Below are 129,337 nucleotides of genomic sequence, written 5' to 3'. Positions count from 1 at the left end.
TCTTCCTCCTCCGTCTTCTCCCCCTTCTCCCCCGGAACATCCCGCCCCAACATCCAACTACGCGAGAACAAGTTGCGTAGGGGCTACACTATATTATTTTTTTTTTATAGAGCGCTCTTCTCAAGCATGACACAGAGAACTTTAACACAAGGATAGAGCAAGAAAAATTGATACAAACAATAAGATAGTCAACTAATGGCTATCATAATGAATACTTATTATAGAGCTATAAGTATACCTATATTGGCCACCGGGAAAGGAACAAAAACTCCCAACTGAAGGCTGAGGGAGGAAAAAAAACCTCTGGGGGGGTCCATGGGCCAGTGGTTGCCCCCCCTCCTGGCATTCTAGAAAGTAACGATTTAAGTCAGTGTTTAACAAGTAATTACGTCGAAGCTACTTAGATGGTGCGGACAATATTCATCGTCAGAAGCGCTTATGCCAGCTAAAACTGAGCTAGAGGGCACACTACGGATTTGCAGATATTCTCTAATTTATCACTGAAAATGACATAAATTCATCATTAGTAATGGTATGATGCAATGCAGAATTGCATGGTTTATCTTTGTGTTTACCAGTTAAGCAAGTGAAAAAGTGCTTTTTGTATTTTTTTAGACAATCGGGCCAGGCTACATAATAAACGTTTAGTTTAGCTGAACGCCATTTACGTTAATGTATGACATTCTAACTTTATTGCACGAGTTGATTTGTTGAACCAGGGTGAGTTTCTTACAGTTCGAATAAGTTTAGTTTTTGGTCCAGCCGCAGAGTCTAGGGCAAATTTTACCACCAAATTATAATCTAGAGCCATTTGATCAATATATCTACACTCGTTCCAAAACTGAGCTTCTAATATGATCAACAATTTTAGCAGTAGTATTTTCATCAATATCTGCACGATTTTAGTTTTACTATGTCAGACGACACCGGCAGGTGTAGATCAAAGGTTAATCATAATCAAAGGATGATCATAATAGCCTCGTTTAAAGGAATAATATTACATAATGAACATCTACGCCATAGGTTATGATGAGATCAAGCATATGGTTAGGGGAATTAGTAGGACCGTTAACAACTTGAGCAAAACCGACGGAGTTTAGGAGAGACGTAAAACTATTAGCGAAAGTATCCGATGACACGTCTGTAATGTTTGTGGTTTTAATGAGCAGAACACACGTGGCTGACTTAAGGTAGCTTCTTTATGTCGCCATCTTACATGAATATATCACTAATACGTCTTGCTACGCAATCACGTTACTTACGTATTTTACATATTCTAATTCAACATATTACAACGTCTATAAATACTGAAATCACCCATCAACATTATTTTGTCATGTGTAATGACTAAATCAGTTATAAAGTTACTGAATTCCTCAAGAAAAGAGGACAGGTGGACAAGAGAGAGTAATATAATAATATGGGTTTGACTTGAAATCTAGTTGTTAACCTCAAACAAGGTAAAATATCATGATTTCTCGGTGTTATTTGTAATCTATTATTGAAAAGAACACTGACTCCATCTCAACGACGTACAGAACAAAATTTATGGAAATATCAATCCGTCTGAAGGGGCTTCTGTTAGTGGAATCATATCGGACTGAGCCAGGTTTCAGTAAGAAAGAATAGATAGGACTTGTAATTTAGTATTAAGTTGTTTAATAGAACAGTTTTACTTGTTACTGAATGAATATTTAACAGACAGCTATAATATTACAGTTTGGCTTCGGTGGTAAGTTGAGAATGTTTGTTTTAATGTATTTTAGGTTCCCGGTGCAAGCGTTCCTATCACTAAGTCTAGTTAAATGCAGTGCCCTTATAATAGTTTGTAGATAACGCTTCATGATGGCGCCGCGAACGGCTGCCTCGGTGTGGAGCTCCACAGTTGTTTTACTGTTTTTGCTAGTTTGCCCTGTCTTTAGTTATACTCCGACAATCAGTTTTACCAGGGAAGAACTGCTGAACATTCGGCAGTGCACACCACCCGACATTTTACCGGTTTTCGACTTTTCTGACGTTTTGCTGGACATTGTAGTCGGAGGTGCAGCGGCGCTACTCAAGCGCTCCAAGACGCGCAAGCGTGGAAAACGAGCCGGCGCGCTTGCCAAGCTCCGAAAGCGCGGCTTTAGAACGCGCTGCCTAGTATCCATCTGGCGAACCTCCGCTCCTTACCCAACAAAAGGACGAACTTTTCCTCCTGTCCCAAAGAACAGGACTTCTTAAACTCTGCTCTGTGTTTCACGGAAACCTGGCTGAATGAAGCCATCCCGGACAGCGCGCTACATCTGCCGGGCTTCCAGCTGTTCAGAGCGGATCGCGACCGGAATCAGCGGGGAAATCACGTGGCGGTAGGACATGCTTCTACATCAACGAAAGGTGGTGTACAGATGTGACAGCGTTGAAGAAGATGTGCTGTCCCGACCTAGAAGCGCTCTTCATCAACTGCAAGCCTTTCTACTCGCCGCGGGAGTTTTCCTCGTTCATCCTCGTAAGTGTTTACGTTCCACCGCAAGCGTGCGTGAACGCAGCGCTGCAAAGCTGGCGACCAGATCACTGACACAGAGCAACAACACCCGGACTCTGTTATAATCATTCTCGGGGACTTTAATAAAGCAAATCTCCCCCGTGAACTGCCAAAATACAGAGACAGCATATTACATGTCCCACCAGAGGCAGTGATATTTTGGACCACTGCTACACCACAGTAAAGGATGCATATCACTCTGTTCCACGGGCAGCTTTGGGGCTCTCTGATCACTGTCTGGTTCATCTTATACCGACCTACAGGCAGAAACTGAAATCAGCTAAACCTGTAATATAAGGACTGTTAAAAGATGGACTGAGGAAGCAGAGCAGGACTTACAAGCCTGCTTCGAGTGCACTGATTGGAGTGTTTTTGAGGCTGCTGCTAGCGATCTAGATGAGCTCACAGACTCTGTAACATCATATGTCAGTTTCTGCGAGGATATGTGCATCCCTACCAGGACTCGTTTAACATACAACAATGACAAACCATGGTTCACTGCAAAACTCAGACAGCTTCGTCAGGCCAAAGAAGACGCCTACAAGAACGGGGACGGAGTCTTGTATAAAGGCCAAAAACACACTGGCAAAGGAGATCAGAGTGGCTAAGAGAAACTACTCTGAAAAGCTGAAAAACAGTTTTCAGCCAACGATCCTGCATCAGTGTGGAAAGGCCTGAAAGACATCACAAATTACAAGACACCACCCCCCGGCACCATGTCAACTCAACAACTAGCCGACGATTTGAATGAGTTTTATGCAGGTTTGATAAACCCTGTCTCACACCCTCTCTCCACGAATCAATTAACACCTCCAGTAACCCCCACCTTCCCCCCTCCTGCACCTTTGATCTGTGAAGAGGAGGTGGCGTCGGTCTTTGTCAAACAGAAGACAAGGAAAGCACCAGGCCCAGACGGTGTCTCACCGGCCTGCCTAAAAACCTGTGCTGACCAGCTGGCCCCTATCTTCACAAAGATCTTCAACAGATCACTGGAGATGTGCGAAGTTCCTTCCTGCTTCAAACGCTCCCACCATCATCCCCATCCCAAAGAAACCCAAAATCACAGGACTTAATGACTACAGACCTGTCGCCTTAACTTCTGTGGTCATGAAGTCACTTGAAAACTGGTTTTGGACTACCTGAAGGACATCACTGGACCCTTGCTGGACCCCTGCAGTTTGCTTATCGAGCAAACAGGTCTGTGGATGATGCAGTCAACATGGACTGCACTACATTCTACAACATCTGGACAAACCAGGGACTTATGCGAGAATCCTGTTCGTGGACTTCAGCTCAGCCTTCAACACCATCATCCCACACCTCCTCCTGTCCAAATTAACCCAACTCTCTGTGCCCGCCTCCATCTGTCGGTGGATCACCAACTTTCTGACAGACAGGCAGCAGATAGTGAGGCTGGGAAAATTCTCATCCAATACTCGCACGATCAGTACTGGCGCCCCCAGGGATGTGTGCTCTCCCCACTGCTCTTCTCCCTGTACACCAACGACTGCACCGCTAAAGACCCCTCTGTCAAACTCCTGAAGTTTGCAGACGACACCACACTCATCGGCCTCATCCGGAATGGCGACGAGTCTGCTTACAGACAGGAGGTCCAAGAGCTGGCTGTCTGGTGCAGTCATCACAACCTGGAGCTGAACACGCTCAAAACAGTGGAGATGATCGTAGACTTCAGGAGAAACACCTCAGCATTATCCCCACTCACCATCATGAACAACACTGTGGCAACAGTGGAGTCATTCAGGTTCCTGGGCACCACCATCTCACAGGACCTGAAGTGGGAGCCCCACATAGACTCCATTGTGAAGAAGGCCCAGCAGAGGTTGTACTTCCTTCGCCAGCTGAGGAAGTTCAACCTGCCCACAGGAGCTACTGATGCAATTCTACTCTGCAGTCGTCGAGTCTGTCCTCTGCACCTCTATAACTGTCTGGTTCGGCTCAGCTACGAAGTCAGACATCAGAAGACTGCAGCGGAAAGTTCGGACTGCTGGAAGAATCATCGGCACATCCCCCCCAGCTCTCCAAGAACTGCACTCGTCCAGAGTCAGTAAAGGGCTAGCAAAATCATCTAGACCCTCACATCCAGGCCACTTCCTCTTCGAACCCTTGCCATCTGGCCGGCGCTACAGAGCACTGAGCACCAGGACAGCCAGGCATAAGAAAAGTTTCTTTCCTCAGGCCATCTACCTCATGAACACCTAAATCTCTCCCCTAGAGAGTAAACCGTGCAATACATAATGCTATTTATATTTATATTTATATTTATAACTATTTATCACATATCTCTTACTCACACTCCCTTGCATTTGTATCTAGTGACTATTTTTGTATATTGGGTACTTTATATTTTTAAATATTTTTTGTCCCTTGCTCACATACTCTATCTTCTCACCTGTCCTGTCACTGTCATTCTGTCTGTGCTGTGGTAGTTCCTGTCACCAAGACAAATTCCTTGTATGTGCGAACATACTTGGCAATAAAGCTCGTTCTGATTCTGATGTTTTGGCAGCACTTAATGTTTTTTTTTTAAGTTTTGAGGCACACACTGGACAAGGCACAAGAAATCCCATCACATGAGAAATGACCACTGGTACCAGAACGAGTAACAGACTCATCAATACACACAGCTGCTAAAGGCTGAGTCAGTACTGCAGCTTGCAGGCCAAGTTCTGGGACAGAAAAATCGAACCCCTCCAGTTGAGGTGTACACCATCACACCTGAAGAACTTGGGCCTTTCCCAGAAATCATCCTAGTTATTAACAAATGATATACGATTAGAGCAGCACCACGTCTCCAACCACCTGTTAAAGGACACCAGTTTACTGTACATTATGTCCCCCATGAAGAGTTTGGGTAAAGGACCATACACTATTAGATTATAACATTTCCTTCTGGCCTTATTACAAAAAGAAATAAAGTGGCTCTTTAACACCTCAGACTGATGATAACGAATATCATTACCACCAGCACGCACCATCATAGTCGACACGGCATTATCAGCCAGAGAACTGACACGAGCCTCCATGTCGGACTCACGTGAGCATGGGAAACACTTCACCTTGACAATTCGCATCCCAGGCCCCCGAGTTTTAACATTTCAGATAGCCGAATCCCCCAAAATAAGCACATTATTATTATTCTTATTATTATTATTAGGTGAACTGCTTAGAGCCGAATATCTATTTTGGGTTTGGACGGGAGAACCCGAACCAGGAACACCCACATTAAACAGCAATACAGAATGTAGAAGAAATGGGCATTATAATGTATAATGTGATTTAAGCAGTAGGGGGGCGCGGTGGTGCAGTGGCGCAGTGGGTTGGACCACAATCCTGCTCTCCAGTGGGTCTGGGTTCGAGTCCCGCTTGGGGTGCCTTGCGATGGACTGGCGTCCCGTCCTGGGTGTGTCCCCTCCCCCTCCGGCCTTACGCCCTGAGTTGCCGGGTTAGGCTCCGGTTCCCCGCGACCCCGTATGGGACGAGCGGTTCCGACAATGTGTGTGTGTGTGATTTAAGCATTACAACATTCAATTTAAGTTCATGTGAAAAAGTGTAATTAAATGAAACTAATAAAATATTGAAACACTTGAGTTATTAATGTTACTGTTCTACTATTAATAGTGTACTGTGCTCTTTACACTGCTGCTTGAGAAAATCATTCATTACATTGTTTTCTCAGGTTTTTCAATATTTACATATTGTTCCAGACCATGTTGATGTGATAAGACCTAAGTAATTAGGTCTGCTCAGCTGCTCAACATGACGCTGCTCAGCTGGCGACTCGCTTACCTGCTCTATTAGCAATCTGGTGTGTCCTTTATTCCTTTGTTTTGTGATAGTTATACTACTCTTCGGATTATCATTATGTTGTTTGTGTGTAAATGCCGGTCGTGTGCGACGTTGCCAATATGGAGCGCCGGCGTAGGGCGATTAGTTATAGTTGAAACACACTCCTGGCTCTCCGGATCCCAATAGGACTGATAGACCAAGCAGCATCCAGGCTACTGGACAACATTCCGAATGATCTGAAACGACCGGGTCGACGGCTTTCGGTTGCGGCGAGCCCAGCAGATCAACAGCCCGGAGGAGAAAGCGCGACAGACGGGGAGGGATCAGGAGGAGACTCCGGTCACGGGGATCCAGACCGGCACTACCTGCTATAATTCTGGCTAACCTGCGCTCCATTCAGAATAAAATGGAAGAGATGAGGACATATGCAAGGTATGCTTTTGAATTTCGAGAAGCTGCCCTCCTCTGTTTTACTGAAACTAACTTGGCAGTTGGCTGCAAGCGGCTGCCCCAGACTCTCTTTTTGATATAAACGGCTTTTCACTTGTACGAGCAGACAGGAATGAAAATTCTGGAAAAAGCCGGGGAGGGGGGGTATTTGTTTACATAAATGAGCGGTGGTGTCGTCAATATTCTGTTAAACTGGTATTATGTAATAATGACTTTGAACTGCTGGGTATTGGGTTGAGACCATTTTACCTCCCTTGGGAATTTGGTTGCATCCTGCTGTTTGTTGTTTATGTTCCACCAAGCGGCAAAGTCCATCGGGCTGCTGCTTCAATAGCGGACAGTATGTGCAATTTACAACTACAATTTCCCGATGCTCCCACCATTGTCCTTGGTGATTTTAACACCTGCAACCTGGAGAAAACTTTGCCAGGATTTCAACAGGTTGTAGCATGCGGAACGAGGAAGGATAACATACTGGACAATGTTACATAAACTTAGTAATACCTACCAATCTAGAAGCAAACCCCCAATAGCCAATTCTGATCATAAGTTGGAATAAGATGTACCACATTATCGGACCAAACTAAAAAGCAGTAAACCTTTGAAAAGGGTGGTAAGGCACTGGATGCAGGACAGCAAAGAGGCTTTGGGAGCCTGTTTTGACTGTACTGACTGGGAGTTGCTGAGGGAGGGCACTTTGGACTCAGCATGCTCAGTTACAACTGATTACATTAATTTCTGTGTTGTCTATTCCTATAAAAACAATTAAGGTGTACCCTAACAAATCCTACATAACTAAAGATGTTAAATGTATAATTATCAGAGGAAAATACCCTTTAAAAATAAGGACAAACTGGAGCTGGAAAAGAGGGACAAGGAGGTGAGAGATAAAATTAGGAAGGCAAAGGATATTCATAAGAGATATCTCGAAGAGTCTTTTAAGGCTAATAACCGCAGAAAAATGCGTGAGACCATGAAAAGCATGGCAGGTATGCCCAGCAAACAACTTAAGTCGTTGGTAACAAATGACGAGGTGGCCTCTGTTGTAGAGCTGAATACTTTTTTCACCAGGTTTGAGACCTCTGGGACTGTAGAGAGTTGCAGTGATGTGCTGAGATCAGTACTTATAAGGCCTGATGATAGAGTGGAAATCTCAGTAGGACAAGTGGCCAACGCATTTAGAAATCTTAATGAACATAAGTCCACCGGCCCTGACAACATCAGTGCCTCTGTTTTGAAGAACTATAGGAGGAGCTCGCCCCTGTGTGGCAGCCCATTTTCCAGCAATCGCTGGATATATACACGATCCCCACAGCCTGGAAAACTTCCCATGTAATACAACTTCCTAAGAAAAAATGTCCTAAAGAGTGTAATGATTATCCACCTGTAGCTCTTACTTCTGTACTGATGAAATCTCTGGAAAAAATCATCTCCCATTTGCTCTCTGTCTATTCAGGGAAAATTAGACCCTTACCAGTTTGCTTACAAGCGCGAGCACAGCACTAAAGATGCAGTAGCCACCCTCATGCATCCTGTTTTAAAGCATTTGGATACACCAAAAAGCAAACCCTATGCTGGAGTATTGTTTATCGATTTTTCTTTGTCATTTAATACAATCAAACCAGACTTGCTGCTCTCCAAAATACACCAGTTGGGGATACATTCATGTCTCATTCATTGGTACAGTTCTTTTCTCACTAACAGACATCAGCTGGTTAAAATTAATAACACATACTCCCCCTTGCGTGTAACAAGCACTGGCACTCCTCAAGGTTGTGTCAGTTCACCACTGTTATTTACTATTTACACCAATGATTGTGTTATCAGTACGCCTAATCATTATCGCATCAAATTTTCTGACACAGCATTGGTAGCACTGATGACCGAGGGGGAGAAGCCAGACTCCTATTTTGACAGTGTGAACACAGTGGTCCAATGGTGTACCCAGAACGCCCTTGTTCTAAATCCCATCAAAACAGAGAAAATCCTTATTGGATCCACACAGTTCACACCAGTCCAGTTACCATTCACAACAAACCTATAAAGCAGTCCTCAACTTTCAAATATCTGGGAGTGTATGTGGATAATGCCCTATCTTGGTCATATTATGTGGATTACATATGTAATAAAGTTCAACAGAGAATCTACTTTCTGAGGAGATTATTTATTTCTGTTTTGGTGTCAGAAAGGAGATTATTTATTCTTTTGTTCTAAAATTTGCAGCATTCTGCTAAACGGAAGCCCGGTTTGGCTCTGTGGCCTCTCAGTTCAGCTGAAAAGCAGAATTTTAAGACTGCTGAACATTTGCTCAAAGATGGTGGGTCATTCTTTGGTAAATTCTTTCCTTGCACCAAGCATACCCTCAAATTGGCCGAGAAGATCAGTACAGACCATTCTCATGTTCTACATGAGGAGTTTCAGCTTCTGCCCTCTGGGAGGCATTTTAGGGTGCCAGACTGTAAGAGGAATAAGTACAAACATTCTTTTATTCCTCATTCCATCACATTACTGAATCAACAGAGCAGGTCAAGGAGGTAACCCCCCCCCATCCTACGCACGCATATTTGCGCGCACACACACAAGCAGATACACCCCATTAATTGTTTGGATTTGATTGATATACCTGCACTAAATGCAAATGCATATTATTCATGCTGTTTCTGTGGATTTGTATTTATGTAATGGCTTTTTATTGTTTTGTGTGATATCTGAGGTAAATTGATTGCTGAGCTGGTGAAGCAAGACAAATTTCTGTGCAAACAGACAATAAAGTGTTATCTTATCTTATTACTAATGATTACCATGATTTTCACTTTAAAATACTGGTCCAATCATGAGTAGTCCCTGAAGAACAGTGTGGAAACACTTGATTCATTACTAATGGGTTACAATGATTTTCTTAATTGTTAATGACAACCTAACCTTCAGTCATTATCTAATTTACTCAAAGACTAATGAGACAGCTGTCCAAAAGAAAAAGAGCTGGAAAATGTGGAATTTGTATAGTTTTTATGCGGTAAGTTGGCTAGTGATGATTTTCCACAAAATACAGTTAAGAGGGGGGTTTGTTTCTGTTGTGTTCTTTAACCAGAAAGACCTATTTAAGTGACGGCAATACTCAATCTTAATGAGTTATTCAGTATAGTGATGCATGCATGCAGGGTGCTGAGTCAAACCAGACCTGGGCGACCACCTGCATGGTTTTTCGAGCCAAATCAAGGGAGGAAGAGAGGTGGGTGCCAGGTCCTTCCTCTGCATCTCGGGGGGAGGAAAACCCAAGGACAGGAATGGCACCACCATGCACCACAAGAAGGACTTGAACCCCAGATCCACCACATAGTGAAGCACTAATCAAACCCACTGCACTGTCTCACCACTCTCCATCTGGTGATAGGGGACATACAAGGTTTAAAATGCTCTGACCAACCTCCTGAAGTAACAGACTAATCTGAAAATTTGTATTATTAATAATAAACAGCACGATATATAGTCTGTTTATTGTGATGGATAATTGTATGTGACTGTTGATGATTAATTCATAATTCTATTTTATGAGTCTTAGTTAATGTGTAGTACTGCAGGAGGCATACAGTATTTAAGTTATTAGTAATTATTAATAATTATCTAATTGTTAGTACTGCAGGATGTAAGTAACTACTACATAACTAATAATTAACTGTTACTTACCGCAAATGCTCCTCCCAAGCACATTGATAAATTACACTGCCACTATAAGCATTCTCATTCTCTCGTTCTGAGTTCTCTGGCTGTCAGCTGGTATTATTATTACTGTTACCATTATTATTGATGTTGCATTACTCATTGTTTTGTTTGTGCAGTATTTCTATTGTCTTTGTCCATAGTTTGTGGAGAAGCATTCAGGAAGAATTTCAGATACTTGTACATGGTACTTGTACCTATGACAATAAACTAAACTTGAAATGTTAACTACTGATTATTTAATCACTCTTCCTTATTAGTTATCAGTAGTAACTGCAGTGTTAATGTAGCACTACCCATTAGTTCTGCATTAGTTCCTGCATAACTACCTATGAAGTATGGAGCAGTATTCTAAAGTGTTACCATCAACAGAAACTGTCTCAAGTTGAAGACCTGACTTCAATCACAGAACATCCCAAGGGGCCAAAATTGATGGAAAGACATACTCTTCTGGCATGAGAATGAAGTATATGACTACATAAGTAATAAAGTGCCCACCGCAAATGTACCAGTTGTGATACAGAGAACAGTGAAGCGTGACGGAATTGAACTCAGAAGTGTACCCTGAAGGACCACTGTTGAGTTGATGGCCCAGGAATTAGGAGTGATTTCTCAACTGCAGACAGCTGAAATCATATTACTGATAGATAAATATCAAATACAATAACTGATCAATGTGTGGCCAATTGTGCCACCATCCGTCTCGTAAGCAGCCAGTGGGGAAAAACACTGAACGAGATGAGGTTTAAATATACAATTAAGGTTACTAATTCAGTAATTTGGACCAATTTATTTACTTGACACATGAAAACAGTTTTCTTTTTTCTTTTGTAAATAATGAAAGCTTTTTATTAGCAGCTTTTAAAGTAGAGCTAGGGCAGGGACAGCTAGTTGTGAGTGGTTAAAGCTTCTGCCTTGGGTCCAAAGGTCATAGGTTCAATTCCTGTCATGATGAACTCAGGGATTGAGCTGAGGGACTCAGGTGTGTTTATTCAGTAGGGAGAGGCAAGGGTTGCTCAGTCAATCTACAAATGTCATACAGTGGGACAAAAAAAGTCATCAACAGGTAAATACTGACATCCATGTATTTGTGATGTAGAATCCAGAACATGACCTGCTTCTCCTGCTCTCTTTTGTTGAGTTTCCTAACAAATGAAACTGTATTACATGATGTTTAAGAGTCTTGTAGCTGTTGAGGAGACATCCCATCCCCAAAGGTGTTGTACCAAAACCCAGGGCAGTAGGTGTTAATGGAACAAGATAGTCCCTCAGGTGTTTCCTGCAAGTATATAAAGGGACATTGATCTGGTCCCAGGGTTGGCTCTTTTTGGCTGCTCCAACACTGCTCTTGGTGAACCATGTGAGGAACAGCACTGTGTAATGATTCATATGGTTATAGACAACAACAATGTTCTACACAACTGATATCGGTCTTCACACTGATTTAGGAAAAGGCTTCATGAGATTGTTGTTATCATTACACACAGAGTAACAAATATCTGGACATTTTCTACACAGAGGCTGCACTGGATTTTTATTTATTTGTTTTAAACCAAAGACAAGACACAAAGTATTTGATGTTTCATACAAAATTAGTGGTGATAAAATGAGTTGAGACATGATAAAATGAACTCTTCCTGAGAACCACTTAACAGTTTTTAACATTATTTTCAGTTTACTGTGTTCTGTTTACATTTTTCAGATTTCCACACTTTTCTCATCACATCCCCTATAAGTTTATACTGGTAGTTTCCTCTGCTCATATGTGTACTAACATGTTTCAGATAGTTTGATTGTGTTTTCCTTCCCCTTGCTGGACTTACAGTATATATAATACCAGTTTATTGGGTTAATGATGTTTGAATTGTTTGCCTATCTTTGCATTACCTTTATATATCTTGCTACATTTGCTACATTAAATCAGGTAACAGGACTTCTTTGGTGTGGTAAATGGAAAATTAATTAGCAGCTTGTTAAAATTATACATATGAATAATATGGAAAAGAGCACCATTTTTTATGATTGCTCTAAAAGTTCAGTATATCTTTTATTCACTTGAGGACAAAGCTGTGAAGTTCCTGAGAGATTAATTGAACAAGTTCAAGAGGAATCTGAGTCAGGATTATCCAGCATGCTTTGAGCCTCAGGATCACAATGATCTCGACAGTGAATCTGAGATCCAGAAGATGTGTGGCAGAGAGAGGGCTATGAAGATCACATTGTACATTCTGAGGACCATGAACAAGAAGGATCTCACAGTTACCTTGGGGAAGAGTAAGAACTTTTTGTCTCCCTTTACAGTCTCGTGTGGCTTAAATATACCGAAAAAAGAGGAACATCTGAAGAAACTTTTAATCACAAATACTGGCCAAGATAGGCAATATGCAAAAAAAGGTCTGTAAAACAAATGAATGATAGAAAAATACAACAAAAACTATAATAAACATAAGATTTATTTCCTTCTGTTCGCTTTAAATGGTCTGTAATACACTGCTAAAAAAAATTAAAGGAACACTTTGAAAACACATCAGATCGCAATGGTGAAAAAAATCATGCTGGATATCTATACTGATATGGACTGGGTAATATGTTAGGAATGAAAGGATGCCACATCGTTTGATGGAAATGAAAATTATCAACCTACAGAGGGCTGAATTCAAGGACACCCCAAAAATCAAAGTGAAAAAATGATGTGGCAGGCTATTCCATTTTGCTGAAATTTCATTGCAGCAACTCAAAATGGTACTCTGTTTACAGGTACTAAACTACTGTTTGTATGGCCCCCACGTGCTTGTATGCATGCCTGACAACGTCGGGGCATGCTCCTAATGAGACTACGGATGGTGTCCTGTGGTATTCCCTCCCAGATCTGGACTAGGGCATCACTGGACAGTCTGAAGTGCAACCTGGCGGCGTCGGATGGACCGAAGCATAATGTCCCAGAGGTGTTCTATTGGATTTAGGTCAGGCGAGCGTGGGGGCCATTCAATGGTATCAATTCCTTCATCCTCCAGGAACTGCCTGCATACTCTTGCCACATGAGGCCGGGCATTGTCGTGCACCAGGAGGAACCCAGGACCCACTGCACCAACATAGGGTCTGACAATGGGTCCAAGGATTTCATCCCGATACCTAATGGCAGTCAGGGTGCCATTGTCTAGCCTGTAGAGATCTGTGTCCCTCCATGGATATGCCTCCCCAGACCATCACTGACCCACCACCAAACCGGTCATGCTGAACGATGTTACAGGCAGCATAACGTTCTCCACAGCTTCTCCAGACCCTTTCATGTCTGTCACATGTGCTCAGGGTGAACTGCTCTCATCTGTGAAAAGCACAGGGCACCAGTGGCGGACCTGCCAATTCTGGTGTTCTATGGCAAATGCCAATTGAGCTCCATGGTGCCGGGCAGTGAGCACAGGGCCCACTAGAGGACGTCAGGCCCTCAGGCCACCCTCATGAAGTCTGTTTGGTCAGAGACATTCACACCAGTGGCCTGCTGGAGGTCATTTTGTAGGGCTCTGGCAGTGCTCATCCTGTTCCTCCTTGCACAAAGGAGCAGATGCCGGTCCCGCTGATGGGTTAAGGACCTTCTACGGCCCTGTCCGGCTCTCCTAGAGTAACTGCCTGTCTCCTGGAATCTCCTCCATGCTCTTGAGACTGTGCTGGGAGACACAGCAAACCTTCTGGCAATGGCACATATTGATGTGCCATCCTGGAGGAGTTGGACTGCCTGTGCAACCTCTGTAGGGTCCAGGTATCGCCTCGTGCTACCAGTAGTGACACTGACCATAGCCAAATGCAAAACTAGTGAAAAACAGTCAGAAAAGATGAGGAGGGGGAAAAATCAGCGGCCTCCACCTGTAAAACCATTCCTATTTTGGGGGTCGTCTCATTGTTGCCCCTCTAGTGCACCTGTTGTTAATTTCATTAACACCAAAGCAGCTGAAACTGATTAATGAAGATCTGGAAGAGTGTGACATTGATGTCAGTGAAGCTTCAGTGTACTCTGGAGTGTGTACAGAAATCTTCAAAGAGGAGTGTGGGTTAAACCAGAGGAAGGTTTACTGCTTTGTGCATCTGAGTGTTCAGGAGTATTTTGCTGTTTTGTTTCTGTATAAAAAAACTGTGAAACTTGACTTTCAATAAATGCAAATATATTATTATTTATCACACGCTCCCAGGCCAGTGCGCTTATTTGACCCCACTTTGCGCCGGCACGGTAAAACTGTGTGTCAGAAAGTTCTGGAAGCGCTGCAGAGACCTCTGCAGTAATTGCGTTTATTTGTAAAGTACTTCTCGTATATGAATCATTGAATGGGCAATAAAAGCGAACTAAAGTAGTAGTACAAGTGCAATAACCAGTGGTAAAGTAGCTGTCTCTTGGCCCAGTTTGACTGTATGCTGCATTTTTCTACTCACGTTTAATTCGTGTCACTTGTGCTGCGCTCACTTTCTTTCCAACGAAGGTCAAGCCATCGAATGACACCGTTTATGAACGTGGGGTGCACACGCGCGGTGCAAGCTCACGTGGCCGTACGCTCCCGCTCCGCGAGGAATAATGAAGAAAAAAATAAGAAAGAAATTAAATAAATAAATTAACAGCGCAAATAAAAAATGTGCACTGTGTCAGTGTGCGCAAAGCTCCACACACTTACATGAGTTATATGCATCACACACGTAAGGCTGCTTCGGCATTGGCGCCTTTAATTATTATACATGAATTACAGCCAGGTGCTGTCATTGTTGTCTCCATCCAAATGTATGGACTGTAACCTTCTGTAAATTCATTACCTTCATGCAGGGGCTCCGTGGTGCCTGAAGAGTAAGGACACACCCTCATGCCAGCCGCGGTGGCAAATGACTGCTCCTCACACACTGAGCCCACAACAGTAGGCTACAGCGTGCAGAATCATATTCTTTAAAATGGACAGAAGTGGACCATCTCCACCCTGGATGGGACAGCAGTCCATCACAAGGCAATCACACACATGTAGGGCAATGTAGAGACATCAGTTGAGCTGAAACACATCCTTGGAGTGATGGAAGAAACCAGAGACCCAGAGAAAACTCAAAGGAATATGGGGAGAACATGCAAAATCCACACACACTGAGCTTGAGTCAAAGAGCTGGGTCAATGCTACAAGGTGCTGTGCCTCTCTTTCTCCATATATTTTTTTTTTCCCCTTTCTCAGATTAAAACGTTTGACTAAAGCCAGGCGGAAAATGGGTTTGTGGAGGACAATGTACCTCTCCTTAATAGGGAAAACATTTGTGCTGAAGGTGAACATCCTCTCCACGTTGCTCTACCTTGTGCAGATGTACCCCTTGCCTCGCACAATACAGAAAGCCCTTACAAAGGACATTTTCAACCTTGTCTGGGGGGGGCAGAGATGAGTACGTGAGGAGGGAGGTCATGCATCTTCCAAAGGAAGAGGGAGGGAGGGATGTGTTTGATATTCCCATTAAGCTGGATTGTCTCTACCTCTCCCAGTTATTTAACCGACTGGCAGCTCCGATCCAGCATCCCCACCACTACTTCGTGCGTCTTTGGTTGGCCCTTCCGATGCAAGTTGATGAAGTCCTGGTCCAACACCAGGCCAAATGCCGCGACACGGACCGCTCATTACAGCCATGCTGTAAAGTGGAGTAAGACCACGGCGGCCGGGGTCGAGGCAGAGACCCTCCTTAAGCACAGGGCCTTGTATAAGGCCTTGGTCGAGAGAAGAGGAACTCGAGTTCTTCTGGGGCTTGACAAAGATCTGACAGCTGGTCTAGGATGACGCTGGGACCTACTCAACTGTCCATGAACTTAGGGCAAAGCCTGCGTTTCCTCCGGGGGTTGTAGACCCACACTTGATCTCCTGGGCCAGGGGGCACCCGTGACACTGTATGTCGTAGGCCACACTTCTGCCGCCCCCCGCCTCTGTCAAATGGCACCTTGTGAAAGTGTGTCAGGGTTGCAGTTGCTGCAGTTGCCAAAGGTCTCCGGGCTTGTTCCCCCGCATCTCAGGCTCCAGGGGGCTGGCTGAAAAGCTAAGTCCAACAGAGTCCTCAGCTCGCATCCGAACATAAGCAGGGCGGGGGTGCAGCCGGTAGACTCCTCGACGGCAGAGTGGCATGCCCACAGGACCAGAGGCAGGTGTCTTTCCCAGTCACGCTGATGTCGGGAGGTGAGCGCAGACAACTGTGTGATGAACGTCCAGTTGAAACGCTCCACCAGACCATCGCTCTGCAGGTGAAGGGGCGTGGTGTGCGTCTTCTGCACCCCCCAGCCGATCACACACCGCTTTCATGACCTGTGACTCAAAGTTTCTGCCCTGGTCATTGTGCAGCTCCTCCGGTGCTCTGAAATGGAGGAACATCTCTTCCCCCAACCACTCTGCCGAGGTCGCAGCATTCTGGTCCCGGGACTGCGTATGCCTCAGGCCACTTGGTAAAATAGTCGATGGCCACGAGCACGTAGCGGTTCCCCTGATCAGTGCAGGGAAGGGGTCCCAGCAAGTCTTATGCCCACCCACTCCATCGGGGCGCCCAACCGAAGCCGTTACAGGGGGGCGTGCGACCGGTCGCTGGGGCCCTTATGCACCGCATAGGTATCGCAACAGTGCACGAACAGCTCCACATCTTGACGGCACCCCACCCAGTGAAACTGCTGGCACAGCCGGTGCAGCGTCTACATCACACCAAAGTGCCCTACGCCGACAGGTCCATGCACTCCCTGCAACACAGGACTTGGCTGTGCACCGGCCCCTCCCAACGCCAATACAACAACCCCCCTCTCAAGGCGAGGCTGTCCCACTATGAGCAGTATGACTTGACGGTGGGGCCGTGCAGGATCACAGCAGTCCAGGGCAGGCGTTGCCCCGACTGTAGGAAGACCCACACCACCGCCATCTCTGGATCGGCTTCCTGGGCCTGGCAGAACAGCTCCATGTCATCAGCGGACCCCCCCCCCCATTGCTCACCATGTCTGCCGCCAGCAGGGTGCAGGTCTCGTCCGTGGTCCCGTGCCACTCCTCCAGCCGATCAAAAATCAAACCAAATCAAGGAAAGGAAAGAAAGGTTCAAGATGGCGCCAAGGATGGCTGCCGTGTTGCATGCTCCAGCACAGCAATGCAGTTTTTTGTTCATTTTAACTATTTTAGCTATTTATTTATTGTTTTTAGTTGTGTGGGGGCACAGTGGGTTGGACCAGGTCCTGCTCTCTGGTGGGTCTGGGGTTCAAGTCCTGCTTGGGGTGCCTTGTGGCGGACCGGCCTTACGCCCTGAGTTGCCGGGTAGGCTCCGGTTCCCCGCGACCCCATATGGGATAAGCGGTTCAGAAAGTGTGTGTGTTTGTGTATTTGTTTTTAGTAGTAGAAGTAGTTAGTTTAATAATGTATGACAGAGATACACTTATAAGAATAGGCCATTCGGTTGCTCACCGTAAACCAGACTTTAATTTCCTGAACGCCGACGCTCTGTTTACAAACAATGGAGCAGAGCCCTCTGTCTGGGAGACCCAGTGGCGCCGACAGAAACGCAGCCGAAGAAGGGGGAAGAGAGCCGGCGTCCTCGTACGACTGAGACAGCGGGCCTTCCGTCCTCCATTACCCACCATTCTGCTGGCCAACGTACAGTCTCTGGAGAACAAGCTCGACGAACTGGGGGCGCGGATTAGTTACCAGCGAGAGACGAGGGACTGCTGTGTGATCTGTCTCACAGAGACCTGGCTGTCCGGAGAGGTTCCGGACTCGGCCATCGAGCCCGTGGGCTTCTCGGCACACCGGATGAGAGAGCTCTCGGGGAAGAGTAGAGGTGTGTGTTTCATGGTGAACAACTCGTGGTGTGACCGGAGGAACATACATCTCATAAAGTCCTTCTGCTCCCCTGACCTGGAATACCTCATGCTCCTGTGTCGGCCATATTGGTTACCGAGGGAGTTTATGGCGGTTATCATCACAGCTGTCTACATCCCCCCCCAGGCCGACACGGAGCAGGTGCTCAAGGAGCTGTACGGGAGGATCAGCGAGCAGGAAACCGCGCACCCTGAGGCCGCGTTTATTGTTACTGGGGACTTTAATAGAGCTGACCTCAGAACAATAGCGCCCAAACTTCACCAGCACGTAACCTGCAACACACGGGAGGACCGGGTCCTAGACCGCTGCTATTCCCCCTTCCCAAACGGCTACAAGTCCCTGTCCCACCCACCCTTTGGCAAATCAGACCACTGCTCTGTGCTGCTCCTCCCTGCCTACAGGCAGAAGCTGAAGCGAGAAGCGCCCACCCTCAGGACGATCCACTGCTTGTCAGACCAGTCAGACTCTGTGTTACAGGACTGTTTTGATCACGTCGACTGGGAGATGTTCAGGTCCACTTCCGACGGTGACGTCGACACCTACGCAGATACTGTCGCGTGTTTCATCCGGAAGTGCATAGACGATGTGGTCCCGACCAAAACAATTTGGGATTACCCGAAGCAGAAACCGTGGTTCAATAGCGAGGTCCGGGCAGCTTTAAGAGCGCGAACCTCAGCGTTCAGCTCTGGAAGTGTGGAGGGGTACAAACGAGCTAGCTACACCCTCCGCTCAACCATCAGATCCGCCAAACACCAGTAAAGAGTCAAAGTAGAGGGATATTTCAACTTCAACAATGCCAGAAGTCTGTGGCAGGGGCTTAACAACATCACATATTTTAAAAGAAAAATAACCACCCTGCGGACACTGCTGCCTCTTTACCTGACGAGCTGAACGCTTTCTATGCTCGTTTTGAGGCGGGCAATACCATCAGCACAGAGAGAGCTCCCGCGGCTGCAGAGGTTAGTCCACTTTCTGTCTCTGTAGCTGATGTAGCCCGATTCTTCCGTCGGGTGAAGACTCGTAAAGCTGCGGGTCCAGACGGCATTCCGGGCCAAGTGCTCAGAGCATGTGCGGTCCAGTTAGCGGGTGTTTACGGACATTTTTAACCTCTCCCTCTGTTGTCCCACTGTGTTTTAAAACATCAACCATTGTGCCTGTCCCAAAACAATCAAAAATTACATGTTTAAATGACTGGCACCCTGTTGCTCTGACCTCCATAGTCATTAAGTGCCTGGAGAGATTGATTAGAGACTATATCTGCTCTGTGCTGCCTGCCTCATTAGACCCTCTCCAGTTTGTCTACAGGAACAACCGCTCCACAAACAATGCCATTGCCTTCACTCTCCACACTGTTCTTTCCCACTTGGAGAAAATGAACACTTACGTGAGAATGTTGTTCGTAGATTACAGTTCAGCATTTAACACCATTGTTCCCTCCAAGCACAGTGTGAAGCTCCAGGCTTTGGGTCTGAACAACTCCCTGTGCAGCTGGATACTGGACTTTTTAACTGGCAGGCGTCAGGTGGTCAGAATAGGCTGCAACATCTCCTCTCCGGTGCCCCGCAGGGCTGCGTTCTGAGCCCTCTCCTATACTCCCTCTACACTCATGACTGTGTAGCTACGCACAGCTCCAATGCCATCGTGAAGTTTGCTGATGACACGACGGTTGTAGGCCTGATCACTGACAGTGATGAAGCGGCCTACAGGGAGGAGGTGCACACTGACACATTTGTGTCAGGAGAACCACCTCTTACTCAACACCACCAAGACCAAGGAGGTCATCGTGGACTTCAGGAGACAGGAGAGGGAACACACCCCCATCACCATCAGCGCGACACCGGTGGAGCAGGTCACCAGCTTTAAGTTTCTCGGTGTCCATATCACCGAGGATCTCACATGGACCAGTCACGCTGATGCAGTGGTAAAGAAAGCCCATCAGCGCCTCTTCTTCCTCAGACAGCTGAGGAAGTTGAGGATGAACAAAACATCCTCAAAGCCTTCTACACCTGCGCAGTGGAGAGCATTATTACTGGCTGTATCACCTCCTGGTATGGTAACAGCACTGGCCTCAACCGCAGGTCTCTCCAGAGGGTGGTGAGGGCAGCCAGACACATTGTGGGGGTTGAGCTTCCCTCCCTCCAGGATATCTACAACAGGCGGTGTGTGAGGAAGGCACATAAGATCATTAACGACCCCAGCCACCCTAGTCACGGACTGTTCTACCTACTCCCCTCAGGTAGACGACACCGGAGCATCCAGTCCCGCACAAGTCGGCTGAGGGACAGTTTCTTTCCTCGGGCCATTAGACTGTTAAATACGCAGGACTGAGAGCAAAAATCAAATCCGCTGTTTTATTTCTCTGTATTTTTTGTACATGAATATAGATAGTTTATGTTCATTATTTATTTATTTATTTATGTTTCTGTTGTATATTTTGCGAATACAATTTGTATATATACTGTGTTTTAACGTAACTTATGACATACTCTCAGTACCGCATTTTCTGGAGCTGCACTAAAGATTTTCACTCTTCTCTACATGTTATGTTGACGATGATGTGACAATAAAGCTTGATTTGATTTGATTTGTCTGTGTCCACAATGAAAGCCTTCCCCGGGATCGGGAGAGACAGGATGGGGGCAGACGTCAGAGCCTCCCTCAGGTGAAAAGCGGCTGCGCACTCGGAGGTCCACTCGAACGGGGTGCCCTTAGCGGACGGCAGTGAAAAACCTCCTTCAAATTCACCAGCGCGGACTCAAAGGAGGAGGTGTGCACCAGCAGGTCGTCAAGGTAGAAAATGCACTGGCTCCTCTGCACATCCGACAGGACCTGCTCTATCAGCCGCTTGAAGGTGGCAACCGCGTTACAGAGGCCGAAAGGCATGACCATGAAGTGCCAGAGGCCCCATCCGGGATGAACACCGTCTTCTCCTGGGCCTCCGGCGCCAAAGCGACCTGCCAGTAGCCATTCCACAGGTCCAGGGAGCTGAACCACTGTGACCCCGCGATGCAGTTCAACGCATCATCAATGCGCAGCAGGGGGTAGGAGTCCTGCTTGGTTACTGCATTTATGCGACGATAATCAACGCAGAACCACCAGCTGCCATCTTTCTTCTGCACCAGGACCGCCGGCGCTGGCCAGGGGCTACTAGAGAGCTCGATGATGCCTACAGCTCCACGATCTGCCTCTTCGCCAGTGCCAGGTGATGCGGCCGCAGGCAGATGGGGGCCGCGCCACCTGTCTCAATGCAGGTGCAGTCTTCATATCTGGCTGCGAAGATGTCTACGGAAGCATCCAGGAGCTCCCAACTGCTCTTGCTGATACTCTTCTAACTCCATCCCTTCGGAGGACGGCGCGCCGTTCCAGGCCGCACCCCGGTGCGGATGATCGAGATCGTATACCCCATGTCCAGGAGGGTTTTGCAGGGCACGCCCTCTATTAGGAGTTTCCTTAGGCGTTCCACTGGGAAGGAGAGTACGCCCTGAGAGGGGGTGGAGTCACAGGGCAAAACTCCCTTTGCAGCGTCACCCCTCTGCCGTTTCCCTGAGACGAGGCAGGGGGAGCTCCCTGCAGTGACGTGCCTGGTGACCTCGCTTACCACAATGCCAGCTGATGATAGGCGGCTATTGGCGTGGGATCGGTGCCTCGACTTGGCACACAACTTCTCCTTTCAGAATCGTCATCAGTGACATCCTCCAGAGAGCGGCAAGAATGTGCGGGCTCCTTCGCGTCCCTCAGGATGGCTTCCATGCTGTGCCGCGTCCAGGTTAGCCAGGGCGGCAAGCCTGACATGTTGCTGCAGGCGTTCTGTGGCGAGCACCCGGAGGAATGCCTGTAGCGCCAAGTCTTCTTGGATGGCTGCGGGGTATTGCGGGTACGCCTGCCACACCAGGAGCTGGATATCTGCAGCCAGTGCTACAAGGGCTTCCTCGCTGCTGCGTTGCCTGGCTGTGAGCTGCCCACAGTAATAGTCCGCTGTTTCTTGTTGGCTGAAACAGCGTCTCAGGGCAGCCGTGAGCGCAGGCAGCTCGTGATGTTGGTCCGCTCTCACTTCCAGCAGGACGGTCAGTGTGTGTAGCCCCTTAAATTCTGTCTCTTAGCACTCTCCTCCAAGGCTAGCCCCAGTTGTGGTGCTGTAGTTGCCACATCCCAGCCGTTGTGCCGCTCTGCTAAGCGGAGCTGTGCCCCGTAAGCTTCCACTCCACAGGTGTGCTGAACCCCATCATTGATCCAAGAAAGTGAACACGTTCTCAAAAAAAAAAAGCATTAACATACAGAAATAACTTTGTTAATGTTCATCCCTTTCTTCTTTTGAGTCCCAAATGTATTCAAGAAGTGCTTGTAGTATGTACTTCAGGGAGAAAAATAATTAAATATCTTCAAATATGTGTACTTGCTTTTTTAAATGTTGAAGCAAGTGCATGACGTGTAAATGTATGATACAATTAATGAATACTTAGTACAGCATCTGTTCATTTACAAACTTTTTCTCTATCACTGCCCCAATCACTCTTGTTGTAGTCATTCTTTACCGCTCTCCTGGCCCTCTTGGCTGCTTCTTGGATGACCCTGAAATCTTGTTGAGCTCTCTGCCAGGGGGCAACACTCCGTTGATTCTCATGGGTGACTTCAACTGGCGTGACGATGACATTCATGCAAGCAGCCTTCTGTTGCTCCTACAGTCCTTTGACCTCTCCCTGTCCCAGTCCCATGCTACTCACAAAGCAGGCATATGCCTTGACCTTGTATTTTCCCATAACTGTGGCTGTCCCATCCTCTCTGTCACTCTGCTGCATGTTTCTGATCACTTCTTCATTTCCTTCCAACTCTGCCTCACCAGTAATCCTTCGCCTTTTTCTGCACCCATTGTCACCTTCCACTGCAACTTAAAATCTCTCTCACCTTCCTGCTTTGCCTCTCTCATGCTGTCTGCTCTCCCTTCTGCTGCACAATTTTCTGATCTATCTACAGACGATGCTACTAGCATTTTCCTCTCTGCCTCACTATCTTCCAGACCAGCATGCCTCAGTACCACCCCATGGCTCTCTAGAGCCAGTGGCCTGTGATCAACTATCTGAATTCCTCACCCCGAACTATCTGCTTGATGGATATCATGACTCACTTCAACCGTGATCGCTCAAGCTCATGTATGGTGTAAATATTCATGCACCGTGACTTTATGATCATGCCCAGATAAGCCTTTACACAGCCGCTACTTCTGTACTGCATGTAAATGTTTCTGTATCTTTAAAAAAAAAAAAGAAAAAAGAAAAACAAAAAAAAAAACCTGGAGAAAGGTGATCAGGATTAGTCTATCCTGAGTTTTGCACACCTGCTCGCGTGATGCATCAATAGAACTGCTCCCAGCTATTTACAAGACTTAATCAACTGTTACACCCCAGCCAGGCCCCTTCACTCGTCTACTTCTGCTCGGTTGGTGGCCCCACACACAAAAGGTAAAGCTTGGAGGTTCTCGGTTCTGGGTCCGTTGTGGCGGAATGACCTTCCTCTGTCACTCAGAACTGCGGAAACTCTGTCTGTATTCAAGAAGGGTCTGAAAACTCACCTTTTCTAGATCCACTTCGCCCAAGATCTCTGCAGCTCATTTATGGTGTAACTTTTCACGCATCGTAATTCCATAAGCATCCCCAGATACAACCTTTATTCAGCCACCACTCTGGCATTGTACTTGCTTATTTGTATCTTATAATATTTAAGAAAAAAAATTGATGGGAGAGTATCAGGATTTGTCTATCCTGTGTTTTATGCAAGGGGGTGCGGTGGCGCAGTGGGTTGGACCACAGTCCTGCTCTCCAGTGGGTCTGGGGTTCGAATCCCGCTTGGGGTGCCTTGCGGCGGACTGGCGTCCCGTCCTGGGTGTGTCCCCTCCCCCTCCGGCCTTACGCCCTGTATTGCCGGGTAGGCTCCGGTTCCCCGTGACCCCGTATGGGACAAGCGGTTCTGAAAATGTGTGTGTGTGTGTGTGTGTGTGTGTGTGTGTGTGTGTGTGTGTGTGTGTTTTATGCACCTACTTGAACAATGAACCTTGGTGCACCAAGTGGTAGGTAACAAATTGGGTTTGCTTGAGTCTTTCATGTCTGCAGCTATGTCTCCTTCTCTTAATGTAATGCATAAATTGTACTTTTGCTGAGATGTACGTCGCTTTGGACAAAAGCATCTGCTAAATGAATAAATGTAAATGTAAACTAGGTTTACTTAAGAATCACATGTCTGCATCTATGTGTCCCTTTCTCCTACTGTAATACACAAATTGTATTTTCTCTGAGATGTACGTCGCTTTGGAGAAAAGCATCTGCTAAATGAATACAGGTAAATGTAATTAAATTTCGGTATAACATCTCTAGGCTTCTAACACCCAATTTTCAGTTTCCGGAAAGAAATATCAGTATGATGAAATCTGTCAGAAACAAGTGCAAAAAAATTTTAAACGTTATGCATCGATCAGATGAAACAGAAGCACAGTAATGTACTGTAGTTGTACCATCAGCTCTTACCAGTTGCTTCCCTGTCTCGTGTTCACTTTGCTTCAATGCTTTTGCGCAGTGGCAGTGTAAGAATGACTGCCAAGCCTTCTCCCTCCTCCAGCCACCATGATGCATGACATATAAGTGCATGGCACTTGCCCAGGGTCACGGTATGAGTACAGACCATGAAAATGGGGCCTCACAATCCTTCTGGCTTTTTGGATTTCAAGCAAGAGGGTATTTCATCCAGGGTGTACCCCTCCTAGCTTAGTGTCCTGTAACTCCAGGATAGGTTTCTGACAACCAGCCCATTACAGGGTAGCCTCACAAACACCATGGACAATTTAGAATCATCAATTTGCCTGAAACCTATGTCTTCAAACTGTGGGAGGAAACCCACTCAAACACAGGGGAAACATATAAACTCCACACAGACATTTGAATTTGAACTCACACCCAAACCCACAGCCCAGGAGTCACCCATTGAATGACAAGAGCACAGGAAACATGACGCTACAGTCACTCACTGGTCAGGTAGAGGTTCTTCAGTGGGGAAACTTCTATGTACACAGGCCACATGCAAGTTCCTATTCAGTTCTGTTGCCAGTTAGTAGGGGTGCTCTTGCCATCAGTCACCCTCCTAAAAGCAACTATGACAGCATAAGAGGTGTTTTGTCAGGCTGAACCTGCTGGAATTACATCATCTAAACTGCAGGGTCTGTTGAATCACCCCTCACATCTGGAGCGCAAGTTCCAGCTTGTATGTTTGAGCATGGAAATCCAGCTTTTCTCATTCACTGGTCGATGGGACTCCAGCGATAGCAGCATGGTGACTGTCACAGACTGAGCTGTGACAGGCAAGTTGTTCCAAGGAATCAGCAAGATGCCGGCAAAGTACCAACAATGTAACGCTGAACCTTGTTGCTGTTGCCTGTCACATGCATTTTATCTTGTATTGTTATATTGTTTGTTCTGGTTTCGTATTCCATTTAACACTGTTTGTTGAACTAGATTGGGTGCCGGGAAAGGCCTACCGGTATCTGTCTGGTTGTCATTAACTAATATTTCTTTTATAAAGATATGGCAGGTATATGTAACTGTGTGGAGAGTGAATGTATTTATTGTTTTTAGAAGAACATTTCTGTAGACTTTTTCCTTACCATGTAGCTGTCTGGTGTTCTGTTGTGTTTGGTGCCTTGTGTTGTAAACCTGATGGAGTCAACTATTTGGGGAATATCTAGGGGGGAGTCCTTGGGCACAACCAACTAGGCAGGGGTGTTTTACTGTGTAGTGTGAAATGTTTTTATAAGATGTATGTAGGGATTTTTGTAGTAAAAAATGTTTAGTATTGTTTGTATGTTTTAGTATTTAAGTATTTATTTTAGATGTAATTTTTGGGGGAAATGTATTTTGAAATAGATTGAGGCTGTTATGGTATAATATGGTATATTATATGGTATAATATGATATAATATGGTATAATATAGTTCCTGTCACCAAGACAAATCCCTTGTATGTGCGAACATACTTGGCAATAAAGCTCGTTCTGATTCTGATTCTGATAATCAGAGGGCAGAGCTATTGCTATATAGGTTTGTATTAGGGCACTAGTGAAGAAGAGGTTGATACAAACTTATGTAGTTACTCTCATGCAGTGAATAGGAGAGTTATGCATTAATGTTGATATAAGGGCTAAGCCCATGGCTCATAGGCCTCATGTTCTTTATAACTTTATGTTTGTTTTGTACTTGGTTGAGGGTTTATGTGTTTTGAAGAATACTTTTTAGTAAAGGGAAATAAACCTTTTGGTCCACTATTTCAATTCTCCACTGCTGCTTCCATCCGTCGTCCATACCCTCACAGTGACACTAGGTGGAGACATGGTCTTTTCAGTTTGATGCTCCAGCAGTGGAACTTTCATTCACGTTCTTGGAAGTTTCTGGTACAAGTTGATGATCTTCCATGGCAGAACATATTAGGCCATATGCGACTTGATCTTTAAGGAGCTTCTTTCAACTTTCAAATTTGGCAACATGTAAAGAAATTCACAAACAATGACCTAAAAATCTACGAGATGGTACCATCACATGGTGATGTGATTGCATTTTTCAGGTCTAATACTGGGATTTGCCCTGTGGTCATACGGGATGTCCTATCGCAAGGTGAAGTACTTGTCTTTCCCAGGTGAACTGTTTATGTGAATGTATGATGACAATTTAGTTATTGAATTACCCTAGGTGTGAACTCATTTTGCTATTCACATAATATGCAATGTGAAAGACAACATTATTATAAAATAATGAAGAGCAGGGAAAGTTGATCCATCTTTTATTAGTATTCATTCTTATAGTACCTACCCTTTCTATCTGAACCCAAACAATGAATAAAATTACATGTACAATATAGTAATATGGACAGTTTAATGCTGATTATAGATATGTAAAACCAATGACAAAGCAGTATTGCTTGTGTGACCTTGAGCAATACTACATTTGCATTTCATGTAAATGCTTTGACTAAGTCATGCTTCCTTCAGTTAAGAAACATTACGGTGATTCCTATGTACACAGAATGCTTAGAAACTGGTTCATGCTTTTGTTTCAAACAGGGTGGACTATTGTAATGCTTTATTATCGGGTTGTCCATACCAATCTGTATCCAGGCTACAGTTGGTACAAAATATTGCTGTGAGAATTGCCACTAGAACTAGGAAGTACGACCATATAACACCGGTACCTAAATCATTACATTGGCTCTCGGTTGCATTTAGAGTTGATTATAAAATCCCACTTTTGACATATAAGGCAGTACATGGCATTGCTTACCTTTATGAGATTATTGATTCTTATATCCCAGGACTATAACATCCACATTCATCGGATGCAGGTTATATTAAAGTACCTGTGATCAATAAGACCTCAGGAAGAGGTCACGTCTTTAGCTACAGAGCACCTAAACAGTTTACAATTTGCTAACTCTTTTCTTTCTTCTTGTTGAGCATTGTCTCGCTACACAAGACTTGAGGAGGCTGGCCAGCGGCAACAGACGAATCCCATGCTGACTGAAGATGATGACCAACTGGCATGATGGACGAGACGTACCATTCTGAGCTGGGGATTCAAGATACCATATATCAACAAAATCATTTTTACTTGTTACCTGGTTTAGAATTGTTACTAATCTGGAATGCCCAGGAGGGGTGGGCAGCCACCGGCCCTTGGACCCCCAGAGGTTTTTTTTTTTTTTTTTTCCACCCTCGATTTTCAATTAGGAGTTTTTGTTCCTTTCCTCCGTGACCAGTAGGCATACTTATATCTCTATAAAAGTACTATATTATGGTAGTCATTAGTCAACTGTCTTCTTTGTTTCTTATCTGATATATCTGTTTTTCTTGCCTTATGCCTGTGTTAAAGCTCTCTGTGTCACTGCATGAGAAGAGCGCTCTATAAAAGTAAATTGAATTGAATAAAAAATAAATTGAACACTGCTGTCCTGATGCTCCAATCACACGTACGTGTTGTTCATTGGTGGGGACTCTTGCCACCTTCTTTCTCATCAGGGTGGACCGGCACCCCATGCCAGCATCACACCTTCGGGGCAGTTCCAAGCATTCTTTCTTCTAGTGGCCAGATTTGTCACAGTTATAGCGCTTTCCATTTCCAAGAGAACCTCCACGTCCATTCCCAGCAACACCACTTCTTCCTCATCCACGTCCCCGGCTTTGTGCCTGCAGGGATTGATACTGAAATAGGAAAGCTGAGTGGACATCCGGTTTGTATACTTTTTCTCTATCTGCTCTCTCAGGTTCCTCTCAGCATGATTGGCATATGGATGCAGCTCACTCAGTTCGGCTTCCTCCCGTTCCAGGAAGTCTTCACTCAAATCTCAACCCCATCACAAAGTAATGATGAAGTTGCTGTGTTTCTCTCATCCCCTTCTCTAATGCTTGAGTTGTTGGTTATTAATTCTTGTAGCCTGTGTTCCCATTCACTCACCGTTTCGTTCTCTTTTGTCCAATCAGTTTGTCTCCTATATTTTTATTCGATGTGAGTTTTAAGGTCCTGCCATTCAATTGTCCAATTCTGATGATCACGGTTTCTTGCATTCCACCCTTCTCTCATCCATCCATCCATCCATCCATCCATCCATCTTCCTCCGCTTTATCCGGGGCCGGGTCGCGGGGGCAGCAGTCCGAGCAGAGTCCTCCAGACTTCCCTCTCCCCGCACACCTCCTCCAGTTCCTCTGGGGGAACCCCAAGGCGTTCCCAGGCCAGCCGGGAGACATAGTCTCTCCAACGTGTCCTGGGTCTGCCCCGAGGCCTCCTCCCAGTGGGACAAGCCCGGAACACCTCCCCAGGGAGGCGTCCAGGAGGCATCCGGAACAGATGCCCGAGCCACCTCAACTGGCTCCTCTCGATGCGGAGGAGCAGCGGCTCTACTCCGAGCTCCTCCCGGGTGACTGAGCTCCTCACCCTATCCCTAAGGGTGCGCCCAGCCACTCTGCGGAGGAAACTCATTTCTGCCGCTTGTATCCGCGATCTCATTCTTTCGGTCATGATCCAGAGTTCATGACCATAGGTGAGGGTAGGGACGTAGATCGACCGGTAAATTGAGAGCTTCGCCTTACGACTCAGCTCCTTCTTCACCACAACAGACCGGTACAATGACCGCATTACTGCGGACGCCGCACCGATCCGTCTGTCGACCTGCCGCTCCATTTTTCCCTCACTCGTGAACAAGACCCCGAGATACTTAAACTCCTCCACTTGAGGGAGCAACTCCCCCCTAACCCGGAGGGGGCAATCCACCTTTTTCCGACTGAGAACCATGGCCTCGGATTTGGAGGTGCTGATTCTCATCCCCGCCGCTTCGCACTCGGCTGCAAACCCCCCCAGTGCACGCTGCAAGTCTTGACTTGATGAAGCCAACAGGACCACATCGTCCGCAAAAAGCAGAGACGAGATCTCGCGGCCACCAAAACAGACACCCTTCGTTCCCTGACTGCGCCTAGAAATTCTGTCCATAAAGATAATGAACAGAATCGGTGACAAAGGGCAGCCCTGGCGGAGTCCAACATGCACCGGGAACAGGTCTGACTTACTGCCGGCAATGCGAACCAAGCTCCTACTCCGGTCATACAGGGAACGAACAGCCCGTAGCAATGAGCCCCGAACCCCATAATCCCGAAGTACCCCCCACAGGATGCCACGAGGGACACGGTCGAATGCCTTCTCCAGGTCCACAAAACACATGTGGACTGGTTGGGCAAACTCCCACGAACCCTCCAGCACCCTAGTGAGGGTATAGAGCTGGTCCAGTGTTCCACGGCCAGGGCGAAAACCGCATTGCTCCTCCTGAATCCGAGGTTCGACTATCGGTCGGATTCTCCTTTCCAGTACCCTGGCATAGACTTTCCCAGGGAGGCTAAGGAGTGTGATCCCCCTGTAGTTGGAACACAATCTCCGGTCCCCCTTCTTAAAAAGAGGGACCACCACCCCGGTCTGCCAGTCCAGAGGCACCGTTCCCGAACTCCACGCAATGCTGCAGAGGCGTGTCGGCCAAGACAGCCCCACAACATCCAGAGACTTGAGAAACTCGGGGCGGATCTCATCCACCCCCGGAGCCTTGCCACCGAGGAGTTTTTTGACTACCTCAGCAACTTCAGCCAGGGTAATGGACGAGTCCCCCTCCAAGTCCCCAGCCCCGCTTCCTCTACGGAAGGCGTGTCGGAGGGATTGAGGAGATCCTCAAAGTACTCCTTCCACCGCCCGAGAACATCCTCAGCTGAGGTCAGCAGCGCACCACTTCCACTGTAAACAGTGTTCGTGGAACACCGCTTCCCCCCTCTGAGTCGCCGGACGGTTTGCCAGAATCTCTCTGAGGCCGACCGAAAGTCTTCCTCCATGGCCTCACCGAACTCCTCCCAAGCCCGAGTTTTTGCCGCAGCGACTGCCAGAGCCGCGCTCCGTTTGGCCCGTCGGTACCTGTCAGCTGCTTCAGGAGTCCCATGAGCCAGCCAGGCCCGATAGAACTCCTTCTTCAGCTTGACGGCATCCCTTACTTCCGGTGTCCACCACCGTGTTCGGGGATTGCCGCCGTGACAGGCGCCGGAGACCTTATGGCCGCAGCTCCGAACCGCAGCCCCGACAATGGAGGCGCGGAACATAGTCCATTCAGACTCAATGTCCCCCACCTCCCTCAGGACCTGGTTGAAGCTCTGTCGGAGGTGGGAGTTGAAGACCTCTCTGACAGGGGCCTCCGCCAAACGTTCCCAACAGACCCTCACTATGCGTTTGGGCCTGCCAGGTCTGTCCAGCTTTTTCCCCTGCCATCGAATCCAATTCACCACCAGGTGGTGATCAGTTGACAGCTCAGCCCCTCTCTTCACCCGAGTGTCCAAGACATATGGCCGAAGGTCAGAAGAAACGACTACAAAGTCGATCATCGACCTCCGACCTAGGGTGTCCTGGTGCCAAGTGCACTGATGGACACCCTTATGCATGAACATGGTGTTCGTTATGGATAAACCGCGACTAGCACAGAAATCCAATAACAACTCACCGCTCGGGTTCAGATCAGGGAGGCCGTTCCTCCCAATCACGCCCCTCCAGGTATCACTGTCGCTGCCCACGTGGGCGTTAAAGTCCCCCAGTAGAACGACAGAGTCCCCAGTGGGAGCGCTTTCCAGCACGCCCCCCAGGGACTCTAAAAAGGCTGGGTACTCTACACTGCCGCTAGGCGCATAAGCACAAACGACAGTGAGAGACCGTTCCCTGACCTGAAGGCGTAGGGAGACGACCCTCTCATTCACCGGGGTAGACTCCAACACATGGCGGCTGAACTGGGGGGCTATTAATAAGCCCACACCAGCCCGCCGCCTCTCACCTTGGGCAACGCCAGAATAGTGGAGAGTCCACCCCCAATCGAGGAGAGTGGTTCCAGAACCCAAGCTGTGAGTGGAAGTGAGCCCGACTATATCTAGACGGTATCTCTCGACTTCCCGCACCAGCTCAGGCTCCTTCCCCACCAGTGAGGTGACATTCCAAGTCCCAAAAACCAGAGTTGGCGCCCGAGGTTTGGGTCGGCCGGGCACTCGGCCCCGACCACCGCCCAAATCACAATGCACCGGCCCCTTACGGTTTCTCCGGCAGGTGGTGAGCCCACCGAAGAGCGGCTCCACGTCATGGCTTCGGGCTGAGCCCGGCCAGGCCCCGTGGGCATAGACCTGGCCACCAGGCGCTCGCATGCGAGCCCCCCCCCAGGCCTGGCTCCAGGGTGGGGCCCCGGTGACCCCATACCGGGCGGGGTAAACGAAAGCCTTGATTTTTCCGTCATAAGGGGTTTTTGAACCGCGCTTTGTCTCGTCTGTCATCCAGGACCTGTCTGCCATGGGAGACCCTACCAGGGGCATATAGCCCCAGACAACATAGCTCCTGGACTCATTCAGGCACTCAAACCCCTCCACCACGGTAAGGTGGCGGTTCACGGAGGAGACCCTTCTCTCAGTCCATTCCAATCCCCCTTTAGCTTTCTCCTGAGCACCTGGGTCCACTCACCTCCACTGGGATGCTAGATGTTGTCCAGGTCTCCTTAGTGGCTTCCCAGAAGCTTTGTCCGCCCACCTGTTCAGGATCTGGCAGGCTATTATAGACATCAATCTGTTCCTGAATGTCCCATTTCCTCTGGATCAATGGCAACTGGCGGTGAGGGCCTCCCAGGGCTGTTTCGCACTCTGTTCTTCGTCTGCGTGCAGCCACAGGAAGTTCCTCCTCCCCTTCCTTCGCCTCCTCCCGCTGCTCCTTCATCAACACCATCACAAGGAGGAGGGGCTGCACGTAACACAGAATAAAGAGGAGATTCTTCTTTTACCTTTTCTGGGTGACGCTTACCCATCTGTGGAGGATCCACTGTCTTCGAGACCAAGGTCATCACTGCAGCCTGTGCTTCAGCTTTTGCTTGTTCTGTCTTCAGTTTTAGGGCAAGATCGTTCACACGCATCTGGGCAACTTCTAATGCTTTCTCCCTTACTAAATCCTCCCATTTCTCACACTTATACTTGTTATATCCTCTTGCACCACGACAACATCCCCCAGTTTGTCTTTCTGAAGCATATCGATCATTCCTCAACACAACAGGATCAAAAGTACCTTGTTTAGGCCATTTCCCTCTAGTCTGCTTATGCCACTTTCTACATTCCTTTTTATATGACTGATCTGTTTGGCCTTCAGGGGGCACAGTGGCGCAGTGGGTTTGGCTGGGTCCTGCTCTCCGGTGGGTCTGGGGTTTGAATCCCGCTTGGGGTGCCTTGCTGTGGACTGGAGTCCCATCCTGGGTGTGTCCCCTCCCCGTCCAGCCTTACACCCTATGTTGCCGGGTTAGGCTCCGGCTCCCTGTGACCCCGCATGGGACAAGAGGTTTCAGAAAATGTCTGTGTGTGTGCGTGTGTGTGTGTTTTGCCTTCTAGGACTACACTTTTTCCCACTCTGCAACTGCTTCCCATTTCCCTTGTTATGTTCCCGCATGAATGTCTCAAACTCTGTCGGATCAGAGACGGGGTCAGGAGTAATGGGTTTACTGTCAGTTTCCCATTGACATTGTTATTTTCTTTTACCATCCAGGTCCTGCAACTTACTCTTTAGTGCTTTCAATTGCTATGCAGTCACATAGACACATAGTCAGTGAAAGGTTCTCACTTGGGAAAAGAGTCAAAAAAACAAAGAGTTTTCTTCAGCTGTTTCTCAGGGCTGAATAATTTACTGAATTGATCCATTTTCTTGTATGCGGCTGCTCAGGGGCTTTTGTTCCATCATTCCTAGATTCAATCATGAATTTTCAACACATTTTTACAAAATAAACAATGTACAGTGTTAACCCCCACCTTCCTTGTCTCTCTACCACGATTTCTGATCCTAGGGTTAGGCTGAGGAGAGTTATGGGCTTTGTACACACAGTTGTGTTTCAGTTGCTCTGGCAACAACGTGTTCTCCTCCAGGTTGTAACATGTCCCTTTTGTTTTAGGTGTGTTTCTGCATGGTGGAGTGATGCTGGTGACTGAAGCATTGCTGGGAGGTGTGTAAAGGTGTTGTGTGCGTGTTTGCCTATGGGTTGGGGTTGGAGTTTGGGTTAGGGTTGTCTTTGCTTGGTTCACCTTACCTTTCATTGAGCCCCTCGGGAGTTCATGTGCGGAGGGCATGAATCCACTTTTGTTCCGCTCTACACCTGTCCCCGGTTAGCTTCTAGACCCATCATGTTTAGGCTGTCTAACCCGTGGTCTATGAAGTGGTTAATAAGTGCAGTGGTCCTAGTTCTATGGGAGATGCTATATAAGTGTTGTTTCAGCCTGGTCTTCCCTACCAGCCTTGTTTGGCACCTGTTGCAGGTGATCAGGTACACTGTGTTTTTTGTGGACAGTGTGACTGATTGTTGGCCAGACTGTCCCCCTCCTACGTGTATGACGTGTGACGTATACACACACAAAAGGTGTATACCCAAAACACTGAAACACTGGTGTAAAAAGGATTACCCTAACAGAATGTGTATTGTGCGTTGATGACCACATAAAAAGAAGCAAAGGAAAGTACAAGTCCCGCCTTCAAGTTTTGTGCTGGTGGTGTTGATAACCGTGCTGGAAAGTGTTAATGCTTCCTTTTGGTTTCACACCATGTAACTTCTGTTTATAATAAGTTTAGGCTTGGGTTTAATTGTTGTTTTTCCCTGCCAAGGAACACCGAGGGTATGTGCACAAATGCCATCAACGGTCATGTCCGTAGTGTCGAGGAATGTAGTTTTATCACTGGCAAAAGTGGGTGCCTTCGCGACTTGGGTTTGCGGTTGTGCCGGGACCTCCACGTGAACAAGGTAACTTCTGCGGCCCTTTCTCCAAAACAATTTTTCACAGCACTGCGCAGCTATAGTCGGTCTGTCGATTATGAAACTACCGCAGCAACTGCTGCGAATATAAAAACTGTCAGGAAGTGTAAATCACTGCATAGACATTCTAAAAGATGAATATCTGCAGAACAAAAAATGGAACCATGGTGGGAAAAGTGTCTATAATAATGTAAAGCATGTAAGTGTGGATTTTAGCATTACTTTGAGCTTTTAATCTTGCATTTCTCCTTCCTTCATGTGTGCTCCAAGCAGGTTTGTGGCTTCAAACAAGAAATTGCAGCAAGTGCATCAGTCATTTACCTTTTTGATAGCTATCGAAAACGTAACAATTACAGACTTGTGTGTAAATGGCATTGCCATTTTAACACATTTACAGTGAATGTTTCTTCAAGTTTCAAATTTAATGTCATAGATACAAGTACCATGTACAAGTATCATGAAATTCTTCTTGAATGCTTCTTCACAGACTATGAGCAAAACAACAGAAATACTGCACAAAAAACAAAACAAAGGCAATGACTAATACAATGACAGTAAATACACACACACATTTTCAGAACCGCTTGTCCCATACGGGGGTCACGGGGAACCGGAGCCTACCCGGCAACACAGGGCGCAAGGCCGGAGGGGGAGGGGACACACCCAGGACGGGACGCCAGTCTGTCGCAAGGCACCCCAAGCGGGACTCGAACTCCAGACCCACTGGAGAGCAGGACTGTGGTTCAACCCATTGCGCCACCGCACCCCCATTGACAGCAAATAATGGTAACAATAATAACAATAACAATAAATAACAGTAGTCAGCCAGAGAACTCAGAACATGAGACTGAGAATGCTTAAAGTGACAATGTAGTCTACCAATGTGCTTGGAAGGAGCAGTCCAGCTCTAGTTACTAAAGGTGGCACATTGGTGAGTGTTGTATACTCTTACAGCAGTGGGGTAAAAGCTGTTCCTGTATGTACCTGTGCGGGTTCGAATAGACCTAAGCCGTTTTGCAGATGGCAGGGAAGAGAAAAATGCCCATGCGGGGTGAGTATGATTTTTCATGATGTGCATCGTCTTTCTGAGGCAGCGTGTGGTTTAGGTGTCCTGGATTGCTGGTAGCTGTGTGCCGATGATTTCCTGAGCTGTTTTGACCACCCTCCGTAGGGCTTTCTTGTCCTGTATGGAGCAGCTGCCACATCAGGATGTAATACACCCTGTGAGGACGGACTCCACAGCACACCTGTAGAAAGTGGTGATGACTTTAGTGGATATTCTTGCTTTCTTCAGATGCCTAAGGAAGTGGAGACATTGATAGGCCTTTTTGATGGTTGATGCTGTGTGCTCAGTCCATGTGAGTTTGGCAGTGAGGGTGACCCCTAGGAATTTGAACCCATTGACTCTCTCTACAATGTCCTCTCCTATGTAGATGGGTGCATGAGCCGTATCCTGTTTCCTAAAGTCAGTCACCAGCTCCTTAGTTTTGCTGACATTGAGAGACAGGTTGTTGTCCTGGCACCACTCTGCCAGGAGCCTCACCTCCTCTCTGTAGGCCATCTCATCGTTGTTGGTGATCAGACCCACAATGGTGGTATCGTCAGCAAACTTTGATGGTGTTGGAGCTGTGACCGGCCACACAGTCATGTGTGAACAAAGAGTACAGCACTGGGCTCAGGACGCTTCCCTGTGGAGTGCCAGTGTTGAGGATCAGTGGGGAGGAGGTATGTTAGTGAGGAAATCCAGGATCCAGTTGCACAATGTAGCACTCAGTCCCAGTCCTAGTAGTTTCTGGATCAGCTTGGTTGGGATGACATGGCTAAATGCCGAGCTATAGTCCACAAATAATAGCCTTGCATAGCAGTTTTTATTATCCAGGTGAGACAGAATGGTGTGAACTGTGTATGATATTGCGTCCTCAGTGGATCTGTTGTGGCGATAGGCAAACTGCAGTGGGTCGAAAGTGTCTGGGATGGTGTCCTTAATGTGTCCCAGCACCAGCCTCTCAAAGCATTTCATTGCAATGGGGGTCAGTGCCACTGGGCGATAGTCATTAAGGCAGCTCACTTTGTTTTTCTTAGGAATGGGGATAATGGTGGTGTTTTTGAAACAGGTGGGTACAGCCGAGCTTTTTAAGGAGCTGTTAAATATATCCATGAAGACAGCAGCCAGTTGTTAACTGCATGTTTTTAAAACTCGCCCTGAAATTCCATCCAGACCAGCGGCTTTGCGGATGTTGACTCGGCTAAAAGTTTTTCTCACTTGTGCTACAGAGATGGTGAGACTGGGGTCATTCAGCGCTATAGGGATTCGCACTGGGGGGGTCTTTGTTTGCGAGCTCAAAGTGGCCATAACCCTTTTTTAACTGTACATATACAAGCACACATCTACCAATTTCTGGTATCAGTAGGTCTGTTAGTGGACACTGTCACCAATAAGAAAAATATAGTTTGTCTATCTTAGTGACCTTGATGGTTCTCCATAAAGTGTAATCCAAGCTAATACCGGTGGTGTGGCGATCGCTGCTGGTATTTGTTTACAGTCAAGCTTGAGGTGACTGCATGTAATACCAATGCTTAGAAGGTCAAGACAGCTACACACTAAGCGTGCTGCAACTTTACCGTCCGAAATGACAAAGAAAACGACACAACAGAGAACGTTTACAGGAGTACCAAGCTGCTGCGCCCATACATAATGCTGCTTACAATGATTCGCCTGTTTACAGAACAGGACATTCTCACTCAGTTCGTAGCAAGGCTACTGTAGTGCTCAGAGGTTTCAAACCAGGGGCTTTCATCTTACAAGGTTAGGGTTAGTCATAACCAATGTAACTACTTGCTAAAAATGTTCCACAATAAATGTCACACCACACACACACACACACACACACACACACACACACACACTTTCTGAACCGCTTGTCCCATACGGGGTCGCGGGGAACCGAAGCCTACCCAGCAGCACAGGGCGTCCATTTTAAAATAAATCTTCAGGGTGTGAATTCATGTGATTGGCACTTGGAGGGAAAGAAATGCATATTTAAGAAGATTCCAGTGGGTGAATTCATACATTAGAACAATACAACTGAAGTTTTGCTTTTTAGGATTTATTTATCGAATAAAAATTGTAATTGTCGGAAATGATGGAGAAATTTTCAAAAACAAGTTTGGAGGGGACATATCAGTCCTGAAACAAATTAGGCTAGAGGTTATTCTCGGTCCCCACTTGGAGCATGCCCACAGGTGGTAAGGAGTAAGTGGGTGGGGCCAATGCTGGTTGGGCCAATGCTGGTTGGGCCTGCTGCTCAGCCCCATTGTTCCCCTTCTGGGCTTCCATGGAGGACTTGTAGTGGCTCTGAATATGTGTCTTGCGGTGGCCAGAAGTGGGAAAACGTAGCTCACAGAAGGGGCACTTGAAGGGCTTGGAGCCCGTATGCAGGCGCATGTGTACCTTCAGGTTGCCCTTCGTCGAGAAGAACGTGTTGCACATGTAGCAGCTGAACAGCTTTATACCTGCAGAAACCCGTCAGGAGCATCAAGTCCATGAAGCAAAAGTGACTATGATTGTGGCCTGTGAACAATGAAGCAAAATTAAGAGAATCCTTAGAAAACTGTTTCACAAAATCATTGCCATTGTTGAATACTATCAAGTGCCATATGCGAATGTTAAATAAACACTATGTGAAGATGGATGAATGCCATGAGAGAAAAAAAGATCCCAGTATACCCTTTTTCTCAGTCATTCATATCTGATGGTGAAATGCAAATCAAAGAAAGCAATTAAAGATCTCTGCAAGATAAGCCATAAATGTGCCATTTACCTTTCCACTCAGTTATAAAAGCTCAAAAACTGGCTGCTTATATATCCCCTCACTGAGGATACATATTGCTGCCCGGACATTAAACTATTAGCAGTAATTCTTCGTCCATATTACTTGCCCAGAGAACTTTCTCAGGCCATTGTTATTGTTGTATACATTTCGCCTGTGGCGAATGCGTCATCACCTCCGTGACTGCTAGATTACAAACAGTGCACCCAAATGCCTTCATAGCGATCTCAGGAGATTTTAACCATGTCACATTGACAAGAACTCTGCCCACTTTTAAACAGTTTGTGGATTGCAAAACCAGAGAAAACAAAACACTGGGCTTGCTGTATGCTAATGTTAAGGATGCATACAGCTCCACAACCCTTCCTCCTCTGGGCAGATCAGATCACAACCTAGTTTACCTTAAGCTTCTGTATAAACCAGTAGTCCAGCAGCACCCAATTATCACCAGAACTGTCTGGATGTGGTCAAAGGAAGTAGAAGAGACTCTCCATGGTTGCTTTGAGGTGACAGACTGGGATGTTCTCTGTAATGGATATGGGAATGACATGGATGGACTCACGGACTGCATAACAGGTTATGTAAATTTTTGTACAGACAGCGTGATCCCCACCAAGACGATACGCTGTTTTCCCAATAATGAACCCTGGGTGACTAAGGATATCAAGGCATCGCTGAACAGGAAGAAGGCGGCCTTCAGGAGTGGAGACAAGGAGGAGATGAGGAAAGCACGGATAGAGCTGAGGGAAAAGATGAAAGAGGGGAAGGAGGGTTACAGGAGGAAGCCTGAGAGGAAACTTCAGCAGAAGAACAGCAGGGAGGTGTGGAGTGGCATGAGAGCAATTACCAGCCATGGGAAGAAGAACGATCAGGGGAGGGATGAAGACTTGGATGATGCCAATGAGTTAAACCTGTATTTTAACAGGTTTGATGAGTTGGCTTCTGCTCATCCTCCACCCAGCTTCTCCATAGTCCCCCCCCCCCCCCCCCGCCATGACTTCCTCTCACCACCACTTACCTCAACACCCCGTCCCTGACTCCCCTCCTTCTGTACCCTCACCCCATCATCTCTCCTCAATGACTCTGTTGGCTTCTGTCTGCGCACCTCAGCCTGGCTCCCCTCCCTTATCAGGGCTTTTTAACAGCTCTCCAGGGCCAGTCGTTACCATAACCAAGGAAGATGTCAGAGGAGAGTTCAGCAGACTACGCCCAGGCAAAAAGCTGCAGGGCCTGATAGTCTCAGTCCCAGAGTGCTCAGAGGATGTGCTAGTCAGTTGTGTGGGATTTTCTAGTACATCTTTAGTCTGAGACTGAGACTGATGACTGTCCCTGTTCTGTGGAAGACGTCATGCCTGGTCCTTGTCCCCAAGAAAAAACATCCAAATACTTTCAGTGACTACAGACTGGTGGCCTTGACTTCATATGCTATGAAGTCACTAGAGAGGCTAGTCCTGAAGCACTTCCGTTCACTAGTAGAGCTGTCACTTGACCCTTTGCAGTTTGCTTACCAGCCTCGCATTGGAGTGGAAGATGCCATTCTTTTTCTGCTGGACAGGGCTTACGCTCACCTGGATGAGGCAGGCAGTTATGTGAGAGTCATGTTTTTGACTTCTCAAGTGCTTTTAACACCATACGACCTGCCCTGCTCAGGACTTAGCTGCTGGACATGCAGGTGGATGCTCCACTAGTGGCCTGGATTACCAACTATCTCACAAGTCAGCCACAGTATGTGCGGCTGCGGAGCTATGTGTCAGATACAATAGTGAGCAACACGGGGGTACCTCAGGGGACGGTCCCGTCTCCCTTTCTGTTCAGACTCTAAACATCAGATTTTAGATACTATTCACAGTCCTGGCATCTGCAGAAGTTTTCTGATGACTCTGCCATTGTTGGTTTTATTAGTAGCGGACAGGAGGCTGAGTATAGGAGTGTGGTGGACAGTTTTGTGGAGTGGTTCGAATTAAATCACCTGCAACTCAACATAACAAAGACCAAGGAGTTGGTGGTAGATTTGAGGAAGCAAAAGATCTGTCCGAATCCTGTTAGCATCCGAGGAACAGAGGCTGACATTGTTGAGGACTATAGGTATATGGGTGTTCACATAGATAATAAGATGAAGTCATGAAGTCACTTGAAAAACTGGTGTTGGACTACCTGAAGGACATCACTGGACCCTTGCTGGACCCCCTGCAGTTTGCTTATCGAGCAAACAGGTCTGTGGATGATGCAGTCAACATGGGACTGCACTACATTCTACAACATCTGGACAAACCAGGGACTTATGCGAGAATCCTGTTCGTGGACTTCAGCTCAGCCTTCAACACCATCATCCCACACCTCCTCCTGTCCAAATTAACCCAACTCTCTGTGCCCGCCTCCATCTGTCAGTGGATCACCAACTTTCTGACAGACAGGCAGCAGATAGTGAGGCTGGGAAAATTCTCATCCAATACTCGCACAATCAGTACTGGAGCCCCCCAGGGATGTGTGCTCTCCCCACTGCTCTTCTCCCTGTACACCAACGACTGCACCGCAAAAGACCCCTCTGTCAAACTCCTGAGGTTTGCAGACGACACAACACTCATCGGCCTCATCCGGGATGGTGACGAGTCTGCTTACAGACAGGAGATCCAAGAGCTGGCTGTCTGGTGCAGTCATAACAACCTGGAGCTGAACATGCTCAAAACAGTGGAGATGATCGTAGACTTCAGGAGAAACACCTCAGCATTATCCCCACTCACCATCATGAACAACACTGTGGCAACAGTGGAGTCATTCAGGTTCCTGGGCACCACCATCTCACAGGACCTGAAGTGGGAGTTCCACATAGACTCCATTGTGAAGAAGGCCCAGCAGAGGTTGTACTTTCTTCGCCAGCTGAGGAAGTTCAACCTGCCACAGGAGCTACTGATGCAATTCTACTCCGCAGTCATTGAGTCTGTCCTCTGCACCTCTATAACTGTCTGGTTCGGCTCAGCTACGAAGTCAGACATCAGAAGACTGCAGCAGATAGTTCGGACTGCTGGAAGAATCATCGGCACATCCCCCCCAGCTCTCCAAGAACTGCACTCGTCCAGAGTCAGTAAAAGGGCTAGCAAAATCATTCTAGACCCCTCACATCCAGGCCACTTCCTCTTCGAACCCTTGCCATCTGGCCGGCGCTACAGAGCACTGAGCACCAGGACAGCCAGGCATAAGAAAAGTTTCTTTCCTCAGGCCATCTACCTCATGAACACCTAAATCTCTCCCCTAGAGAGTAAACCAGTGCAATACATAATGCTATTTATAACTATTTATCACATCATATCTCTTACTCACACTCCCTTGCATTTGTATCTAGTGACTATTTTTGTATATTGGGTACTTTATATTTTTAAATATTTTTTGTCCCTTGTTCACATACTCTATCTTCTCACCTGTCCTGTCACTGTCATTCTGTCTGTGCTGTCCTGTCACCAAGACAAATTCCTTGTATGTGTGAACATACTTGGCAATAAAGCTCGTTCTGATTCTGATTAAGACGGACTGGACTAAAAACGCTGAGGTTTTGTACAAGAGAGGTTTAAGCCGCTTGTATTTTCTCAGGAGACTTCGATCTTTCAATGTCTGCAGAACCATGCTGCAAATGTTCTATCACTCAGCGGTGGCCAGTGTTATCTTCTACGCTGTAGTGTGCTGGGGCAGCAGGATGAAGGCAGCCGATGCCAATAGACTCAATAAGCTCATCAGGATAGCTGGCTCTGTCCTGGGGGTGGAACTGGAGTCTTTGGTGGAGGTGTTAGAGAGGAGGATGCTGAGGAAACTACTCAGTATTACGGATAATGCTTCTCATCCCCTGCATGCCACATTGGAAGCACAGCGGAGCAGCTTCAGCCATAGATTAAGACCACCGAGGTGTACCACAGAATGCCATAAGAGGTCTTTTATACCAGTGGCCATCAATTTGTATAACTCTTCCCCCTTCTGTAGGGAGTAAAGTGGTAACATCGAGACATGGAGTATAGTTGTATAATTATTATGTGCAATATCATTACTTCTTTCAACATTACTAGCAATATAACCATTTAATATCATGTGCAATTGTTTTAAATTATTTTAAATTTTAATATAATAATGTAATATAAGGTTTAATACCATGTGTTGTGTCACTTTCTACCTTCCACTTTGCTTTCTTACTTTTTTTTTTTTTTTACTTTTATATTTAATTGTGGTTAATCTGTTTGAGCAATCTCTGGCACAAGAATTTCCAATCTATCTATCTATCTATCTATCTAATAGAGTGGCAGTTAAGGACAGCTTCATTTCATGATTTTTTTCAGACAGTCTGTGAACACATTTGAAGAAAACATACGATAACTGCAGCGCCTCATAAAATGGTTACAAACTGTTAAAGGCATTCACTTAAAGGAATTCAGTGCGATAATAGGAGCAGGCTTCCTTAATGTACTATAGAATTAAAATTTAGAAGGAGCATGGACCAAATCCAATTCTGATCTCAGATCTGACTAATCTAGCAGCATGCACAGTGTGTTTCTCAAGTTAAGAACATAGGGCTCATGAACCTACAGTTTCATCTTTGCATGTAGCATGCAGTGAAGAGGAAGAAGTGAAGGAGACAGACACAGGCCTGTCAGACAAAATAAGAGAGAAGCTAGACATGCAGCCCTAAATGAGTCTTGACGTGGTGGTCCAAGGTGGACTTCACCGTGACACTCTTGCCACATTCGCTGCGCTTGATGGGGCTCTCTCCTGCGTGGATCCGGATGTGTCTACAAGAAGGACAGAAATGGAAATGAGGGAAGCAAACTCACAGGTCATCAACACTTTCTTCCGAGGATGGATATACTTGCTTAGTTCATATTGGGTTCATACCAGCAACAATAAATAACCATATGCCTTATGTTTACGGTATTAAGTCTTTTCAACGAGGCCACATAACCTATATTAAGTAACTCTTACAGAATATTTAAAAACTACACAACACTGCCGAACGAAAAAATACTTGAAAGGGCAGATCAGTCACTGGGTTTTCCAGCACCTTTCAGGAAAGCAGCTGTAATAATGCACCACCCCTTATGAAAATTACAGATAATGAAGAATTAGTGGACTTCCATGTCTTTTATGTTTGTTTTTCTGCATAATTCAACATGACACATTTAAATGACAAGTTTGTTTAATTCAGCAAAACTACATATAATTCTGATACAAAGCTATCTGTGACAAAGGTGCCACGCCCACATCATTGGCATAACCGGATACACCTGGGGCTTGACAGGTTAAAAGGCAGAAGCGAACGATGAGTGTCGCGGAACCTTGTTCGCCGACTGCTCACTCGCTCTGAGTCAGCCTACCTGCCGCCTTTGTACCCTGCTCCTCACTCCTAGCTCCCCTTCCCTTCGCCCGTTTCCTGAGACCGCTCCCGTCCTGAAACCCGACCCGCGTACTAGTGTTCTGACCTACTGCCTGTTTCTCCGACTCCGATACTGGATTTCCTGGTGTACCTCATTTGCAGTCCGTAGGGTCGGATCGCAGGCGGACTAAAAAGCGTCTCCGTCCAGTCCAGATCCCCAGAAGGTCCCGGTCTTCCTCATGTCCGGGGAAGACGTCGGCAAAATCCCCCAGGAAAGCTGCCACGACGTCTGCCGACACAAATGGACTGTCACAACTCTTCTATCTGTCCTTCAGAGTGGCTCCATGGAGTAGGGGAGCAGCTTGGAATGCATTGCACTCACCCTATAGTCTCCAACACCCTCTGATAACATTCATCGGTCGCCAGCGTGACATCGAAAAAGGACAATGACCTGGTTCTCTGGTTGCAGACAATGTCCTCTGCTGGAAGTCCCAGAGTCTGAAGACGATCTCACGAACAAAAGAAATGCGCTCGTATTCTTCAAAGCCTGTATCCTTCCAGCCATCATCCTCACTGCCAGTGATGGTCTCTCGCCCTCCCCAGGGGCTGCCGACGTCTTCAAGGAAAAGCCTATTCTGGACTATCTGGTATAAAACAATTTGAAACAAAATCTCTGCATCACCCTGCGGGGATGGCAGATAAGCCACCAAAAACCCTGCACCTTCCTGTTTCTTAAGACGGTACGATCAAACAAATCTACAGAGAAAGTTATTCTCCACAGCCAAAAAAACAAAGTGAGGTAAAACTCATAGCCATTTAGTCCAATACCATTTTTGCAAGCATACATTACACAAAGAGTTGTGTAAAGAATTTGGGGAGTACATTTTTTTAAAAATGTCCACATTTCTGGAGCAAATAAAATTAGTAGAGAAATGGATCTGGAAGAGATGGATTTTGTGGAGTGACTCCCTAGATCTTGAGGGAGAGAAAAAAAGTTAATTCCACCATATTGATACACAGACAAAGAACCTTTAGACTTCTGATTTTGGACTTTTCCTGGCAGGACTATGAAGTGGCTAGAGTTGGAGAAGCATAAGAATCTGGCTGTGCTATTGAAAGTGATCATGTTCTTGAGGTATCTGGGAGCAAATCCACTGATGGGCTTGTAGGCAAGCACCAGAGATTTAAACTTGAACCCAGCAGCTACAGGAAGCCAACAGAGAACGACAAAGAACGATTCATGGGAATACCTTGGCAAGTCAAATACAATTCATGCAGGGGTTCTTGATCAGCTGGAGAGGCTCGCTGGTAGAGGCCAGAAGAGCAGACACAAGGGATATGCAGTAGTGTAGGTAGGATATTACAATGGCCTGGACCAGGAAGAAGCTGCATAGAGTGTGTTGTAAGCCAAATGTTTATTCAGCTGAAGTTGTGCAGGATGTATCTGCTGGACTAGGTTATGCCTTCAGTGAGCTGAAAGAAGAACATACTTGAGTCAGAGCTGGATATCATCGACATAGGACTGATGGGAGAGTCAATGAGACTCGATGACAGCCAAGGGAGAACATGTGGATAGAGAAGAGTAAGGGGCCCAGCACTGAGACCTGGGCAACAGCAGTCGAGAGAGACTAAAGGGTAGACAGGGAACCGCACCAAATCACCTGGTAAGAGCTACCTGATTCACAAGACTCAGTAAAATAATTGGTTAGCAATCATACATTTTACGGTACCAGTTTACTGAAGATTAGAAATGCAACAATTTACAAGCATTTAGTCAGAGAAAAACAGAACTAAGTATGTCATCGTCATCAGAAAGGATATGGCTCATACCGAAACAGGCTGGTGACAATGTGAAAGACTTCTAACATTTTTCAGAATGTCAGTATGACTCCTTTAAACTTTGAAGTAGACATTGGAAAAAGAGCCGAGAGCAACAACAGCTGTCGCAAAGATAATAATGATAAAGTAACAATAAAAAAGTGAGATCTAATCATGAATAGATACATCTACTCCACCGAAAATGAGAGATGGGGGTGTCCGCAGAGTGACAGAGGTGCCTCTTATGACAGTATGGTTAACTGCGATATGTGCTCTCCCATGCTGCAGTGCTGTTTTCTGCACAACCCCCTTGTACAGGGGATGAGGACAAGAAGGCCCAACAGGCAAGGAAATGAACACATTGGTCACTGGCGGTCCAATACACAGATTCCAGACCCTTAACTTTATATCTCACTTCAAAACAGAGGTCCCATCCTTCCCATCATTGAACAACTGGAGAACATTTATCAGGCACAAAAATATGACATATCAAAAACAAAAAATGTAAATATATAAGGCTTTCTGGGTAAAAAATGCACAATAAAAACTATAAACTTAATTCTTAATCTTATTCTAATATTCTGTACTATTCTTAAACTTTTTTTATACTGGAAGAAATTGAACATTTAACTGAACAACAACAACTAACAACAGCTGAACAGATAAAGCCTGCGATTAAGGAAGGGCTTATTTCAAAGGCCGGGCTGCAATGGTCACATGTCTCATCATTGAGAACGTCTGGTGTGGTGTCTCCTGCAGATCCCTCGGCCCCTTGGCACGTGTTGTATGATCTGGACCAGCACAGGGAGGGGGATCGACTTTGAGAACCGTTAGGGAATTGTGACACCGTTTCAGACACAACAAACATTTAAGATGGGGGGGGGGAGCTTCCTCGGAACAGCCCCATTCCTTCCCTTCCCCACGTCTTTGCTATTCCACTCAGGACTCAGGCCATATGAAATAAACTCCGCTTTAATTTCTGGCCCCACAGTACCAAAACCGGCCCCCACCCTCCTACAGAGGTTAGGGGTCTGTCACTTTGTTCTCCAGTACAGCCACTATCTGCTGCAGTCTCAGAGCAAGCTGTTTATTCTGGGCAGCGGGGTCCTCGTCAAAGGAGGTGATGATCTGGAAGGAAGGCAAGAACAGATTCCGTTAGAGAAGATGCACAGCGTCGTGTTCGATCTCAGATCCTTGTGTTCATATGTGTCTGACAGGAAAGGGAGAGTGAGTCACATACCACATCATAGTACTTGTTTGCATACTGGTACAGCTGATGCAGAGCCACCTGGGTGCTGAGTTTGCCTGTGTGAGACTGCGAGACAAAGAACAACTTGAAGTAAGGAACTTCTAGGACTGACCAAAACCAGCCGAAGCAGCCATATCTACACCCCCTTTGAAGGTAAGATCTTCTGGCTCCTCACTGTGTCCACATAAGACATAACATCACAACCTCACAGAAGTATCTATTCTGCACTTACGTGAGCGATGAACATCGGTGCATCAAGTGGATAGTAACAAACTAGGTTTACTTAATTACATGTCTACAGCCATGTCTCCTTCTCTTAATGTAACGCACAAATTGTATTTTTGCTGAGATGTATGTCACTTTGGAGAAAAGCGTCTGCTAAATGAATAAATGTAAATGTAAGTACAAGGGCAATAGTGGAAGACTCACTCACCCGTGACACCTTCGCTAAGTGGGTGTTCATATGCTGGTTGCTGACGGGCACCATCTCCCTGATGCCCTTGTAGTAACTATGGACAAATACAAGCCGAGACAGGTCATCTTGATTAAAGGCAAAGGGATTTTTGCAGATGGTAGGAAATGGTGAGATTACCAAGTGGTAGCCCTGACAGTACTTACTCCTCCACCATTTTCTTGTATGTGGAGATTTCCTTTGCATAGAGTAATTTGTGATTCGGGGAATCCTGTAAGGAATAAAGCCAAAGGAAAATGGTTACAGAGGGATCATGGGCTGGAAAAAAAAATGAAGTCCTGGCTCATGGATCCTTCCCTTTGCTTAACATCAACAATGGCATAATGTCAAGGCACTCCCAGGCTCACCCTGCTCAACTTGCGCTCGCTCTTGGTGCAGGCATCCATGAAGGTCTGGACAATAACAAACAAGGAGGCGTCCACCACTTCGTTCACGTGAATGTCGAAGATGAAGTGGGGGTTCCTCAGGATGTTCACCCAGAACCTCAAAGGCAAGCTGTGGAGACACAAGCCTTTTCAAGAAACACACACTAGCACTCACACTCATTCCATGCAAATATAACTGTGGCCTCATCTTTAACCCTGTTTCTGCATGTTATTCCTGTTCTCAGCTCTCATATGTCCCAATGAATACTCCCACAATTAATCAGAGTTAGAATCTGGCTGCAATTCACTTTGCCTTATCAACTGAGTACCGAGGCACACGATACAGGGATCATACAAATGCATTATTATGTTGCAGATTAATTTTAAAAATGCAGAAAATAGACACTTCTTCCCCCACATTTATTTAAGAGTTGAGGCATCTGAGCCAAATAAGTTTGGAATTCATCTCTGATTTAATACCCAGAGAGATGTTCCAAACAAATGAACAGAAAGAAGTGGATTTAATAAATTAGCAGGGGACATAATTATGCTGTCTGTTCAGCATGTAATAGTACACAAATTCATCAGTAAGCCAAAAGTGTTGTAATTACACTGTTCATCACTCATTCTCACAATACCAACACTTCTAGTCTATGCTGCCAGAAGAACCTGTCAATCAAAGATAAATGTATATGACGCAGATGGTTTACTGCGGTATAAATTCCACATCAACGTATCCAGTGTGTACGGAGCTCTCAGTAGGAATTTTAAAGGAAAAATACAGTGTCAAGCACGCACACGCGCACACACTGTCTGAAGCTGCTCGTCCCGAGCAGGGTTGCGGCGAGCCGGAGTCTAATCCGGCAACACAGGGCGCAGGGCTGGAGGGGACACACCCAAGACGGGATGCCAGTCTGTCGCAAGAAACCCCAAGCAGTACCCCCATGCCCTTGTGCCTCCCCTCACCGTGAAGCATTTGTCTCTGAAAACTGACAGCTCCAGCGCTGCTTTCTCGGGAATTCTCTCTGCCAGAGACGGCAAGAGCACTCTACCTGCTGGTCTTCCACATGTCAATGGTCTGGTCATCCACGTTGTCGTGCTTCTGTGCCTGTTCGTCCAGGAAGTCAAAAAAGTACTTGACTGCTGGGGGCCCAACGGATGAACAGAGGACACTGTGGAAGAAGTCGTCCACAAACTGTTGTAGAGTGCCCTGAAACAAACACATTTGCGCATATGTAAGCAAGTCCAGGTGAGGAGGAGCCATTTTCAAAAGCATAGCAATCCTGTATTTCTGTCATGAAATCTGATAAATATATTGTAATGACCTGCGTTACAGTTTTGAGGGGGAAATATGCTTATTGTCATGGGTTAGCGTTTGGTGACGTGCGGGGGATATAAGGGGCTGATTGCGTCTGCCAGGGGAGAAAGAGGAGTGAGCCTGGGGGTGCTAAGCAGGGTGGGAAGGCTGGCGAGACACGCAGGTCCTGGAGGAAATGGGGTCCCTGGTGCCGGTGTTCAATAAAATGTTCGAGATGAACGGTACCTCTGCGTCCTTCTTCGCCCCAACCAAGCCCACGGCGCTGCGTGCCACAATATGATATCCAAATACTAATCCAAATATTTCACTTTGCATTCCAAATACAGATTTTATTATTAGAACTATCTTTTACATATTCAGGGCTAGAATATAGAAGTATGATTGGATTCTTAGCAATGAACAACCAAATTGCTGCATATTAATGTGTTGTAGGCTTCACCAGCCCAGTGTATTTAGCATTCTAACTGCAGCAGGCTATTAACAAACCAACCTTGACAGACAGCAACCGCATCAAATAAAGCTCTGTGATGGCTTTGGTCATCGACTTGTCCTTCATGTTGCCCTTCTTGGATTTGACCTCATCCACCTCCTCTGCTGGCCGCACCAGGTGGAACACCTTGTCCTCTTCAAGCAGAGCATTTCCTGAAGGAGTAGGTAGAGTAGGGTTGTCAGCAAGACCATGGGAACACTACGGAAGGCAAGAAGTAGTACAGGAGCACCACTCACTCTCTTCATGACTGTCCTGGTGCTGGTCATAAGACTGCAGAGGATGCAGGACCCTAGACAGGACGAGAGTGGCGTTGTCTCGCACCTGAAACACAAGAACTATGTTCAGCCCGAGCTGGATACAGTCTGACAGATTTCAGGTCTGGAGCAGACACGACACAGACATTTGGTCACCACGTAAGGGGCAAGCCGTGACTCAACCTGTACCGTTAGAATCGATGCGTCCATTTCTTAAGATGTAACTCACGTCATAGTCGGCCAAAGTGTTCATGCGCTTCCATCTGCCCTCCTTTTGCGATGTCAAGTCAAGGTCCGACAGAATCTGCCCAGCAGATTCTACAGAGCAGAAAGACTATTTCAACATTCATTTTATATCCCAATCATATGCAGACTGGTGCAATCCAAGCAAGGAAACCCTTGCCTATAAAACAGAAATAATGTCATACCTACTTCAGTAATAAACAGTTCATGTCATGAATCGTTATATTATGCAACTGTGCTCCAGCTCAGTTGGTCCTTACCGAGAGTGACGCTTTCCACCTTGGGCCTCTGAGAATAGGGCACATTTTTGTACACTTGCTCAAGGATCTTCTCCTTCACTTGGGAGATGGTGTCACAGTTGAGTACCTTGACCAAAGTGACACCTGGCCCTTCCCCGTGAACGAGGACCTGCAGAGTCTAAGGCGAAAAGGGCGGTTAGCACTTGGCCTTCTGTGCATGCATCCAGTTCCCACACTGTAGATTTAACGTGCATCTTCAAAAACTGTCATAGATCACAAGGATTCTGCTGATCACGAAAGTGTCCACCGGTATTGTCTTCTTCCCATTTCTTGGAGTTCATTTAGCACCACAGATAATCCTTTCAAAATGAAGCATTCATACCCCAAGAGACCGCCGACGTGTGATCGGGTTCAGCCTACATAATACTCACCAGCGTACAGTACTCCACGTCGTCCCCCAGCAGGTCAGCGTCATTCAGCGTGTACTTGGCCTTTTTCATGACAGCATCCACTGGGCCTTTCTCCACTTGGTGTTTGACGGCTTTGAACAGCTTGTACAAAGGCTCTCCTGCCGAGTCCTGCCCGCACAAGAATTCACCATCAAGCTTCTTTCAGAACAAAACCGTTCCCTGTCACTAAAGCAAAAACCTTCATTTTGTTCAAACAAAGATCTGAACCAGTAGAAAATAAGATTAATCCACAGAGTGGAATCAAATGAGATTAATTTTGTGTCACAAAAGATGATACCTTCAAGAACTGATAGAGACAGATAGACATCCAGTTGCACAGCATTTTCTCCACCACCGTCTCTGACCTACAAGTAAGGGGCAGAGAAATTACTTTTTTTAAAGTGGGCAGGGGAAGATCACATTATTTACAAAAAAAAAAAAGGGCCGTTCTGAGACACCTTAAAGATACGCTGGTCTTATACACCTCACCTGTGCAGCATGAGCTTGGGGTTCTTGCTCCGGGCATATTGTTCCATGAGTTCTAACAGGAGTGTCCTCATGATGTCTGTGTAGTAGTCCAACTTGCTGTGAAGCGCCACCGTCAGCAGGGAGGCAAAGTAGCCCTTTGACCGGGCATTGAAGTCAGGATGCCCCTCTAAGGTGCGGATGAACTGACAAAGGCACGATCTGCTATACACCTCATATATCATTCTAAATTGTGTGCTATACAAGCTGGAAAACACATAAAATCCATTAACTTTTATGCTGTGAAAGCCAGTCTGATGATTGTGATCACACACAGGCTGAAATCACTTATCCCAACAGGGGTCACGGCAAACCGGAGCCTAACCCGGCAAGGCTGGAGGGGGAGGGGACATACCCAGGACGGGACGCCAGTCCATCGCAAGGCACCCCGAGCCCCCTCTCTTTCAAACACAGGGGAAACGTATGAACTCCACACAGACATTTGAATTTGAACTCGCACATAAACCCACAGCCCAGGAGTCACCCATTGAATGACAAGAGCACACTCGAACCCCAGACCTGCCAGAGAGCGGGACCTGGCCAAGGCCGCTGTGCCACTGCACTCCCCAGTGATGATTGTGAGGATTGTATTAATTTCACATTAAAAAAGAACTGGAGCAGCAAAGAACAGATGGGAAAAGACACAAATATGCAGTTTTTAGGCACTTGTGACAATAAGGAAAGGTTTTGGGAGCTGCACTGATGTCAGGACCTACACTGAGAAGGAAAGGCTTGCTATTCAGCAGGTTGAGGAACTGGTTGAGGGCCTGCGTCACTGTGGCCCTCCTCGCCTCAGGAATGTCCAGCTTGCCAGTGATCATCACGTCACTGGCGCTGTTCTTGAAAGGCAGGAAGAAAACGCGGTCTGTGTAGGTCTTGTAGTCCAGGAAGGGGATACAGGGTTCACTGAGGTCACCGGTGTGGTCCTCCATTTCAATCATGAGCTCTGAAAAGGGTTAGGAATAAAACTTTACATGCGCTATACAGGGGATTGTGCAACTGTAGATTAAAGGGCTCTTGCAAGTGGTAAGAGCCAGAGTAAAGACTGCAGATGAGCAGATTATTAGTTAGTTATGGAAAAGACCTGTGAACTCCTTCTTGCAGCGGTCACGAACGCTCCCCTCCAGGTTCTCGAGCTGCTGCCTCAGTTTCTCATATTCTCTCTCAGCTTGCTTCCTGTGCACACGCATGGAAATGATCAAATTACAAAATTGCCTCAAAAGAAGAAGCAATAAAATTCATACACTGAGTAACGGTGTTATGTAACTCCCTACCCACAGATTTATCTTTATTTTTTTTTAAAGAAAACTCAGGATGTGTGATAACTTATGTTCTCTCAGTTGACATTACATTTACATTTATTCATGTAGTAGACGCTTTTGTCCAAAGCGACATACATCAGCAAAAGTACAATTTATGCATTGCATTGAGAGAAGGAGACATAGCTGCAGACATGAAAGTCTCAAGCAAACCTAGTTTGTTACCTACCACTTGCTGCACCGAGGTTCATCATTCGAATAGGTGCATAAAACACAGGACAGACAAATCCCGATACCCTCCCACCATTTTTTTTTTAAATATTATAAGATATGACCCAGAACCGAGAATCTCCAAGCTTTACCTTTCGTGCGCGGGACCACCAAGCGAGCAGAAGTAGACAAGCGAAGGGGCCTGGCTGGGGTGTAGCAGTTGAAGGGCATACGAGCAGCAATGTTCCAAATTTGGAATTCATGCTCTGAGGTTTAAAACAAAGTCACTTACCTGTAGCAGCACACTGAGGCTATGATTATGATGATCCCCACCATCGGGGCAATCACTTCAGGAATTATGATGTCCAGGGGAGATGTCCAGGATGCCTCAGTCTTCTTTTCATACTCCACTGAGCCTACAATCCACTGCCCATGGCCGAACTTAATCTGAAGGAAGCAGAAACGATACAGTTGGAGCAGAATTAAACCATAGGCATTCAGGCAACTCCACTAAAGCTGTAGTTTTATTTAGCAACTTCAGTAAAGCTGAGTAGCCTTTTCTCCTCTTCAAGCTTCAATTCAGGAATCCTTCTCTGCACAGCACAGTGCCTTACCTTAAGTTCCAGCAAATCTGCCTTTGTGTCTCTCTTGGGCCTCTTGAAGCAAGATGTTGGTTGGGTCCAGTCCAGGAAGAGCTTGTCATTCTGTAAGATGCTGACCCCACAAGAGACGTCTCCCACAAAGGCTTCTGCTTCTTGGGCTGTCATTGCTTTGGCGAAACCTTTACCCTTGGGTGCGAGAGACAAGAAGATGGCTTAGCCACACTGTTCTGTGTGAACTGCAAAAGCTCTAATACTGAGAAAGAGAATTTATTGTATTTCAGAAGTACTGTATCAATTGGATTTCATCAAGAAAACTGGGGACATTACATCACCTGTAACCGTTGCTTTTCTCAGCTGTAATTTTACATGTTAAAACAGACAACAAAAACAGTATGCAAACGTTTGGTGAATATAAAACAATTTTGCAGGAATTACTCCTGAATAATGCCAACAGAAGATTATATTTACAGTTACAGATATGATGCTGTTCTCTGAAACAATCCTTTTTTGGTTCTCTTCAAACGTAGGATCCGGGTGGTAGTCAAAAGGCTTGAGCTCAAGCTCAATGTTGTCCATGACGATGTAGGTCCTGAGAGACGCTATCCCATCGGTCACGTTCACCGTCGGGGAGGAGAACTGCATTACTGCGTCATTTTCGCCTTTTACCTCCACTTCAGACTGCAAGGGAAGGATCAGACTGAGAGAGAGACACCAGAGTAGAGTCCATGGCTCCTACCTGACCCACAACAAATGTATACACACACATTAAAATACTGGTGGAATGCTGGTGCTATAGGTGCTCCATTACTTAAAACCCCTACTGTTCCAAAAAGCAGAGAAGACAGGCACTGCACACTGGGAGTGGTCTTCTGGTAAGAAGCCTTTCATCGGACACAAACCTTCAGTGGACTGGTGACGCCTGACTGCTCGCTGGAGGGCACCACTTTCACGGCAGCGTTCTGGACGAGGTCAAACCCGGTGCCGACGATAAAAATGATCCGCCCCCCACTGAAATTAGCACAACACTAATGTCACCCTAACTCTGTACAATATGATCAATAAACACCAGCTTTCTTCTCAAGGATTTGACACGTATATGAATATAGCACGTGCATGTTTAACTCCGTAGGTAAGGATAGGAAGTCGAACCCAAAGCAACCATTGTCTCATATGGAGCTGGCACAAAGCAAGGAGATGAGCTAAGGTGAGAAAATGCCACCAGTCATACCCATTGTTCATCACCTAGTGATGAGTGATCTGTATAATCTACTGAAAAGATGTCACACAATACGGTTCATTACAGCATAGTATTACATCTCCTGCTCAGTCCAGACCTATGGGAATGTGGTCCATTACCAGCATAATGCTTCAAAAAGATTACATATTGTGTAGTTCTCTCACTCTCCCAGTAAGAAGGGAAAAAGAAGTAGAGGACAGACTCACCATACAAAACTTGTGTCTGGATAGTGGTGATCCAGTTTAGGATTCTCAAAGAACCTGAACGGCGTAGGCACATCTTTCGTGGTGTGCTTCCCGTACTTCACTGTCACTGTCAGGTTATCAGAGGGGACCTTCTGTACCGTGTACTCTCCGGTTTTGCAGGTTATATTTTTCTGGAACGTCTCCCTGTGGACAGGAACGCTGGGTGCAGTTTGTGGCGGAAATTTACACTGGGGTTCAGCAAAGAGAGGTGCGAAGACGACAGACATCTCGTGTCTCAGTGACCTCTCATCGCTTCTTCTCAGAAGCAAACTGGGAATTGCACTGCAGAAACTCAGACTCGGAAGAGCATCGCTAAGGCTTGGTGTCATGTCTCCAGGGCACAGAGTACTTACATGATACACACCACCCCACCGACAGTGATGCTGACGTCATCCTTGGTACCGGTTTCCAGGTCCGTTTCTGTTATTGTGATAAGAGTTCCTCCCGCCCGTGGGCCTCGGTTAGGCTGGACCCTTTCGGGTCTGGGATCCTACAAGCGTTTGGTAGGACAAAAAACTTTCAGGACTTCTTGGAAATATGAATCCACACGACACAAAGTACTCAGCAGTGAACAAGTGAGCAAGTTCTCGACACGGACTGACAGCGACCGGGGCGACAGCTGGTACGGGAACGACGGTATGTTTACGTCAGCCTCAGTGACGCTCTCACCCTGTATGTGAACATGACACTCGACGTCCCGCTTTTCCCTCCTTTCACCTTCACCTCCACAACCCCTGACTGCTTCTGTTGGACTCCACCGATCTCACACACCACGCTGAAGCAGGAAGGGAAGAGGAGCGGCAGTTACAGAAATGCTGCGGCGCAACCGACAATGCCTGTTTGCAAAAGTGCAGGTGACCGGGTGCTCTGCTGTACCTGGTGGACACGGAGTACTTCTCTTCCTGGTGCACACAGGGCCCTCCGGCCACTCTGATGCTCTCTATGTCCACTTTCACGATACCCAGGTTGGAGCCTTTGATGGTCACTGAAATCCCCCCAGGGGGGTGCGGTGGCACAGTGGATTAGACCGCAGTCCTGCTCTCCGGTGGGTCTGGGGTTCGAGTCCTGCTTGGGGTGCCTTGCGGCGGACTGGCGTCCCGTCCTGGGTGTGTCCCCTTCCCCCTCCGGCCTTACGCCCTGTGTTGCCGGGTAGGCTCCGGTTCCCCGTGACCCCGTAAGGGACAAGCGGTTCTGAAAATGTGTGTGTGTGTGTGTGTGTGTGTGTGTGTGTGAAATCCCCCCTTTCAGAGGCCCATACCGAGGTATGATCTGAAAAAAGAGCATTTCCTCTTCAGATACATACTTACAATGTACAGACAGGTTATCTGCATTTTGTAACGATTAGAGAGCCCGTGGGGGGGGGGGGAATGTTTGCCAGAGTTTATCCCTTCTTGTTATTACTTTCGGTAGAAAAACGATAAGGTAAATTGGTGTATTTGTGAGATGTTTGTTTTGTACATGCATTTTTCGTGAGGGAAAAAGCCATTCATTCTAATAAAACCATTACCATCCTGCTCCAAAGGGACAGGTGTGTCACTAATAGAAATAACTAGATTACTTTTGCCTTCGTAGAAGTAAGTCAATGCCAGCATTAGGATTGCCAAAAGTGTTTTTTTTTTTTTGTTAACAAATCGGATATAGAATAGTATTCATGGTAGGAGATTAGACACCAAGTGAACTGTTAGACACGAGATCTGGCAGTTTTTAGCTATGACCAAAAGGACATTTATTAATTTGCTTGGATAGATAAAAGGACAGGAGGTAATAAATGTGCTATTTTTTGTATGATACAGAGAAAACATGGTGCAGCGTCTCCAGAAACTCACATCAGTGATTTCAGGGTTGGGACAGTCCCTCCTCCGCTCACCACTCGGACACCTTTTCCGATACTCGCAGGACTTGGTTTTATCGCACCACACACAACTGTAGATGGGGTCTGCACTCTTGCACAGGCTGCAGTCCTCACGGCCCACAGCACAGGAAGGACAATGACCTTGCCTTCCACAGCCCCATCTTCCGCCTGGCTATCGCAAGACGCTCCTCCCAGTTGACCCGGGCCGCTCCTTCTGAAAGAAAAATCACACCCAGCACTCTGAGGGGACCGCTACAAAGCAAGAGACCACCAAAGGTATCTTTTCGTGCTCACCAGAACCCAAAGTACTTCACCTCTGTCTTCCCGAGGTTGAGCGCTGAACCCGAGGCCCTACTGAACGTCTGAGTCAGGTGCAACGCTTGGGCAAGTGAGCAGTCGGAACATGCAAACAGGACTGTCATCTGCATACTGGGCCAACTTGACAGTCCTGCCCCCGCCTCCCGAAATAGGCAATCCATCTATCCCCGGGTGGGCCCGAATTGCTGCCACCAGCGGCTCCACGTACAAAACGTAGAGGAGGGGAGACAGCGGACACCCCTGTCTTACCCCACTCGTCTGGGGAAACCACTCCCCGAGAGAGCCGTTAATAGGAACCCGGCTGCAAACCTCATTATAGAGTGTTCGGACCCACCTGAGAAAAATGGGGCCCAATCCCAATCTGCCCAAAACATTAAACTTTAAATTGTGGTCCACCCGATCGAACGCCTTCTCTTGGTCCAGGCTGACCAGCGCTAGGGGTCTTCATGGACCAGGAGGGCTATAACCTTCCTCAGATGCTCGGTTAGGACTTTAGCAACTAACTTTGCGTCAACGCGGAGCATAGTCAGGGGCCTCCAGTTGCTCAGATCAGCTCTATCGCCTGTCTTATGCAACAAGGATAAAACCCCCGACCTCATGCTCTCCGTTAGCTTACCTCGGGTCAGTACTTCTTCCACAATCTCAAGGAAGACAGGGCCCAGGACATCCCAAAATGTGGAATAAAATTCCACCGGCAGTCCGTCCAAGCCTGGGACTTTCCTCCAGTTCATTCTGGAGAGCCCCTCAGACAGTTCCCCCAGGGTGATGGGTGCCTCTAGGCAAGCCCAGGAATCAGCCGGGAGGGTCGCCTGCAAATGCTGTAAAAAAGAATCCCCTGTGATGGGGTCGGTTTCCCTAACCTTAAAAAGACTTTTATAAAACTCTGTAGCAACCTCAATCATCCGGGCCGTTTCATTAACCAGCTCTCCTTGCCTAGCTCGTAAAGAAGTAAAACCCATATTGTGTTGAAAGCCCCTCGTTTTATTAAACAAAAAGGAGGAACAATTTTCATCTTCCTCCAATTCTCTTATTCGGGCTCTTGCAAGGAGCCGTTCGCCGTTCACTAGCTCGCTGGTCATAAAGTCGCCTTAATTCCGCCTTTAGTTCCGCTTCTCTGTCGCTATTAAAATCTTTTCCATTGTTATGGTGGGCATAGAGCTTTCCCAACTTTTTCTCCACTTTCCAAATAGCTCTGCGAGATTGAGCCTTCCTACGAACACAATATTGCCTAGTAATAGTTCGCACCTTCGTTTTGGTGGCTTCCCACCAATCCGAAGCAGAGCTACAGAAAGGTTTGAGCTCCTGCCACACCTTAAAATGTTCATAAAAAAGGTCCCTTTACTCTTTCTCCTTGAGAACATCTACGTCCAGTTTCCAGTACCCAGGACCATGCAACGAGGCCTCTATGGAAACTGTGGCGTCTACCATCAAATGGTCCGTCGGCAAATGAGGAGAGAGATGAACCCGTTTAAAAACAACAGAGTCGGAAGCTAAAATATAATCCCGGCGACTTTGTGCTCCTCTACTATTAGACCAGGTAATGCCCGGATGACTGGGGTTGCATACTTTAAAACCATCAGAAAGACCAAATCTGAGCATAAAATTCTTAAAATGTTTGATGCTAACATCCTCTTTACCCTCCAGATATATAGTAAAATCCCCACCAATTTTTAAATGTCTATTACAGACACAAAAGGGGGCCAACTCTTCTAAAAGAGATATGAGGGATGCGGCCTCTACCGGAGCATAGACGCACATCGCACGGATGCGCTGTCCCCTCCAGGTGGCGTCCACTCCCAATACTCTACCCTGTAGAACAGTAAACGTGCTTACATTCTCAAAACTTTGTTCACCAAAGAGAATGCCAACACCTGTTGAGTGGACGCCACCCACACTCCATTATGATCTACCTTTCCTCCAACCCGAAGAGAAAACGACCACATCCCGCTGGTCTCGAAGGTGGACTTCCTGTAAAAAACATAACTGGAAGGCAGAGGATGCAAGCCTGTCAAACATTGCTGCTCTTTTCAAAACATTCTTCAGTCCTCTGATGTTTAAGGTTAAAATTTTAAAATCAGCCATAAAAGGGGGCAAATTAAGTTTCAAGTTTATTGTCATAGATACAAGTACCAGGTACGTGTATCATGAAAATCTTCCTGAATGCTTCTCCACAGGCTATGGGCAAGGACAATAGAAATACTGCACAAACAAAACAATGACAAACAAAACAGTGTCAATGACAGAGAATGAGAATGCTTAAAGTGACAGTTTAATTTCCCAGTGTGCTTAGGTGGAGCAGTCCAACTCTAGTTACTAAAGGTGGCACATTGGTTTGTGTTGTATAGTCTTACAGCAGTGGGGTAAAAGCTGTTCCTGTACCTTGCTGTGTGGGTTCGAATAGAAGCCGTTTTGCAGATGGCAGGGAAGAGAAAAGTGCCCGTGTGGGGTGACTACGATCTCTCGTGATGCGCATCGTCTTTCTGAGGCAGCGTGTCGTTTAGGTGTCCTGGATTGCTGGTAGCTCACTTTGTTCTTCTTAGGAACGGGGATGATGATGGTGTTTTTGAAACAAGTGGGTACAGTTGAGCTTTTTAAGGAGGTGTTATGTCCGTGAAGACAGCAGCCAGTTGCTCACTGCATGTTTTTAAAACTCGCCCTGAAATTCCGTCCGGTCCAGCAGCTTTGCGGATGTTGACTCGGCTGAAAGTTCTTCTCACTTGTGCCACAGAGACGGTGAGACTGGTGTTATCATGTTCTGTGGGGATGCGCAGTGGGGGGTCTTCGTTCTCGAACTCGAAGCGGCCATAAAAATGATAAAACGCATTCAGTTGTCTGGGAGAGACTCAGCGGCACCTGTCAATGACCGCCTTTGTGGTTATAATCCGTTAGTGTTTGGATTCCCTGCCACACAGCCTACGTGCATCTTTAGTACAGTTAAACTGTGATTCCACCTTCCTGCTATATTCGCGTTTCGCGCTGGCGATGGCTTTGCGGAGCTCGTACTTGCTCCTCTTGTACGCGTCCGTGTCTCCGGATTGAAACGCGCAAGTTCGCGCGCGGATCTTATTTCGGATTTCGGTAGTAATCCACGGTTTTTGATTGCGGGATGTTTTATGTGGTATGCAGACATTTACACAGAACCCGATGAAGTCCGTGACCACTGGCATACTCGTCCAGATTGGAGGATGAGTTTCTGAATATGTCCCAGTCCACGGAGTCAAAGCAGTCCTGGAGCCTTTCCTCCGTTTCTGGTGTCCAGCGCTGTACAGTGCGCGTCGTCACAGGTTCCTCTCGCTTCAGTTTCTGCCTGTAGACTGGGAGCAGCAGAATCGAGGCATGATCTGACTGCCCGAGGTGTGGACGCAGCAGGGAGCGGTACGCACCTTTGTGTGAAGTGTAGCAGTGGTCGAGGGTGTTTGAGCCTCTGGTGGGGCAGGAGATGTGCTGATGGTACTTGGGGTACACGTTCCTGAAATTGGCTTGGTTAAAGTCCCCAGAGATAATGAACAGTCCATCTGGGTGCTTGTTTTCGTACTTAGTGACGACGTGGTACAGTTTGTTCAGCGCGCTGTGTGTGTTCCCTTGGGGTGGGATGTAAACTGCGGCCATAAGCACAGCCGAGAACTCCCTGGGGAGGTACAGAGGTCGGCATTTGATCAGGATGTATTCAAGGTCCAGAGTGCAGTTCTGTGCAATCACTTCCACATTCGTGCACCATGCGTTGTTAATAAGAAAGCATACACCCCCTCCTCTCTTTTTCCCCGATGAATCAGTCCGATCTGCGCGGTAAATTGAGAAGCCCTCGGGCTGCACCGCGTGGTCCGGTGTGCTGGCGGTGAGCCGCAAAACAGAAAACGCAGCAGTTCCGTAAATCTCTTCGGAATTTAAGTCGCCCTCTGAGATCGTCCAGTTTGTTGTCCAGAGACTGAACGTTGGACAGGAAAATGCTGGGCATCGGAGGTCGTAGCCCTCGGCATTTCGCTCTCAACTGAACGCCGGCTCTGCGGCCCCGTTTCCGAGATCGCGTCTTCTGTGTGGTCTCAGGTGGGACGCGGTCATGATATTGTTCGCGGCAGAGCGAAGGTACCGAGTTCAGCTCTATAAACGCTAAGAATTGCGTCTAATCGCACTGTTTCACGTATTTGCAGAAGTGTTTGGCGGTCATGAGTAATAATAAGAGAATAAACTGGCTGGAAGGACAGTGACACAAACAAAATAATATACACTAAACCAGGGGTGTCCAAAGTTTTTTTGGTGAGGGCCAAATACAGAAAAATAAGCAAAGGCCCGGGCCACACACAAGAGGTGACATATTGACACATGATTACTGTGTGTATTTCTAACTCACCTATAATGTGAAGAACATTGCTCTCAGTGGGAGCAGTGATGCTGTCCTTTGGATTGAAGGATGGCTGGGATGTCAGGAGAAAGTTTGGTGGTTGAGACACGAAGGACTTCACAGAGATGGCTATCAGTCATTATACTCTCGTCTCATAGTGCCGACGGACATTATACTCTTTCATCACGGCAACATCTTCATTGCAAATCAAACAGACACACTTTCCGTTGATTTCTTTAAAGAAATATTCATTTTCCCACCGTGTTTGAAATCTTCTACACTCACTTGCTATCTTGCGTTTCTTCGGTGCTGCCATTTCTGGTGACTCGTGGTAAATATTTTTCTTTGCTTAATTTTGTTTAGTGGAGAGAGGGGGGCGCGGTGGCGCAGTGGGTTGGACCACAGCCCTGCTCTCCAGTAAGTCTGGGGTTCGAGTCCCGCTTGGGGTGCCTTACGACGGACTGGCGTCCCGTCCTGGGTGTGTCCCCTCCCCCTCCGGCCTTACGCCCTGTGTTGCCGGGTAGGCTCCGGTTCCCCGTGACCCCATATGGGACAAGCGGTTCTGAAAATGTGTGTGTGTGTGTGTGTGTGTGTGTGTGTGTGTGTGTGTGTGTGTGTTTAGTGGAGAAGCACCTTTTCTGTGACTGGCTCCATCTAGTGTTGAAACTGAGAAGTGCAACAGAGTTGAGCTCAAGCGCCATGTGCGGGCCATATTCAATTATATTTTCAGAATTTGCTGCGGGCCAATAAAAACTGACCCGCGGGCCGCAGTTGGCCCGCGGGCCGTAGTTTGGACACCCCTGCGCTAGAGTTTGTGAAGCACACACAGCCGCTGCGTTCGCATTCCTCAAATCCCAGCGCGTGAGTCCGGCGTCGGGCCGCTGCAGTGTGTGCTAGACTGTGGTACGTTATTTAAAAAGGAAAAAAAGACGTTTGCACTGAAAAATGTGTGTTCCTTAAATTGTGGAAATTCCAGCAGAGCAGGATTAGAGCGGCTCTCTTCTTAAAACTGCTTCAATCAATCTATGTGTTACTTCTAACCACTATTCATTTCCTCCTGCTGCGAAGCGGTGTAGCTGTTTGGGTCCGAATTCTACAGTGGGCTTCTCTGTACTTTTCAGACTCAGCAGAGCAGTGCCCCGTGGCGTGGAGGGGTTATCCAATAAGCAACAGTAGGTTCCCCTCAGGGAAACAGTAGCTAATTGCTGATAGTAATATATATATATATATACAGTATGTATGTATGTATGTATGTATATTTTACATCTTTTCGGTGTCCGCTTGCTGCACTTATTCTGATACTACGTGTACTCATATACAGTGATCCCCGCTACCCGCGGTTTCAGTTGCCCCGCGGCCCGAAAATATTATGAAATCTCGTGCCGTCCCGCCCGGGACGTGAATCATCCCTTTGTCCAGCGTATGCACGCTATATAATAATCCGCTACCCGCCCGTTCGTCACTTAGTGGCGTCGCGGTTACCAGATGATCGACTGTTGCGGTATTGCAGTGCTTGTGTTCAAGTAACATAAGCTAAACTTAATTTAAAAAAAAAAAAAATCTATACTTATTACTTATGAGGACCTGGGCGTTGCTCCTTAGTTTTCCTTTCTGCTGGTGGAGAGAGTGGGACTCGGAATGACTGCTCTTACCAGAAAACTTGTGGCAAAACTGTAGAAATTATAGGCATTAACTGTACATTTAATAGATTGGAGTACAAAATTGCTGCCTGCTTTAACAAATTTGTGTGAAGCAAATCATTGCCAGATGTTCAGTGAGCAGGTATATTGATGACAGATGTATTGTGAAAACGAAAGACCGGATCCTGCTATTTCGTGAAAGTGTGTAGAGCTGACAGTGAAGCATGTGTTCATGTCTACACGTTTGTCTCACTGTATAGAGAGATGACTAACAGTCTCGCACTTAATGTCCTCTTTCAGAAATGGCGTGGTGGACTCTGGCAGTTCTGCTGCTGTCTCTCTCCATAGTCTGCTGTGCGGAATCCATCCAGGAGTTCACATCCAGCACCCTCATCAATAACGTGGTGCAGGACCCCCTCACAGGCCACATCTATGTGGGAGCCATCAATGCCATCTACCAATTGGACTCCTTGCTCAAGCAGGAGAAGAAAGTAGAGACTGGTCCCAAGAGGGACAGCCGCCACTGCACACCCCCCATCCAGTCCTGCCAAGATGACAGACAACACCAACAAGCTGTTGCTAGTGCACCCGTCTAACGGCTCGCTCATTGTGTGTGGAAGCCTCTTCAAGGGCATCTGCTCCCTGCGGAAACTCGGCAGCATTGACCACCTGATCTACTATAACGACAGCAAGGGTTAAAAGGCTTATGTGGTCAGCAGTGAGGAGACGGTGTCTGTAGTAGGAGTGATGTCAACCTTCACCAAAGAGAATGATACATTTGATGTGTTTGTCGTGGGGAAAGGCTACGGAAGCCAGGGCAACATGAAGCTTATCAGCACCCGCATCCTGCAGGACTTTGGCAATTGGGATGTGTTTGAGGACATTGTTGAGGCTCCTGCTGTTCAGGTCACCGCATTTGTCAAGAAGTACAGGCACAATTTTCGCTACTCATTCAAGGAAAGTGGCTTCATCTACTTCCTCTTCACCCGCACAAGAGGGGGGCTACATAACAAAAACTATACCTTCATCTCCCGCCTTTGTGAGGATGATCACCATTACTATTCCTACATGGAACTGCAGCTCAGCTGTGGCCCCAACAACATGTACAACAAGGCACAGGCCGCCTTTGTCTCCTCCCCTGGGGAGGAACTGGCCCGAAACCTGAGCGCATCCAGTCAGTACGGCCAAGTGCGGTCGCAGGACAAGATTCTGTTCGTAGTGTCCAGCACCGATGAAGACAAGCCCCGTTCGGGGCTCTGCATGTACCCCCTGAGATATATCAACCAACGAATTATGGAAATCATCAGTGCCTGCTATACAAAAAATGGGAAAATTGGAAACAAAGTAGCTGTTGATTCTCCGTACACAACCTCAGCAAATCTATTATGTTCAGTATCAGTCCGTGTAAGTAGCGCTCCGTTTCAAACATGACATTAGCAATGTTTTCAGAAGTGTCTTGAGGTTCTGTAAAGTCGGAACAGTGAAATGGGATAGCTCACCTTAAGGTTTATTGTCTTTATTAGAATTTTCTAAAAGTGAAAACCTGAGTATCCCCTCTTGCACACTTGACAAAGTGATTGTATGAGGAAGCTGACGTTAAAGACTTCTCTCTCTGTGCCCATCAGCAAGACACGCTGACAAAGTACAAATGTAGTGCCGATTTCCTGCCTTCACCGCTGGCCAGCACACCAGGCTTTGCGCTGGCTGCCCAAGCTGTCCACACCACCAGAGACCTGCTCATGGCTGTCGCCGTTGCTGTGGAGGCTGAGCACACGGTGGCCTTTCTGGGAACCAGCAATGGGAAGGTGTACCACGTGAGTACAGCAGCAGAGGGTGTACGGTATCTGAGAGCAGTCCCAGGTACCAGTGTGGTCAAACTCATTTTCATAGGAAAGAAAATGGTGTGAAACTAGAACACAGGTAAACTTCCAGGTACACCTGTCCAGCACACCAGAGGTGTACCGAACTGTCCCTGGACCCAGCTCTGGTGAGACAGTGAACAAACACCTGCTATTCGACAGAAACCACAGGCATCTGTACGTCACCACAGGAAAAAAGGTACCGTCTTGGGAAGTGGACTGTATTTGTACTCTGTGTAAGACGCTTGATGCTGGATATCCTTGGCTCTGTGTCAGATCTCAATGGTACCAGTGGAGGAATGTGATATGATGAAGGACTGCAAGTCTTGCATGGACCTCAAGGATCCCTACTGTGGCTGGTGTGCCTTGGAGGGCAGGTAAGCACTCAGTTCACACTCAGTTAGCAGTGAGATATTCACTACTTTCTACACAACAGTTTGCTCCTACTGCTTTCTGCATGAATGGCTCCTTTGTCTAAGGCATAATAAATGCAGACAGTCCTATTTAACAACACGCCACATTTCACGTATCCATATTTTAATTGAATAAATGGTTTGATCAAAGTCATTGATGGAAAAAGTATGTGAACTTCTAGGGTAATGACATGCTGAAAAGAGGGTAATTGGAGTCTGCAGTCAATGCATTGGGTGTTCCAGTCGACTGAGGTGTGAGTTTGGCCTGCCCTGCCGTAAAAAAAAAAAATACACACGGTTTTTAGTACCTGCTCTTCACAGCACAATTCAGTTGAAATACAATAGCCTGATCAAGCCTACATAAGAAAAATACTGAACAAGAGCTGTGTTTGTGGGAGGTTACCATGGAAGAAAGCAGTGCTCTCCAGAAAGACATTACTGCCCATCTCACCTTTGCGGTCAGCCGGGTGTTCACAGCTGGAACAACATTATGTGGACAGGTGAAACAAATCTGACCTTTTCTGGTAACTGTATACAGTATTATTTTTAGAGAAAGCCAAACACTGCATACCCACATCAGTAGCCAATCCTGTGATCTAAAAAAAGGGGTTTTCAAACTGGGGTCCGGAAGAGGGAGTTAGGGGGTCCGCGGAAAACTTGACAGAAAAAAATATTACAGTAATATAATTTTTTACGTAATCTACGTATAGTTTCGTGATTTATGAGTGATTCCTTGTAACGTGTTTATCCCAAAATGCTTTGCGCTCTTTACATTTTGCACTTTTGCGCACGTGGCGCGTTCTGAGAAGCTGCGCACGACTGGCGAAGCCTTATTGTTACCAGCTACTAAAGACATTGTCAGGGAGTTATTGGGAGAGGGTGCAGCACGAAAAGTAGAGTGCGTGCTTGTGTCAGACAATAACGCAGTGAGCAGATGCATAGGTGACATGGCCAACAATATTGCTTTGCAGCTTTTACAACAAGTGCAGGCCAACGAGTACTGTGGCGCGCGGCGCTCTGGGTTCGGATGGGGCGAAAAAGGACGCGCAGGCAGCGTTCAGGAAGAACGTTTTACTAGAACACCGGCATATGGGGAAATGATGCTCGCGATCCGAGGGCCCCATTTCCTCAAGAACCTGCACCTCATTTTATTTTTTTTTTTTCTTTTTCTTACGGATCAGAATGGGTCACCAGCTTACCCAGAGGTGTCTGACTCCACACACTGTCCAAAGCGACAGGAACTAATATCTCCATTCATCATTTCCGATAATTAAAATCTTTATTCAATAAATAAATCCTGAAAAAACTGCCATGCCAAAAATAAAATTAAATAAAACAATAAGATCAATAAGTCCAACAAATATGAGAGAAAAGAAAAAAACGCATGGCAGAACCTTTAACACACTAAAAAAAAAAAAAACCTGCACCTCAAGCCCGCCTTCCCAGCCTGCTTTTTTTTTCAAACTTTATTTAATAAAGTTATCAATAATACATACAACCAAAACAATTCATTAAAATCCACAATCAAACAAATCCAACACTGTTTTCCTACAGTTGGTCAACAAAATCACAAAGCAACCATTACATAAAATACATTGTCAAGACAAAGTCTTTCCCATAACAATCCCCTTTCTGGCTTCAAAGAATATAACTGACCCATGTCTTCCCCACACCAACATACCCAAAAGGACTGTCCCAGCCTGCTTAGCGCCACCAGGTTGGTTTGGTTTGGTTCGTTTGTTTTTGCTTCCCCCTCCTCGGCAAACAGAGACACCCCTTTATTATCCCCTCAAGTCCCCCCAAGGGTTGCACTCTTTATTCACATTTTCCCCATAATGCAACTATTTACAATAAATGCATTCCCTGCTGGAGGATGTGGTGGTGCAGCGTGTTTGGCTGGGTCTCGCTCTCTGGTGGGTCTGGGGTTTGAGTCCCGCTTGGGGTGCCTTCCAACTGACTGGAGTCCCATCCTGGCAGTGTCCCTTTCCCCTCCAGCCTTGCACCCTGTGTTGCTGGGTTAGGCTCTGGTTTGCCACGACCCCATTTTGGGCAAGCTGTTTCAGGCTGTGTGTATGAGTGAGAGAGAGTGAAAGAGACTTTTGGCTGCAGCGAGTTGCCAAATAAAAGAAAATTACTGAAACAGCATTTCAGATGTGCATTTATTGTAATGTGAATTGTAATATGTCTTTACATTATATAAAAGTCTTTACACATAAAAATATATAGTTGCCTTTATAATTTAGGCAAGGGGGTCCCTTGCACAGAATCATCATATTTGGGGGTCCTCGGGATTAAAAAAGATTGAAAACCCCTGATCTGAAACACAAAAGAAGTTTGGTCATGGCTGTGATCCGAAACGCAGGAGTAAATCAGTAACGGATTGGCTCGGACAGAAGCAGTTCCATATTTTAGAATGATCAGAAGAGAGTCCTGACCTCAATCCCTCTGAAATGCTGTGGTGTGATCTCAAGCAGGCTGCTTATGCAGGCCAAAAATATAGATGAACTCAAACATTTCCTGTAGTGCAATGGGCCAAAATTCTTCCCTACTGTTGTAAAGGTCTAATGTTTGAACTTATTGCCAATAAAGGATGTTCCACTCGATACAAAATATTTTTCACTTTTTTTTATTTCCATCAGTGACTGATTTTTTTCAACTGTTTGTTCAATAAAGATATCATCACATTGTACACATCATCTGAAACCACTTATCCCATGCGGGGTTGCAGGGAGCCAGAGCCTAACCCAGTAGCACAGGGCATATGGCTGGAGGGCGGGAGACACACACCCGCCGCAAGGCACCCCAAGTGGGACTCGAACCCCAGACCCGCTGGAGAGCATGACCCGGTCAAACCCACTGCACCACCACGCCCCCTCAATAAGGATATGGTCATGTAAAATGTGTGACGACGTCTATTAAAAGACTGATGAACATTGACTCTTAAGTACAGTTTGTTTCTTTCACCATATGCACCGGCCTTCATCACATAAGTAGCTGCATAAAACTTTACCAGAATATTGCCGATTTCTAGTCACCTTTCTTTTTTTTTTGAGATGCATATAAACATTTATGTTACATTGCAGTGGCTCTGTAAAGGATTGATCCGAGCATGATCATGAACAATTATGCCTTACATGAACTTAAGACATCATGGGTGAAGTGAGTCTGGAAGAGATGAGTTTTAAGACCCTTTTTAAATGTGGACAGAGATTCAGCAGTTCTGAGCGAGAGGGGGAGGTCATTCCACCACAACGGAGCCAGAACTGAGAACCACCTCGCTTTACCTTTCGCGCGTGGGAGCACCAAGCTGGCAGATGTGGAAGAGCGTAGAAGTCTGGTTGGCGTGTAGCAGATGATCAAGTCTTGTAGATACCTGGGAGCAGTTCTATTGATGCATTTGTAGTCAATAACCAGGGTCTTGAATTTGATGTGGGCAGCTATAGGAAGCCAGTGCAGAGAAACGAGTAGAGGAGATACATGGGAACGCTTCGGCAAGACAAACACAACTCGCGCAGCAGCATTTTGTATCAGCTGTAGAGGTTTGGTGGCAGTAGCAGGAAGGCCAGACAGGAGAGAGTTGCCGTATCCAGACAAGATGTCACCATGGCCTGGACAAGTAGTTGGGCAGAGTTGTTAAATTCCAAAGGTTCCCTGCCAAAGATTCTGTCTGTCTACTTACATCTTCACCTCATAGTTAAAAGCAATATTGAGAAGGTCTTGGAATCCACACTGTTGGAGCTGTGTAGACGGAAGGCTTTGGAAGTGGTTCGTACAGAGTGGGTGGCTCATGGGTATCCTTTCTGCTGCAGGTGCACCAGGAAGTCTGACTGCAGGAAGGCAGAAGAGGAGAAGCACTGGCTGTGGAGTCCTCAGAACCAGTGTGTGGAAATAACATCTTTCCAGCCACCAAATCTGAGCTGCAAGAAGATGCAGAAGGTATGAGAGGTTGACTTTGCCTGTATCTCCTACGCCAAGGAACATACACTTTAGACCCTTGCCCAGATTTTACCAAAGGGCATGTTTTCAACATAGGAGAAGAGACATTGCCAGATACTGGAAAATTCTGCAGAAGAACCCCACAATGAGTATCTTATCATTTCCAGTTTTAGAATTTGCATCATGTCGTTCATCCAGTGCACATGGGAGAGACACACACACACACACACACACACACACACACACACACACACACCATCTTTCTAACACTTTAAAATAAAGTCGAAGGTTACGGCGACTGCAGTTTTTTAGGATGTGGTTACTTGTATACGTACCTGAATTTACATTAACTGGAGGTTTGTAAAGTACAGTTTTCCCCGTTTTAGGTTGTTGATATGTTTCCTCTTTTGTAAGAAATATGCAAACACTTCAGGGAGATTCACAATTAAAAGTGTTGCTAATCATTTAACTTGATTCATTTGACGTTGAAATTCATAAATTCCGCAGTTCCGGCTGTTCAGATGATTTTTGAGCTATTTAATAGTTATGTTAATGTAAACTTTACTCCCACAAACTTGGATGCTTTATTGACTAACTGTGCTATGACACTGTTTGTAGAGCTGTTCAGAATAGCGCTGTTTACAGTGTGTAATGTCTTTTATTTCAGTATTGTCTCCATATTCAGTTTGATCTTGGATCACATAGTGTGTGCATGTCAGAGGTCCTTGATCTGTGTGCTTTATTTGCAGGTTGACATCAACGTGGCTTCTCTCCCCAGCATTGGAGGGGATGACAGTCTGAAATGCATTTTTGGCAATTTTGAAAGTGAAGCGAAAATGGACGACTCAAAGGTCACTTGTGATCTGCCGAAAGTCACCGAGATTCCTGTCACTCCCAAAAATAAAGGTGAGTTTCCCAGCTGTGTGCCATGGTGCAATGGTGAGCAAAGTCATTGTAGCTTTTAAACACCTTTCCCGGAGAGGTCTTGCCGGCAGGCGACGTAACCCTTTGCTAACCCGTGTGCCTTCAGATTTTGTCCAAGTGGCCGTGAAGATCTTTGTGAATGACGAGGTGGAGTTGGCGTCCAGCTACTTCACCTTTTATAACTGCAGCGCAGCCGCGAGGCAGGCGGAGAACACACCGTGAGTGGCGGCGTCAGGGTGGGGCGGGTGCCCATTACAGCATAATGTCATGATGTGCCTGCCTAAGGCACTTCTTCGAAATCAGTCTCTGCTTTTGTCTTTCACTTTGACTGCATGGGCAAGAATTGTTCTTGAGGGGATTCTTGGAATATCTACAAACATCTATATATATATCCATCCATTATATTTACTTAGCAGACACTTGTCTCCAGAGCAACTGCCACTGAACTCTAGGTGGTGTTACAAGTCCACACACTTTGGACACCAAAGTGACTTACACTGCTAGGTACACTACTTACAAGGGCTCACTCATCCATACATCAGTGAAACACACTCTCTCTTCTTCTGTCACTCACACACTATGGAGGAACCTGAACAGCATGTCTTTGGACTGTGGGAGGAAACCCATGCAGACACAAGGAGAACATGCAAACTCCACACAGGCTGAGTGGGGATTGAACTCACACCCTCTCGCACCACCCAGGCACTGTGAGACAGCAGTGCTACTCATTGTGCCACCCGTTCGTTCATCCATCCATCCCTGTATCCATTTTACGGGGCAGCTGATAGCGTTGACTTTAGAGCTGCTGCCTTTGGATCCAAAGGTTCAGTACCGGTTCAGATCTCACCTGTTACACTCCTGTAATACCCTTGAGCAAGGTAATTGCTCCAATAAAATTACCCAGCTGTATAAATTGTAAATAGCTGTAAGTACCGTACCGTTGTAAGTTGCTTCGGAGAAAAGCGTCAGTTAAATGAATAAATGAAAATGTAAATCCGGATGACTGGTCTCTGTTAATGCTACAGGTTTTGGGAAGGAGAAGATCAGTCAAGACAGTATTAATGTTCTCACCCTGGTGCCTTGGTTGTTTGCGTTTGCTAACAGGTGCATGTCGTGTGTGGACAGCGAGTGGAGCTGCCAGTGGAACACTCAGGAATTCATCTGCGATGACAGCGATGACTCCGTGGGTGATCACATTATCAAACATAAAGAAGTAAGAAATGAGGCAGCAGCAGCACGTCTCACCTATTCCTGTCTGCCTTGTGCCAGGTGTCTTAAAAATGAAAAAATGCCCCGTGTTTGACATTCGCAGGGAGGTAAGTGCCCAGTATTTGAGAATCCAACTCTGTCTCTCATTCCTGTGGGTTACGAAACCTCCATCGAGTTCACTGGAAAAAACCTCTGTGTTTATAAGGTGAAAGATTTTTCTTCATATCTACCTGTTGACTGTGATAAGTAATAAAATAATTTATCGTTGCCTTTTTTTTTTTTTTTTTTTTTTTAAAAGTAGAGATTGCCTTGAAGATTATAGTGGATTCTGGGTTACACTGTTTGTCTACCTTATCTCTTCCAGGGCAGAGAATTCAAGACTGGCACCGAGCTGATGGTGCCCACTGAGGAAATGGTCACTATAAAAGATTCAGACTACAGTTTAAAGGGACACAAGGTCAGTGTTGGACTGAATTTCATTGCCTTGGTGTTCTGAGCGGCTCTGTTGCCCGCACCTTCGCTTGCGCTATGCTGACAGGGGGGCAGAGGGCCACACTAGCGCTGTGGAATACCACGGAGTAGCCTGTGGAGCAGCTTCCGAGCTCATCTCCTAGGTGTCTGGATAAGGGTTCGACATGCATAGATGAAAGCGCAAAGCAACCACCAAGTGTGTGAGTCCCAGCTGTTGCAGCTTTTCCTTCGCGAACAGTGTCCTGCAGCCAGGGATGTATTGTACTGCACAACGTGCCCCAGAACACCTTCCTTCTCTTGCCTGTATGGGAGGGAAAGAGGAGGGAGCGGAGCTGAGTTGCCAGTAAGTGCACCAGCTGTCCCTCAGGGCCTGGTCTCCTGCTCACTCGGTGGCTTTTGTGGCAAAAAAGGTTGTACCAAAGTAGTTTGATATTGTAGCAGCCCCTTATGAACACAGCAGATGTTTTGGGTTAATGTGCTTGGGTGCTGCTTGGCTCTCCTGTTTTTCAATATCTGTCAGTTAAAGAATTGTTTACTCACACAGTGGTGAACTATTTCTGATGGAAGACTTTCAGTCACATGTGGATGCCCAATGTGCTAGCAGCAGATGCGCAGGGCTCATAGCTGAGCCTTAAAGACCCAGGTTCAAATCTCACCTCCTGCTGTTGTAGAACCTGTGAGCAAGCTACTTAATTGTTCCAGTAAAACTGCCCAACTGTATCAATGGGTACAATCAGTGTAAGCAGCTAAATGGTGTTTATGACTAACATTTAAATAACTATAATGGTAAATGTTTAAGTAACTACTGCTCTTTACTCAGGGTAAGTACCTTTCACTGGGGTACTACAGGTGGGATTCAAACCTGCAACCTTTGGGTCCAAAAACAGCAGCGCTAACCAGTATGCTACCAGCTGGCCTGCGTGTAAATGTCTAAATGGTAATGTAAGCGTTGATGCCTGGATAATAGATCATCGTAATATCAAGACCTCTCGGAATTTTTGCAGTTTGCAAGCACCGAATGTTAATGTTGCTTTTTCTTCGTTCCCGGGACCAGTTTGCCTATGACGAAGCGCGAACAGTTGACGTGCTCTTCTACATCAAGGACAGAAAGACACATAAGAAGATTAACAGCAAACTAAACGGTAGGCCTGACAGTCAGACGTGGACTGTTCGGACTGCAGCCGTGCGCACAGGGGATGGTAAAAACAATGAGTTGAACTGATTCTTATAACTGACTGTTCAGTTAAGTGACCTTGCGCATGGAAGTCGTCAAAAAATGAATGGAAATTGGTGTCGTGTGCGGTGTGCTGATGGTGGTGTCCACCCCTCACCTGCAGTGACGCTATACAACTGTGCAGTGGGCCGTGAAGACTGCAGCCTGTGCAAGAGTGCAGACCCCATCTACAGTTGTGTGTGGTGCGATAAAACCAAGTCCTGCGAGTATCGGAAAAGGTGTCCGAGTGGTGAGCGGAGGAGGGACTGTCCTAACCCTGAAATCACTGATGTGAGTTTCTGGAGACGCTGCACCATGTTTTCTCTGTATCATACAAAAAATAGCACATTTATTACCTCCTGTTCTTTTATCTATCCAAGCAAATTAATAAATGTCCTTTTGGTCATAGCTAAAAACTGCCAGATCTCATGTCTAACAGTTCACTTGGTGTCTAATCTCCTACCATAAATACTATTCTATATCCGATTTGTTAACAAAAAAAAAAAAAAAAAAATACTTTTGGCAATCCTAATGCTGGCATTGGCTTACTTCTACGAAGGCAAAAGTAATCTAGTTATTTCTATTAGTGACACACCTGTCCCTTTGGAGCAGGATGGTAATGGTTTTATTAGAATGAATGACTTTTTCCCTCACGAAAAATGCACGTACAAAACAAACATCTCACAAATACACCAATTTACCTTATCGTTTTTCTACCGAAAGTAATAACAAGAAGGGATAAACTCTGGCAAACATTTCCCCCCCCCCACGGGCTCTCTAATCGTTACAAAATGCAGATAACCTGTCTGTACATTGTAAGTATGTATCTGAAGAGGAAATGCTCTTTTTTCAGATCATACCTCGGTATGGGCCTCTGAAAGGGGGGATTTCACACACACACACACACACACACACACACACATTTTCAGAACCGCTTGTCCCTTACGGGGTCACGGGGAACCGGAGCCTACCCGGCAACACAGGGCGTAAGGCCAGAGGGGGAAGGGGACAGACCCAGGACGGGACGCCAGTCCGCCGCAAGGCACCCCAAGCAGGACTCGAACCCCAGACCCACCGGAGAGCAGGACTGCTGTCCAACCCACTGTGCCGCCACACCCCCCTGGGGGGATTTCAGTGACCGTCAAAGGCTCCAACCTGGGTATCGTGAAAGAGGACATAGAGAGCATCAGAGTGGCCGGAGGGCCCTGCGTGCACCAGGAAGAGAAGTACTCCATGTCCACCAGGTACAGCAGAGCACCCGGTCACCTGCACTTTTGCAAACAGGCATTGTTGGCATTTTCTCACCTTAGCTCATCTCCTTGCTTTGTGCCAGCTCCATATGAGACAATGGTTGCTTTGGGTTCGACTTCCTATCCTTACCTACGGAGTTAAACATGCACGTGCTATATTCATATACGTGTCAAATCCTTGAGAAGAAAGCTGGTGTTTATTGATCATATTGTACAGAGTTAGGGTGACATTAGTGTTGTGCTAATTTCAGTGGGGGGCGGATCATTTTTATCGTCGGCACCGGGTTTGACCTCGTCCAGAACGCTGCCGTGAAAGTGGTGCCCTCCAGCGAGCAGTCAGGCGTCACCAGTCCACTGAAGGTTTGTGTCCGATGAAAGGCTTCTTACCAGAAGACCACTCCCAGTGTGCAGTGCCTGTCTTCTCTGCTTTTTGGAACAGTAGGGGTTTTAAGTAATGGAGCACCTATAGCACCAGCATTCCACCAGTATTTTAATGTGTGTGTATACATTTGTTGTGGGTCAGGTAGGAGCCATGGACTCTACTCTGGTGTCTCTCTCTCAGTCTGATCCTTCCCTTGCAGTCTGAAGTGGAGGTAAAAGGCGAAAATGACGCAGTAATGCAGTTCTCCTCCCCGACGGTGAACGTGACCGATGGGATAGCGTCTCTCAGGACCTACATCGTCATGGACAACATTGAGCTTGAGCTCAAGCCTTTTGACTACCACCCGGATCCTACGTTTGAAGAGAACCAAAAAAGGATTGTTTCAGAGAACAGCATCATATCTGTAACTGTAAATATAATCTTCTGTTGGCATTATTCAGGAGTAATTCCTGCAAAATTGTTTTATATTCACCAAACGTTTGCATACTGTTTTTGTTGTCTGTTTTAACATGTAAAATTACAGCTGAGAAAAGCAACGGTTACAGGTGATGTAATGTCCCCAGTTTTCTTGATGAAATCCAATTGATACAGTACTTCTGAAATACAATAAATTCTCTTTCTCAGTATTAGAGCTTTTGCAGTTCACACAGAACAGTGTGGCTAAGCCATCTTCTTGTCTCTCGCACCCAAGGGTAAAGGTTTCGCCAAAGCAATGACAGCCCAAGAAGCAGAAGCCTTTGTGGGAGACGTCTCTTGTGGGGTCAGCATCTTACAGAATGACAAGCTCTTCCTGGACTGGACCCAACCAACATCTTGCTTCAAGAGGCCCAAGAGAGACACAAAGGCAGATTTGCTGGAACTTAAGGTAAGGCACTGTGCTGTGCAGAGAAGGATTCCTGAATTGAAGCTTGAAGAGGAGAAAAGGCTACTCAGCTTTACTGAAGTTGCTAAATAAAACTACAGCTTTAGTGGAGTTGCCTGAATGCCTATGGTTTAATTCTGCTCCAACTGTATCGTTTCTGCTTCCTTCAGATTAAGTTCGGCCATGGGCAGTGGATTGTAGGCTCAGTGGAGTATGAAAAGAAGACTGAGGCATCCTGGACATCTCCCCTGGACATCATAATTCCTGAAGTGATTGCCCCGATGGTGGGGATCATCATAATCATAGCCTCAGTGTGCTGCTACAGGTAAGTGACTTTGTTTTAAACCTCAGAGCATGAATTCCAAATTTGGAACATTGCTGCTCGTATGCCCTTCAACTGCTACACCCCAGCCAGGCCCCTTCGCTTGTCTACTTCTGCTCGCTTGGTGGTCCCGCGCACGAAAGGTAAAGCTTGGAGATTCTCGGTTCTGGGTCATATCTTATAATATTTAAAAAAAAAATGGTGGGAGGGTATCGGGATTTGTCTGTCCTGTGTTTTATGCACCTATTCGAATGATGAACCTCGGTGCAGCAAGTGGTAGGTAACAAACTAGGTTTGCTTGAGACTTTCATGTCTGCAGCTATGTCTCCTTCTCTCAATGCAATGCATAAATTGTACTTTTGCTGATGTATGTCGCTTTGGACAAAAGCGTCTACTACATGAATAAATGTAAATGTAATGTCAACTGAGAGAACATAAGTTATCACACATCCTGAGTTTTCTTTAAAAAAAAATAAAGATAAATCTGTGGGTAGGGAGTTACATAACACCGTTACTCAGTGTATGAATTTTATTGCTTCTTCTTTTGAGGCAATTTTGTAATTTGATCATTTCCATGCGTGTGCACAGGAAGCAAGCTGAGAGAGAATATGAGAAACTGAGGCAGCAGCTCGAGAACCTGGAGGGGAGCGTTCGTGACCGCTGCAAGAAGGAGTTCACAGGTCTTTTCCATAACTAACTAATAATCTGCTCATCTGCAGTCTTTACTCTGGCTCTTACCACTTGCAAGAGCCCTTTAATCTACAGTTGCACAATCCCCTGTATAGCGCATGTAAAGTTTTATTCCTAACCCTTTTCAGAGCTCATGATTGAAATGGAGGACCACACCGGTGACCTCAGTGAACCCTGTATCCCCTTCCTGGACTACAAGACCTACACAGACCGCGTTTTCTTCCTGCCTTTCAAGAACAGCGCCAGTGACGTGATGATCACTGGCAAGCTGGACATTCCTGAGGCGAGGAGGGCCACAGTGACGCAGGCCCTCAACCAGTTCCTCAACCTGCTGAATAGCAAGCCTTTCCTTCTCAGTGTAGGTCCTGACATCAGTGCAGCTCCCAAAACCTTTCCTTATTGTCACAAGTGCCTAAAAACTGCATATTTGTGTCTTTTCCCATCTGTTCTTTGCTGCTCCAGTTCTTTTTTAATGTGAAATTAATACAATCCTCACAATCATCACTGGGGAGTGCAGTGGCACAGCGGCCTTGGCCAGGTCCCGCTCTCTGGCAGGTCTGGGGTTCGAGTGTGCTCTTGTCATTCAATGGGTGACTCCTGGGCTGTGGGTTTATGTGCGAGTTCAAATTCAAATGTCTGTGTGGAGTTCATACGTTTCCCCTGTGTTTGAAAGAGAGGGGGCTCGGGGTGCCTTGCGATGGACTGGCGTCCCGTCCTGGGTATGTCCCCTCCCCCTCCAGCCTTGCCGGGTTAGGCTCCGGTTTGCCGTGACCCCTGTTGGGATAAGTGATTTCAGCCTGTGTGTGATCACAATCATCAGACTGGCTTTCACAGCATAAAAGTTAATGGATTTTATGTGTTTTCCAGCTTGTATAGCACACAATTTAGAATGATATATGAGGTGTATAGCAGATCGTGCCTTTGTCAGTTCATCCGCACCTTAGAGGGGCATCCTGACTTCAATGCCCGGTCAAAGGGCTACTTTGCCTCCCTGCTGACGGTGGCGCTTCACAGCAAGTTGGACTACTACACAGACATCATGAGGACACTCCTGTTAGAACTCATGGAACAATATGCCCGGAGCAAGAACCCCAAGCTCATGCTGCACAGGTGAGGTGTATAAGACCAGCGTATCTTTAAGGTGTCTCAGAACGGCCCTTTTTTTTTTTTGTAAATAATGTGATCTTCCCCTGCCCACTTTAAAAAAAGTAATTTCTCTGCCCCTTACTTGTAGGTCAGAGACGGTGGTGGAGAAAATGCTGTGCAACTGGATGTCTATCTGTCTCTATCAGTTCTTGAAGGTATCATCTTTTGTGACACAAAATTAATCTCATTTGATTCCACTCTGTGGATTAATCTTATTTTCTACTGGTTCAGATCTTTGTTTGAACAAAATGAAGGTTTTTGCTTTAGTGACAGGGAACGGTTTTGTTCTGAAAGAAGCTTGATGGTGAATTCTTGTGCGGGCAGGACTCGGCAGGAGAGCCTTTGTACAAGCTGTTCAAAGCCGTCAAACACCAAGTGGAGAAAGGCCCAGTGGATGCTGTCATGAAAAAGGCCAAGTACACGCTGAATGACGCTGACCTGCTGGGGGACGACGTGGAGTACTGTACGCTGGTGAGTATTATGTAGGCTGAACCCGATCACACGTCGGCGGTCTCTTGGGGTATGAATGCTTCATTTTGAAAGGATTATCTGTGGTGCTAAATGAACTCCAAGAAATGGGAAGAAGACAATACCGGTGGACACTTTCGTGATCAGCAGAATCCTTGTGATCTATGACAGTTTTTGAAGATGCACGTTAAATCTACAGTGTGGGAACTGGATGCATGCACAGAAGGCCAAGTGCTAACCGCCCTTTTCGCCTTAGACTCTGCAGGTCCTCGTTCACGGGGAAGGGCCAGGTGTCACTTTGGTCAAGGTACTCAACTGTGACACCATCTCCCAAGTGAAGGAGAAGATCCTTGAGCAAGTGTACAAAAATGTGCCCTATTCTCAGAGGCCCAAGGTGGAAAGCGTCACTCTCGGTAAGGACCAACTGAGCTGGAGCACAGTTGCATAATATAACGATTCATGACATGAACTGTTTATTACTGAAGTAGGTATGACATTATTTCTGTTTTATAGGCAAGGGTTTCCTTGCTTGGATTGCACCAGTCTGCATATGATTGGGATATAAAATGAATGTTGAAATAGTCTTTCTGCTCTGTAGAATCTGCTGGGCAGATTCTGTCGGACCTTGACTTGACATCGCAAAAGGAGGGCAGATGGAAGCGCATGAACACTTTGGCCGACTATGACGTGAGTTACATCTTAAGAAATGGACGCATCGATTCTAACGGTACAGGTTGAGTCACGGCTTGCCCCTTACGTGGTGACCAAATGTCTGTGTCGTGTCTGCTCCAGACCTGAAATCTGTCAGACTGTATCCAGCTCGGGCTGAACATAGTTCTTGTGTTTCAGGTGCGAGACAACGCCACTCTCGTCCTGTCTAGGGTCCTGCATCCTCTGCAGTCTTATGACCAGCACCAGGACAGTCATGAAGAGAGTGAGTGGTGCTCCTGTACTACTTCTTGCCTTCCGTAGTGTTCCCATGGTCTTGCTGACAACCCTACTCTACCTACTCCTTCAGGAAATGCTCTGCTTGAAGAGGACAAGGTGTTCCACCTGGTGCGGCCAGCAGAGGAGGTGGATGAGGTCAAATCCAAGAAGGGCAACATGAAGGACAAGTCGATGACCAAAGCCATCACAGAGCTTTATTTGATGCGGTTGCTGTCTGTCAAGGTTGGTTTGTTAATAGCCTGCTGCAGTTAGAATGCTAAATACACTGGGCTGGTGAAGCCTACAACACATTAATATGCAGCAATTTGGTTGTTCATTGCTAAGAATCCAATCATACTTCTATATTCTAGCCCTGAATATGTAAAAGATAGTTCTAATAATAAAATCTGTATTTGGAATGCAAAGTGAAATATTTGGATTAGTATTTGGATATCATATTGTGGCACGCAGCGCCGTGGGCTTGGTTGGGGCGAAGAAGGACGCAGAGGTACCGTTCATCTCGAACATTTTATTGAACACCGGCACCAGGGACCCCATTTCCTCCAGGACCTGCGTGTCTCGCCAGCCTTCCCACCCTGCTTAGCACCCCCAGGCTCACTCCTCTTTCTCCCCTGGCAGACGCAATCAGCCCCTTATATCCCCCGCACGTCACCAAACGCTAACCCATGACAATAAGCATATTTCCCCCTCAAAACTGTAACGCAGGTCATTACAATATATTTATCAGATTTCATGACAGAAATACAGGATTGCTATGCTTTTGAAAATGGCTCCTCCTCACCTGGACTTGCTTACATATGCGCAAATGTGTTTGTTTCAGGGCACTCTACAACAGTTTGTGGACGACTTCTTCCACAGTGTCCTCTGTTCATCCGTTGGGCCCCCAGCAGTCAAGTACTTTTTTGACTTCCTGGACGAACAGGCACAGAAGCACGACAACGTGGATGACCAGACCATTGACATGTGGAAGACCAGCAGGTAGAGTGCTCTTGCCGTCTCTGGCAGAGAGAATTCCCGAGAAAGCAGCGCTGGAGCTGTCAGTTTTCAGAGACAAATGCTTCACGGTGAGGGGAGGCACAAGGGCATGGGGGTACTGCTTGGGGTTTCTTGCGACAGACTGGCATCCCGTCTTGGGTGTGTCCCCTCCAGCCCTGCGCCCTGTGTTGCCGGATTAGACTCCGGCTCGCCGCAACCCTGCTCGGGACGAGCAGCTTCAGACAGTGTGTGCGCGTGTGCGTGCTTGACACTGTATTTTTCCTTTAAAATTCCTACTGAGAGCTCCGTACACACTGGATACGTTGATGTGGAATTTATACCGCAGTAAACCATCTGCGTCATATACATTTATCTTTGATTGACAGGTTCTTCTGGCAGCATAGACTAGAAGTGTTGGTATTGTGAGAATGAGTGATGAACAGTGTAATTACAACACTTTTGGCTTACTGATGAATTTGTGTACTATTACATGCTGAACAGACAGCATAATTATGTCCCCTGCTAATTTATTAAATCCACTTCTTTCTGTTCATTTGTTTGGAACATCTCTCTGGGTATTAAATCAGAGATGAATTCCAAACTTATTTGGCTCAGATGCCTCAACTCTTAAATAAATGTGGGGGAAGAAGTGTCTATTTTCTGCATTTTTAAAATTAATCTGCAACATAATAATGCATTTGTATGATCCCTGTATCGTGTGCCTCGGTACTCAGTTGATAAGGCAAAGTGAATTGCAGCCAGATTCTAACTCTGATTAATTGTGGGAGTATTCATTGGGACATATGAGAGCTGAGAACAGGAATAACATGCAGAAACAGGGTTAAAGATGAGGCCACAGTTATATTTGCATGGAATGAGTGTGAGTGCTAGTGTGTGTTTCTTGAAAAGGCTTGTGTCTCCACAGCTTGCCTTTGAGGTTCTGGGTGAACATCCTGAGGAACCCCCACTTCATCTTCGACATTCACGTGAACGAAGTGGTGGACGCCTCCTTGTTTGTTATTGTCCAGACCTTCATGGATGCCTGCACCAAGAGCGAGCGCAAGTTGAGCAGGGTGAGCCTGGGAGTGCCTTGACATTATGCCATTGTTGATGTTAAGCAAAGGGAAGGATCCATGAGCCAGGACTTCATTTTTTTTTCCAGCCCATGATCCCTCTGTAACCATTTTCCTTTGGCTTTATTCCTTACAGGATTCCCCGAATCACAAATTACTCTATGCAAAGGAAATCTCCACATACAAGAAAATGGTGGAGGAGTAAGTACTGTCAGGGCTACCACTTGGTAATCTCACCATTTCCTACCATCTGCAAAAATCCCTTTGCCTTTAATCAAGATGACCTGTCTCGGCTTGTATTTGTCCATAGTTACTACAAGGGCATCAGGGAGATGGTGCCCGTCAGCAACCAGCATATGAACACCCACTTAGCGAAGGTGTCACGGGTGAGTGAGTCTTCCACTATTGCCCTTGTACTTACATTTACATTTATTCATTTAGCAGACGCTTTTCTCCAAAGTGACATACATCTCAGCAAAAATACAATTTGTGCGTTACATTAAGAGAAGGAGACATGGCTGTAGACATGTAATTAAGTAAACCTAGTTTGTTACTATCCACTTGATGCACCGATGTTCATCGCTCACGTAAGTGCAGAATAGATACTTCTGTGAGGTTGTGATGTTATGTCTTATGTGGACACAGTGAGGAGCCAGAAGATCTTACCTTCAAAGGGGGTGTAGATATGGCTGCTTCGGCTGGTTTTGGTCAGTCCTAGAAGTTCCTTACTTCAAGTTGTTCTTTGTCTCGCAGTCTCACACAGGCAAACTCAGCACCCAGGTGGCTCTGCATCAGCTGTACCAGTATGCAAACAAGTACTATGATGTGGTATGTGACTCACTCTCCCTTTCCTGTCAGACACATATGAACACAAGGATCTGAGATCGAACACGACGCTGTGCATCTTCTCTAACGGAATCTGTTCTTGCCTTCCTTCCAGATCATCACCTCCTTTGACGAGGACCCCGCTGCCCAGAATAAACAGCTTGCTCTGAGACTGCAGCAGATAGTGGCTGTACTGGAGAACAAAGTGACAGACCCCTAACCTCTGTAGGAGGGTGGGGGCCGGTTTTGGTACTGTGGGGCCAGAAATTAAAGCGGAGTTTATTTCATATGGCCTGAGTCCTGAGTGGAATAGCAAAGACGTGGGGAAGGGAAGGAATGGGGCTGTTCCGAGGAAGCTCCCCCCCCCCATCTTAAATGTTTGTTGTGTCTGAAACGGTGTCACAATTCCCTAACGGTTCTCAAAGTCGATCCCCCTCCCTGTGCTGGTCCAGATCATACAACACGTGCCAAGGGGCCGAGGGATCTGCAGGAGACACCACACCAGACGTTCTCAATGATGAGACATGTGACCATTGCAGCCCGGCCTTTGAAATAAGCCCTTCCTTAATCGCAGGCTTTATCTGTTCAGCTGTTGTTAGTTGTTGTTGTTCAGTTAAATGTTCAATTTCTTCCAGTATAAAAAAAGTTTAAGAATAGTACAGAATATTAGAATAAGATTAAGAATTAAGTTTATAGTTTTTATTGTGCATTTTTTACCCAGAAAGCCTTATATATTTACATTTTTTGTTTTTGATATGTCATATTTTTGTGCCTGATAAATGTTCTCCAGTTGTTCAATGATGGGAAGGATGGGACCTCTGTTTTGAAGTGAGATATAAAGTTAAGGGTCTGGAATCTGTGTATTGGACCGCCAGTGACCAATGTGTTCATTTCCTTGCCTGTTGGGCCTTCTTGTCCTCATCCCCTGTACAAGGGGGTTGTGCAGAAAACAGCACTGCAGCATGGGAGAGCACATATCGCAGTTAACCATACTGTCATAAGAGGCACCTCTGTCACTCTGCGGACACCCCCATCTCTCATTTTCGGTGGAGTAGATGTATCTATTCATGATTAGATCTCACTTTTTTATTGTTACTTTATCATTATTATCTTTGCGACAGCTGTTGTTGCTCTCGGCTCTTTTTCCAATGTCTACTTCAAAGTTTAAAGGAGTCATACTGACATTCTGAAAAATGTTAGAAGTCTTTCACATTGTCACCAGCCTGTTTCGGTATGAGCCATATCCTTTCTGATGACGATGACATACTTAGTTCTGTTTTTCTCTGACTAAATGCTTGTAAATTGTTGCATTTCTAATCTTCAGTAAACTGGTACCGTAAAATGTATGATTGCTAACCAATTATTTTACTGAGTCTTGTGAATCAGGTAGCTCTTACCAGGTGATTTGGTGCGGTTCCCTGTCTACCCTTTAGTCTCTCTCGACTGCTGTTGCCCAGGTCTCAGTGCTGGGCCCCTTACTCTTCTCTATCCACATGTTCTCCCTTGGCTGTCATCGAGTCTCATTGACTCTCCCATCAGTCCTATGTCGATGATATCCAGCTCTGACTCAAGTATGTTCTTCTTTCAGCTCACTGAAGGCATAACCTAGTCCAGCAGATACATCCTGCACAACTTCAGCTGAATAAACATTTGGCTTACAACACACTCTATGCAGCTTCTTCCTGGTCCAGGCCATTGTAATATCCTACCTACACTACTGCATATCCCTTGTGTCTGCTCTTCTGGCCTCTACCAGCGAGCCTCTCCAGCTGATCAAGAACCCCTGCATGAATTGTATTTGACTTGCCAAGGTATTCCCATGAATCGTTCTTTGTCGTTCTCTGTTGGCTTCCTGTAGCTGCTGGGTTCAAGTTTAAATCTCTGGTGCTTGCCTACAAGCCCATCAGTGGATTTGCTCCCAGATACCTCAAGAACATGATCACTTTCAATAGCACAGCCAGATTCTTATGCTTCTCCAACTCTAGCCACTTCATAGTCCTGCCAGGAAAAGTCCAAAATCAGAAGTCTAAAGGTTCTTTGTCTGTGTATCAATATGGTGGAATTAACTTTTTTTCTCTCCCTCAAGATCTAGGGAGTCACTCCACAAAATCCATCTCTTCCAGATCCATTTCTCTACTAATTTTATTTGCTCCAGAAATGTGGACATTTTTAAAAAAATGTACTCCCCAAATTCTTTACACAACTCTTTGTGTAATGTATGCTTGCAAAAATGGTATTGGACTAAATGGCTATGAGTTTTACCTCACTTTGTTTTTTTGGCTGTGGAGAATAACTTTCTCTGTAGATTTGTTTGATCGTACCGTCTTAAGAAACAGGAAGGTGCAGGGTTTTTGGTGGCTTATCTGCCATCCCCGCAGGGTGATGCAGAGATTTTGTTTCAAATTGTTTTATACCAGATAGTCCAGAATAGGCTTTTCCTTGAAGACGTCGGCAGCCCCTGGGGAGGGCGAGAGACCATCACTGGCAGTGAGGATGATGGCTGGAAGGATACAGGCTTTGAAGAATACGAGCGCATTTCTTTTGTTCGTGAGATCGTCTTCAGACTCTGGGACTTCCAGCAGAGGACATTGTCTGCAACCAGAGAACCAGGTCATTGTCCTTTTTCGATGTCACGCTGGCGACCGATGAATGTTATCAGAGGGTGTTGGAGACTATAGGGTGAGTGCAATGCATTCCAAGCTGCTCCCCTACTCCATGGAGCCACTCTGAAGGACAGATAGAAGAGTTGTGACAGTCCATTTGTGTCGGCAGACGTCGTGGCAGCTTTCCTGGGGGATTTTGCCGACGTCTTCCCCGGACATGAGGAAGACCGGGACCTTCTGGGGATCTGGACTGGACGGAGACGCTTTTTAGTCCGCCTGCGATCCGACCCTACGGACTGCAAATGAGGTACACCAGGAAATCCAGTATCGGAGTCGGAGAAACAGGCAGTAGGTCAGAACACTAGTACGCGGGTCGGGTTTCAGGACGGGAGCGGTCTCAGGAAACGGGCGAAGGGAAGGGGAGCTAGGAGTGAGGAGCAGGGTACAAAGGCGGCAGGTAGGCTGACTCAGAGCGAGTGAGCAGTCGGCGAACAAGGTTCCGCGACACTCATCGTTCGCTTCTGCCTTTTAACCTGTCAAGCCCCAGGTGTATCCGGTTATGCCAATGATGTGGGCGTGGCACCTTTGTCACAGATAGCTTTGTATCAGAATTATATGTAGTTTTGCTGAATTAAACAAACTTGTCATTTAAATGTGTCATGTTGAATTATGCAGAAAAACAAACATAAAAGACATGGAAGTCCACTAATTCTTCATTATCTGTAATTTTCATAAGGGGTGGTGCATTATTACAGCTGCTTTCCTGAAAGGTGCTGGAAAACCCAGTGACTGATCTGCCCTTTCAAGTATTTTTTCGTTCGGCAGTGTTGTGTAGTTTTTAAATATTCTGTAAGAGTTACTTAATATAGGTTATGTGGCCTCGTTGAAAAGACTTAATACCGTAAACATAAGGCATATGGTTATTTATTGTTGCTGGTATGAACCCAATATGAACTAAGCAAGTATATCCATCCTCGGAAGAAAGTGTTGATGACCTGTGAGTTTGCTTCCCTCATTTCCATTTCTGTCCTTCTTGTAGACACATCCGGATCCACGCAGGAGAGAGCCCCATCAAGCGCAGCGAATGTGGCAAGAGTGTCACGGTGAAGTCCACCTTGGACCACCACGTCAAGACTCATTTAGGGCTGCATGTCTAGCTTCTCTCTTATTTTGTCTGACAGGCCTGTGTCTGTCTCCTTCACTTCTTCCTCTTCACTGCATGCTACATGCAAAGATGAAACTGTAGGTTCATGAGCCCTATGTTCTTAACTTGAGAAACACACTGTGCATGCTGCTAGATTAGTCAGATCTGAGATCAGAATTGGATTTGGTCCATGCTCCTTCTAAATTTTAATTCTATAGTACATTAAGGAAGCCTGCTCCTATTATCGCACTGAATTCCTTTAAGTGAATGCCTTTAACAGTTTGTAACCATTTTATGAGGCGCTGCAGTTATCGTATGTTTTCTTCAAATGTGTTCACAGACTGTCTGAAAAAAATCATGAAATGAAGCTGTCCTTAACTGCCACTCTATTAGATAGATAGATAGATAGATAGATTGGAAATTCTTGTGCCAGAGATTGCTCAAACAGATTAACCACAATTAAATATAAAAGTAAAAAAAAAAAAAGTAAGAAAGCAAAGTGGAAGGTAGAAAGTGACACAACACATGGTATTAAACCTTATATTACATTATTATATTAAAATTTAAAATAATTTAAAACAATTGCACATGATATTAAATGGTTATATTGCTAGTAATGTTGAAAGAAGTAATGATATTGCACATAATAATTATACAACTATACTCCATGTCTCGATGTTACCACTTTACTCCCTACAGAAGGGGGAAGAGTTATACAAATTGATGGCCACTGGTATAAAAGACCTCTTATGGCATTCTGTGGTACACCTCGGTGGTCTTAATCTATGGCTGAAGCTGCTCCGCTGTGCTTCCAATGTGGCATGCAGGGGATGAGAAGCATTATCCGTAATACTGAGTAGTTTCCTCAGCATCCTCCTCTCTAACACCTCCACCAAAGACTCCAGTTCCACCCCCAGGACAGAGCCAGCTATCCTGATGAGCTTATTGAGTCTATTGGCATCGGCTGCCTTCATCCTGCTGCCCCAGCACACTACAGCGTAGAAGATAACACTGGCCACCGCTGAGTGATAGAACATTTGCAGCATGGTTCTGCAGACATTGAAAGATCGAAGTCTCCTGAGAAAATACAAGCGGCTTAAACCTCTCTTGTACAAAACCTCAGCGTTTTTAGTCCAGTCCGTCTTAATCAGAATCAGAACGAGCTTTATTGCCAAGTATGTTCACACATACAAGGAATTTGTCTTGGTGACAGGACAGCACAGACAGAATGACAGTGACAGGACAGGTGAGAAGATAGAGTATGTGAACAAGGGACAAAAAATATTTAAAAATATAAAGTACCCAATATACAAAAATAGTCACTAGATACAAATGCAAGGGAGTGTGAGTAAGAGATATGATGTGATAAATAGTTATAAATAGCATTATGTATTGCACTGGTTTACTCTCTAGGGGAGAGATTTAGGTGTTCATGAGGTAGATGGCCTGAGGAAAGAAACTTTTCTTATGCCTGGCTGTCCTGGTGCTCAGTGCTCTGTAGCGCCGGCCAGATGGCAAGGGTTCGAAGAGGAAGTGGCCTGGATGTGAGGGGTCTAGAATGATTTTGCTAGCCCTTTTACTGACTCTGGACGAGTGCAGTTCTTGGAGAGCTGGGGGGGATGTGCCGATGATTCTTCCAGCAGTCCGAACTATCTGCTGCAGTCTTCTGATGTCTGACTTCGTAGCTGAGCCGAACCAGACAGTTATAGAGGTGCAGAGGACAGACTCAATGACTGCGGAGTAGAATTGCATCAGTAGCTCCTGTGGCAGGTTGAACTTCCTCAGCTGGCGAAGAAAGTACAACCTCTGCTGGGCCTTCTTCACAATGGAGTCTATGTGGAACTCCCACTTCAGGTCCTGTGAGATGGTGGTGCCCAGGAACCTGAATGACTCCACTGTTGCCACAGTGTTGTTCATGATGGTGAGTGGGGATAATGCTGAGGTGTTTCTCCTGAAGTCTACGATCATCTCCACTGTTTTGAGCATGTTCAGCTCCAGGTTGTTATGACTGCACCAGACAGCCAGCTCTTGGATCTCCTGTCTGTAAGCAGACTCGTCACCATCCCGGATGAGGCCGATGAGTGTTGTGTCGTCTGCAAACCTCAGGAGTTTGACAGAGGGGTCTTTTGCGGTGCAGTCGTTGGTGTACAGGGAGAAGAGCAGTGGGGAGAGCACACATCCCTGGGGGGCTCCAGTACTGATTGTGCGAGTATTGGATGAGAATTTTCCCAGCCTCACTATCTGCTGCCTGTCTGTCAGAAAGTTGGTGATCCACTGACAGATGGAGGCGGGCACAGAGAGTTGGGTTAATTTGGACAGGAGGAGGTGTGGGATGATGGTGTTGAAGGCTGAGCTGAAGTCCACGAACAGGATTCTCGCATAAGTCCCTGGTTTGTCCAGATGTTGTAGAATGTAGTGCAGTCCCATGTTGACTGCATCATCCACAGACCTGTTTGCTCGATAAGCAAACTGCAGGGGGTCCAGCAAGGGTCCAGTGATGTCCTTCAGGTAGTCCAACACCAGTTTTTCAAGTGACTTCATGACTTCATCTTATTATCTATGTGAACACCCATATACCTATAGTCCTCAACAATGTCAGCCTCTGTTCCTCGGATGCTAACAGGATTCGGACAGATCTTTTGCTTCCTCAAATCTACCACCAACTCCTTGGTCTTTGTTATGTTGAGTTGCAGGTGATTTAATTCGAACCACTCCACAAAACTGTCCACCACACTCCTATACTCAGCCTCCTGTCCGCTACTAATAAAACCAACAATGGCAGAGTCATCAGAAAACTTCTGCAGATGCCAGGACTGTGAATAGTATCTAAAATCTGATGTTTAGAGTCTGAACAGAAAGGGAGACGGGACCGTCCCCTGAGGTACCCCCGTGTTGCTCACTATTGTATCTGACACATAGCTCCGCAGCCGCACATACTGTGGCTGACTTGTGAGATAGTTGGTAATCCAGGCCACTAGTGGAGCATCCACCTGCATGTCCAGCAGCTAAGTCCTGAGCAGGGCAGGTCGTATGGTGTTAAAAGCACTTGAGAAGTCAAAAACATGACTCTCACATAACTGCCTGCCTCATCCAGGTGAGCGTAAGCCCTGTCCAGCAGAAAAAGAATGGCATCTTCCACTCCAATGCGAGGCTGGTAAGCAAACTGCAAAGGGTCAAGTGACAGCTCTACTAGTGAACGGAAGTGCTTCAGGACTAGCCTCTCTAGTGACTTCATAGCATATGAAGTCAAGGCCACCAGTCTGTAGTCACTGAAAGTATTTGGATGTTTTTTCTTGGGGACAAGGACCAGGCATGACGTCTTCCACAGAACAGGGACAGTCATCAGTCTCAGTCTCAGACTAAAGATGTACTAGAAAATCCCACACAACTGACTAGCACATCCTCTGAGCACTCTGGGACTGAGACTATCAGGCCCTGCAGCTTTTTTGCCTGGGCGTAGTCTGCTGAACTCTCCTCTGACATCTTCCTTGGTTATGGTAACGACTGGCCCTGGAGAGCTGTTAAAAAGCCCTGATAAGGGAGGGGAGCCAGGCTGAGGTGCGCAGACAGAAGCCAACAGAGTCATTGAGGAGAGATGATGGGGTGAGGGTACAGAAGGAGGGGAGTCAGGGACGGGGTGTTGAGGTAAGTGGTGGTGAGAGGAAGTCATGGCGGGGGGGGGGGGGGACTATGGAGAAGCTGGGTGGAGGATGAGCAGAAGCCAACTCATCAAACCTGTTAAAATACAGGTTTAACTCATTGGCATCATCCAAGTCTTCATCCCTCCCCTGATCGTTCTTCTTCCCATGGCTGGTAATTGCTCTCATGCCACTCCACACCTCCCTGCTGTTCTTCTGCTGAAGTTTCCTCTCAGGCTTCCTCCTGTAACCCTCCTTCCCCTCTTTCATCTTTTCCCTCAGCTCTATCCGTGCTTTCCTCATCTCCTCCTTGTCTCCACTCCTGAAGGCCGCCTTCTTCCTGTTCAGCGATGCCTTGATATCCTTAGTCACCCAGGGTTCATTATTGGGAAAACAGCGTATCGTCTTGGTGGGGATCACGCTGTCTGTACAAAAATTTACATAACCTGTTATGCAGTCCGTGAGTCCATCCATGTCATTCCCATATCCATTACAGAGAACATCCCAGTCTGTCACCTCAAAGCAACCATGGAGAGTCTCTTCTACTTCCTTTGACCACATCCAGACAGTTCTGGTGATAATTGGGTGCTGCTGGACTACTGGTTTATACAGAAGCTTAAGGTAAACTAGGTTGTGATCTGATCTGCCCAGAGGAGGAAGGGTTGTGGAGCTGTATGCATCCTTAACATTAGCATACAGCAAGCCCAGTGTTTTGTTTTCTCTGGTTTTGCAATCCACAAACTGTTTAAAAGTGGGCAGAGTTCTTGTCAATGTGACATGGTTAAAATCTCCTGAGATCGCTATGAAGGCATTTGGGTGCACTGTTTGTAATCTAGCAGTCACGGAGGTGATGACGCATTCGCCACAGGCGAAATGTATACAACAATAACAATGGCCTGAGAAAGTTCTCTGGGCAAGTAATATGGACGAAGAATTACTGCTAATAGTTTAATGTCCGGGCAGCAATATGTATCCTCAGTGAGGGGATATATAAGCAGCCAGTTTTTGAGCTTTTATAACTGAGTGGAAAGGTAAATGGCACATTTATGGCTTATCTTGCAGAGATCTTTAATTGCTTTCTTTGATTTGCATTTCACCATCAGATATGAATGACTGAGAAAAAGGGTATACTGGGATCTTTTTTCTCTCATGGCATTCATCCATCTTCACATAGTGTTTATTTAACATTCGCATATGGCACTTGATAGTATTCAACAATGGCAATGATTTTGTGAAACAGTTTTCTAAGGATTCTCTTAATTTTGCTTCATTGTTCACAGGCCACAATCATAGTCACTTTTGCTTCATGGACTTGATGCTCCTGACGGGTTTCTGCAGGTATAAAGCTGTTCAGCTGCTACATGTGCAACACGTTCTTCTCGACGAAGGGCAACCTGAAGGTACACATGCGCCTGCATACGGGCTCCAAGCCCTTCAAGTGCCCCTTCTGTGAGCTACGTTTTCCCACTTCTGGCCACCGCAAGACACATATTCAGAGCCACTACAAGTCCTCCATGGAAGCCCAGAAGGGGAACAATGGGGCTGAGCAGCAGGCCCAACCAGCATTGGCCCAACCAGCATTGGCCCCACCCACTTACTCCTTACCACCTGTGGGCATGCTCCAAGTGGGGACCGAGAATAACCTCTAGCCTAATTTGTTTCAGGACTGATATGTCCCCTCCAAACTTGTTTTTGAAAATTTCTCCATCATTTCCGACAATTACAATTTTTATTCGATAAATAAATCCTAAAAAGCAAAACTTCAGTTGTATTGTTCTAATGTATGAATTCACCCACTGGAATCTTCTTAAATATGCATTTCTTTCCCTCCAAGTGCCAATCACATGAATTCACACCCTGAAGATTTATTTTAAAATGGACGCCCTGTGCTGCTGGGTAGGCTTCGGTTCCCCGCGACCCCGTATGGGACAAGCGGTTCAGAAAGTGTGTGTGTGTGTGTGTGTGTGTGTGTGTGTGTGTGGTGTGACATTTATTGTGGAACATTTTTAGCAAGTAGTTACATTGGTTATGACTAACCCTAACCTTGTAAGATGAAAGCCCCTGGTTTGAAACCTCTGAGCACTACAGTAGCCTTGCTACGAACTGAGTGAGAATGTCCTGTTCTGTAAACAGGCGAATCATTGTAAGCAGCATTATGTATGGGCGCAGCAGCTTGGTACTCCTGTAAACGTTCTCTGTTGTGTCGTTTTCTTTGTCATTTCGGACGGTAAAGTTGCAGCACGCTTAGTGTGTAGCTGTCTTGACCTTCTAAGCATTGGTATTACATGCAGTCACCTCAAGCTTGACTGTAAACAAATACCAGCAGCGATCGCCACACCACCGGTATTAGCTTGGATTACACTTTATGGAGAACCATCAAGGTCACTAAGATAGACAAACTATATTTTTCTTATTGGTGACAGTGTCCACTAACAGACCTACTGATACCAGAAATTGGTAGATGTGTGCTTGTATATGTACAGTTAAAAAAGGGTTATGGCCACTTTGAGCTCGCAAACAAAGACCCCCCCAGTGCGAATCCCTATAGCGCTGAATGACCCCAGTCTCACCATCTCTGTAGCACAAGTGAGAAAAACTTTTAGCCGAGTCAACATCCGCAAAGCCGCTGGTCTGGATGGAATTTCAGGGCGAGTTTTAAAAACATGCAGTTAACAACTGGCTGCTGTCTTCATGGATATATTTAACAGCTCCTTAAAAAGCTCGGCTGTACCCACCTGTTTCAAAAACACCACCATTATCCCCATTCCTAAGAAAAACAAAGTGAGCTGCCTTAATGACTATCGCCCAGTGGCACTGACCCCCATTGCAATGAAATGCTTTGAGAGGCTGGTGCTGGGACACATTAAGGACACCATCCCAGACACTTTCGACCCACTGCAGTTTGCCTATCGCCACAACAGATCCACTGAGGACGCAATATCATACACAGTTCACACCATTCTGTCTCACCTGGATAATAAAAACTGCTATGCAAGGCTATTATTTGTGGACTATAGCTCGGCATTTAGCAATGTCATCCCAACCAAGCTGATCCAGAAACTACTAGGACTGGGACTGAGTGCTACATTGTGCAACTGGATCCTGGATTTCCTCACTAACATACCTCCTCCCCACTGATCCTCAACACTGGCACTCCACAGGGAAGCGTCCTGAGCCCAGTGCTGTACTCTTTGTTCACACATGACTGTGTGGCCGGTCACAGCTCCAACACCATCAAAGTTTGCTGACGATACCACCATTGTGGGTCTGATCACCAACAACGATGAGATGGCCTACAGAGAGGAGGTGAGGCTCCTGGCAGAGTGGTGCCAGGACAACAACCTGTCTCTCAATGTCAGCAAAACTAAGGAGCTGGTGACTGACTTTAGGAAACAGGATACGGCTCATGCACCCATCTACATAGGAGAGGACATTGTAGAGAGAGTCAATGGGTTCAAATTCCTAGGGGTCACCCTCACTGCCAAACTCACATGGACTGAGCACACAGCATCAACCATCAAAAAGGCCTATCAATGTCTCCACTTCCTTAGGCATCTGAAGAAAGCAAGAATATCCACTAAAGTCATCACCACTTTCTACAGGTGTGCTGTGGAGTCCGTCCTCACAGGGTGTATTACATCCTGATGTGGCAGCTGCTCCATACAGGACAAGAAAGCCCTACGGAGGGTGGTCAAAACAGCTCAGGAAATCATCGGCACACAGCTACCAGCAATCCAGGACACCTAAACCACACGCTGCCTCAGAAAGACGATGCACATCATGAAAAATCATACTCACCCCGCATGGGCATTTTTCTCTTCCCTGCCATCTGCAAAACGGCTTAGGTCTATTCGAACCCGCACAGGTACATACAGGAACAGCTTTTACCCCACTGCTGTAAGAGTATACAACACTCACCAATGTGCCACCTTTAGTAACTAGAGCTGGACTGCTCCTTCCAAGCACATTGGTAGACTACATTGTCACTTTAAGCATTCTCAGTCTCATGTTCTGAGTTCTCTGGCTGACTACTGTTATTTATTGTTATTGTTATTATTGTTACCATTATTTGCTGTCAATGGGGGTGCGGTGGCGCAATGGGTTGAACCACAGTCCTGCTCTCCAGTGGGTCTGGAGTTCGAGTCCCGCTTGGGGTGCCTTGCGACAGACTGGCGTCCCGTCCTGGGTGTGTCCCCTCCCCCTCCGGCCTTGCGCCCTGTGTTGCCGGGTAGGCTCCGGTTCCCCGTGACCCCCGTATGGGACAAGCGGTTCTGAAAATGTGTGTGTGTATTTACTGTCATTGTATTAGTCATTGCCTTTGTTTTGTTTTTTGTGCAGTATTTCTGTTGTTTTGCTCATAGTCTGTGAAGAAGCATTCAAGAAGAATTTCATGATACTTGTACATGGTACTTGTATCTATGACATTAAATTTGAAACTTGAAGAAACATTCACTGTAAATGTGTTAAAATGGCAATGCCATTTACACACAAGTCTGTAATTGTTACGTTTTCGATAGCTATCAAAAAGGTAAATGACTGATGCACTTGCTGCAATTTCTTGTTTGAAGCCACAAACCTGCTTGGAGCACACATGAAGGAAGGAGAAATGCAAGATTAAAAGCTCAAAGTAATGCTAAAATCCACACTTACATGCTTTACATTATTATAGACACTTTTCCCACCATGGTTCCATTTTTTGTTCTGCAGATATTCATCTTTTAGAATGTCTATGCAGTGATTTACACTTCCTGACAGTTTTTATATTCGCAGCAGTTGCTGCGGTAGTTTCATAATCGACAGACCGACTATAGCTGCGCAGTGCTGTGAAAAATTGTTTTGGAGAAAGGGCCGCAGAAGTTACCTTGTTCACGTGGAGGTCCCGGCACAACCGCAAACCCAAGTCGCGAAGGCACCCACTTTTGCCAGTGATAAAACTACATTCCTCGACACTACGGACATGACCGTTGATGGCATTTGTGCACATACCCTCGGTGTTCCTTGGCAGGGAAAAACAACAATTAAACCCAAGCCTAAACTTATTATAAACAGAAGTTACATGGTGTGAAACCAAAAGGAAGCATTAACACTCTCCAGCACGGTTATCAACACCACCAGCACAAAACTTGAAGGCGGGACTTGTACTTTCCTTTGCTTCTTTTTATGTGGTCATCAACGCACAATACACATTCTGTTAGGGTAATCCTTTTTACACCAGTGTTTCAGTGTTTTGGGTATACACCTTTTGTGTGTGTATACGTCACACGTCATACACGTAGGAGGGGGACAGTCTGGCCAACAATCAGTCACACTGTCCACAAAAAACACAGTGTACCTGATCACCTGCAACAGGTGCCAAACAAGGCTGGTAGGGAAGACCAGGCTGAAACAACACTTATATAGCATCTCCCATAGAACTAGGACCACTGCACTTATTAACCACTTCATAGACCACGGGTTAGACAGCCTAAACATGACGGGTCTAGAAGCTAACCGGGGACAGGTGTAGAGCGGAACAAAAGTGGATTCATGCCCTCCGCACATGAACTCCCGAGGGGCTCAATGAAAGGTAAGGTGAACCAAGCAAAGACAACCCTAACCCAAACTCCAACCCCAACCCATAGGCAAACACGCACACAACACCTTTACACACCTCCCAGCAATGCTTCAGTCACCAGCATCACTCCACCACGCAGAAACACACCTAAAACAAAAGGGACATGTTACAACCTGGAGGAGAACACGTTGTTGCCAGAGCAACTGAAACACAACTGTGTGTACAAAGCCCATAACTCTCCTCAGCCTAACCCTAGGATCAGAAATCGTGGTAGAGAGACAAGGAAGGTGGGGGTTAACACTGTACATTGTTTATTTTGTAAAAATGTGTTGAAAATTCATGATTGAATCTAGGAATGATGGAACAAAAGCCCCTGAGCAGCCGCATACAAGAAAATGGATCAATTCAGTAAATTATTCAGCCCTGAGAAACAGCTGAAGAAAACTCTTTGTTTTTTTGACTCTTTTCCCAAGTGAGAACCTTTCACTGACTATGTGTCTATGTGACTGCATAGCAATTGAAAGCACTAAAGAGTAAGTTGCAGGACCTGGATGGTAAAAGAAAATAACAATGGGAAACTGACAGTAAACCCATTACTCCTGACCCCGTCTCTGATCCGACAGAGTTTGAGACATTCATGCGGGAACATAACAAGGGAAATGGGAAGCAGTTGCAGAGTGGGAAAAAGTGTAGTCCTAGAAGGCAAAACACACACACACGCACACACACAGACATTTTCTGAAACCTCTTGTCCCATGCGGGGTCACAGGGAGCCGGAGCCTAACCCGGCAACATAGGGTGTAAGGCTGGACGGGGAGGGGACACACCCAGGATGGGACTCCAGTCCACAGCAAGGCACCCCAAGCGGGATTCAAACCCCAGACCCACCGGAGAGCAGGACCCAGCCAAACCCACTGCGCCACTGTGCCCCCTGAAGGCCAAACAGATCAGTCATATAAAAAGGAATGTAGAAAGTGGCATAAGCAGACTAGAGGGAAATGGCCTAAACAAGGTACTTTTGATCCTGTTGTGTTGAGGAATGATCGATATGCTTCAGAAAGACAAACTGGGGGATGTTGTCGTGGTGCAAGAGGATATAACAAGTATAAGTGTGAGAAATGGGAGGATTTAGTAAGGGAGAAAGCATTAGAAGTTGCCCAGATGCGTGTGAACGATCTTGCCCTAAAACTGAAGACAGAACAAGCAAAAGCTGAAGCACAGGCTGCAGTGATGACCTTGGTCTCGAAGACAGTGGATCCTCCACAGATGGGTAAGCGTCACCCAGAAAAGGTAAAAGAAGAATCTCCTCTTTATTCTGTGTTACGTGCAGCCCCTCCTCCTTGTGATGGTGTTGATGAAGGAGCAGCGGGAGGAGGCGAAGGAAGGGGAGGAGGAACTTCCTGTGGCTGCACGCAGACGAAGAACAGAGTGCGAAACAGCCCTGGGAGGCCCTCACCGCCAGTTGCCATTGATCCAGAGGAAATGGGACATTCAGGAACAGATTGATGTCTATAATAGCCTGCCAGATCCTGAACAGGTGGGCGGACAAAGCTTCTGGGAAGCCACTAAGGAGACCTGGACAACATCTAGCATCCCAGTGGAGGTGAGTGGACCCAGGTGCTCAGGAGAAAGCTAAAGGGGGATTGGAATGGACTGAGAGAAGGGTCTCCTCCGTGAACCGCCACCTTACCGTGGTGGAGGGGTTTGAGTGCCTGAATGAGTCCAGGAGCTATGTTGTCTGGGGCTATATGCCCCTGGTAGGGTCTCCCATGGCAGACAGGTCCTGGATGACAGACGAGACAAAGCGCGGTTCAAAAACCCCTTATGACGGAAAAATCAAGGCTTTCGTTTACCCCGCCCGGTATGGGGTCACCGGGGCCCCACCCTGGAGCCAGGCCTGGGGGGGGGGCTCGCATGCGAGCGCCTGGTGGCCAGGTCTATGCCCACGGGGCCTGGCCGGGCTCAGCCCGAAGCCATGACGTGGAGCCGCTCTTCGGTGGGCTCACCACCTGCCGGAGAAACCGTAAGGGGCCGGTGCATTGTGATTTGGGCGGTGGTCGGGGCCGAGTGCCCGGCCGACCCAAACCTCGGGCGCCAACTCTGGTTTTTGGGACTTGGAATGTCACCTCACTGGCGGGGAAGGAGCCTGAGCTGGTGCGGGAAGTCGAGAGATACCGTCTAGATATAGTCGGGCTCACTTCCACTCACAGCTTGGGTTCTGGAACCACTCTCCTCGATCGGGGGTGGACTCTCCACTATTCTGGCGTTGCCCAAGGTGAGAGGCGGCGGGCTGGTGTGGGCTTATTAATAGCCCCCCAGTTCAGCCGCCATGTGTTGGAGTCTACCCCGGTGAATGAGAGGGTCGTCTCCCTACGCCTTCAGGTCAGGGAACGGTCTCTCACTGTCGTTTGTGCTTATGCGCCTAGCGGCAGTGTAGAGTACCCAGCCTTTTTAGAGTCCCTGGGGGGCGTGCTGGAAAGCGCTCCCACTGGGGACTCTGTCGTTCTACTGGGGGACTTTAACGCCCACGTGGGCAGCGACAGTGATACCTGGAGGGGCGTGATTGGGAGGAACGGCCTCCCTGATCTGAACCCGAGCGGTGAGTTGTTATTAGATTTCTGTGCTAGTCGCGGTTTATCCATAACGAACACCATGTTCATGCATAAGGGTGTCTATCAGTGCACTTGGCACCAGGACACCCTAGGTCGGAGGTCGATGATCGACTTTGTAGTCGTTTCTTCTGACCTTCGGCCATATGTCTTGGACACTCGGGTGAAGAGAGGGGCTGAGCTGTCAACTGATCACCACCTGGTGGTGAATTGGATTCGATGGCAGGGGAAAAAGCTGGACAGACCTGGCAGGCCCAAACGCATAGTGAGGGTCTGTTGGGAACGTTTGGCGGAGGCCCCTGTCAGAGAGGTCTTCAACTCCCACCTCCGACAGAGCTTCAACCAGGTCCTGAGGGAGGTGGGGGACATTGAGTCTGAATGGACTATGTTCCGCGCCTCCATTGTCGGGGCGGCGGTTCGGAGCTGCGGCCATAAGGTCTCCGGCGCCTGTCACGGCGGCAATCCCCGAACACGGTGGTGGACACCGGAAGTAAGGGATGCCGTCAAGCTGAAGAAGGAGTTCTATCGGGCCTGGCTGGCTCATGGGACTCCTGAAGCAGCTGACAGGTACCGACGGGCCAAACGGAGCGCGGCTCTGGCAGTCGCTGCGGCAAAAACTCGGGCTTGGGAGGAGTTCGGTGAGGCCATGGAGGAAGACTTTCGGTCGGCCTCAGAGAGATTCTGGCAAACCGTCCGGCGACTCAGAGGGGGGAAGCGGTGTTCCACGAACACTGTTTACAGTGGAAGTGGTGCGCTGCTGACCTCAGCTGAGGATGTTCTCGGGCGGTGGAAGGAGTACTTTGAGGATCTCCTCAATCCCTCCGACACGCCTTCCGTAGAGGAAGCGGGGCTGGGGACTTGGAGGGGGACTCGTCCATTACCCTGGCTGAAGTTGCTGAGGTAGTCAAAAAACTCCTCGGTGGCAAGGCTCCGGGGGTGGATGAGATCCGCCCCGAGTTTCTCAAGTCTCTGGATGTTGTGGGGCTGTCTTGGCCGACACGCCTCTGCAGCATTGCGTGGAGTTCGGGAACGGTGCCTCTGGACTGGCAGACCGGGGTGGTGGTCCCTCTTTTTAAGAAGGGGGACCGGAGATTGTGTTCCAACTACAGGGGGATCACACTCCTTAGCCTCCCTGGGAAAGTCTATGCCAGGGTACTGGAAAGGAGAATCCGACCGATAGTCGAACCTCGGATTCAGGAGGAGCAATGCGGTTTTCGCCCTGGCCGTGGAACACTGGACCAGCTCTATACCCTCACTAGGGTGCTGGAGGGTTCGTGGGAGTTTGCCCAACCAGTCCACATGTGTTTTGTGGACCTGGAGAAGGCATTCGACCGTGTCCCTCGTGGCATCCTGTGGGGGGTACTTTGGGATTATGGGGTTCGGGGCTCATTGCTACGGGCTGTTCGTTCCCTGTATGACCGGAGTAGGAGCTTGGTTCGCATTGCCGGCAGTAAGTCAGACCTGTTCCCGGTGCATGTTGGACTCCGCCAGGGCTGCCCTTTGTCACCGATTCTGTTCATTATCTTTATGGACAGAATTTCTAGGCGCAGTCAGGGAACGAAGGGTGTCTGTTTTGGTGGCCGCGAGATCTCGTCTCTGCTTTTTGCGGACGATGTGGTCCTGTTGGCTTCATCAAGTCAAGACTTGCAGCGTGCACTGGGGGGGTTTGCAGCCGAGTGCGAAGCGGCGGGGATGAGAATCAGCACCTCCAAATCCGAGGCCATGGTTCTCAGTCGGAAAAAGGTGGATTGCCCCCTCCGGGTTAGGGGGGAGTTGCTCCCTCAAGTGGAGGAGTTTAAGTATCTCGGGGTCTTGTTCACGAGTGAGGGAAAAATGGAGCGGCAGGTCGACAGACGGATCGGTGCGGCGTCCGCAGTAATGCGGTCATTGTACCGGTCTGTTGTGGTGAAGAAGGAGCTGAGTCGTAAGGCGAAGCTCTCAATTTACCGGTCGATCTACGTCCCTACCCTCACCTATGGTCATGAACTCTGGATCATGACCGAAAGAATGAGATCGCGGATACAAGCGGCAGAAATGAGTTTCCTCCGCAGAGTGGCTGGGCGCACCCTTAGGGATAGGGTGAGGAGCTCAGTCACCCGGGAGGAGCTCGGAGTAGAGCCGCTGCTCCTCCGCATCGAGAGGAGCCAGTTGAGGTGGCTCGGGCATCTGTTCCGGATGCCTCCTGGACGCCTCCCTGGGGAGGTGTTCCGGGCTTGTCCCACTGGGAGGAGGCCTCGGGGCAGACCCAGGACACGTTGGAGAGACTATGTCTCCCGGCTGGCCTGGGAACGCCTTGGGGTTCCCCCAGAGGAACTGGAGGAGGTGTGCGGGGAGAGGGAAGTCTGGAGGACTCTGCTCGGACTGCTGCCCCCGCGACCCGGCCCCGGATAAAGCGGAGGAAGATGGATGGATGGATGGATGGATGGATGGATGAGAGAAGGGTGGAATGCAAGAAACCGTGATCATCAGAATTGGACAATTGAATGGCAGGACCTTAAAACTCACATCGAATAAAAATATAGGAGACAAACTGATTGGACAAAAGAGAACGAAACGGTGAGTGAATGGGAACACAGGCTACAAGAATTAATAACCAACAACTCAAGCATTAGAGAAGGGGATGAGAGAAACACAGCAACTTCATCATTACTTTGTGATGGGGTTGAGATTTGAGTGAAGACTTCCTGGAACGGGAGGAAGCCGAACTGAGTGAGCTGCATCCATATGCCAATCATGCTGAGAGGAACCTGAGAGAGCAGATAGAGAAAAAGTATACAAACCGGATGTCCACTCAGCTTTCCTATTTCAGTATCAATCCCTGCAGGCACAAAGCCGGGGACGTGGATGAGGAAGAAGTGGTGTTGCTGGGAATGGACGTGGAGGTTCTCTTGGAAATGGAAAGCGCTATAACTGTGACAAATCTGGCCACTAGAAGAAAGAATGCTTGGAACTGCCCCGAAGGTGTGATGCTGGCATGGGGTGCCGGTCCACCCTGATGAGAAAGAAGGTGGCAAGAGTCCCCACCAATGAACAACACGTACGTGTGATTGGAGCATCAGGACAGCAGTGTTCAATTTATTTTTTATTCAATTCAATTTACTTTTATAGAGCGCTCTTCTCATGCAGTGACACAGAGAGCTTTAACACAGGCATAAGGCAAGAAAAACAGATATATCAGATAAGAAACAAAGAAGACAGTTGACTAATGACTACCATAATATAGTACTTTTATAGAGATATAAGTATGCCTACTGGTCACGGAGGAAAGGAACAAAAACTCCTAATTGAAAATCGAGGGTGGAAAAAAAAAAAAAAAAAACCTCTGGGGGTCCAAGGGCCGGTGGCTGCCCACCCCTCCTGGGCATTCCAGATTAGTAACAATTCTAAACCAGGTAACAAGTAAAAATGATTTTGTTGATATATGGTATCTTGAATCCCCAGCTCAGAATGGTACGTCTCGTCCATCATGCCAGTTGGTCATCATCTTCAGTCAGCATGGGATTCGTCTGTTGCCGCTGGCCAGCCTCCTCAAGTCTTGTGTAGCGAGACAATGCTCAACAAGAAGAAAGAAAAGAGTTAGCAAATTGTAAACTGTTTAGGTGCTCTGTAGCTAAAGACGTGACCTCTTCCTGAGGTCTTATTGATCACAGGTACTTTAATATAACCTGCATCCGATGAATGTGGATGTTATAGTCCTGGGATATAAGAATCAATAATCTCATAAAGGTAAGCAATGCCATGTACTGCCTTATATGTCAAAAGTGGGATTTTATAATCAACTCTAAATGCAACCGAGAGCCAATGTAATGATTTAGGTACCGGTGTTATATGGTCGTACTTCCTAGTTCTAGTGGCAATTCTCACAGCAATATTTTGTACCAACTGTAGCCTGGATACAGATTGGTATGGACAACCCGATAATAAAGCATTACAATAGTCCACCCTGTTTGAAACAAAAGCATGAACCAGTTTCTAAGCATTCTGTGTACATAGGAATCACCGTAATGTTTCTTAACTGAAGGAAGCATGACTTAGTCAAAGCATTTACATGAAATGCAAATGTAGTATTGCTCAAGGTCACACAAGCAATACTGCTTTGTCATTGGTTTTACATATCTATAATCAGCATTAAACTGTCCATATTACTATATTGTACATGTAATTTTATTCATTGTTTGGGTTCAGATAGAAAGGGTAGGTACTATAAGAATGAATACTAATAAAAGATGGATCAACTTTCCCTGCTCTTCATTATTTTATAATAATGTTGTCTTTCACATTGCATATTATGTGAATAGCAAAATGAGTTCACACCTAGGGTAATTCAATAACTAAATTGTCATCATACATTCACATAAACAGTTCACCTGGGAAAGACAAGTACTTCACCTTGCGATAGGACATCCCGTATGACCACAGGGCAAATCCCAGTATTAGACCTGAAAAATGCAATCACATCACCATGTGATGGTACCATCTCGTAGATTTTTAGGTCATTGTTTGTGAATTTCTTTACATGTTGCCAAATTTGAAAGTTGAAAGAAGCTCCTTAAAGATCAAGTCGCATATGGCCTAATATGTTCTGCCATGGAAGATCATCAACTTGTACCAGAAACTTCCAAGAACGTGAATGAAAGTTCCACTGCTGGAGCATCAAACTGAAAAGACCATGTCTCCACCTAGTGTCACTGTGAGGGTATGGACGACGGATGGAAGCAGCAGTGGAGAATTGAAATAGTGGACCAAAAGGTTTATTTCCCTTTACTAAAAAGTATTCTTCAAAACACATAAACCCTCAACCAAGTACAAAACAAACATAAAGTTATAAAGAACATGAGGCCTATGAGCCATGGGCTTAGCCCTTATATCAACATTAATGCATAACTCTCCTATTCACTGCATGAGAGTAACTACATAAGTTTGTATCAACCTCTTCTTCACTAGTGCCCTAATACAAACCTATATAGCAATAGCTCTGCCCTCTGATTATCAGAATCAGAATCAGAACGAGCTTTATTGCCAAGTATGTTCGCACATACAAGGGATTTGTCTTGGTGACAGGAACTATATTATACCATATTATATCATATTATACCATATAATATACCATATTATACCATAACAGCCTCAATCTATTTCAAAATACATTTCCCCCAAAAATTACATCTAAAATAAATACTTAAATACTAAAACATACAAACAATACTAAACATTTTTTACTACAAAAATCCCTACATACATCTTATAAAAACATTTCACACTACACAGTAAAACACCCCTGCCTAGTTGGTTGTGCCCAAGGACTCCCCCCTAGATATTCCCCAAATAGTTGACTCCATCAGGTTTACAACACAAGGCACCAAACACAACAGAACACCAGACAGCTACATGGTAAGGAAAAAGTCTACAGAAATGTTCTTCTAAAAACAATAAATACATTCACTCTCCACACAGTTACATATACCTGCCATATCTTTATAAAAGAAATATTAGTTAATGACAACCAGACAGATACCGGTAGGCCTTTCCCGGCACCCAATCTAGTTCAACAAACAGTGTTAAATGGAATACGAAACCAGAACAAACAATATAACAATACAAGATAAAATGCATGTGACAGGCAACAGCAACAAGGTTCAGCGTTACATTGTTGGTACTTTGCCGGCATCTTGCTGATTCCTTGGAACAACTTGCCTGTCACAGCTCAGTCTGTGACAGTCACCATGCTGCTATCGCTGGAGTCCCATCGACCAGTGAATGAGAAAAGCTGGATTTCCATGCTCAAACATACAAGCTGGAACTTGCGCTCCAGATGTGAGGGGTGATTCAACAGACCCTGCAGTTTAGATGATGTAATTCCAGCAGGTTCAGCCTGACAAAACACCTCTTATGCTGTCATAGTTGCTTTTAGGAGGGTGACTGATGGCAAGAGCACCCCTACTAACTGGCAACAGAACTGAATAGGAACTTGCATGTGGCCTGTGTACATAGAAGTTTCCCCACTGAAGAACCTCTACCTGACCAGTGAGTGACTGTAGCGTCATGTTTCCTGTGCTCTTGTCATTCAATGGGTGACTCCTGGGCTGTGGGTTTGGGTGTGAGTTCAAATTCAAATGTCTGTGTGGAGTTTATATGTTTCCCCTGTGTTTGAGTGGGTTTCCTCCCACAGTTTGAAGACATAGGTTTCAGGCAAATTGATGATTCTAAATTGTCCATGGTGTTTGTGAGGCTACCCTGTAATGGGCTGGTTGTCAGAAACCTATCCTGGAGTTACAGGACACTAAGCTAGGAGGGGTACACCCTGGATGAAATACCCTCTTGCTTGAAATCCAAAAAGCCAGAAGGATTGTGAGGCCCCATTTTCATGGTCTGTACTCATACCGTGACCCTGGGCAAGTGCCATGCACTTATATGTCATGCATCATGGTGGCTGGAGGAGGGAGAAGGCTTGGCAGTCATTCTTACACTGCCACTGCGCAAAAGCATTGAAGCAAAGTGAACACGAGACAGGGAAGCAACTGGTAAGAGCTGATGGTACAACTACAGTACATTACTGTGCTTCTGTCTCATCTGATCGATGCATAACGTTTAAAATTTTTTTGCACTTGTTTCTGACAGATTTCATCATACTGATATTTCTTTCCGGAAACTGAAAATTGGGTGTTAGAAGCCTAGAGATGTTATACCGAAATTTAATTACATTTACCTGTATTCATTTAGCAGATGCTTTTCTCCAAAGCGACGTACATCTCAGAGAAAATACAATTTGTGTATTACAGTAGGAGAAAGGGACACATAGATGCAGACATGTGATTCTTAAGTAAACCTAGTTTACATTTACATTTATTCATTTAGCAGATGCTTTTGTCCAAAGCGACGTACATCTCAGCAAAAGTACAATTTATGCATTACATTAAGAGAAGGAGACATAGCTGCAGACATGAAAGACTCAAGCAAACCCAATTTGTTACCTACCACTTGGTGCACCAAGGTTCATTGTTCAAGTAGGTGCATAAAACACACACACACACACACACACACACACACATTTTCAGAACCGCTTGTCCCATACGGGGTCACGGGGAACCGGAGTCTACCCGGCAACACAGGGCGTAAGGCCGGAGGGGGAGGGGACACACCCAGGACGGGACGCCAGTCCGCCGCAAGGCACCCCAAGCGGGATTCGAACCCCAGACCCACTGGAGAGCAGGACTGTGGTCCAACCCACTGCGCCACCGCACCCCCTTGCATAAAACACAGGATAGACAAATCCTGATACTCTCCCATCAATTTTTTTTCTTAAATATTATAAGATACAAATAAGCAAGTACAATGCCAGAGTGGTGGCTGAATAAAGGTTGTATCTGGGGATGCTTATGGAATTACGATGCGTGAAAAGTTACACCATAAATGAGCTGCAGAGATCTTGGGCGAAGTGGATCTAGAAAAGGTGAGTTTTCAGACCCTTCTTGAATACAGACAGAGTTTCCGCAGTTCTGAGTGACAGAGGAAGGTCATTCCGCCACAACGGACCCAGAACCGAGAACCTCCAAGCTTTACCTTTTGTGTGTGGGGCCACCAACCGAGCAGAAGTAGACGAGTGAAGGGGCCTGGCTGGGGTGTAACAGTTGATTAAGTCTTGTAAATAGCTGAGAGCAGTTCTATTGATGCATCACGCGAGCAGGTGTGCAAAACTCAGGATAGACTAATCCTGATCACCTTTCTCCAGTTTTTTTTTTGTTTTTCTTTTTTTTTTTTTTTAAAGATACACAAGCATTTACATGCAATACAGGAGTAGTGGCTGTGTAAAGGCTTATCTGGGCATGATCATAAAGTCACGGTGCATGAACATTTACACCATACATGAGCTTGAGCGATCACGGTTGAAGTGAGTCATGATATCCATCAAGCAGATAGTTCGGGGTGAGGAATTCAGATAGTTGATCACAGGCCACTGGCTCTAGAGAGCCATGGGGTGGTACTGAGGCATGCTGGTCTGGAAGATAGTGAGGCAGAGAGGAAAATGCTAGTAGCATCGTCTGTAGATAGATCAGAAAATTGTGCAGCAGAAGGGAGAGCAGACAGCGTAAGAGAGGCAAAGCAGGAAGGTAAGAGAGATTTTAAGTTGCAGTGGAAGGTGACAATGGGTGCAGAAAAAGGCGAGGGATTACTGGTGAGGCAGAGTTGGAAGGAAATGAAGAAGTGATCAGAAACATGCAGCAGAGTGACAGAGAGGATGGGACAGCCACAGTTATGGGAAAATACAAGGTCAAGGCATATGCCTGCTTTGTGAGTAGCATGGGACTGGGACAGGAAGAGGTCAAAGGACTGTAGGAGCAACAGAAGGCTGCTTGCATGAATGTCATCGTCACGCCAGTTGAAGTCACCCATGAGAATCAACGGAGTGTTGCCCCCGGCAGAGAGCTCAACAAGATGTCAAGGTCATCCAAGAAGCAGCCGAGAGGGCCAGGAGAGCGGTAAAGAATAACTCCAACACGAGTGATTGGGGCAGTGATAGAGAAAAAGTTTGTAAATGAACAGATGCTGTACTAAGTATTCATTAATTGTATCATACATTTACACGTCATGCACTTGCTTCAACATTTAAAAAAGAAAGAAACACATATTTGAAGATATTTAATTATTTTTCTCCCTGAAGTACATACTACAAGCACTTCTTGAATACATTTGGGACTCAAAAGAAGAAAGGGATGAACATTAACAAAGTTATTTCTGTATGTTAATGCTTTTTTTTTTTGAGAACGTGTTCACTTTCTTGGATCAATGATGGGGTTCAGCACACCTGTGGAGTGGAAGCTTACGGGGCACAGCTCCGCTTAGCAGAGCGGCACAACGGCTGGGATGCGGCAACTACAGCAGCACAACTGGGGCTAGCCTTGGAGGAGAGTGCTAAGAGACAGAATTTAAGGGGCCACACACACTGACCGTCCTGCTGACCGTCCTGCTGGAAGTGAGAGCGGACCAACATCACGAGCTGCCTGCGCTCACGGCTGCCCTGAGACGCTGTTTCAGCCAACAAGAAACAGCGGACTATTACTGTGGGCAGCTCACAGCCAGGCAACGCAGCAAAGAGGAAGCCCTCGTAGCACTGTCTGCAGATATCCAGCTCCTGGTGTGGCAGGCGCACCCGCAATACCCTGCAGCCATCCAAGAAGACTTGGCGCTACAGGCATTCCTCCGGGTGCTCGCCACAGAACGCCTGCAGCAACATGTCAGGCTTGCCGCCCTGGCTAACCTGGACGCGGCACAGCATGGAAGCCATCCTGAGGGACGCGAAGGAGCCCGCGCATTCTTGCCGCTCTCTGGAGGATGTCACTGATGACGATTCTGAAAGGAGAAGTTGTGTGCCAAGTCGAGGCACCGATCCCACGCCAATAGCCGCCTATCATCAGCTGGCATTGTGGTAAGCGAGGTCACCAGGCACGTCACTGCAGGGAGCTCCCCTTCCCTCGTCTCAGGGAAATGGTAGAGGGGTGATGCTGCAAAGGGAGTTTTGCCCTGTGACTCCACCCCCTCTCAGGGCGTACCCTCCTTCCCAGTGGAACGCCTAAGGAAACTCCTAATAGAGGGCGTGCCCTGCAAAACCCTCCTGGACATGGGGTATACGATCTCGATCATCCGCACCGGGTTGCTGCCTGGAACGGCGCGCCGTCCTCCCAAGGGATGGATCGAGGCATCGGCGAGCCTGCACACGGCCGTGGCGATGTGGGTGAAAAGATGTTTCTGGGCAGCCAGCTGCTGGAGCCCGAGTTCTGGCTCGCAGAGATCCAGGATCTGTGCATTGTAGGAATGGAGCTAAGTCGGGAGTGGTTCTGGACCTGAGCAGACGGTCGCTCCAACTGGCAGATGAGACCATCGCCCTCACTCACACATGGCCACGGCGGAAGATCCTCCAGGCAAGGGCCATCTTCCCTGGTTCGCGAGTGGAGGGGACTGGGGCTGCGCACAAAACAGTGGTGGAAGGAGAGCCCCAGGCATACAGCGGGGGTGCCGCCGGTGCGGGGTGAATCCCACAGCCCTCGGCAGCAACTCTCAAAGCGGTGCAAGCGCTGTTGCAGCGCAGTGAGGCGGAGTTAGAAGAGTATCGGCAAGAGCAGTTGGGAGCTCCTGGATGCTTCCGTAGACATCTTCGCAGCCAGATATGAAGACTGCACCTGCATTGAGACAGGTGGCGCAGCCCTCATCTGCCTGCGGCCGCATCACCTGGCGCTGGCGAAGAGGCAGATCGCGGAGCTGCAGGCATCATCGAGCTCTCTAGTAGCCCCTGGCCAGCGCCGGCAGTCCTGGTGCAGAAGAAGGATGGCAGCTGGTGGTTCTGCATTGATTATCGTCGCATAAATGCAGTAACCAAGCAGGACTCCTACCCCCTGCTGCGCATTGATGATGCGTTGAACTGCATCGCGGGGTCACAGTGGTTCAGCTCCCTGGACCTGTGGAATGGCTACTGGCAGGTCGCTTTGGCGCCGGAGGCCTGGGAGAAGACGGTGTTCATCCCGGATGGGGCCTCTGGCACTTCATGGTCATGCCTTTCGGCCTCTGTAACGCGGTTGCCACCTTCAAGCGGCTGATAGAGCAGGTCCTGTCGGATGTGCCCAGGAGCCAGTGCATTTTCTACCTTGACGACTTGCTGGTGCACGCCTCCTCCTTTGAGTCCGCGCTGGTGAATTTGAAGGAGGTTTTTCACTGCCGTCCGCTAAGGGCACCCCGTTCCAGTGGACCTCCGAGTGCGCAGCTGCTTTTCACCTGAGGGAGGCTCTGACGTCTGCCCCCATCCTGTCTCTACCGATCCCGGGGAAGGCTTTCATTGTGGACACAGACAAATCAAATCAAATCAAATCAAGCTTTATTGTCACATCATCGTCAACATAACATGTAGAGAAGAGTGAAAATCTTTAGAGCAGCTCCAGAAAATGCGGTACTGAGAGTATGTCATAAGTTACGTTAAAACACAGTATATATACAAATTGTATTCGCAAAATATACAACAGAAACATAAATAAATAAATAAATAAATAAATTAAAAAATAAATAATGAACATAAACTATCTATATGTATGTACAAAAAATAGAGAGAAATAAAACAGCGGATTTGATTTTTGCTCTCAGTCCTGCGTATTTAACAGTCTAATGGCCCGAGGAAAGAAACTGTCCCTCAGCCGACTTGTGCGGGACTGGATGCTCCGGTACCATCTACCTGAGGGGAGTAGGTAGAACAGTCCATGGCTGGGGTCGTTAAGGGTCTTACGTGCCTTCCTCACACACCGCCTGTTGTAGATATCCTGGAGAGAGGGAAGCTCAACCCCCACAATGTGTCTGGCTGCCCTCACCACCCTCTGGAGAGACCTGCGGTTGAGGCCAGTGCTGTTACCATACCAGGAGGTGATACAGCCAGTAATAATGCTCTCCACTGCGCAGGTGTAGAAGGCTTTGAGGATGTTTTGCTCATCCTCAACTTCCTCAGCTGTCTGAGGAAGAAGAGGCGCTGATGGGCCTTCTTTACCACTGCATCAGTGTGACTGGTCCATGTGAGATCCTCGGTGATATGGACACCGAGAAACTTAAAGCTGGTGACCTGCTCCACCGGTGTCGCGCTGATGGTGATGGGGGTGTGTTCCCTCTCCTGTCTCCTGATGTCCACGATGACCTCCTTGGTCTTGGTGGTGTTGAGTAAGAGGTGGTTCTCCTGACACCAATGTGTCAGTGTGCACCTCCTCCCTGTAGGCCACCTCATCACTGTCAGTGATCAGGCCTACAACCGTCGTGTCATCAGCAAACTTCACGATGGCATTGGAGCTGTGCGTAGCTACACAGTCATGAGTGTAGAGGGAGTATAGGAGAGGGCTCAGAACGCAGCCCTGCGGGGCACCGGAGAGGAGATGTTGCAGCCTATTCTGACCACCTGACGCCTGCCAGTTAAAAAGTCCAGTATCCAGCTGCACAGGGAGTTGTTCAGACCCAAAGCCTGGAGCTTCACACTGTGCTTGGAGGGAACAATGGTGTTAAATGCTGAACTGTAATCTACGAACAACATTCTCACGTAAGTGTTCATTTTCTCCAAGTGGGAAAGAACAGTGTGGAGAGTGAAGGCAATGGCATCGTCTGTGGAGCGGTTGTTCCTGTAGACAAACTGGAGAGGGTCTAATGAGGCAGGCAGCACAAAGCAAATATAGTCTCTAATCAATCTCTCCAGGCACTTAATGACTATGGAGGTCAGAGCAACAGGGTGCCAGTCATTTAAACATGTAATTTTTGATTGTTTTGGGACAGGCACAATGGTTGATGTTTTAAAACACAGTGGGACAACAGAGGGAGAGGTTAAAAATGTCCGTAAACACCCGCTAACTGGACCGCACATGCTCTGAGCACTTGGCCCGGAATGCCGTCTGGACCTGCAGCTTTACGAGTCTTCACCCGACGGAAGAATCGGGCTACATCAGCTACAGAGACAGAAAGTGGACTAACCTCTGCAGCCGCGGGAGCTCTCTCTGTGCTGATGGTATTGCCCGCCTCAAAACGAGCATAGAAAGCGTTCAGCTCGTCAGGTAAAGAGGCAGCAGTGTCCGCAGGGTGGTTATTTTTCTTTTTAAAATATGTGATGTTGTTAAGCCCCTGCCACAGACTTCTGGCATTGTTGAAGTTGAAATATCCCTCTACTTTGACTCTTTACTGGTGTTTGGCGGATCTGATGGTTGAGCGGAGGGTGTAGCTAGCTCGTTTGTACCCCTCCACACTTCCAGAGCTGAACGCTGAGGTTCGCGCTCTTAAAGCTGCCCGGACCTCGCTATTGAACCACGGTTTCTGCTTCGGGTAATCCCAAATTGTTTTGGTCGGGACCACATCGTCTATGCACTTCCGGATGAAACACGCGACAGTATCTGCGTAGGTGTCGACGTCACCGTCGGAAGTGGACCTGAACATCTCCCAGTCGACGTGATCAAAACAGTCCTGTAACACAGAGTCTGACTGGTCTGACAAGCAGTGGATCGTCCTGAGGGTGGGCGCTTCTCGCTTCAGCTTCTGCCTGTAGGCAGGGAGGAGCAGCACAGAGCAGTGGTCTGATTTGCCGAAGGGTGGGTGGGGCAGGGACTTGTAGCCGTTCGGGAAGGGGGAATAGCAGCAGTCTAGGACCCGGTCCTCCCGTGTGTTGCAGGTTACGTGCTGGTGAAGTTTGGGCGCTATTGTTCTGAGGTCAGCTCTATTAAAGTCCCCAGTAACAATAAACGCGGCCTCAGGGTGCGCAGTTTCCTGCTCGCTGATCCTCCCGTACAGCTCCTTGAGCGCCTGCTCCGTGTCGGCCTGGGGGGGATGTAGACAGCTGTGATGATAACCGCCGTAAACTCCCTCGGTAACCAATATGGCCGACACAGGAGCATGAGGTATTCCAGGTCAGGGGAGCAGAAGGACTTGATGAGATGTATGTTCCTCCGGTCACACCACGAGTTGTTCACCATGAAACACACACCTCCCCCTCTACTTTTCCCCGAGAGCTCTCTCATCCGGTCCGCGGGGTGCGTCGAGAAGCCCACGGGCTCGATGGCCGAGTCCGGAACCTCTCCGGACAGCCAGGTCTCTGTGAGACAGATCACACAGCAGTCCCTCGTCTCTCGCTGGTAACTAATCCGCGCCCCCAGTTCGTCGAGCTTGTTCTCCAGAGACTGTACGTTGGCCAGCAGAATGGTGGGTAATGGAGGACGGAAGGCCCGCTGTCTCAGTCGTACGAGGACGCTGGCTCTCTTCCCCCTTCTCCGGCTGCGTTTCTGTCGGCGCCGCCGGGTCTCCCAGACAGAGGGCTCTGCTCCATTGTTTGTAAACAGAGCGTCGGCGTTTAGGAAATTAAAGTCTGGTTTACGGTGAGCAACCGAATGGCCTATTCTTATAAGTGTATCTCTGTCATACATTATTAAACTAACTACTTCTACTACTAAAAATAAATACACACACTTTCTGAACCGCTTATCCCATACGGGGTCGCGGGGAACCGGAGCCTACCCGGCAACTCAGGGCGTAAGGCCGGAGGGGGAGGGGACACACCCAGGATGGGACGCCAGTCCGCCACAAGGCACCCCAAGCAGAACTTGAACCCCAGACCCACCAGAGAGCAGGACCCGGTCCAACCCAGTGCGCCACTGCGCCCCCACACTACTAAAAACAATAAATAAATAGCTAAAATAGTTAAAATGAACAAAAAACTGCATTGCTGTGCTGGAACATGCAACACGAGAGCCATCCTCGGCATCATCTTGAACCTTTCTTTCCTTTCCTTGATTTGATTTTTGATCGGCTGGAGGAGTGGCAGGGGACCACGGACGAGACCTGCACCCCGCTGGCGGCAGACATGGTGAGCAATGGGGGGGGTCCGCTGATGACATGGAGCTGTTCTGCCAGGCCCAGGAAGCCGATCCAGAGATGGCGGTGGTGTGGGTCTTCCTACAGTCGGGGCAACGCCTGCCCTGGACTGCTGTGATCCTGCACGGCCCCACCGTCAAGTCATACTGCTCACAGTGGGACAGCCTCGCCTTGAGAGGGGGGTTGTTGTATTGGCGTTGGGAGGGGCCGGTGCACAGCCAAGTCCTGTGTTGCAGGGAGTGCATGGACCTGTCGGCGTAGGGCACTTTGGTGTGATGAAGACGCTGCACCGGCTGTGCCAGCAGTTTCACTGGGTGGGGTGCCGTCAAGATGTGGAGCTGTTCGTACACTGTTGCAATACCTATGCGGTGCGTAAGGGCCCCAGCGACCGGTCGCACGCCCCCCTGTAACGGCTTCAGTTGGGCGCCCCGATGGAGTGGGTGGGCATAGACTTGCTGGGACCCCTTCCCTGCACTGATCAGGGGAACCGCTACGTGCTCGTGGCCATCGACTATTTTACCAAGTGGCCTGAGGCATACGCAGTCCCGGGACCAGAGTGCTGCGACCTCGGCAAAGTGGTTGGGGGAAGAGATGTTCTGCCATTTCAGAGCACCGGAGGAGCTGCACAATGACCAGGGCAGAAACTTTGAGTCACAGGTCATGAAAGAGGTGTGTGATCGGCTGGGGGGTGCAGAAGACGCGCACCACGCCCCTTCACCTGCGATGGTCTGGTGGAGAGTTTCAACTGGACGTTCATCACACAATTGTCTGCGCTCACCTCCCAACATCAGCGTGACTGGGAAAGACCCCTGCCTCTGGTCCTGTGGGCATGCCACTCTGCCGTCGAGGAGTCTACCGGCTGCACCCCCGCCCTGCTTATGTTCGAATGCGAGCTGAGGACTCTGTTGGACTTAGCTTTCAGCAGCCCCCTGGAGCCTGAGATGAGGGGTGAACCAAGCCCGGAGTACCTTTGGCAACTGCAACCCTGCACACTTTCACAAGGTGCCATCTGACAGAGGCGGGGGGCGGCAGAAGTGGGCATACGACATACAGTGTCACGGGTGCCCCCTGGCCCCAGGAGATCAAGTGTGGGTCTACAACCCCTGGAGGAAACGCAGGCTTTGCCCTAAGTTCATGGACAGCTGAGTAGGTCCCAGCGTCATCCTAGACCAGCTGTCAGATCTTTGTCGAGCCCCAGAAGAACTCGAGTTCCTCTTCTCTCGACCAAGGCCTTATACAAGGCCCTGTGCTTAAGGAGGGTCTCTGCCTCGACCCCGGCCGCCGTGGTCTTACTCCACTTTACAGCATGGCTGTAATGAGCGGTCCGTGTCGCGGCATTTGGCCTGGTGTTGGACCAGGACTTCATCAACTTGCATCGGAAGGGCCAACCAAAGACGCACGAAGTAGTGGTGGGGATGCTGGATCGGAGCTGCCAGTCGGTTAAATAACTGGGAGAGGTAGAGACAATCCAGCTTAATGGGAATATCAAACACATCCCTCCCTCCCTCTTCCTTTGGAAGATGCATGACCTCCCTCCTCACGTACTCATCTCTGCCCCCCCAGACAAGGTTGAAAATGTCCTTTGTAAGGGCTTTCTGTATTGTGCGAGGCAAGGGGTACATCTGCACAAGGTAGAGCAACGTGGAGAGGATGTCCACCTTCAGCACAAATGTTTTCCCTATTAAGGAGAGGCACATTGTCCTCCACAAACCCATTTTCCGCCTGGCTTTAGTCAAATGTTTTAATCTGAGAAAGGGAAAAAAAAAATATATGGAGAAAGAGAGGCACAGCACCTTGTAGCATTGACCCAGCTCTTTGACTCAAGCTCAGTGTGTGTGGATTTTGCATGTTCTCCCCATATTCCTTTGAGTTTTCTCTGGGTGCTCTGGTTTCCTCCATCACTCCAAGGATGTGTTTCAGCTCAACTGATGTCTCTACATTGCCCTACATGTGTGTGATTGCCTTGTGATGGACTGCTGTCCCATCCAGGGTGGAGATGGTCCACTTCTGTTCATTTTAAAGAATATGATTCTGCACGCTGTAGCCTACTGTTGTGCGCTCAGTGTGTGAGGAGCAGTCATTTGCCACCTCGGCTGGCATGAGGGTGTATCCTTACTCTTCAGGCACCACGGAGCCCCTGCATGAAGGTAATGAATTTGCAGAAGGTTACAGTCTATACATTTGGATGGAGACAACAATGACAGCACCTGGCTGTAATTCATGTATAATAATTAAAGGCGCCAATGCCGAAGCAGCCTTACGTGCGTGATGCATATAACTCATGTAAGTGTGTGGAGCTTTGCGCACACTGACACAGTGCACATTTTTTATTTGCGCTGTTAATTAATTTATTTAATTTCTTTATTATTTTTTTCTTCATTATTCCTCGCGGAGCGGGAGCGTCCGGCCACGTGAGCTTGTACCGCGCGTGTGCACCCCACGTTCATGAACGGTGTCATTCAATGGCTTGACCTTCGTTGGAAAGAAAGTGAGCGCAGCACGAGTGACACGAATTAAACGTGAGTAGAAAAATGCAGCATACAGTCAAACTGGGCCAACAGACAGCTACTTTACCACTGGTTATTGCACTTGTACTACTACTTTAGTTCGCTTTTATTGCCCATTCATATACGAGAAGTACTTTACAAATGAAACACAATTACTGCAGAGGTCTCTGCAGCGCTTCCAGAACTTTCTGACACACAGTTTTACCGTGCCGGCGCAAAGTGGGGTCAAATAAGCGCACTGGTCTGGGAGCGTGTGATAAATAATAATATATTTGCATTTATTGAAAGTCATGTTTCACAAGTTTCTGTTTATACAGAAACAAAACAGCAAAATACTCCTGAACACTCAGATGCACAAAGCAGTAAACCTTCCTCTGGTTTAACCCACACTCCTCTTTGAAGATTTCTGTACACACTCCAGAGTACACTGAAGCTTCACTGACATCAATGTCACACTCTTCCAGATCTTCATTAATCAGTTTCAGCTGCTTTGGTGTTAATGAAATTAACAACAGGTGCACTAGAGGGGCAACAATGAGACGACCCCCAAAACAGGAATGGTTTTACAGGTGGAGGCCGCTGACATTTTTTCCCCCTCCTCATCTTTTCTGACTGTTTTTCACTAGTTTTGCATTTGGCTATGGTCAGTGTCACTACTGGTAGCACGAGGCGATACCTGGACCCTACAGAGGTTGCACAGGCAGTCCAACTCCTCCAGGATGGCACATCAATATGTGCCATTGCCAGAAGGTTTGCTGTGTCTCCCAGCACAGTCTCAAGAGCATGGAGGAGATTCCAGGAGACAGGCAGTTACTCTAGGAGAGCCGGACAGGGCCGTAGAAGGTCCTTAACCCATCAGCGGGACCGGCATCTGCTCCTTTGTGCAAGGAGGAACAGGATGAGCACTGCCAGAGCCCTACAAAATGACCTCCAGCAGGCCACTGGTGTGAATGTCTCTGACCAAACAGACTTCATGAGGGTGGCCTGAGGGCCTGACGTCCTCTAGTGGGCCCTGTGCTCACTGCCCGGCACCATGGAGCTCAATTGGCATTTGCCATAGAACACCAGAATTGGCAGGTCCGCCACTGGTGCCCTGTGCTTTTCACAGATGAGAGCAGTTCACCCTGAGCACATGTGACAGACATGAAAGGGTCTGGAGAAGCCGTGGAGAACGTTATGCTGCCTGTAACATCGTTCAGCATGACCGGTTTGGTGGTGGGTCAGTGATGGTCTGGGGAGGCATATCCATGGAGGGACACACAGATCTCTACAGGCTAGACAATGGCACCCTGACTGCCATTAGGTATCGGGATGAAATCCTTGGACCCATTGTCAGACCCTATGTTGGTGCAGTGGGTCCTGGGTTCCTCCTGGTGCACGACAATGCCCGGCCTCATGTGGCAAGAGTATGCAGGCAGTTCCTGGAGGATGAAGGAATTGATACCATTGAATGGCCCCCACGCTCGCCTGACCTAAATCCAATAGAACACCTCTGGGACATTATGCTTCGGTCCATCCGACGCCGCCAGGTTGCACTTCAGACTGTCCAGTGATGCCCTAGTCCAGATCTGGGAGGGAATACCACAGGACACCATCCGTAGTCTCATTAGGAGCATGCCCCGACGTTGTCAGGCATGCATACAAGCACGTGGGGGCCATACAAACAGTAGTTTAGTACCTGTAAACAGAGTACCATTTTGAGTTGCTGCAATGAAATTTCAGCAAAATGGAATAGCCTGCCACATCATTTTTTCACTTTGATTTTTGGGGTGTCCTTGAATTCAGCCCTCTGTAGGTTGATAATTTTCATTTCCATCAAACGATGTGGCATCCTTTCATTCCTAACATATTACCCAGTCCATATCAGTATAGATATCCAGCATGATTTTTTTCACCATTGCGATCTGATGTGTTTTCAAAGTGTTCCTTTAATTTTTTTTTTTAGCAGTGTATTACAGACCATTTAAAGCGAACAGAAGGAAATAAATCTTATGTTTATTATAGTTTTTGTTGTATTTTTCTATCATTCATTTTGTTTTACAGACCTTTTTTTTGCATTATTGCCTATCTTGGCCAGATATTTGTGATTAAAAGTTTCTTCAGATGTTCCTCTTTTTTTGGTATATTTAAGCCACACGAGACTGTAAAGAGAGACAAAAAGTTCTTACTCTTCCCCAAGGTAACTGTGAGATCCTTCTTGTTCATGGTCCTCAGAATGTACAATGTGATCTTCATAGCCCTCTCTCTGCCACACATCTTCTGGATCTCAGATTCACTGTCGAGATCATTGTGATCCTGAGGCTCAAAGCATGCTGGATAATCCTGACTCAGATTCCTCTTGAACTTGTTCAATTAATCTCTCAGGAACTTCACAGCTTTGTCCTCAAGTGAATAAAAGATATACTGAACTTTTAGAGCAATCATAAAAAATGGTGCTCTCTTCCATATTATTCATATGTATAATTTTAACAAGCTGCTAATTAATTTTCCATTTACCACACCAAAGAAGTCCTGTTACCTGATTTAATGTAGCAAATGTAGCAAGATATATAAAAGGTAAATGCAAAGATAGGCAAACAATTCAAACATCATTAACCCAATAAACTGGTATTATATATACTGTAAGTCCAGCAAGGGGAAGGAAAACACAATCAAACTATCTGAAACATGTTAGTACACATATGAGCAGAGGAAACTACCAGTATAAACTTATAGGGGATGTGATGAGAAAAGTGTGGAAATCTGAAAAATGTAAACAGAACACAGTAAACTGAAAATAATGTTAAAAACTGTTAAGTTGGTTCTCAGGAAGAGTTCATTTTATCATGTCTCAACTCATTTTATCACCACTAATTTTGTATGAAACATCAAATACTTTGTGTCTTGTCTTTGGTTTAAAAACAAATAAATAAAAATCCAGTGCAGCCTCTGTGTAGAAAATGTCCAGATATTTGTTTACTCTGTGTGTAATGATAACAACAATCTCATGAAGCCTTTTCCTAAATCAGTGTGAAGACCGATATCAGTTGTGTAGAACATTGTTGTTGTCTATAACCATATGAATCATTACACAGTGCTGTTCCTCACATGGTTCACCAAGAGCAGTGTTGGAGCAGCCAAAAGAGCCAACCCTGGGACCAGATCAATGTCCCTTTATATACTTGCAGGAAACACCTGAGGGACTATCTTGTTCCATTAACACCTACTGCCCTGGGTTTTGGTACAACACCTTTGGGGATGGGATGTCTCCTCAACAGCTACAAGACTCTTAAACATCATGTAATACAGTTTCATTTGTTAGGAAACTCAACAAAAGAGAGCAGGAGAAGCAGGTCATGTTCTGGATTCTACATCACAAATACATGGATGTCAGTATTTACCTGTTGATGACTTTTTCTTGTCCCACTGTATGACATTTGTAGATTGACTGAGCAACCCTTGCCTCTCCCTACTGAATAAACACACACCTGAGTCCCTCAGCTCAATCCCTGAGTTCATCATGACAGGAATTGAACCTATGACCTTTGGACCCAAAGGCAGAAGCTTTAACCACTCACAACTAGCTGTCCCTGCCCTAGCTCTACTTTAAAAGCTGCTAATAAAAAGCTTTCATTATTTACAAAAGAAAAAAGAAAACTGTTTTCATGTGTCAAGTAAATAAATTGGTCCAAATTACTGAATTAGTAACCTTAATTGTATATTTAAACCTCATCTCGTTCAGTGTTTTTCCCCACTGGCTGCTTACGAGACGGATGGTGGCACAATTGGCCACACATTGATCAGTTATTGTATTTGATATTTTATCTATCAGTAATATGATTTCAGCTGTCTGCAGTTGAGAAATCACTCCTAATTCCTGGGCCATCAACTCAACAGTGGTCCTTCAGGGTACACTTCTGAGTTCAATTCCGTCACGCTTCACTGTTCTCTGTATCACAACTGGTACATTTGCGGTGGGCACTTTATTACTTATGTAGTCATATACTTTCATTCTCATGCCAGAAGAGTATGTCTTTCCATCAACTTTTGGCCCCTTGGGATGTTCTGTGATTGAAGTCAGGTCTTCAACTTGAGACAGTTTCTGTTGATGGTAACACTTTAGAATACTGCTCCATACTTCATAGGTAGTTATGCAGGAACTAATGCAGAACTAATGGGTAGTGCTACATTAACACTGCAGTTACTACTGATAACTAATAAGGAAGAGTGATTAAATAATCAGTAGTTAACATTTCAAGTTTAGTTTATTGTCATAGGTACAAGTACCATGTACAAGTATCTGAAATTCTTCCTGAATGCTTCTCCACAAACTATGGACAAAGACAATAGAAATACTGCACAAACAAAACAATGAGTAATGCAACATCAATAAATAATGGTAACAGTAATAATAATACCAGCTGACAGCCAGAGAACTCAGAACGAGAGAATGAGAATGCTTATAGTGGCAGTGTAATTTATCAATGTGCTTGGGAGGAGCATTTGCGGTAAGTAACAGTTAATTATTAGTTATGTAGTAGTTACTATTACATCCTGCAGTACTAACAATTAGATAATTATTAATAATTACTAATAACTTAAATACTGTATGCCTCCTGCAGTACTACACATTAACTAAGACTCATAAAATAGAATTATGAATTAATCATCAACAGTCACATACAATTATCCATCACAATAAACAGACTATATATCGTGCTGTTTATTATTAATAATACAAATTTTCAGATTAGTCTGTTACTTCAGGAGGTTGGTCAGAGCATTTTAAACCTTGTATGTCCCCTATCACCAGATGGAGAGTGGTGAGACAGTGCAGTGGGTTTGATTAGTGCTTCACTATGTGGTGGATCTGGGGTTCAAGTCCTTCTTGTGGTGCATGGTGGTGCCATTCCTGTCCTTGGGTTTTCCTCCCCCCGAGATGCAGAGGAAGGACCTGGCACCCACCTCTCTTCCTCCCTTGATTTGGCTCGAAAAACCATGCAGGTGGTCGCCCAGGTCTGGTTTGACTCAGCACCCTGCATGCATGCATCACTATACTGAATAACTCATTAAGATTGAGTATTGCCGTCACTTAAATAGGTCTTTCTGGTTAAGAACACAACAGAAACAAACCCCCCTCTTAACTGTATTTTGTGGAAAATCATCACTAGCCAACTTACCGCATAAAAACTATACAAATTCCACATTTTCCAGCTCTGTTTTCTTTTGGACAGCTGTCCTCATTAGTCTTTGAGTAAATTAGATAATGACTGAAGGTTAGGTTGTCATTAACAATTAAGAAAATCATTGTAACCCATTAGTAATGAATCAAGTGTTTCCACACTGTTCTTCAGGGACTACTCATGATTGGACCAGTATTTTAAAGTGAAAATCATGGTAATCATTAGTAATAAGATAAGATAACACTTTATTGTCTGTTTGCACAGAATTTGTCTTGCTTCACCAGCTCAGCAATCAATTTACCTCAGATATCACACAAAACAATAAAAAGCCATTACATAAATACAAATCCACAGAAACAGCATGAATAAATATGCATTTGCATTTAGTGCAGGTATATCAATCAAAATCCAAACAATTAATGGGGTGTATCTGCTTGTGTGTGTGCGCGCAAATATGCGTGCGTAGGGTAGAGGGGGGGTTACCTCCTTGACCTGCTCTGTTGATTCAGTAATGTGATGGAATGAGGAATAAAAGAATGTTTGTACTTATTCCTCTTACAGTCTGGCACCCTAAAATGCCTCCCAGAGGGCAGAAGCTGAAACTCCTCATGTAGAACATGAGAATGGTCTGTACTGATCTTCTCGGCCAATTTGAGGGTATGCTTGGTGCAAGGAAAGAATTTACCAAAGAATGACCCACCATCTTTGAGCAAATGTTCAGCAGTCTTAAAATTCTGCTTTTCAGCTGAACTGAGAGGCCACAGAGCCAAACCGGGCTTCCGTTTAGCAGAATGCTGCAAATTTTAGAACAAAAGAATAAATAATCTCCTTTCTGACACCAAAACAGAAATAAATAATCTCCTCAGAAAGTAGATTCTCTGTTGAACTTTATTACATATGTAATCCACATAATATGACCAAGATAGGGCATTATCCACATACACTCCCAGATATTTGAAAGTTGAGGACTGCTTTATAGGTTTGTTGTGAATGGTAACTGGGACTGGTGTGAACTGTGTGGATCCAAAAAAGGATTTTCTCTGTTTTGATGGGATTTAGAACAAGGGCGTTCTGGGTACACCATTGGACCACTGTGTTCACACTGTCAAAATAGGAGTCTGGCTTCTCCCCCTCGGTCATCAGTGCTACCAATGCTGTGTCAGAAAATTTGATGCGATAATGATTAGGCGTACTGATAACACAATCATTGGTGTAAATAGTAAATAACAGTGGTGAACTGACACAACCTTGAGGAGTGCCAGTGCTTGTTACACGCAAGGGGGAGTATGTGTTATTAATTTTAACCAGCTGATGTCTGTTAGTGAGAAAAGAACTGTACCAATGAATGAGACATGAATGTATCCCCAACTGGTGTATTTTGGAGAGCAGCAAGTCTGGTTTGATTGTATTAAATGACAAGAAAAATCGAATAAACAATACTCCAGCATAGGGTTTGCTTTTTGGGTGTATCCAAATGCTTTAAAAACAGGATGCATGAGGGTGGCTACTGCATCTTTAGTGCTGTGCTCGCGCTTGTAAGCAAACTGGTAAGGGTCTAATTTTCCCTGAATAGACAGAGAGCAAATGGGAGATGATTTTTTCCAGAGATTTCATCAGTACAGAAGTAAGAGCTACAGGTGGATAATCATTACACTCTTTAGGACATTTTCTTAGGAAGTTGTATTACATGGGAAGTTTTCCAGGCTGTGGGGATCGTGTATATATCCAGCGATTGCTGGAAAATGGGCTGCCACACAGGGGCGAGCTCCTCCCTATAGTTCTTCAAAACAGAGGCACTGATGTTGTCAGGGCCGGTGGACTTATGTTCATTAAGATTTCTAAATGCGTTGGCCACTTGTTCCTACTGAGATTTCCACTCTATCATCAGGCCTTATAAGTACTGATCTCAGCAACATCACTGCAACTCTCTACAGTCCCAGAGGTCTACAAACCTGGTGAAAAAGTATTCAGCTCTACAACAGAGGCCACCTCGTCATTTGTTACCAACGACTTAAGTTGTTTGCTGGGCATACCTGCCATGCTTTTCATGGTCTCACGCATTTTTCTGCGGTTATTAGCCTTAAAAGACTCTTCGAGATATCTCTATGACTATCCTTTGCCTTCCTAATTTTATCTCTCACCTCTTGGTCCCTCTTTTCCCGCTCCAGTTTGTCCTTATTTTAAAGGGTATTTTCCTCTGATAATTATACATTTAACATTTAGTTATGTAGGATTGTTAGGGTACACCTTAATTGTTTTTATAGGAATAGACAACACAGAATTAATGTAATCAGTTGTAACTGAGCATGCTGAGTCCAAAGTGCCCTCCCTCAGCAACTCCCAGTCAGTACAGTCAAACAGGCTCCCAAAGCCTCTTGCTGTCCTGCATCCAGTGCCTTACCACCCTTTTTCAAAGGTTTACTGCTTTTTAGTTTGGTCCGATAATGTGGTACATCTTATTCCAACTATGATCAGAATTGGCTATTGGGGGTTTGCTTCTAGATTGGTAGGTATTACTAATGTTTATGTAACATTTGTCCAGTATGTATTCCTTCCTCGTCCGCATGCTACAACCTGTTGAAATCCTGGCAAAGTTTTCTCCAGGGTGCAGGTGTTAAAATCACCAGGACAATGGTGGGAGCATCGGGAAATTGTAGTTGTAATTGCACATACTGTCCGCTATTTGAAGCAGCAGCCGATGGACTTTGCCGCTTGGTGAACATAAACAACAAACAGCAGGAGCAACCAAATTCCCAAGGGAGGTAAAATGGTCTCAACCCAATACCCAGCAGTTCAAGTCATTATTACATATACCAGTTTAACAGAATATTGACGACACCACACGCTCATTTATGTAAACAAATACCCCCCCTCCCGGCTTTTTCCAGAATTTTCATTCCTGTCTGCTCGTACAAGTGAAAAGCCGTTTATATCAAAAAGAGAGTTCTGGGGCAGCCGCTTGCAGCCAACTGCCAAGTTAGTTTCAGTAAAACAGAGGAGGGCAGCTTCTCGAAATTCAAAAGCATACCTTGCATATGTCCTCATCTCTTCCATTTTATTCTGAATGGAGCGCAGGTTAGCCAGAATTATAGCAGGTAGTGCCGGTCTGGATCCCCGTGACCGGAGTCTCCTCCTGATCCCTCCCCGTCTGTCGCGCTTTCTCCTCCGGGGCTGTTGATCTGCTGGGCTCGCCGCAACCGAAAGCCGTCGACCCGGTCGTTTCAGATCATTCGGAATGTTGTCCAGTAGCCTGGATGCTGCTTGGTCTATCAGTCCTATTGGGATCCGGAGAGCCAGGAGTGTGTTTCAACTATAACTAATCGCCCTACGCCGGCGCTCCATATTGGCAACGTCGCACACGACCGGCATTTACACAAACAAACATTAATGATAATCCAAAGAGTAGTATAACTATCACAAAACAAAGGAATAAAGGACACACCAGATTGCTAATAGAGCAGGTAAGCGAGTCGCCAGCTGAGCAGCGTCATGTTGAGCAGCTGAGCAGACCTAATTACTTAGGTCTTATCACATCAACTGGTCTGGAACAATATTGTAAATATTTGAAAAACCTGAAGAAACAATGTAATGAATGATTTCTCAAGCAGCAGTGTAAAGAGCACAGTACACTATTAATAGTAGAACAGTAACATTAATAACTCAAGTGTTTCAATATTTTATTAGTTTCATTTAATTACACTTTTTCACATGAACTTAAATTGAATGTTGTAATGCTTAATCACACACACACACATTGTCGGAACCCGCTCGTCCCATACGGGTCGCGGGGAAACGGAAGCCTAACCCGGCAACTCAGGGCGTAAGGCCGGAGGGGGAGGGACACACCCAGGACGGGACGCCAGTCCATCGCAAGGCACCCCAAGCGGGACTCGAACCCAGACCCACTGGAGAGCAGGATTGTGGTCCAACCCACTGCGCCACTGCACCACCGCGCCCCCCTACTGCTTAAATCACATTATACATTATAATGCCCATTTCTTCTACATTCTGTATTGCTGTTTAATGTGGGTGTTCCTGGTTTCGGGTTCTCCCGTCCAAACCCAAATAGATATTCGGCTCTAAGCAGTTCACCTAATAATAATAATAAGAATAATAATAATGTGCTTATTTTGGGGGATTCGGCTATCTGAAATGTTAAAAACCGGGGCCTGGGATGCGAATTGTCAAGGTGAAGTGTTTCCCATGCTCACGTGAGTCCGACATGGAGGCTCGTGTCAGTTCTCTGGCTGATAATGCCGTGTCGACCTATGATGGTGCGTGCTGGTGGTAATGATATCGTTATCATCCGTCTGAGGTGTTAAAGAGCCACTTTATTTCTTTTTGTAATAAGGCCAGAAGGAAATGTTATAATCTAATAGTGTATGGTCCTTTACCAAACTCTTCATGGGGGACATAATGTACAGTAAAACTGGTGTCCTTTAACAGGTAGTTGGAGACGTGGTGCCGCTCTAATCGTATATCATTTGTTAATAACTAGGATGATTTCTGGGAAAGGCCCAAGTTCTTCAGGTGTGATGGTGTACACCTCAACTGGAGGGGTTCGATTTTTCTGTCCCAGAACTTGGCCTGCAAGCTGCAGTACTGACTCAGCCTTTAGCAGCTGTGTGTATTGATGAGTCTGTTACTCGTTCTGGTACCAGTGGTCGTTTCTCATGTGATGGGATTTCTTGTGCCTTGTCCAGTGTGGGCCTCAAAACTTAAAAAAAAACATTAAGTGCTGCCAAAACATCAGAATCAGAACGAGCTTTATTGCCAAGTATGTTCGCACATACAAGGAATTTGTCTTGGTGACAGGAACTACCACAGCACAGACAGAATGACAGTGACAAGACAGGTGAGAAGAGTATGTGAGCAAGGGACAAAAAATATTTAAAAATATAAAGTACCCAATATACAAAAATAGTCACTAGATACAAATGCAAGGGAGTGTGAGTAAGAGATATGTGATAAATAGTTATAAATATAAATATAAATATAAATAGCATTATGTATTGCACGGTTTACTCTCTAGGGGAGAGATTTAGGTGTTCATGAGGTAGATGGCCTGAGGAAAGAAACTTTTCTTATGCCTGGCTGTCCTGGTGCTCAGTGCTCTGTAGCGCCGGCCAGATGGCAAGGGTTCGAAGAGGAAGTGGCCTGGATGTGAGGGTCTAGATGATTTTGCTAGCCCTTTACTGACTCTGGACGAGTGCAGTTCTTGGAGAGCTGGGGGGGATGTGCCGATGATTCTTCCAGCAGTCCGAACTTTCCGCTGCAGTCTTCTGATGTCTGACTTCGTAGCTGAGCCGAACCAGACAGTTATAGAGGTGCAGAGGACAGACTCGACGACTGCAGAGTAGAATTGCATCAGTAGCTCCTGTGGGCAGGTTGAACTTCCTCAGCTGGCGAAGGAAGTACAACCTCTGCTGGGCCTTCTTCACAATGGAGTCTATGTGGGGCTCCCACTTCAGGTCCTGTGAGATGGTGGTGCCCAGGAACCTGAATGACTCCACTGTTGCCACAGTGTTGTTCATGATGGTGAGTGGGGATAATGCTGAGGTGTTTCTCCTGAAGTCTACGATCATCTCCACTGTTTTGAGCGTGTTCAGCTCCAGGTTGTGATGACTGCACCAGACAGCCAGCTCTTGGACCTCCTGTCTGTAAGCAGACTCGTCGCCATTCCGGATGAGGCCGATGAGTGTGGTGTCGTCTGCAAACTTCAGGAGTTTGACAGAGGGGTCTTTAGCGGTGCAGTCGTTGGTGTACAGGGAGAAGAGCAGTGGGGAGAGCACACATCCCTGGGGGCGCCAGTACTGATCGTGCGAGTATTGGATGAGAATTTTCCCAGCCTCACTATCTGCTGCCTGTCTGTCAGAAAGTTGGTGATCCACCGACAGATGGAGGCGGGCACAGAGAGTTGGGTTAATTTGGACAGGAGGAGGTGTGGGATGATGGTGTTGAAGGCTGAGCTGAAGTCCACGAACAGGATTCTCGCATAAGTCCCTGGTTTGTCCAGATGTTGTAGAATGTAGTGCAGTCCATGTTGACTGCATCATCCACAGACCTGTTTGCTCGATAAGCAAACTGCAGGGGTCCAGCAAGGGTCCAGTGATGTCCTTCAGGTAGTCCAAAACCAGTTTTCAAGTGACTTCATGACCACAGAAGTTAAGGCGACAGGTCTGTAGTCATTAAGTCCTGTGATTTTGGGTTTCTTTGGGATGGGGATGATGGTGGAAGCGTTTGAAGCAGGAAGGAACTTCGCACATCTCCAGTGATCTGTTGAAGATCTTTGTGAAGATAGGGGCCAGCTGGTCAGCACAGGTTTTTAGGCAGGCCGGTGAGACACCGTCTGGGCCTGGTGCTTTCCTTGTCTTCTGTTTGACAAAGACCGACGCCACCTCCTCTTCACAGATCAAAGGTGCAGGAGGGGGGAAGGTGGGGGTTACTGGAGGTGTTAATTGATTCGTGGAGAGAGGGTGTGAGACAGGGTTTATCAAACCTGCATAAAACTCATTCAAATCGTCGGCTAGTTGTTGAGTTGACATGGTGCCGGGGGGTGGTGTCTTGTAATTTGTGATGTCTTTCAGGCCTTTCCACACTGATGCAGGATCGTTGGCTGAAAACTGTTTTTCAGCTTTTCAGAGTAGTTTCTCTTAGCCACTCTGATCTCCTTTGCCAGTGTGTTTTTGGCCTTTATACAAGACTCCGTCCCCGTTCTTGTAGGCGTCTTCTTTGGCCTGACGAAGCTGTCTGAGTTTTGCAGTGAACCATGGTTTGTCATTGTTGTATGTTAAACGAGTCCTGGTAGGGATGCACATATCCTCGCAGAAACTGACATATGATGTTACAGAGTCTGTGAGCTCATCTAGATCGCTAGCAGCAGCCTCAAAAACACTCCAATCAGTGCACTCGAAGCAGGCTTGTAAGTCCTGCTCTGCTTCCTCAGTCCATCTTTTAACAGTCCTTATATTACAGGTTTAGCTGATTTCAGTTTCTGCCTGTAGGTCGGTATAAGATGAACCAGACAGTGATCAGAGAGCCCCAAAGCTGCCCGTGGAACAGAGTGATATGCATCCTTTACTGTGGTGTAGCAGTGGTCCAAAATATCACTGCCTCTGGTGGGACATGTAATATGCTGTCTCTGTATTTTGGCAGTTCACGGGGGAGATTTGCTTTATTAAAGTCCCCGAGAATGATTATAACAGAGTCCGGGTGTTGTTGCTCTGTGTCAGTGATCTGGTCGCCAGCTGTTGCAGCGCTGCGTTCACGCACGCTTGCGGTGGAACGTAAACACTTACGAGGATGAACGAGGAAAACTCCCGCGGCGAGTAGAAAGGCTTGCAGTTGATGAAGAGCGCTTCTAGGTCGGGACAGCACATCTTCTTCAACGCTGTCACATCTGTACACCACCTTTCGTTGATGTAGAAGCATGTCCTACCGCCACGTGATTTCCCCGCTGATTCCGGTCGCGATCCGCTCTGAACAGCTGGAAGCCCGGCAGATGTAGCGCGCTGTCCGGGATGGCTTCATTCAGCCAGGTTTCCGTGAAACACAGAGCAGAGTTTAAGAAGTCCTGTTCTTTGGGACAGGAGGAAAAGTTCGTCCTTTTGTTGGGTAAGGAGCGGAGGTTCGCCAGATGGATACTAGGCAGCGCGTTCTAAAGCCGCGCTTTCGGAGCTTGGCAAGCGCGCCGGCTCGTTTTCCACGCTTGCGCGTCTTGGAGCGCTTGAGTAGCGCCGCTGCACCTCCGACTACAATGTCCAGCAAAACGTCAGAAAAGTCGAAAACCGGTAAAATGTCGGGTGGTGTGCACTGCCGAATGTTCAGCAGTTCTTCCCTGGTAAAACTGATTGTCGGAGTATAACTAAAGACAGGGCAAACTAGCAAAAACAGTAAAACAACTGTGGAGCTCCACACCGAGGCAGCCGTTCGCGGCGCCATCATGAAGCGTTATCTACAAACTATTATAAGGGCACTGCATTTAACTAGACTTAGTGATAGGAACGCTTGCACCGGGAACCTAAAATACATTAAAACAAACATTCTCAACTTACCACCGAAGCCAAACTGTAATATTATAGCTGTCTGTTAAATATTCATTCAGTAACAAGTAAAACTGTTCTATTAAACAACTTAATACTAAATTACAAGTCCTATCTATTCTTTCTTACTGAAACCTGGCTCAGTCCGATATGATTCCACTAACAGAAGCCCCTTCAGACGGATTGATATTTCCATAAATTTTGTTCTGTACGTCGTTGAGATGGAGTCAGTGTTCTTTTCAATAATAGATTACAAATAACACCGAGAAATCATGATATTTTACCTTGTTTGAGGTTAACAACTAGATTTCAAGTCAAACCCATATTATTATATTACTCTCTCTTGTCCACCTGTCCTCTTTTCTTGAGGAATTCAGTAACTTTATAACTGATTTAGTCATTACACATGACAAAATAATGTTGATGGGTGATTTCAGTATTTATAGACGTTGTAATATGTTGAATTAGAATATGTAAAATACGTAAGTAACGTGATTGCGTAGCAAGACGTATTAGTGATATATTCATGTAAGATGGCGACATAAAGAAGCTACCTTAAGTCAGCCACGTGTGTTCTGCTCATTAAAACCACAAACATTACAGACGTGTCATCGGATACTTTCGCTAATAGTTTTACGTCTCTCCTAAACTCCGTCGGTTTTGCTCAAGTTGTTAACGGTCCTACTAATTCCCCTAACCATATGCTTGATCTCATCATAACCTATGGCGTAGATGTTCATTATGTAATATTATTCCTTTAAACGATGCTATTATGATCATCCTTTGATTATGATTAACCTTTGATCTACACCTGCCGGTGTCGTCTGACATAGTAAAACTAAAATCGTGCAGATATTGATGAAAATACTACTGCTAAAATTGTTGATCATATTAGAAGCTCAGTTTTGGAACGAGTGTAGATATATTGATCAAATGGCTCTAGATTATAATTTGGTGGTAAAATTTGCCCTAGACTCTGCGGCTGGACCAAAAACTAAACTTATTCGAACTGTAAGAAACTCACCCTGGTTCAACAAATCAACTCGTGCAATAAAGTTAGAATGTCATACATTAACGTAAATGGCGTTCAGCTAAACTAAACGTTTATTATGTAGCCTGGCCCGATTGTCTAAAAAAATACAAAAAGCACTTTTTCACTTGCTTAACTGGTAAACACAAAGATAAACCATGCAATTCTGCATTGCATCATACCATTACTAATGATGAATTTATGTCATTTTCAGTGATAAATTAGAGAATATCTGCAAATCCGTAGTGTGCCCTCTAGCTCAGTTTTAGCTGGCATAAGCGCTTCTGACGATGAATATTGTCCGCACCATCTAAGTAGCTTCGACGTAATTACTTGTTAAACACTGACTTAAATCGTTACTTTCTAGAATGCCAGGAGGGGGGGCAACCACTGGCCCATGGACCCCCCCAGAGGTTTTTTTTCCTCCCTCAGCCTTCAGTTGGGAGTTTTTGTTCCTTTCCCGGTGGCCAATATAGGTATACTTATAGCTCTATAATAAGTATTCATTATGATAGCCATTAGTTGACTATCTTATTGTTTGTATCAATTTTTCTTGCTCTATCCTTGTGTTAAAGTTCTCTGTGTCATGCTTGAGAAGAGCGCTCTATAAAAAAAAAATAATATAGTGTAGCCCCTACGCAACTTGTTCTCGCGTAGTTGGATGTTGGGGCGGGATGTTCCGGGGGAGAAGGGGGAGAAGACGGAGGAGGAAGA

General features: G+C 46.5%; 1 protein-coding gene, 2 long non-coding RNA genes and 1 pseudogene across 3 annotated transcripts; 2 read left to right on the top strand and 2 right to left on the bottom strand.

Moving 5' to 3' along the window:
* Window positions 1–42,890: 42,890 nt before the first annotated feature.
* LOC114909810 (uncharacterized) lies at window positions 42,891–44,606 on the bottom strand. The gene is made up of 3 exons (XR_003797393.1): window positions 44,260–44,606; window positions 44,029–44,166; window positions 42,891–43,296 (listed from the first exon to the last, which is right to left on the bottom strand). It is a non-coding gene; the product is annotated as an uncharacterized LOC114909810 (long non-coding RNA).
* Window positions 44,607–44,702: 96 nt separating this feature from the next.
* On the bottom strand, window positions 44,703–57,753 carry LOC114909808 (plexin-B2-like). Its single transcript, XM_029249617.1, has 27 exons — window positions 57,639–57,753; window positions 56,999–57,083; window positions 56,679–56,850; window positions 56,096–56,121; window positions 55,729–55,851; window positions 55,522–55,627; window positions 55,206–55,342; window positions 54,814–54,996; window positions 54,270–54,378; window positions 53,839–54,048; window positions 53,383–53,556; window positions 53,061–53,215; window positions 52,384–52,475; window positions 52,016–52,245; window positions 51,264–51,445; window positions 51,073–51,139; window positions 50,757–50,903; window positions 50,347–50,503; window positions 50,073–50,161; window positions 49,826–49,910; window positions 49,590–49,741; window positions 48,834–48,991; window positions 47,764–47,911; window positions 47,563–47,627; window positions 47,378–47,453; window positions 46,936–47,010; window positions 44,703–46,823 (listed from the first exon to the last, which is right to left on the bottom strand). The coding sequence occupies exons 1-27, from the start codon at window positions 57,751–57,753 to the stop codon at window positions 46,719–46,721; spliced, it is 3,423 nt and encodes a 1,140-aa protein (XP_029105450.1). The 3' UTR covers window positions 44,703–46,718.
* Window positions 57,754–62,840: 5,087 nt separating this feature from the next.
* LOC114909807 (plexin-B2-like) lies at window positions 62,841–84,203 on the top strand (annotated as a pseudogene).
* Window positions 84,204–84,299: 96 nt separating this feature from the next.
* LOC114909809 (uncharacterized) lies at window positions 84,300–86,015 on the top strand. The gene is made up of 3 exons (XR_003797392.1): window positions 84,300–84,646; window positions 84,740–84,877; window positions 85,610–86,015. It is a non-coding gene; the product is annotated as an uncharacterized LOC114909809 (long non-coding RNA).
* The last annotated feature ends 43,322 nt before the right edge of the window (window positions 86,016–129,337 follow it).

The sequence above is a fragment of the Scleropages formosus genome, unplaced genomic scaffold (genome assembly GCF_900964775.1).
Source record: "Scleropages formosus unplaced genomic scaffold, fSclFor1.1, whole genome shotgun sequence".
NCBI classification, from domain to species: domain Eukaryota; kingdom Metazoa; phylum Chordata; class Actinopteri; order Osteoglossiformes; family Osteoglossidae; genus Scleropages; species Scleropages formosus.
Note: the sequence above shows the minus strand (reverse complement) of the source record. Positions and strands in the feature narration are given on the sequence as shown.

Excerpts from the sequence above, each read along its gene's own strand:
- LOC114909808 (XM_029249617.1), bottom strand. The coding sequence starts at position 57,753 with ATGAACTGGAGGAAAGTCCCAGGCTTGGACGGACTGCCGGTGGAATTT. Across the intron at positions 50,904-51,072 it reads GTCTCTATCAGTTCTTGAAG|GACTCGGCAGGAGAGCCTTT; the intron begins GTATCATCTTTT and ends TTGTGCGGGCAG. Across the intron at positions 50,504-50,756 it reads ACGTGGAGTACTGTACGCTG|ACTCTGCAGGTCCTCGTTCA; the intron begins GTGAGTATTATG and ends TTTTCGCCTTAG.